This window comes from Aquarana catesbeiana, linkage group LG03 (assembly GCF_042186555.1).
Source record: "Aquarana catesbeiana isolate 2022-GZ linkage group LG03, ASM4218655v1, whole genome shotgun sequence".
NCBI lineage: Eukaryota > Metazoa > Chordata > Amphibia > Anura > Ranidae > Aquarana > Aquarana catesbeiana.
In genome coordinates, this window is record NC_133326.1 from 463,490,038 (window position 1) to 463,634,216 (window position 144,179).

Genomic DNA, 144,179 nt, shown 5'->3' on the forward strand with positions numbered 1-144,179 from the left:
TTAGACAAAACCCTAACACATACAAGGTTTTATGATCAACAAATGCAAACACATCATAAGTCTCTTTGCAGATGATGTGATCCTAATGCTCACTAATCCGGTGTCTTCCCTGGAAAATGTATCTCAACTATTGCATAGGTACGGTATGGTATCATACTTCAAGGTAAATTACACCAAATCTTATATATTGGATCTAGGTGTAAATCCAAATGGCAAAGCAGACCTACAAAACAGATTCCCGTATGTATGGAACCCCCAAGAAATTACATATTTAGGGATTAAACTCACCTCTCAACCTAAACAATTGTTCAATGCTAACTACCTGCCGCTAGAACGCAAATTACAAGCAGGACTTCAAACCTTAAGAAAACATACATTATCATGGTCAGGAAGACTGGCAGCCTTCAAAATGCAACTCCTACCACAACTACTTTATATATACCAAACGGTACCCATTCCGGTCCCCAGAAAATTCTTTCAAACCTTACAAACCATTCTTTCCAAATACCTTTGGGAAGGCAAGAAACCCAGAAGCGCTTTCTCCAAACTTCGTAAGACAAAACAAGTGGGCGGAGTAGGTTTACCAGTCTTGGCTGACTACCATTTAGCTGCCATATTAGCTCAACTTAGAGGATGGTTTCCTGACCAACCTACCCCACTCTGGGGGAGCATTGAACAAGCCGCAATACCAGGAGGTAACCTATACGAATATGTCCTAGCTTATCCCCATCTTAAAACTAAAACTACTGATCTTCCTCTACCAATTCTAGCAACTCTGTACTCATGGAAGACTATGGTGACTTCCAAATCTCTGTCATCCCCCACTATTCCGTTATCCATACCCATATCTATCCTAGCTTTGATAATCCTGGAATTGAACCTAAATAGGTGGAAAAGCGGGGGACTGAAATGGGTATCGGATCTATACTCGGGCATTAATATCAAACCATTCGCTAAAATACAACTGGAATATGGTTTACCTGCCTCAGAACAATTTAATCACTTCCGAGTTACATCTTATCTGAAGAGTAACGGCACCCTTCAATACAAATTATTCTGGCAGATCAAAATTTACCTTACTGCCAAACATTCTCGTAGAGGTGGTATCTCACTGTTCTACAATTTCCTCCATGACAAATCCATACTCACCAAAACAAACTCCATGCTAGCATGGGAAAGAGATCTTTTTTTTTTTTTTTTTATAAATCTTTATTTATAAAAGACAGGATATCACATTGTAGAATTATAAAACTGTGTATATGGAATCACATCCATCTAGATAAACGGTTTTAGGTGACATACCGGTCATTTTTCCATGTTATTTAACAAAAAGAATGAATAACATAAAGAGAAAAACAAGACTATTGATGCTATCAGTCATGTATATTAAATACTAGACAGTCACTATTTAACTGGTGTAGTTAGCATTGATAAAAAGAAAAAGGGAAAAATAATACACCAACAATCTGCCAGGTAACACAAAATAAAAGTATACTTGTCTTAGTCCTGGGACTATAAAAGCTTGATTAGTCCTTTCCAGGGTTTAAGCTAAATTCAGTTGTGCAAACAGTTTATAAGGTGGGCCAAGCGGGGCCACGCGGAGAGAGGGGGGCGCCATACGCCTCCAACTAACCTCTCCCCGCACCCCCACCCCCCAGCCCCACCCAAAATCACCCGGGAAAGCCATATCAGCATAATAACGTTAGAACACCCCCAGACCGGAGTGTCCCATGGCCATAAATCTCCAAGGACCCTCCGGCTCCTTTGCTTAATCATTTCTTATTCGTCACCTGGCAACAAACATATTATTTAGTCTGTAAACAGACAACCATAACTAGTTAAGGCTCAATATAGTATTTAGGAAAGAGGAAAGAAGGAAAGAGAAGAGAAGATAGTCTGGAATATACCTGGGAATCCGCGTCCAGCTCCGCCCCCTGTCGAGGCCCTCCTGACGGCACCATACCTACTAAAAATTAGAACAGTAAAAGGGAACACATGTCCCCTAAGCGCTTTTCATCTTATTTTATCTCGGGTCTTGGTTCTCTGCTCCCCTCTGTGGGTCAATAAGGCGTCCTTTCAAAGATGGATCAGCTAGCTCAAGAAGGGCTATGTCTAGGCTAGAAGGGACGTGACTTAAGTCTGAGGTATATATTGTCCAGGGTTGCCACATCGCTATGAAGCGGTCTCTAACTCCTTTACATGTGGCAATCCAGTCCTCTGCCTCACGGATATCTCCCACTTTGCGATACCATTCCTCTCTGGATGGGACTTGCGACCGTTTCCAGTATATAGGGAGGAGCCACTTTGCCGCATTAATCAAGTGGGGTAGTATACTTTTTTATACTGGCGTATTGGCATGGGAAGAATGTGTAGCAGGAAATGTTCCGGAGAGAGAGGAATTTCAATGCCCGTGATATCTTTAATTTGTGATTTGATATCCTCCCAGTAACATTTAATCGCAGGACAATCCCACCAAATGTTGCGGAGAGTGCCTTTGTGACCACAACCTCTCCAGCATAATTCCGACATTGCTGGATATATTTTCGCTAACTCTGCCGGTACTCGGTACCAGCGCATCATTATTTTGTAATTCATTTCTTGCGTCTTAGAATCAATGGAACTAGACCGAGTAAGTTGATAAAGGGCTGATAATTGGGCAGAAGTAAAAACTACCCCCAGGTCTCATTCCCACATCCTAATATACGGTGGTTTCACCATTGGAGTAGCAAAGCTGAGCAACTGATACAGTTCCGAGATCATATGTGGAATCAGCTCTTCGTCTATGAATAGGCGTTCAAACGGTGTAAGGGAGGAAGTATCTCTTATAGAGCTTCCGTGTTGTTTAAAAAAGTGATGAAGTTGCCTATAACGCCAAAAGTCCATAGGGAAACTCCCCGACCGGGCTCTAAGGGCCTCTAATGAGACTAATTTACTGCTTTCCATCAATTTGCCACAGCAGGCATTACTGTCATCCACCCAGGAGCCAAAAAATCCTATCTGTTCCCCAGGCAGGAACCACTGATATCCTCCCAACGGGGCCAGAGGTGACACGGGGGGGGCGCCAAATCCAAATTAGTATTGAGTCGGTCCAAGGCTTTCAAAAGCTGGGTCGTCAATGGAGACGCATAGATTGATAATCCCCTATGCTCCCGGGCCAACCACGGGGCATATGCCAGGTTTCTTCCCGCTATATATTTGGGGAAGAGATCTTAACGATTCCTTCTCAAAGGAACAATGGCACAAAGCCTTACAATATATCCATTCGGCCACTAAATGCACCAATCTCTGGGAACTCTCTCACAAGATAACACAGAGATGGTACCTAACACCATATCGGTTAGCTAAATTTGACTCCTCCTCATCTCCTTAGTGCTGGAGTGGATGTGAACAATCAGGCACCATCTTTCATGTTCTCTGGTATTGTAAAGGACTGGCAAACTTTTGGTCCAACATCTTTACTATCCTACACCAAGTGACAGGCATACGGATTCCATACTCTCCTTCATTAGCTCTATTAAATGTAGGAATTGAAGACATACCACCACTCCATAGGAAATTCACCATCCACTTATTTCTAGCAGCCAAGTTAGTGATACTTAGACTGTGGAGATCACCGAATCCCCCAGAAGTAAAAGAAGCTATACGCACACTTTCCATACACTATACCTATGAACGCATGCTCGCAACCATTGAGGGAAAATACGAGACCTTTCTTCCACATTGGCAACAATGGATAACTTGGTACAATATGAACCACACATAGCTAAATTCCTAATAAGCGTATAACTATATACCATCCCTATTCTTCGAGTAGAACGGAATAAAAATACTCTAATTGAGGTTCGAACCCCTCCTTTTCTCTATTGTCTCTGAGCTGATCCTTGTTTGTTTGTTTATTTTACTTATTAATTACGAGCAATACGCTCTTGATGTAAAAATGCTAACAGTAATTGTCTAGTTGAACTTCCCCCATATTGTTACAACAGAGGAGAGAACGTGTGGGGAAGGTCCCTTCACAGAGTCACAGTAAGCTCCCACAGGGGTGACTTGTGGAGAGAGGCAGCACCTTCCGTCCTCTACACATTCTTCAATAACCACACTAATGTTATGTAGATGCACGATTCTGTTAGATATTATAATTATAATTATCTATACAACAGCCTATGCTACATTTTGATGATTGACAACTGTTGTTTACCTTTTGTATGTTGAAAAAACTGAATAAAAAACTATTGATAAAAAAAAAAAAAATAGCTCAGACATTAAGCACTCAAGCTCAAATATAATGACTATAACAGTCCCCCAACCGCCAGATTTGACCTCACAAGTCCAACCTACCCCAAGACCATGGCCCTCTCAATACTACTTTCCAACCCTAAGTTAAAAATATCTAACCCCACGTTAGACAAGTGTACACCATCTGATCTATAGAGCCCATGGAAACCTCCCACTAAATTGATGTGTCTATATGAAAAGCCACCCATAAAAAGCATGAACTTTTTCATCATGTTATTAATCCAACGTCTAATCTTTTCAAATTTTTTAAAATTCTGGATTACACAACCATATAAGTCTAGGAACAATTTCTGAAAAAATAATGTTGATATTCGGGGAAGATAACTTGAAGTGGTGTAAGTCACGCTTCATATTGAACATTAACTCCAAAGTGCGTAATTTACCCACATCACCCCCCCCCCCCACCAAGATGGACGATGAGAATATCAGGTGTAGGCCAAACTTCACATAACCTGGAAACATTTTTAAAAAATTAGACCAACAAAGACCTCTTATACCTTTCCAGTAAAGTTGAAATTTAACAGGATCTAAAGATAAATTAGAGGTGTAGCAATGATGTGTGGCACTCTTATTAGCCCAGTGTATAAAAGGATGACCCAGGATCCATATATTTCTTCTAGTACCTAAAATTAAATAGAGAGATTAGGGCTAACATAGATAAAATGCTGAGATTCCCATCTCCCCAATCTTTTAATGATAGAATCATCAAGTCCCATTCTTGCAGCTTCAGTAGCAGGACCTATTCTGAAAGAATGTGACGTGATTCTGAAGTGTTGAAGATTTAACTTCTTCATACAACCTTTAAGGACAAACTCAAATTGATAGTTTGTGAGGGTGGAAGAATCGGCGTGGATAAGAAAATTACCATTACAAAGTGGTCTAATTCCCAAATATTTTTTAACATTTACTAAAGGGCAAATATCTTAATCTCCATATATGAACAAAGAAACCCCCTTACCGGTCTGATCAGTTTTAGAATGAGGAATAAATATTTGCAACCTTGTTTCTGAAATTACTATATGCTGAAACAAAATCCAAGCAGAAAATTTCTTATTACGAGGTAACAATTCAGATATGCATATTGCGCCAAAGAAAGCTAGCATGAAAGCCATAAAAATGACAATATTGAATGTTCTAAAGGAGAATCAAACTGGAAATCCAGATCCTTGGAAAACTGCATCCATCTATTCCATGCAGCAGAATATTCTGCCCATGTACTACTTGCCACTGAATTTTTGATAGTGTCAGTCAGGATTGTTAAATTAAGTCCCAAAGGTGTTCCGGACACAAGCAACCTTCTAGGTCTGCGTTGGGTAGTAATTGGTGAAATCTGGTTATCTGGAATCGAGATAAAGCATCCGCAATCTGATTATCCTTCCCAGGTAAATGTTTTGCTTTCAGCCAAATGTAAAAATGTAAAACATAAAAATACTAGATGTCTGAGCAATTTTGCTACAAACAAGGATTTAGATGATAAACCATTTAGAGCATACATACTGTAGCTCCTTTATTGTCACTTTTGAATTAAAATCTGTTTGTTGGCAAATTGCTTACCCCAGATCTCTAATGTCACTACCAAATGTTCATTGTAGCGTTTATATCCACCCATCTACTAAGCCATTTACCATAACACCAATGAGTCTGCCATACTGCGGAAAAAACATACGATCCCACAGCATCTGTATATAGCTCAAAATCAAACGCAAATATGAATTTGTGTTGAAAAAATGAGCGGCCATTGTATGTATCACAGACTTAACCACACCATTAAATCTTCTTTCAGATCAAACGTTAATCTAACGTGACAAAATGGTGATTTGGGGCCGGATATTGCCAGGTACAAGCGCCGAGAAAATATCCTGCCATCTAGCATGATACGAGAGGCAAAAGCCAAGAGGCCTAACAAACACTACAATTCTTTTAATAGGACTTTTTTCCTTCTCAAAAACTAAGAAATCAAAGATTTTATTTTTTCAATTTTTTCTTAAGGTAAACAAAATTCCGGAACTTCTGTGTCAATATGTATACCCAAAAAATCAATTGACATGGTGGGAAAAACTGTTTTTTTCATGGCCAATGGCACACAAATGTTTGACTATAGCACTAAAAAGCTGTACCATAGACATACAAAGAGAGGAATCAGAACGGCCTATAAAAAGGAAGTTATCCAGTACAGGATCCCATCATATCCAGACTCAAGACACTACCCATTCTATAAAGATGGCAAATTTTCAAAATAAGCATGGGATATGGAGCAGCCCATGGGGAGGCACATATCATAATAGAATTCACCTTCAAAAAGAATACCTAATGAATTGTAGGAGGATGGAGAAATAGGCAATAAACAAAAAGCAGCCTTGATATCCGATTTGGCTAGCAAGGCTTCTCTACCAAACTTCCTAATCTTAAAAATTGCTTCTTCAAAGGAGCAATATGAAACATAAGTTATTTGCTCTACAATCTCATCATTTAAGGATGAATCCCTTGGGCAGGGGTAGGCAACCTTGACCCTCCAGCTGTTTTGAAACTACAAGTCCCATGAGACATTGCCTGACAATCACAGGTATGACTCCTAGAGGCAGAGGCATGATGGGATTTTGTAGTTTTACCACAGCTGGAGGACTGATGTTGCCTACCCCTACCCTAGGGTAACAGGGAGGATGAATAAGCCTGAATTAATGAGACTTCTTTTTTGGAATAATTCCTAATGGTGAAATTCTGAAGTTATTAAAAGGTAATGGAAAACCTTGTGGGAAACCATTAATTAAATACTTGGCTGTCTCCTTGCCTGGGTATATTTCCAGCCACTGGAGCATGGTGTGAGAGCTTTTGGAAATCTCTTATACTTTGAAAATGTTTCTTTTTGAAGCATTTAAGTAAGGGGTGTGGACCTGAGCAATGGGAGCTTGTATTTGCATGAACTGCCCCACTTACATTGGCTTTCATTGAATGCGTAACAAAAACCTTTCTTATAGGGGGATCTGACTGTTGAAGGTTTCAATTTGGAGAATGTAGGTCTTTGCAGTAATATCAGATTTAACAACAAACCTACATGCTTTATTCTCCATTTTAATGAAGGATAGATGGATAATTTTTGCTGAAAAGATTCATCATAATGATACCAACCTAAACCTCCAAAATGTTTATATGCCTCCAAAACGTATTCCATATGTTGGAAGAGTCCACTGCAGAATATTGGGTGTTTTTCACCAAAAACACTTGTGTAAATAGCAAAAGATTGCAGCCAATTGTGGAACGATCTCACCACTGGCCTACACCTATCTTCCTCTTTTTTATCCTCAGAATATTCATCCACTTTAAAGGTAAAATCTTTGGATGATGGGAGTAGAGACAGAATATGGATAAATTCACCTTTACATATTTTCTTTTTTATCTGAGCTTAAAGATTATAGCCCAGTGGCAAGACTTCACAGGGCAATATCTCTTTAAGGCATGTCTCGGGAACAGTAAAAAATAAGCAATAAAAACATTAGTATAAAGAGCAGAATTATAAACAGGAATTACCATATTAGCATTAGAAGAGAAACTAGGATTAGTTATATTATCTCAAGAAGGAACATTCCCTGCTGTATTATTCAATACCTCAGTATAATCAAAAGCAATGGGTGTAGAAAAGTTATTGGCTAATTTAGAAATAGTCTCCTGAATATTTGCTAGTAAATGCATTAACTCACTATTCCCACCAGGTGGCGCTGCTGCAAAAGCTTGAGGTGAAGCTGCCCTGTGGTGTCCTCTGCTGCCTCCACTGGCCAGCAAGGGAATCGCCTGCACAGGCTTGATCTCATGGTCTTCCTCTGCTTGCCTGGAGCTAGGCGGTTCTTGTTGCCCAGCATATACTCCTGCTGCTGGCACTGTCTCTGGCCTCTGACGACACCACTGATCTGCCCACCCACCTCTTCTCCTGGGTAGCGACGGTGACAGGACTCTCCTCTTCTTATGCTCCCTTTTGACTGGCTCTCCAAAATCCCGGATCTTATGCAGCCTCTTCCTCCTGTATGGACCGCCCATCTTCTTGATCTGGAGATGAAAGCGGCCGCGTCGGCAGGCCGCACTGGTTTTGTCGGCACTGCTGCGGGCTTCAGACCACAGACCTTCCTTTCCCCGGACTTCTTGGCGAGACTCCGGCTGTTTCTTCTTCCCTTTGGTCCCGCTGCGCTCTTCAGCCATCTCAAGGCATGTTAGTACTGTTGATGTAGGGATTTCTCTGTGAGCATCTGGCATCAGTTTCTCTAAATGCTTTGTGCAATCACCACAGGTATATACTCTGCATTAACACCCTTGTATGCTGACTGTGTGTGATTCTGCTATGATTTGATCACCTGTGCAGGTTGTCTGTCTGTGCAGTTTCACACTGTGGATGTATCACTGTTTAACCCTTTCCTTTCCTTGCAGACCTGGGTACTCTTTTTGGGTTCTTTAACCATTTCCTTTCTATCCTGTTTTTCTTTTTGTGAGTCCTTCTAGGTCAGATTGACAATACACGGCACGAGATGATAAAGACCTCATTAAGTCACAACATTCTTTTTCCAGATGTATTTGTCATAGGTCACCGTGAAGGTCCAGCCTTCATAGCCTCCGGTCCCAGAGGGCTTGTCTCTGTGTGAGCTATCCTAAGCCCAGGTGGTTGCGAAAGGGGATGGTGTTTTCCAGCAAATGGAATCTTTAGAGAGTCATGTGGTGCGAGAATCCCCTACAAGCCACATGCAAAGTCCAATAGCCATTGCGGCGTGTTCTCCCACTAGGATGACCAGGAAGAACTGGAACTGTCCCAACCAAGGTAGAGTCTCCTGCAAAGCAAGAGGAAGTTCTGCAAGCACCTTAGGCTCCCTTTCCACTAGTGCAACTTGTGGAAAAATATGTGTAGTGCTCAAACATGTGACCATGTAGGTGGAAACATGAGATCAAGTGACCAAAAGTTAATCAGTACACATAAAACAAATACTGTAATAGTGATACTCATACAATTGTGATAAGTATAAAACAATCAATACACAAAAATGAAGTAATGTGAAATGGAGAAGATATAAACACTAACTGTGCTGGTGAGACACAATGGGATGTAGAACATAGTCCATATGATGAGTACATGAGAAGTGGAGAAAGTTCTTAAAGCCCCGTTTCCAGATGAGCTGACTAATGTATGGTCCTGGTGAACCAGTTGGTATGCCTATGAACACTTCCAAAGGATAAGATATAAGAGGTAGGGTACTCTTACCAGGTATGGTGGACACACATACCATACGGCACTGGGTCAAACGAGCTCATAGTCCTCCTGGGAATATCATGCTGGATGCGATGATGAATAACCGACTCCAAATCGCAAAACCGGAAAGGACTGACAACTGGCAGCCAAAGGGGTCCAAGACCCGTCCACGTAATGATGATGGATGGATGATCAAAAGTGTCAAAATATAAAATGAAAAAGGAAAGAAAAAAGGTGCTCCATATGGTGCAGGTCAACCAGGTATGGTTAATTTAGGGAATAAAAAAATTTACAACGATTTGCAAGATAAACAGTATAAAAGTGATCACAGATACGGTAAAAAGTATATAAAAGCCATGTGAGATGCTAAAATGTTTACGTAATCGGGTGGCCCCGCCCCCCTTTGACGCCCGGGAAAGCCATAGGGAAGTCCCTGTGCATCAGAGGGGGGCAGGGTCACCCGGGAAAGTCACGGTGTGGCACCGCCCTCAGTTATAAAAGAACTGTCAAAGCGAAAACGCGTCATACGGCTGGAGCCTCCCATGGAGGCGGGCCGGTGCTGCTTCTTTTTTTTTTTTTTTTGGTCCGTAAGCGGAGCGAGAGAAGAAGAATGGACTTCATGGGACATTTTTATTTTTTTTATTTTTTAATAAAAGACTTGTCCCAAGCCGTGTCTTGACATTTTTACCATTTTAACACTTTTTTTGTGAAATGGTAGAGGTACATTTCTACCCCGTTACCATTTCACACATGGGGGAGACTGGGATCTGGGGGTCCCCTTGTTAAAGGGGCTTCCAGATTCTGATAAGCCCCCCGCCTGCAGACCCCCACAACCAATGGGCAAGGGTTGTGGGGATGAGGCCCTTGTCCCCATCAACATGGGGACAAGGTGCTTTGGGGGGGCTACCCCAAAGCACCCTCCCCATGTTGAGGGCATGTGGCCTGGTACGGTTCATCCAGGTTGCGTGCTCGGATAAGGGTCTGGTATGGATTTTTGGGGGGACCCCACACCATTTTTTTTTAAGTTTTGGCACGGAGTTCCCCTTAAAATCCATACCAGATCTGAAGGGTCTGGTATGGATTTGAGGGGGACCCCTATGCCATTTTTTTTTTAATTTTGGTGCGGGGTTCCCCTTAATATCCATACCAGACCCGAAGGGACTGGTAATGGACTGAGGGGATCCTATGCCATTTTTTTCAATGACTTCTTTTATCTGTATTGCCGGGACCGACAATTCATTATAGCCGCGAGTACTTTTAAATGACTTTTTTTATTCTAGAAATGTAATTTTGTGCAGGGACTGTACACGGAAACATGCGCCACTTTACAGGCATACTATAGACACCCCCAGGTTTGAAATTTAAAGGAATATTTCACTTTTATTATTTCACTTTAAGCATTATTAAAACCGCTGCTCCCGAAAAAAAAACTTTTTTTTGCATTGATACATGTCCCCTGGGGCAGGACCCAGGTCCCCAAACACTTTTTATGACAATAACTTGCATATAAGCCTTTAAAATTAGCACTTTTTATTATTAATGTTCGTGTCCCATAGACTTTAACGGTGTTCACGTGTTCTAACACATTTTTTGCCTGTTCGCCTGTTCTGCTGCTCATCCGTATTCCTCTGTAAGAACTCCTTTACCTGCTGTGTTTGTGGCTTGGATAGGGAGGTTGAAACTAGGACAGAGCTCTCCCCCCACCGGGGGCTTAGAACTAACCTTTGCCAGAGCAACTTCCTGTTCACGGTCCTTCCAAGGCTTCGGAAGATTTACGTGGTATGTCTGATAGGGCTTCCTCTTCCTAGGTTGGTGTATCTTATAGTTAACCTCCCCAACCTTTTCTATGACCTCAAAGGGTCCATGTCACCTGGCCAGGAACTTACTTTCTACTGTAGGTATGAGTACAGAGACCCCATCTCCAACCTAGAACTCTCTAAGTTTGGCAGATGGGTTGTACACCCTTCTTTGTGCCTCCTGCGCTTCTTGCATGTGCTCCTTGACTAGAGGCATCACCTAGCAATCCTCTCTCTCATTTGAGTTATATGTTCTACAAGTGTTATGAGGAGAGGACTCACTTTCCCATGTTTCCTTCACCGAATCAAGCAGTTTCCGTGGTCTTCACCCATACACCAACTTGAACGGGGAAAAACCTGTGGACGCCTGAGGCACTTCCCTAATAGCAAACATTCGTGCTGGGAGTAGATAGTCCCAGACTTTACCATCTTGTTGCACAACCCTTTTAAGCATTGATTTGAGAGTTTTATTGAACCGCTCTACCAGTCCATCTGTCTGTTGATGATAAAGGACGTGATTCCCAAAGGAGATCTTGACAGACCAGGGCACCCCATTCATGTCTGGGGTGATGGCAGATCTGTGCAAGTTGTTCCCTGGTCTGTCAAGATCTCCTTTGGAATCCAGTCCTAGAGAACATATTAAACAATTCCCTGGCAATTGCTTTTGACGTAGCCTGTCTTAGGGGAACTTCCTCTGGATATCTGGGGGCATAATCAAGTACCATGAGGATGTATTGGTGTCCCCCAAGCTGATTTAACCAAGGAGCCCACCAAATCCAATGCACTCAAACGGTACCTCGATAATGGGCACACGGCACCAATGGTTCCTCAAGTGGGGCATCGGTGCTGTCAGCTGGCAGGTGGGACATGAACTGCAATAACATCTCACCTCTGCTGTCACTCCTGGCCAGTAGAACCAGTCCGTTATTCATGCCTCTGTCTTGTAAGCCCCCAGGTGACCCCCTAATGCATCATTGTGGGCCGGGTTGAGCACTGTACGTCTGAAGGGCTGGGGAACCAGTAACTGGTCGACCACGTCTCCCCTAATCTCGGTAACCTGATATAGCAGCTCACCAATCACCACAAAACGAGGAAATGTTTTCCGGCCTCAGGTACTTGTGAAACTCTGTTAATTATGGTAACCTGTTGCCAGGCATTTTCCAGTGTGGGATCCCTCTTTTGAGCAGAAGAAAATGCACCCCGTGACACCTCGAGATCAGGGTGGGCAAGACCAGAGGAGCCTTCTCCTTCATCCTCCTCGGTCATAACCTGCAGAGGGAAGGCTTCCTCTATGTACCCCAGCCATGACCCGCATAAGAGTGGCTGGAGGACCATCTGCCCCAGATGAAACTCTACCAATGTTCTCTAAAGCGTTGGCGTCCAGCCCCTCAGAGGGAACAGAGCAGTTCAGCTGTCCCGATAGTTCTTGGCTCACATAGTTCCAAAGTTCAACAAATAAAGGGCAGTCCCTTCCTATAGTAGCATCATGGATGAGGTCGGGTACCGCCCCAACCTCCTGGACAATTGTGCTTCTGGCCCGTGGTGAGTGTCACTGATACCAGGGGGTATTCCTTGGTGTCCTCATGTATGCACACCACCCTCAGGGATCTTGCTACTGGACCCACCTCCCCAGCTACCCCGGTACCCACAAGTGTTACCATACTTCTGGAGTCCAACAGCGCTTGGACGTAAAGCTGGTTCACCCAAAGGTCACATTCAAACCACCCCTCAGTCAGGTTCAGGTGGGCAGCACAGACATTCTGGGCATTAAAGGACATTTTTCATAGAGCGCCACACTCCATGGGTTCCTCCTGCAGGGGACAGTGGGCCTGGATATGGCCCTGGGAGCGACACCACCAGCACAGCACACCCTCATTCCTTTGTGCCGGAGCAGAGCTCTGGGACGCTGGGGTGGGGGCTCCTTGACTCTCCTGAATGCTGACTCCCTGGTTTGTGGATGACTCTCCTTACTGGTAATGATCCTTGAAGTTTGACAGGTCCCAGTAGATCCTCCATCACAGCATATCTCTCAACCATTTCCACTAGTTCCTCTGCTGTCCTGGAGTCCCCATGACTCACCCAGCACCGAAGGTCATTTGGCAGTGACCTTAGGTAACTGTCTAACATGACCCGCTCCACCATCTGGCGACCCGTTAACTTCTCAGGCTGCAGCCATTTTTTGACCAGCTAACTCAGGTCATGCATCTGAGCCCTTGGCTGACAGTCCAGGTGGTACCTCCAATGGTGTACACTTTGGGCCCGCATAGCAGTAGTCACCCCAAAGTGGGCCAAGATTTCAGCCTTCAGCTGTTTGTAATCCTTGGCACCAGCAGCTGGCAAATCAAAATATGCCTTCTAGGGATCCCCAGTGAGGAAAGGAGAAACAATACCAGCTCTCTGGTCTGGGGGCCACCCTTCTCTTTCTGCTGTTCTCTCAAAAGTAGCCATGAATGCCTCTACATCATCACTAGAGGTTAACTTTTTCAGGTAGTAACTGGCCCTTATGGCTGCCTGGTTGCTAGATGCACCCACAGTTTGTTCTTGGCCTTGTGCAAGACGCTGAATTGCTACATGTAAAGCAGCTACCTGTGCTTGAGTAGTTTCTTGCTGGACTGGGAACTGGGCGACCAGCAAGTATGTGGTCTCCTTTTGCTGGGCCATTGCCTCCTCATGGTGGCGGTTGGCTTCGGCGGTATCAGACTCCTACTTACCAGACCGGTGAGTCCGCTTGGGCAGAGAGTAGGCTCCCTTACGCGTCCGACTCGCGGCCCCTGGTAAGGTAACAGGAAGCACAGGAGTGCGGAGTGGTATGAGAGCCTGTGAACTAGAGTCCAGATGCTGGTGGAATAGCAGTCTATGAACAGCAGGTGCAGGCTGGAACACAGGCGATGAGACTGAGCAGGATGGTCAGGAGACAGGCTGGGTTCGGCAACAGACTGGCAGCAAGGTACAATAGGAGCAGGCAGAAGCGGAGTCAAACAGGCCAAGGTCAGGTACAGGCAGCAAACAGGGGAATCCAAGGGCAATCCGGGTCGTCAGGAGATCAGGTAAACAGGAAGACAAGACAGGAAACAGGAACTACGGCACAGGAAGCTGATGATCAGGCAGCACTGAACAGAGTGCCTGACAAACTTAAATAGGCCGGCTTGCTCACAGGCACTCCCTCTGGTGGCCAATCCCATGACCAGCAAGGTGAGCTCTCTGACAGGCGGCGGCCTGCTGGTAGGCTATCGTGCTCTGAGCTAGGGCTTTTATCACTTCCTCCATGTCGCCTTGTGAGGTTTTCAGAGCTTGTGCTGTCCTAACCCAGGACATGTTAATGTGGTACTAAATGCTTTCAAATGGCTTTTTGCAGCTATACTCTGCCTGCATACTCCAGCAAATGTAGCCTGGGGTAGCTCTGTAATAACTGCTAGCCAGTTTATTGAAAGAAAATAGTTCAGTCAAGTCAGCCAGAGGGGGTCAGCAGCCTGTGTCTCTGTAGGTCAAAGAGCTCTCTCTCTCTCTCTCTCTCTCTCATATTTACAGTATGTTGGACAGTTTCTAGAGACAGTGTAGCACATCCACATCCCTGGTGTATATAGAGAAAATTAGAGAGAGCCCACCACTCCCTCTTAAGGTGGTGGGATTTTTCAGGATGTGTTTAAAACTGTCACTGGGGTAAGCACAACCACAAAAAAAGTGTTCATATAATTATTAAATTTATTACAAAGATTAACAAGTTAAAAGGTTACAATAATAACATTTGGTCACATAAAGTAGACCAATGATCAATACAACAATAGCATTTGGTCATAACTATTTGACCATAATTGATACTCAATACACAGGATAAAGGCAGATGCTTGTGCATGGGGATACCGACGCGTTACATAAACTTCTTATCTGCTTCTTCAAGGCAGCTCGGCATGCATCTATAACATTGTGTAGATTATAAAAAGATACCGTTAATACCAATACCAATTATTTTATTCACATTTATAGAAGATTATACAATGGGTATGAGTGCTCACCAAACTTGTGGTATTGATACTTCAGCGACCGCAACACCAAGAGGGAGTGGAGATGACACCCTGCAATGATAGGGCGGTGAAGCCAGATTCACCAGCCTGGTCTAATGGACATTGGACCATATAGAAAGCTCGATATAGAGAGGCCAATGATTGTCTAGGATTTCCAAACAAAATTGAATAGGACCCTTTATATACCCATGACCATAGCAGTACATGTATATATATCTCACATGTGGCAAATGGTAAGGTGAGTTCAGGTATAATGCATGGGTATAAGACATCCAATTGGCCCATACCTGGACCCTCCCCCCCACAAATCATCACAACCCCTCCATCCCCCCACCAACACACAAAAGGAACAGTGCCTATGCAGGAACAGGTGTCCTGTGTATGATAGGACAGTAGTAATCATCCTCGTTAACCGCTAGGATAGCCATGAACATTGCATCATAAATAAACCAGAAACATGGGGCATAGGAAAAACTACTATTGCCACAGTATAATATACCTGCTGATTATACACTTGCCAATAAGAAAGTGGGATAAACAGAACCCAAATCCTAAATGCCTATGAATATATGTTAGGGTTATTAAAAACATAAATATATGGGACTTGAAGTGGCCATCAAAAACAAACACACCAAAAAGACCGAGAAGTAGGGTGCAAATGCACCTCGATCTAAACACGCTCCATGAACCGTTACCGCAGAGTGTGCCTCGATGGCTCAGCTTCTTAAGCGCTATGCTTAAATACATAGTCCCAGCTAGAAGTGAATGAGCCGGAAACGAAGAGAGGGAGACCTCCTCCCACCACTTTATGACGGAGTGCTATGCTTTCTCTAATTTGGTATCTATCTCTCTCACTTCCTTGACACAGGTGCATATTTCCCTCTGCTGCCTTTCAAGCCTCCCTCTTCTGATACTTAACCCCTTCAGTACCAAAGTCCTAGTAATCAGGTTTGAAGACTTTGCAACTGTCCCCCTAAAGGGACAATGACTAAAATATTGAGGGAATGTACCTGCCATCCAGGACACGTTCCCAGTGCCGTGTACAATATATATATATATATATATATATATATATATATATATATATATATATATATATATATATATATATATATATATATATATATATATATTACACTTCAGGCGGTGTATCAATATATATACAGATGTGCTCATAAGTTTACATACCCTGGCAGAATTTATGATTTCTTGGCCATTTTTCAGAGAATATAAATAACACAAAAACTTTTTCTTTCACTCATCATTAGTGTTAGGCTGAAGCCATGTATTATCAATCAACTGTGCTTACTCTTTTAAATAATAATCACAACAGAAACTACCCAAATGACCCTGATCAAAAGTGTACATACCCCAGTTAATACCGTGTATTGTCCCCCTTGAACATCAATGATAGCTTGAAGTCTTTTGTGGTATTTTCGGATGAGGCTCTTTATCTTCTCAGATGGTAAAGCTGCCCATTCCTCTAGGCAAAAAGCCTCCAATTACTGTAAATTCTTGGGCTGTCTTGCATGAACTGCATGTTTGAGATCTCCCCAGAGTGGCTCAATAATATTGAGGTCAGGAGACTGAGATGGCCACTCCAGAACCTTCACTTTATTCTGCTGTAGCCAATGACAGGTCAACTTGGCCTTGTGATTTGAATCATCGTCATGTTGGAATGTCCAGGTACATCCCATGTGCAGCTTTCTGGCAGATGTATGCAAATGTTCCTCCAGTATTTTTTGATAACATACTGCATTCATCTTGCCATCAATTTTCACCAAATTTCCTCTGCTTTTGTAGCTCACACATCCCCAAAACATCAGCAATCCACCTCCGTGTTTCACAGTAGGGATGTTATACCTTTCATCATAGGCCTTGTTGACTCCTCTCCCAATGGAGAGTTTATGGTTGTGGCCAAAAAGCTAAATTTTGGTCTCATCACTCCAAATGACTTTGTGCCAGAAGGTTGGAGGCTTGTCTCTGTGCTGTTTGGCGTATTGTAAACGGGATACTTTGTGGCATTTGCATAGTAATGGTTTTCTTCTGGCAACTCGACCATACAGCCCATCTTCCTTCAAGTGCCTCCCTATTGTGCATCTTGAAACAGCCACACCACATGTTTTCAGAGAGTCCTGTATTTCACCTGAAGGTATTTGTAGATTTTTCTTTACATCCCGAACAATTTTCCTGGCAGTTGTGGCTGAAATCTTAGTTGGTCTACCTGACCGTGGTTTGGTTTCAACAGAACCCCTCATTTTCCACTTCTTGATTAGAGTTTGAACACTGCTGATTGGCATTCTCAATTCCTTGGATATCTTTTTAATCCCTTTCTTGTTTTATACAGTTCCACTACCCTTTCCCGCAGATCCTTTGACAATTCTTTTGCTTTCCACATGACTCAGAATCCAGAAATGTCAGTGCAGCACTGCATGAAAGATGCAAGGGTCTGTCAGGATTCCAGAAACGTAGTGACCTTTTATACACACACACTAATTACAAGCAAACAGATCACAGATGAGGATGGTTACCTTTAATAGCCATTCAAACCCTTTTGTGTCAAGTTGTGTGCATGTTATCAGGCCAAAATCACCCGGGTATGTAAACTTTTGTTCAGGGTCATTTGGGTAGTTTCTGTTGTGATTATGATTTAAAAAGAGTAAACAGTTGATTGATAATAAATGGCTTCGGCGAAACACTAACCATGAGTGAAAGAAAATGGCCAAGAAATTATATATATATATATATATATATATATATATATATATATATATATATATATATATATATATATATATATATATATATATATATATACTGTGATGGGAGGGCCCGTGGAACTCAGAATACATCTTATGTCTAAGTCATCCTGTGCCATCCTGGCACAGAGTGAGTGAGAAAATATATCTTGGACTACTTAAAATGGGACAGTAATATTTGTCCACAATATGTCCCAGGATGTATGACTATTATTGGTTTGGTTGATTCTGAACGCAACCTGTTAATTGAATGAGCTGATCACATTGTCCTATATACAATGTAGGAGACGGGATGACTCCTATTGGAGCTCATGTTAATTAGGTTAATTAGGTTTTGTTTGTATTGTTAATTGTAATTAGCTCCAGCTATTGTGTTTATACTACTGTGTGAAGCTCGGTGCCCACAAGTCTGGGCGAAAGGTCATGTCTCAGTCACCTAGGCTGTATAAAGGATTAGATAATTAGCTCATGTTAATTAGGTTACAGTTGTATTGTTAGAGGAGGTTCCAGCGGCATATAAAGTCTTGTAATTTTGATTCTAAATAAAGTGAGTCCTGATGTACTCCAAGACTGGTGTTGTCTAGTTCTTGGGGGTTCCTATAGCCAGATCCATTGGACTCATGTTCCAGAACTTAGGAAGCGGTATACTGACGGAAGCACTCAAGCGGAGTGTGGGACGTTCCGTGACATATATACAAATAGGGTAGTAAATACCCCCACCCCCATGTGCCCTTTCAACTATACCATACTCATTTGTTTTTGTTTGATTTTCATATATAGTATAGTAACTCTGTATAATTTGGTGTTTTTGTTCAGGTTCACTGTTTTTCAGGGTTCTATTGTTTTCATTGACTGTGATATACGTAGCCAATATGTTTCAGGGTCAAAACTGGGCAACCCTTATGGCTGACTACTCTAAAAGCCATTGTGAAGGAGAAGCGGTTCAATCTGAATTATCCTCCCTTTGCAATCAGCTTGGCAAATTAGTTGAGAAGAAATCCTCCTTATTTTGGCATAGGGAAAACTTCGAGAAGTATATTAGAGAGGACATCAACCCATACGGACTTCGCATTCAAATTTTTCCGTTAATAGATCAGGTCAGCCCCGATTTCAAAAAGAGGTGGGAGGATAATCTACAAACATGCACTAGAAATATGATGAAATTATTGATAGAAGAATATAGCAATCGGATAGTGTTACTTGAGAAAGAGATAGATTTGGTGTATGTGAAGTTACAAGCATTTAAAAGTCTCCCCACCCTGAAGGAACAGGAAGATAGGATCAAGGCCAACTTAGACCAAATAACCACTGAGATCCTGAGAAAAAAAGACAAAAAGTTCTGGCGCGATAAACTAGCATTTCAGGAAGGAAAAGCCTACAAATGGCTGCAAAGTAATCACACAATCAACCCCAGAAACAAAGGCCTCAATAAGGCCACTAGGGAAAGAGGGTCAGACTCCTCCATCAATTCATCTGTGTCTGCTTCTTCTTCCTCGCGGAACCATAATAGAAACAGACAAAAGAAAGCGAAACGGCCCTTATCTGGTGGGGATTCAAATACACAGAAGAAACTAATCACGGACCACCCCCCCTCCTCTACCCAATCTGCTTTGGGAACCCCTGGTAATTGCAACTTACGTGGGGACCCCTCAGGTAATCTCCATGGTATCACGGGTGAAAATTCTTCTCTATCCCAAACTAATGGACAAACGTCGCATCCCAGTCGGAATCTAGGGACAGCTCTTAACGACGAAACCAGTAGAAGTCGATTTTTTCCACAGGGCCCCACTCCTCTCCCCAAAACGTACATCCTGTACACCGACCCGCAATTGCGCCCTCATATTTCAGCAAGACCCTCTATTACGTATCGACGTGCGAGTTCCCTAAAGGACCAACTAGTCCATAGTGAATTCGTTGGTGACTTTCGCAATGACCCGTGCAAAAGACTTGGGACATTCACATGTGGAGGATGTTCGATATGTAGATATATCAATACAAACCCTAACTATACTCTCCCCAATGGCCGAAAGTACACCCCCCACCACTACTGCAACTGTAAAACTGAGGGGGTAGTGTACCTTCTCACATGTTAATGCCAGCGATTTTACGTTGGCAAGACCAAATTGAAATTTTCTATAAGGGCATCCAGACATATTGCCTCAATGAAAAAAGCAGACCTCGATGTCCCCTTGGGGAGACATGTTCTTAACGAACATTACGGGGTCTTTCCAAAAATTCAATTTCTTTTTTTGGACAGGATTCATCCTAACCCGAGGGGTGGAGACTGGAATAAGGTCCTTCTTCAGCGAGAGGCTCGCTGGATTATGGACCTTGCTGCCACCTCACCCCCGGGCCTCAATGAGCAGTTCAGCTACAGACCGTTCTTGGAGGGCTTTACATCTGGTCTTTGTGAGAGGGACCTATAGTTCCTTCTTACAGACCCCCCGCATAGTCACTACCCATCCATGCTTCAACCATAAATGTATATCATCACTTTATGGCTGTTCTTTATCATCTTTTTCAGTCTCTAGAAAATCTAACTGCCAGGCTATGTGTCTATGATGTACAATTTACATATATGATGTTTTGTCAATGACCCCTGTACTCTGCTGATGTCGGAGCATTTCATGTTGGATCCATGGGCGTACGGTTGTCTTAGGTTCGGCTGACCCCTCCCTGTCCCACCCGGCGCAGGGGGGGCCCCCCGGGCCTCCTTTTGGTGGGCCTATGGGGGGCCCTTCTTTTTGGCCTTCTGGCGGACACTTTAGCAGCAAGTTTGTGGCGGGTGGTCCGCCCGTCGGCCTTTTCTGTGTCGGTGGGCTGCCTTTGCATGACCCCCCTCTCAGATTTTTCTGTGGGGTGGGCCGTGCAGCGGCGGCTCGGGATCCTGTTCCCACCACGGTCCCTCCCTCTACTCTGAGTGGGATTGTGTCTCTTGGGGGGACCCCTGAGGTCCTGCCAGGTATACACAAACAAACATACTCTGTCTTACTCCTGTACTGCACTTACTACTGGAATATTTTGAGGCTTCAGGTTCTAAGGGGTTAAAATAGTGTGGCTATGTAAACCACACATTGAGTTTGTCAGGCTCTTCTGTCCTAATGGGTTAATCCCAGACCGGGCTGCACAGGCGATATAGTATCCAGTTCTACTTGAGCATTGCTCTAAATGAACTGCTCTTTGAGGCTTAAATAATCTCCCCGAATCCCTATGAGATAGCATTGGCCTGGTATGTTGCCAGGCAACCACTAAACTATGCCTTGCTGCTCCGTCTGTTCTGTTGTGGTTTTGCTTGGTGGGCGGGGCTGCCTGTCAGCCACACGTTGTTTCTCGTCCTGAGTACGGGAACGTGCAGTGGGCGTGGCGCTATGACGCGACCGCTCCCCCTTCACACATTCCCACTGTGTGATTGAGGTGACGACGTTGCGCTGTTTAGACGCACACCACGCCACACCACGCCCTCCCAGTTGCCTGGTATGTTGCCAGGCAACCACCAAGCTCTGCCTTACGGGAACGTGCAGTGGGCGTGATGTTATGACGCGACCGCTCCCCCCTCACACACCTCCACTGTATGATTGATGCGATGACGCTGCGCTGATTAGACACACGTCACGCTATACCACGCCCTCCCAGTCTCCTTATATTCTAGTGATGCACCTGAACGAGCTCATCACTACCGCACTGGGCGGTGACCGGCCCGGACGCTCCTGCAATCTACCCATGCCTCACCAAGACTCCACACTACACTTTGTTGTAAGTACTAACCTCGGATGGCTGTGACCCAGCCATACTGTTTGTTCATTGAATTTGATATTCTCAGGGTTGCCATTACTATCTTATCCCCCCTCTGCTTTGTTCACAGACCTAGCCCTCATATGGGTTAATGCCCTGGTTCGATCTGTGCTTGCACATACTCGGCAACATTTTCCTCTCTCTTATGGTGATGCAGACTGTTGTGGCCTGACCTATGAACATCCTGGTATGAACACAGCCCTCTTACCTACCCCCACCTTTGTCTTTTGATTTTCTAATTTCCTGAACCGCTTATGAGCCTTTGGCAAGTCTTCACTATATAGCACATGCTTCTATTTCGCAGGTGATACGGAATGTTGTAGTACCTGCGACTTGGTTGCAGTCTATTTTGGCGGAGCTGCGGGATGCCCCCTTATGTTCGTGGGTTGGATCAGTGTGGATAGAGTTGGGCCAGCCGATGCTTTCAGGTCTTTGTTTCATCTGCCAGACCTGGGGTATCTGACACCGTTACTGCAGCGATTCTGACATAGATGCTCCGTTACTGTTATGCATTGGTAGGTTGTGCTCTTTTTATCTACGGTCACAATGGACCAAATGACATTTATACATGATTGTTTTTTGTACTTATTTTATTATTATTTCATTGTATAATAGGTCTATGATCCACGTTCCGTCTCTGATGAAGGGACATTATATTTAAGTCCCGAAACGCGTAAGATTTCGTGGCAAGACCATTGAACATAGTCTTTCAAACCTTGCACATACAGTATATCGTTGTATAGTTTTTTTATAGATTGTATGACATTGTTTTTGTTTTCCTTGTTACATGTCTTGTTTTGAGAGAGATTATATATATATATATATATATATATATATATACACACACACCTTTTCTACTTAATAAAATAAATTTTAAATTCTAAATGAGTTGCCGTTAAAGTCCCTTTAACCTTTTTGGGGGTAATTTCCTTTATATATTCTGACTTTGGGGATGTTGGCAACAATCATGATATAGTTGAATAGGCACCCTCCCTCCTTTTTCTCTTCCGTGAAATATACATACATACAGTATATATACACGTACAGTATCTCACAAAAGTGAGTACACCCCTCACATTTTTACACCCCTCACACCACCTGAAGTGTATTATAAACTATACACCACCAAATGCACTGTATATATAGGCTACACTGAATGCAGGATATATAGAGATATATATATATATATATATATATATAACACACACACAGTATCTCACAAAAGTGAGTACACCCCTCAAATTTTTGGAAATATTTTATTCTATCTTTTCATGTGACAACACTGAAGAAATGACACTTTGCCACAATGTAAAGTAGTGAGTGTACAGCTTGTATAACAGTGTAAATTTGCTGTCCCCTCAAAATAACTCAACACACAGTCAATGTCTAAACCGCTGGCAACAAAAGTGAGTACACCCTTAAATGAAAATGTCCAAACTGGGCCCAAAGTGTCAATATTTTGTGTGGTCATCATTATTTTCCAGCACTGCTTTAACCCTCTCGGGCATGGAGTTCACCAGAGCTTCACAAGTTGCCACTGGAGTCCTCCTCCACTCCTCCATGACGACATCACGGAGCTAGTGGATGTTAGAGACCTTGCACTCCTCCACCTTTCATTTGAGGATGCCCCGCAGATGCTCAATTGGGTTTAAGTCTGGAGACATGTTTGGACAGTCCATCACCTTTACCCTCAGCTTCCTTAGCAATGCAGTGGTCATCTTGGAGGTGTGTTTGGGGTCGTTATAATGCTAGAATACTGCCCTGGGGCACAGCCATGCAGACCAATTTGATGCAGTGTGCGGCATATGGTCTCAGCGCTGACAGGCTGACCCCCACCCCTTCAACCTCTGCAGCAATGCTAGCAGCACTCATATGTTTATTTCCTAAAGACAACCTCTAGATATGAGGCTGAGCACGTGCACTCAACTTCTTTGGTCAATGGGGAGGCCTGTTCTTAGTGGAACCTGTCCTGTTAAACCGCTGTATAGTCTTGGCCACCATGCTTCAGCTCAGTTTCAGGGTCTTGGCAATCTTCTTATAGCCTAGGCTATCTTTATGTAGAGCAACAATTCTTTTTTTTTCAGATCCTCAGAGTTCTTTGCCATGAGGTGCCATGTCAGACTTACACGTACCTGACTGACGAACCCGGTATAGCAGGGGAGGCCTCCCGTACGTATCTGGTTCCCGGCCCCTGGTAGTGTAAACAGAAGGCACAGGAGCGCAGAGTGGTAAGAGAGCCTAGCAGGTGACTTGCGGAGGTAAGGCCCAGGATCCTGATGCGTATGGTCTGGAAGTCCTAGAAAGTAAGGGTCTAGGCAGCTGGTGCAGAGCAGGAGCAAAGTGGGCTGGTCCGGTCACAGGCAGAGTTGGCAACAAACGGTAAGCGAGGTACAGAGGAGCAGGCAGGCTCAAAGTCCGGGTCACAGGCAGGGTTGGCAGTAGGCGGGCAGTGTGGTACAAAGGAGTAGGCAGAGTAGTAGTCAAAGAAAGCCGTGGTCAGATGCAGGTGGATAACAAGAGGAGTCCAAAGGCAGGCCGGGGTCAAACAGGAAGGAAACAGGAAGTCAGGAACTGGGAGCTGCAGATCGGACAGCACCGAGCAGAAGATTCCAGCAGACTAAATAGGGCAGCTGGCACCAAGCGGTGCAGACCGGCGAGAACCGGCGCACACTGGAGTGCCCAATAGCCAATCTATTCAGAGAACTCCTCTGACAGTGCCCCCTCCTAAAGGGCGGCCTCCGGACACCCATCTGGGCCAGTCTATCAGCGTGAGCATTCCAGAAGTCTCTTAAAAGTTCCTTAGCATGCAGATTGCCTTCTGGTTCCCAGGAGTTATCTTCTGGTCCATACCCCCTCCATTTGATCAAATATTGGACTTGATCATGTCTCTTCCTGCAGTCCAGCATTGCTTCCACCTCAAACTCTGTCTCATTGTCCACAATTACAGGTTCAGGTGGGCCGGTATTACGACCCAAAAAGGAATTGGGAATAGCAGGTTTCAGCAAGGATACGTGGAAGACTGGGTGAACTTTTAATGTATTGGGTAGATCCAGTTCATAGGTCACATCATTAATATTCCTTTTGATTGGAAAGGGACCCATGAATTTGGGACCTAACTTCTTTGAGGGACAGGCCAACTTTAAGTTGAGGGTGGACAACCAAACCTGGTTGCCAGGTTCCAGAATGAGTTCTCCACGCTTCTTCCTATCGAACATCCTTTTATTATATTCTTGGGTTTTAGCCATGGTTTCGCGTAGTAATTTATTATTGGTGACAAAGAAGTCCATTGTTTCAGAAGCTGCAGGAATAGAGCACTCGGGTAAGGTTTCAGGCAGGAATGACGGATGAAAGCCATAATTGGCGAAGAATGGTGTCTGTTTAATAGCTGAGTGCACAGAGTTGTTGTATGCGAACTCAGCAATAGGCAGCAGAGAGACCCAATCGTTCTGTGAGAAGGTGGAAAAGCATCGGAGGTATTGCTCCAGGGTTTGGTTAGTTCTCTCTGTCTGCCCGTTTGTCTGGGGGTGATAGGCAGATGAGAACACCAACTCAATTTCAAGTGACCCACAGAGAGCCTTCCAGAACCTGGAAGTGAACTGCACACCTCTATCGGAGACTATACTTGATGGTACTCCATGTAATCTTACGATTTCTCTGACAACAATTTTTGCAGTTTCCACGGCAGAAGGTGTACCTTTTATGGGTAAAAAATGAGCCAGTCTATCTACAATGACAAAAATGGTGGAAAAACCCTCTGCCAGGGGGAGTTCTATGATGAAGTCCATCGCAATCATTTTCCAGGGTCTTTCTGGAACGGGTAGAGGTTTTAGTAGATCCCAAGCCTTTGTCCGACTATTCTTGCTCCGAGCACAGGTGGTGCAAGACTCCACATAACTTTTACAATCCTTTACCAGTTGGGGCCACAAAAATGTACGTTGCACCAGCTCTGTTGTCTTCAGTACGCCAAAATGCCCCGCTAACTTATGATCATGGCAAAGTTCCAGTACTGCCACTCTTATGCCAGGTACACACGGTCAGATTTTCCGATGGAAAATGTCCGATCGGAGCGTGTTGTCGGAAATTCCGACCATGTGTGGGCTCCATCGGACATTTTCCATCGGATTTTCTGACACACAAAGTTTGAGAGCAGGCTATAAAATTTTCCAACATCAAAATCCGATCGCGTAAATTCCGACCGCGTGTGGCCTCTTCCAACGCACAAAGTGCCACGCATGCTCAGAAGAAATTCCGAGACGGAACAGCTCGGTCTGGTAAACTTAGCGTTCGCAATGGATACAGCACTTTCGTCACGCTGCAATGTTAAAAATGGTTTAATACAGCGCACTCTCTTCTTCTTTATAATGTGAGCAGAATTAAGTAGTTTTGCTGCTCATATTCACACAGACTTCTCACAAACTTATTTCTTTATTATTTATCGGGATTCCCTTAATATATTTTGATTTGTCACATCTGACAAAAATATGTTTGTTTTTTTTTTTTTTTGTTTTTTTTTTTTTAAAGGCAGATTTATTTTTTATTTTAGGTTTGTATTTTTTCAAAGGCTGATTTTTGTTTTATTTTATTTTTAGTTTTACTCCAGAATATTTTTGTGTGTGTTTTGTGTATCGAGTTACCACAACACCATTATTATCTTGTATTATTTAATCTCAAGGAGATTTTTTGGTGTTGGTGTCCCTTGTTAATTTCACATTGTATTTTTGAAATGTACCTGCCTCCTCACAAACAAACTGTCCTTTTAGAAGGAAAACACACATAGGCAAGTATAATTGAAACCAAAAATCCTTTATTAAGGGATCAGAACCAAACAAAGAGGGAGGCAACGCTGGATAAACAGGTGAAGTTAGCAAAGCCTTGGACCCCCAGGGCAGACATCAATTCTTGAACATCAAAACTGGTGGCCTGAGGAGTCCATATGTAAGGGAGTGCAGTCTGGTCCAGAAGTCCCAGAGATCCGGAAAGCAGCAGATGACATCTGTGTCCCCTGGCTGTGGTACCACAAGAGGCTGCATCTTTTGGCCGACCAGACTGAACCCAGGGCCATCACTTTCTGGTCTTCCTTCCTGGCTGTGGCTCTGCTGTTGGAGATGTGGCTGGAGGAGGAGTAGGACCTGGAGGAGGAGGCGGACTAGTAGGACCTGGAGGAGAAGGAGGAGGAAGAGGAGGACCTGGAGGAGAAGGAGGACCATGTGTGAGGTCACAAAGGTGGGTATCAGATGTTATTTGGGTCCTCAACCCCTTATTGAGAGCCTCCAAAATTAATGACTCACACATGAGTTGTTGGCCCTCCTCCATCTGCTGCATTTTACAGGCAATTATGCCAGCAAAGTCCTCCTCCACAGTGTGGTGCTCCCAGGGTCTCTGTAGCCTTCCAAAAGAGGCCTATGGCAGCCTCCTCTAGGGTACTCCTCCTCCTGCCACTTCCTCTTTGTGGGTGTAGGGGAGGGACCTGCATATCAGGCAGCCTGCTCGGCTCGGCCACCTCCTGGCTGAGACTTCCCTGTGTATGAAAAAGGGACATGGTTGTAATGTTTTGCATCATCAATCACAATCATAAATTAGTACTCCAAACTAACATCTAGTTAACATCATTGATTGGACAACCTGAAATATTTAGAGGAATGCTATACCTGGCTCAATCTGGGCTCCTCCACATGTTGTTGCCTGGAAGGCCCAGGTTGGGCGGCAGAAGCCTCAGCTGGAGGGAAAGGAAGCTTGGAAGGAAGACTGGAGAGTGATGACCTGGGTTCAGTCTGACCTGCTTGAAAATGCAGCCTGTCATAGTACCACATCCTGGGGACATAGATGTCATCTGCTGCTCCGGATCTCTGCGAATCCTGGACTTTCTGGCGCTCCCTTACATATGTGCTCCTCAGGCCACCAGTTAGGATCTTCAAATATGTGATGTCTGCCGTGGGGATCACCTGCTTCACAATTTCCAACAATTGATCCAGCGCTGCCTTCCTCTTTGTTTGGTTCCTATAATGTGGGTGGTTTATCTCCCACAGACAAGGCAGCTCCCTGAACATGTCAATGAATATTGCCATGAAGTCTGTATCATTCAAAATATCCATTTTAACTGCAAGACACAACACAAGACAAACCCTAATGTCAGCCAAAACTCTCCTAATCTTGTTACAATATAGGCCTCAATCTAGAAGCAGTATAGGCCCAAGTTTGTCTCTTACCTTTGTTATTACAATCGGCGCCTCCAATGCTTCTTCCTCCGCTCACAGATCGTACGTAATACGCACGCGTGTTACGCTTTATACACACTGCGCATGCGTGTAACTCCGCCCGCCCCTGACGTTCTTTCTAGTCTATTCCCCGCCCCTTTTTGTTTGGCGCAGTGGGTGAAGAGCACATGGCGGAGTCAGAGCGGGTGCGTGCTAATTATAGCAACGAGGAGGAGGAAAGCCCGGATCCGGAAACATCCCGATCCAGAAGGAGACGATTTAAGGCCACAAATATGTCCTTTGGGGAGATGTTGGAGATGGTCGACATCCTGAAGAAGGCCGACTATGACGGGAAGTATGGACCTTACCCCAACCCCAATATCAGAAAGGCCAAGATCATGGCGAAAGTGGTCAAAAGTCTGCACCGGAATTTCGGGGTACGACTATCAAAAGATCAGCTCAGGAAGCGGTGATCGGACCTGAAATTAAGAGAGCCCGAGCAGTACAGAAAGATCCGGAGAGTGCTGCAAAAAAGTAAGTAGTTGTGCTGTGTTCCTATTCTTTTTGTCTTTATTAAGTTTTTGCTGCTCCATATGCTTTTCTTAAGTGTTGTACGGTTTAAAATGGCAACTTTAATGTTCATGGGCCCATTATTCATTTGTATCAAACATTTTTCTTTCGGCCTATAAAACACCATTGTTTAGGCCATATGCATTTGCCAACATTTTTTAGGGCCTATTTGTATGAAAAATATTTGGTTGTGTAGATGGGTTTGTTACTAGAATGAAATGCAAACTAGATTCTGTGTAAGGAGAGGACACTCAACAGCTGTTTAGACATCTGGACGTTGGAGCACTAGTGTGGGACACAAGAACACCCTTTTTATTAGGGGGCCCACACAGGTGCTCCAGTGTATACTATAGGGGGGTCTCCATCTGTGAAGCTTGTACAAAACAGGTAAAGTATTGTAGCTTGACAAAGGACAATAAAAATGCTAAATCTTGGAACTCTGCCCAAATTGTACCCCACTTCCAAGCAATGTTTCATCTTTGGATTTCGGCCATCAAATATCTGTGTGCTAATTATACCATTTTTGTTTTACATAGGGGAGAAAAGACTCGGAGGACACCCCTCATCCGAGGAGACCACAGGCCCCCCACCTCTGGAAGAAGGGGAAATACCCCCGACCCAAGAAGAGCAGGAGGAGGAAGAAGACATTGTGAAAATTGACACCACAACAGGTGAGTGTCTGCGACCACAGAGTCAGGTAAGAGATGGATGCCGGCAGATTTTTGATACCTGTTTTTGTTTGGTTTCTCTCTTTTTAGGTGATCGTGATGTTGTGGATCGAGATCCTTTCACATCAGAAAGTGCCCAGATCCTGATCGGGGAGATCATGGGGTGTAATTTAGAATTGGAAAACCTCAAGAAAAAAATCAATGATGTTATTCAAAAAAATAATAACATCATTGATGTTTTGGGGCGAATTTAAAACCCCTCAAAATCACTTTTTTTGTGTGCTACAATCTTAAAAATGTTTTAGCGATGTTTAGAAAAGCCAAATTTGGAGGATGCACAGTGTGCCAACATGTGCTATCTGCCATCACGGGAGATCAATGGACGCGTTTTGGGGGTGCAACCCCTTCCTCAATAATAAAGTAGCTGTGAGGAAGGGGTTGCTCCCCCAAAACACGTCCCTTGATCCCCCATGATGGCAGCTAGCACATGTTGACATTCGTAAATTGGTGTGCATCTTCCAAATTTGGCTTTTCAAGGGGTGACTTCACCCCATCTGAACGCAATATCAAACACAGTTCCTAAATACTCATGTCTGATATTGCCTTCAAGTTTTACCATACGTGAACTTTGTAAGTTCAAACTTTTTGTCTTTCTTGTTGGTTTTACACATGCCTGTTTTATCTTAAATGGACATTTCTATTTTTGATAATGCCACCCCAAAAATTGTTATACAACAAACATGTTGGTTTGTTTTAAAAAACCTTTTCTAAATGCACATGTGATTGTGCAGGTATTAAAAAGATTGTTATCAAGAATGTGTGGATTATTGTCTCAACGCTCCAAAACTTTTGTGGTGATGTAATTGCTGTTTTCTGTGAAAATGGGGGTTATTTCCTAAGGGCAAATCCTCTTTGCACTACAAGTGCAGTTTCAGTGCCGTTTCAAGTGCACTTGTAGTGCAAAGTGTCTACGCCTTTAGTACATAACACCCAACAGTGCTTTGTATAAGGTTACACAATCACGCCATTTTCAGGACTCCCCACATTGCTGTCATGGTCCAGCTAAAACAAACACAAGCAGTAAATGTCACCAAATATTAGCTTTTTTTTTATTTGATAAAGGCTTCACAAATTGTCTGGCATATTGATGGCCCCCCTACCCGCAAAGAACTCAAGGTATCTTAACCGGACATCACGGGCACTCAGGGAGGGCAAGCCAGGACGGCCACTTTCAAGCGCCGTCAGGCTTGTTTCATGTACAATTCCAGCCTCAGGCCCAAGTGAGCCAGCATAGTTGGCAGAATGTTGACGTAAAAAGTTATGTAGAACACAGCACGCCAGGATTAGATGATTAAGTTTATACTTCACCATATGGATGGGTGTCAGAAATAGGCGGAACCGGCTGGCCATGATTCCAAATGTGTTCCCCACCACTCTTCTGGCTCTGGCCAGCCGGTAATTAAAAACCCTCTGTTCCGGGGTGAGGGTCCTCATTGGGAATGGCCGCATAAGATGGTCCCCCAGCGCAAATGCTTCATCCGCAATGAAGACGAATGGGAGTCCTTTCACATTGTCTTCTGGAGGTGGCAAGTCCAAGCTGCCATTCTGGAGACGCCTGTAAAACTCCGTCTGGGCGATGACTCCACCATCGAACATCTGGCCATTCTTCCCCACGTCCACATACAGGAAGTCGTAATTAGCCGACACCACCGCCAACAACACAATACTATTGAACCCCTTGTAATTATAATAGTACGACCCGAGTTGGGTGTTGGGACGATGTGGACGTGTTTCCCATCAATTGCCCCTCCGCAGTTAAGAAAGTCCCACCGCTGGGCAAAATGGGAGGCCACAGTCTGCCATTCCTGTGGCGTGGAAGGAAACTATTGAGGAAAACAAAAAAAATTACTATTTTTGCACATAAACATGGCAAGCAGATTAGACACAAACATTCTTGGCCAACCTCCAGATAACATTTATTAAGGGGAATTTTACAACACCAAAGTATAAGGTACACCTATCATATTCCCCCTCCCCCCCTCTCATGGGCCATTTCTAACATTATAGGGGGGGAATCTTGGACAGGTAACCCTCTCCAATTCATTGAGAGATGAATGCCTAAATAATGGGTATTACTTGAAACAGCCCCTCCTTAGTTACACTATTGGCAGACCACTGGACAGGTAAGAAGTGTCATACTACAAACATATAAATACACACTGTACACATTTGAGCACATTTGGACATTCTGCTATTACCTATCAAGATAATAATAGGATACAAAAACTTTAAACAGTACTATTTGAAAGTATACAGGCAGGCCCTTGCACTACATGCTTTGGGTAATTCATCCATACATCTGAGCACAAAGGAGATGGGTATAGTGTGTATAGGTTTGGCAAAGTCAGCAGATAGATGATTGAGGATAGATAGAGAACTGGGATCAGCTGACTTAGCAGTTGGGGGGAGGGTTAATAAAAATGATTTGGGGACACCACAAAAAAGCCTCTGGCACTCTGGGGTGTTTGGGGTAAAGCACTACTATGGAGCTGACAAAATACATTGTTAAGTGACTACATGAGGTGAATATAGGGCAGGAGAACATGCTGGGGAGGTTAGTGAAGGCAAATATGTATGAAGGACTAAAAAAATAATTACATAAAATTCCAGCATGCATGAGAACAAAGGGGACATTCACGGCATATTACAATCATGGTAATTTGGGAATGAGGAGAGAAATACAATATATTAGCAAACATTATATACAATAAAATGTGATATTAAAGGATAAAAATCTTACCTTCATATACTCCTTCTGCAGGACCTGGATGATGGCAGAACAGATCTCTGGGATAATGATCCCCAGAGCCTGGGGGAAGATGCCTGTCGAGAACTTCAAGCCTTGCAGGCTTCTCCCTGTCGCCAAGTACCGCAGGGTAGCGACGAGCCTCTGCTCCGCAGTGATGGCTTGCCTCATGCAGGTATCTTGCCTGCTGATATAGGGGGTCAGCAAAGCCAGCAGACGGTGAAATACTGGGTCCATCATCCTGAGAAAGTTCCTGAAATCATCAGGATTATTCTCACGGATCTCACGGAGCAAAGGCATATGAGAGAACTGGTCACGCTGAAGCAACCAATTCTTGGTCCATGAACTCCTCCCCACCCTGTTCATGGACTGGACTTGTGTCAAGGTCAGGACCCCAACACCAAGCCCCCGCACAGCTCGAACTCTACGAGGAGTATGTATGCGCAACATGGCTAGAAAACGGTCGGCTGCTCAGAACGAAGTAACAGAACACACTGAAGAACAGCAAGGCCTGTGAAGAGCGACCTGAAAAGCAGTAACGAACGAACAAAAACACAATGACTAAGTCACGCGGAACTTGCTTGCACACACTGAACAGCAGATACAAACCCACAAGCACAAGCTGAACCGCAGAAAACGATCTGAAAGCCACGAGTCTGAAAAAGCGCAAATCGTCTCTCACCAAACTTTTACTAACGCGAGATTAGCAAAAGGAGCCCAAAGGGTGCTGCGCTTGGTTTTGAACTGGCCTTTTCTAGTCTCATCGTACGTGGTTGACGTCACCGCGTTGTTGGCGATCGGGAATTCCGACAACTTTGTGCGACCGTGTGTACGCAAAACAAGTTTGAGCCAACATCCGTCGGGAAAAAATCCTAGGATTTTGTTGTCGGAATGTCCGATCAATGTCCGCTCAATCGCATCAAAACAAAGGAATTCTCGATGGTGAGTACCCATGATGGCCAACAGAGGAATAGTCTCCTGGGTGACGGGACCAGAGCTGAGAGTGGAACCATCAGCGAGATGGACTGCAAGTCCCTGTGATTTTGCTTGGAGAGGAATGCGGTGGTTAGCGGCAAAGGTTAGGTCTATAAAACAGCTACAAGCTCCGGAGTCAATTATGACCGAGACTGTAAGATCCTGTCCTGGAAGCTGTAGAACAATGGGGAGAGCAAAATGATTAGCAGGATTACACATGACAAGAGCACACTTAGTAGAGGCTGAAAAAGACTTACATATCTTGTTAGGGCACTGACTCTCCGCAGTACATGCATAGATTGTTGACCCGTCGACGCTGTCGCTCTTCAGACCTGAGGTATGGTCGGAGAAGGCCAAGCTGCATTGGCTCAGGGGCATCAAGGACCGAAGTAGGAGGTACACGAGGGCTTGGGCCGACAGAGCTGGTGGCACTAGGGACCTTTGGGAGGACCCAGGTAGGACGGAACTGACTGGTGGTTCTTTCAGAGCGGCGCTCTCTGAGGCGCCGGTCTATCTGAATGGACAGGTTGATAAGGTCCTCCAATGTTTGTGGTACTCCAACCCGCGCCAACTCATCCTTAAGCAGATCGGAAAGACCCATGCAAAATTGGTAACGCAGAGCCGGGTCGTTACAATCCGTGTCTGAACTCCAACGCCTGAATTCCAGGACGTAATCTTCCGCGGGTCTACGCCCTTGTTGTAGAGCGTGCAAAGCGGACTCAGCGGTGGCTTTCAACTGGGGGTCCTCATACAATTGGGACATGGCAGCAAAGAATGCATCCAGGTTGTCTAGAGATGCTGATTTCTGTTCCAGGAGACGGTGGGCCCAGGTCTGTGGTTCGCCGGATAGGAGAGAAATTGCAAAGCCCACCTTCGTTGCTTCCAAGGAGAAGGTTCGTGGTAACAGAGCAAAGTATAATTCACAGGCATTGCGGAAGGATCGATATTTGCTACGATCACCGGAAAATCTGTCGGATGCAGGAACCCTTGGCTCAGGAGGAAGCATGACCACAGAGGGAGGAGATGAGAGTCCAGTAGCAGAAGCAGCTAGAGGGCTAGCAGGTGAGGAGAGCACCTGGACTCTTTCTTCCAGCCTAGTGTAGCCTTCCTGAAGGCTCTTTACAGCTTGAGTGAGACCTGCCAGGTGTCTGCATAGCTCCTCCATGCGAGAAGATCCCTGCTCGGGCTCGGACATGGCTGTCCGATACTGTCAGACTTACACGTACCTGACTGACGAACCCGGTATAGCAGGGGAGGCCTCCCGTATGTATCTGGTTCCCGGCCCCTGGTAGTGTAAACAGAAGGCACAGGAGCGCAGAGTGGTAAGAGAGCCTGGCAGGTGACTTGCGGAGGTAAGGCCCAGGATCCTGATGCATATGGTCTGGAAGTCCTAGAAAGTAAGGGTATAGGCAGCTGGTGCAGAGCAGGAGCAAAGTGGGCTGGTCCGGTCACAGGCAGAGTTGGCAACAAACGGTAAGCGAGGTACAGAGGACCAGGCAGGCTCAAAGTCCGGGTCACAGGCAGGGTTGGCAGCAGGCGGGCAGCGTGGTACAAAAGAGTAGGCAGAGTCGTAGTCAAGGAAAGCCGTGGTCAGGTGCAGGTGGATAACAAGAGGAGTCCAAAGGCAGGCCGGGGTCACTTAGGTGATCAAACAGGCAAACAGGAAGCAAACAGGAAACAGGAAGTCAGGAACTGGGAGCTGCAGATCGAACAGCACCGAGCAGAAGATTCCAGCAGACTAAATAGGTCAGCTGGCGCCAAGCGCCATGCGCGCCCGCACAGCGGCGCGGACCGGCGTGAACCGGCACACACTGGAGCGCCCAATAGCCAATCTATTCGGAGAACTCCTCTGACATGCCATGTTGAACTTCCAGTGACCAGTATGAGAGAGTTATGCCCCGTACACACGGTCGGATTTTCTGACGGAAAATGTGTGATAGGACCTTGTTGTCGGAAATTCCGACCGTGTGTAGGCTCCATCACACATTTTCCATCGGATTTTCCGACACACAAAGTTTGAGAGCAGGATATAAAATTTTCTGACAACAAAATCCGTTGTCGGAAATTCCGATTGTGTGTACACAAATCCGACGGACAAAGTGCCACACATGCTCAGAATAAATAAAGAGATGAAAGCTATTGGCCACTGCCCTGTTTATAGTATCGACATACGTGTTTTACGTCACCGCGTTTAGAACGATTGGATTTTCCAACAACTTTGTGTGACCGTGTGTATGCAAGACAAGTTTGAGCCAACATCCGTCAGAAAAAATCCTAGGATTTTGTTGTCGGAATGTCCGAACAAAGTCCGACCGTGTGTACGGGGCATGAGAGCGATAGCACGAAATTTAACACACCTGCTCCCCATTCACACCTGAGACCTTGTAACACTAAGTTACATGACACTGGGGAGGGAAAATGGCTAAGTGGGCCCAATTTGGACATTTTCATTTAGGGGTGTGCTCACTTTTGTTGCCAGCGGTTTAGACATTAATGGCTGTGTATTGAGTTATTTTGAGGAGACAGCAAATTTACACTGTTATACAAGCTATAGACTCACTACTTTACATTGTAGCAAAGTGTCATTTCTTCAGTGTTGTCACATGAAAAGATATAATAAAATATTTCCAAAAATTTAAGAGGTGTACACACTTTTGTGAGATAGTGTATATATAAGGGAAAATTGTTATCAAACACTTACTGTAATTTTCCTTTCCTGGCCCATCCTCACGTCAGCACACAATGGGTTAACACCTCCTCCGGAGCCCCACATGACCACCTGCATCTAGCTGAAAATAAAGACAGCCCCTCCCCCAACTAGGATGTTCGATAACTTAGCCTGCGACAGGCCACTAGGGTGGAAGTCCTGTGCTGATGTGAGGATGGGCCAGGAAAGGAAAATTACAGTAAGTATTTGATAACAATGTTCCCTTTTCCTGGCCCACCTCCTATCAGCACACAATGGGATATACCAAAGCTGATATAGGGCGGGAGAGAACAAACAAAAAGAGACACTGACAATCAAAGAAAGCTGCTAAAGTTGTCCGAAACTTGCTGGTCACATATTAGCTTGTAAGGTTGAATGAAGGCACCAGACCTTCAAGCTAGCCCTTACCTATATCTTCCAAGCAATCCTGGCCGAACTGCCCCAAAGGCTGCCACCCCTCTCATCAAATAGGCTTGCAGTTGTTGCAGAAAAGCATACTTTCTGCATGCCAATCACCCTGGTAACCATACCTTCCAACTTTGAGATGCGAATGAGGGACACCTATCAGCAGAAGTATGCAGGCATAGGACACACCCCTCGCCATGCCCCCTTAAAAGGAGATTTTTACACCACTACTATTCCTTTATATTGGCTTTTGGAATTTACAAATGCAGCAATTTAGAAACTGGATAAAAGGTCCAGTGCTGGAAATTGCTTTTTGATAGATAAAAAGTGCATTTTATAGATATCTATATAGATCAGACCAAAATGAAGGAGGAATGAGGGACATTGCTCCAAATCAGGGACAGTCCCTCGAAATCAGGGACAGTTGGGAGCTATGCTGGTAACCCAAGAGTGGATGACTCTTGAGGGCCCAATGGCTAAATGAAAAGATTGTACACTTTCCTCTTTTGACCAAGTACACTGTTAATAACTCGACCATGTGTAAGAAAACTGAAGTCTTCATGTTGTGCACCCAGTGACTCTCGTGTGAAACTTGAAGTGACTACTTCCAAGTTTTTCTGGAAACTGGATACCACTTTAAAATTGAACTTTGGAGATAGACGTTGTATCCCTATCTCTGGTAAAAGGAACAGAAAAAAAGACACCAAAGGGCTTTTGCAGGAAAGTGTTGCAATCTTCAGCATCCTTCTGTCTGAAGTAGTTGCTGTCAGGAGAACTAGTTTTACCGTGATCATCATGTATAGATTGTCATCTGGAAGAAGCATCTGGTCACTGGCTTTTGCATCCATCTGCAGCCAGTGAAAAGATAAAGTAGATATCTATACCTTAACTGGAGTTGTATGCCAGACCAACCTCTAGCACTGACTGTAAAATGTCAAGGATGTAGGCTAGAGCAGGAAACACAGGAGAGAAAGCTTTCGCTGAGCTAACAAAACAAACCTCTTTCATATCCTCTCCTATTAATTGTTCATGGATGATCTTCTGGTCACCAAGGTCTGAACAACCTCAGATGAGAATCCCTACACCTCTAGTGTAGCCTATTCCATAGCCAGGCTATTAAAAGTAGTCTCATTGGATTGGGTGCTGTTACTGACCTTGCCATGAAAGATTTCATTCGAGCAGAAACAAAGATCAGACAGAAAATTCCATGGCACTGTGAACGTATCTTGTATGATGGAGTCTTTGCATTGGTATCCTGTTGCAAATATCAAAAGCTGCATGTTCAGTGAAGTCTCCCTGAGAACTACTGCCGGGATTCCCCATAGGGCCAATATTGGTATGAGGCACTTGTAGAAAAAATATTCTACCTAACCGAACCAATAATTAGCTTTTGCTTTCCTTGGCAAGAAGGCCAACCTTAACTAAGTGGTTCTTTTTTGCAAGATGTAACAAGGAAAGACTTTTGGTGTTCTCTTGATAGGCAATGTAGGTTACTACAGTCTTGTTGTCAGCCTTACACAACCCCCCGGAAGATCCTGAAAGGCTTGCAATGCAAGAAAAGACTTCCTTCCATTCAAGATACCTGGGGAGTCTGCGTTTTAAAAGCATTCCACTGGCCTTGCACATCCTCTTGGTGTATATGAACACATTTGATTCCTTCAAACTGAAACAGGCCAGAAGTCTCCTGCCTTAAGTACTAGAAAAACTGGGGAGAAAGGCCCACAGATTATTCTATGTTTCCGGCATCACTGGAATGATGGCCTTGTAGCAGTATGAAAATCTTGCAAACATTTTTTCTCTTCTGAGATCTGTTGAACATAAATTAAATGAATTAAGTGGTCAACTTTGGAATTCTCCATTGTACTCCCACCTGTCCTCTGAACCCTCCAGAAGGAGGCTGCAACCATAAATTTCACTCAGCCCCCCTGGTCCCAACTGGAAGACACTGGTTGGACGCACCTTTAAAAGACTTTCCAGCCATCTTAGCAGCTTGCTCTGGACTTGATTTCATGTCAAAAGTAACTTTGAGACACCTCCACTGTGATCTGTTAACACTGCAGCCTGTCCTATAAGGTTTGGCTTCCTGCACCTTCTGAAGTTCAGTAGGCTTGAGTGAAGGATGATCTTACTAGTCTGTGGCCACCGTCCAGACTTTTCCTCCTGTCATTCGCTTAATTGCATTGTTCAGTGTTTGGCCAAATAACCACCTCCCATTTTAGGAAATGCCAAAGGCTTGTGTAGAAAATTCGGCCTGCCCTCCAGTGGCATAACCATAATGCTCTCATAGCAGTGACTGAGTGAGCCAGCGCTTGTAATAGGTCTACCAAAAGCATCAACCAAAAGTCAGTTGCTAGATTTAACTCTTTCTGGAAACTATGCCAAATCTTGTAGTTTCCTGTGTTGAATGCAATACCATTTCTGAAGTTTATATTGCGAATTTAACTCGGTTGCTGATTGGCAGGAAAAATCTGTCACTGTATAGGATTCTGTGCAAGTCTGATGGCCAGATTGCCACAATTACTATGTTCCAGATGTGTTTCTGCATGAGTGTTTTTGATGCATTCTCAATGCATTTTGCCACTTTCCAGATGTGTTCCATACAGAAACAATGCAACATTCTACTTTTGTTGACTGCACTAGAATGCGCTGTACTGGTGTGAACTAAGTAATTGGAATCAAAGTTAGACACTGTCCATGCGTTCTTGATGCAGAATAAAAACGCACTGGACTGCATCTGGTTTGAACAAGTCCATTTTCTCATCCATAGGATTTCTGAAGACAACCAAGTTATAAAAAGGCAAAGACACTTGCTGTCCCAGACACTAGAGGGAAGCATCCACCCCTGAGAGTGCAGGGCATAAACCTACATCAGCCATCCTATTTGGATAAAATTCAGAGAACCTGTTACTGTAAATTGGTCTTCTGACGAGGTCTTGGTCATTCTTCATCAACAAGTGATTTACACTCTTCCATTATGGGAAAAGACCATCTTCCATCATGAGCGATTTACTCTCTGCCATTGTGGGAAAAACACCATCCTTCATGAACGAGCGATTTACGCTCTATCGTTATGGGTGTTGCTTGTGGCATGGATATTTTCAGCATATTTTTTGCTATAGCCGCCTTAATAGGCCTTAGAATTTTGCACAACCACATCCTTGTGAGGCAACCTGTGCAATTTCATTGCTCTGCCACTGCAGACTGCATGCAGGCCCCAAAAAGCACCCTGATCTTGGCAAGGCATCTTCTATCATGCTGGTATAAACGCATGTGCCAATCTCCTGGATCCTGTCCCTTCACAGGGTAAGTGGAAACAACTCCTTTAGATTTTATTGACCACATGATTAATGAATGTGACAACCTGTTAGGTATTGTCATCCTGCAATCGTTGGCGGGTCTTATGTTTTTTGGAGCATTTGCATTCAGGGTTTTTGCTCCTCAAATAATAAAAAACACCTTTAATTTGCATATTTTCTTTGGGCACTCTTTTATGAAACATGTCCCACGTCGCCCCCTCCTACCTTTGCTAATCCTCTGTGCCACTAACAGGTGTGGCAAGCTCACATTTGTACAAAATACATAGAGAAAAGCATCTTACCTCTCACCAAAAAGCATGGATCCATGTCTCTTTAAGACTCATCTGCCTTCATCCACTCACTTTAAAGCATCAGCAGGTGAGCTTCAGGCAGCATTTCCAAAGGTAGACAGTAGACAGTTAGAGTCTAAGACAAAAAACAGTCAGACTGTTAAACCCACAAAAGTACACAGCATAGCAGGGGAGCCAGGGCAGCACATCCAGAGATAGACAGGAGACTCAGTCAGAATCTGAGGTAAGTCCTTTACCCGAAAGGAGTGCTGAAAGAGAGGTAGAGAAGCCCTCCCAACTCCAGACCTCCAAAATCATTAATCCCATTGCATGGTGTCTGGCGGTTCCCATCCTGTGCTGCCCGTCTCCCTGCCCCCTGTGACACCATTCACAGCCACTCTCAGACTGACAAAGCCAGGAGTGCAGTGCGGTGCTCTGCATATAAAGACAGGAAAAAAAAAACTCAAAGGGAGAGGCAATGATGACATTGCAGAGCTCATATAATACCACACCTGTACAATATCAATGCTGTTTAAGCATTATTGTGCCCGCAGCCTTGGCACAAGGCACCTCAGTTTTTAGAACGATTTTATTTCAGTATTCTGGGTCTTCCAATTCCATGAGAGGCTGAACATGGAGTGGTAGGTTCGGCGGGGGGGATGCAGCAAACAAATGACTTACCAACAGCAATCAACAGGTGGCCTGGAGCAGACCAAAAAAGAAGAACATCCTAGTTGGGGGAGGGGCTGTCTTTATATTCAGCTAGATACAGGTGGTCATGTGGGGCTCCGGAGGAGGTGTTAACCCGTTGTGTGCTGACGGGAGGTGGGCCAGGAAATATATATATACCCTGCATTTAGTGTAGCCTATATATATAGTGCATTCGGTGGTGTATAGTTTCTAATACACTTCAGGTGGTGTGCACAGTATATAATTCAGTGCAGCTGGTGTACAGTTTCTAATACAGTGCAGATGGTGTACACAGTATATAATACAGGGCAGCCGCTGTACAGTTTCCAATAAAGCGCAGGCAGTGTACCTATCTAATACCTATCTAATACAGTGTGTACAGTTTCTAATATTAATAATTTCAGGTGGTGTATTTATATACACACACGTACAGTCTAGGTTTTATATATATATATATATATATATATATATATATATATATATAGTACCCGGGTCCCCATACACCTTTTATGGCAATAACTTGCATATAAGCTTTTAAAATGAGCATTTTTGATTTTTCATGTTCGTACCCCATAGACTTTAATGGTGTTCGCACAAATTTTTTGCCCGTTCGCATGTTTTGCTGCGAACCGAGACAGGGGATGTTCAGCTCATCCCTAGTTGGTAGTGTGGGGTAGGGGCATGGGGTGTAGTTCTCCAAATCCATTTAGCATGGGATGTAGGACTCTGACAAACCCTTCAAGATATGGGCTGCTCTTCAACTCAGTTCCCATCTCTGTTGTTATTTGTTTGCAACTTACAGAATGTGTTGTCACTTGGGATGAGCTGAACACTCCCCGGTTCGATTCATGTCAGAACATGCGAACAGACCAAACATTTGTGCAAACACACGAACCCCATTAAAGTCCATGAGACTCGAACGTGAAAAATCAAAAGTGCTAATTTTAAATGCTAATATGCAAGTTATTGTCATAAAAAGTGTTTGACTCGGGTCCTGCCCCAGGGGACATGTATCAATGCAAAAAAAGTTTTAAAAACCGCTGTTTTTTTCGGGAGCAGTGATAGTGCTTAACGTGAAACAATAAAAATGAAATATTCCTTTAAATATCGTGCCTGGGGGGTGTCTATAGTATGTCTGTAAAGTGGCGCAGTTTTCCCATGTTTAGAACAATACCACAGCAAAATTACATTTCTAAAGGAAAAAAAGTCATTTAAAACTGCTTGCGGCTGTAATATAATGTTGCCCCCCCCAGCCCATTACTGGGCCCTTTGGGTCTGGTATGCATATTAAGGGGAACCCCACACCCAAATAAAAAAAAAGGCGTGGGGCCCCCAGGCTCTATGTAATCTGAACATCAGTATACAGGCGGTCCCTGAGTTACAAACAAGATAGGGACTGTAGGTTTGTTGTTAAGTTGAATCTGTTTGTAATTTGGAACAGGTACATTTTTTAAGTGTAGCTCCAGCCCAAAAATATATTTTAAAGCTTTTTGGATAATATAGGGCAGGGGTGCTGTAACATTTATTTTGCTGTCTGTGCCCCTGTTCAGAAGATTTCACCTCACTTTCTGTCCCAATGACAATTGGATTTTGAACATTTTGGGTTATTAGGCAAACAAGGATTGGTGATAAAGCATCAGTGGAGACACCTTTTTCCCATATTAACTCTTACAGGAGAGAATTTCCCTTCCTAGGGGTAGATTTCCTAGGAAGGGAAATTCAGGGGCATAAAAATTGGGCCTTAGGCGGTGGGGTGGTGGTGGCACAACACTGTAAAGCCTCACAGATACTTTTGTTGAGCACAGGAACACGCCCTGTTGTGAAATATTAGATCAAAAGTTGTAATCACGCGCCCCTGTTAAACAGGGGCAGAAAAATTGGGCCTTAGGCAGTAGTGATGGTGCCATAACACTGCAACTCCTCACAGATACTCTTGTTGAGTGCAGGAATGAGCCCTGCTGTTAAATATTTGATCAAAAATTGTAATTACACACCCCTGTTAAACAGGGGCAGAAAAATTAGACCTTAGGTAGTGGTGGTGGTGCCCTGAACCGAAAATATTCTTAGAAGCTATCATCATGAAAATTGAGGAGGAATAGGATAGTCACTCAGCATAATAGGATAGCCACTCAGCATTAGGGATGGGCTGAATGGACCAGAACGTCCAAACACTGCGAACGTTCGGACCCGAATAACGAATCCCATTAAAGTCAATGGGACCTGAACGTCAAATATCAAAAGTGCCCATTTTGAAGGCTTAAATGCAAGTAATTAGGCATACAATGGTTATAGGGGTCCAGGTCCTGCCCTGGGGGACATGGATCAATAATAAAAGTTTGTAAAAAAAACATCATTTTTAAATGAGCAGTGATTTTTTGATTTTTAAAGTGAAAGCCTAAAAATAAACAATTCCTTCCAATAAAATTGAATTTATAAAGCCAAAAAAATTTTCCCTGCAAGCTGCCTTTATTTTACTCAGCAACAGCTGGGGTGCCAGTGTCTATGATGAGGCCACAATGTAGTGCACTGGGAACAAGATTAGAGATTTTTTGGATACATTCTGGTGTCACTCCGACTTTGGATAGGAGTAACGGGTGCGTTAAAATTGGTCTTTGGGTGTCGGTGGCGCCTTCCCACCATAACCCTATAGAGATAATCTTGATGAAAGCAAGAATTTGCCTTGCTGTAAAAAATTGCAATGATATGCACCTGTCAGACAGATGCAGAAAAATTGGTCTTTGGCTGTCGGTGGTGCCCTCCCACTGTAACCCTATAGAGGTACTCTTGATAAAAGCAAGAATTTGCCTTGCTGTAAAAAATTGCAATGATATGCACTTCTCAGACAGGTGCAGAAAAATTGGTCTTTGGGTGTTAATTGTGCCCATGAAACCTATACCAAAAACATTCTTCCAGATGAAATGATTGAATACCCTCAAAGCTAGGCAGCCTCAAAGTCCTGCAGAGATTCCGCATCCCAAAAAGACTTAATGAGTGACATTGGGATCAGGGGCTTCATATCTGGTAATCCAGGACTGATTAATTTTTATAAAAATCAAACTGTTCACAGAGTCTGTGGACAGATACGTTCTATGATCAGTAACGAAACCTCCTGCAGCACTGAATGCCTGTTCTGAAAGCACACTGGATGCAGGGCAGCCCAACAACTCAATAGCATAAAGGGGCAAGTTCTGGCCAGTGGTCTATTCTCATGACCCAGTAAGCCAGTGGATCGTCAGCTAGAAAGCTCTCCATTTCTGTTTTGGCCCTGAGGTAATCGTCCACCATGTGATGCAGATGCTGCAGATGGGATTTGGAAGCTGACAGCCCTGGGCGGCGAGGACTAAAAAAATTCTGAAATGCCTCACTTAGGCGGATGCCTTCTCCAACACACTTTTCTTGACCAACGGAAGACTCAAAATGACGTTTTCCACCACACTGTAACCTACTAGAGTCAGGAAAAATGTTCAATAAAATCCTCTTTCATGTGTCCTCAAGAGATTTTATCCTCTGCACTCTCTGTGGGAATGGGATGAGTTCAGAGACCTTCCCCTTATAACAGTGGTCAAGGAGGGTTGCCAACCAGTAATCATCCTTCTCCTTTATGCCACATATTCTTGGGTCCTTTCACAGGCTTTGAAGCATGAGGTTGCCCATGAGCCTCAAATTTGCAAAGGCTTGAAAAGCAGACTCCTCGGGGTCACTCAGGATGACAGCATCTGGAACTTCCTCCTCCCAGCCACATACTACTCCCAAGGGTCCTGGGGTTGGAAAGCCATCGCTTACAGATTGACACATGTCTTCCTCTTCTTCAAAGCCTATGAAAGTGCCAGAATCCTCCTCCTCATCCTCCTCCCCTCTCTCCTCTAGTGTGTTCTGTGACATAGGAATGATGGTGTCTGCATAAATTGGGCCTTGAGAGGAAAGGAAGTCCTCCTCTTCCTCCTTCTGCTCTGCCTCCAGTGTTCTGTCCATAATGCCATGCAGAGTCTGCTCCAGCAGGAACACAACAGGGAATGTGTCACTAATGCATGCACTGTCACTGCTCACCATCCTTGTGGCCTCCTCAAATAGTGACAATACAGTGCATGCATCCTTAATGATCAGCCATTGGCGCAGGAAAAAAAGCCGGGGCGGCCTGAGCCTGTCATCATGCCATACTGACACAAGTACTTGTTGACGGCCCTCTGCTGCATGTATAGCCGCTGCAGCATTCCCAAAGTTGAGTTCCACCTGGTGGGCATGTCACAAATCAGGCGGTTTACGGGCAGGTGGAATTCCCGCTGAATTTCAGCCAACCAAGCACTGGCTGTGTATGACCGCCTCAAATGGCTACAGACTCTTCTGGCCTGCTTTAGTACATCTTGCAACTCTGGGTACGTACTTAAGAATTGTTGCACCACCATATTGAGGACATGTGCCAGGCATGGCACATGTGTCAACTTTCCCTGTCTAAGGGCGGACAGGAGGTTTGAGCCATTATCGGACACCACCATTCCTGGCTCCAGCTGGCATGGTGTGAACCACCTCTGGGCCTTGCCTTGCAGAGCTGCAAGAATCTCTGCTCCGGTGTGGTTCCTGTCCCCTAAACACACCAGCTGAAGCACCGCATGGCACCTTTTAGCCTGACTTTGGGAAAAGCCCTTTTAACGCTTAGGGGGTACCTGATGTTCATAGGACAATTCTGAAGAGGAGGGCATGGGGGTGGCGGAGGAGGAGGAGGAGGAAGAGGGGGTAGAGCTCACAGGTCTGGCATAATCACCACCAGCTGTATGGAGACGTGGGGGCACAACAAGCTGCAGCACTGAGCCCTGTCCTGCATCCTTTCGAGTTGAAAGCAGCGTTACCCAGTGTGCTGTGAATGAAATATATCATCCCTGCCCATGCTTGCTGGACCACGTGTCAGCAGTAAGGTGGATTTTATGGCTGATTGCCTTGCCCAATGATGCCAGAACATTCCCATCCATGTGATGGTAGAGAGATGGAACGGCCTTACCTGAAAAGTAGTATCAACTGGGAACCTGCCATTGTGGTACAGCACATTGTGCAAATTCATGGAAGGGGACAGAATCCACCAGGCTGAAAGGCAGAAGTTGGAGAGCCAACAGCTTTGAAAAGCTTGCATTCAGGCCCGTGGCATGTGGGTGGCAGGGACTGTATTTTTTTTTCCGCTGCAGAAGATGGGGCAGAGAAATTTGCTGGCTACAGTCTACAGCTGGTGGTGTGCTGCTGGTAGATGAGCTGCTAGGACCTTGGACACCCTGTGCTATACCATCATACCTGTACCAGACTGAAGTGGGTAAGGAGGAGGAGGGACAGATTTGTGTCCTTTTTGTGTGGCTTTTAGGTTCTCTTGCCAATGGGCTGAGTGGTTGGACGTTAAATGCCTTGTTAGGCATGTGGTACCCAAATGGTTGGTGTTTTTACCACGTTTGATGTGCCTGAGACACAGTTTTCAGATAGCAACAGTGCGATCTGCTGCAGATGTGCTGAAAAAGGCCCAGTCAGCTGAGCTGCGGGGAGTGGGCCGGGAGATAACAGCTGCAGAATGTGATGGAATAGGGTGGCTGCTCTCTTCTCTTTCTTGATGCCGACTTCCTTGGGGTTGTGCCGCCTCACCTTCAGTTTACTCCTCTGCTCTGACACCCAAGTCGCATCAGTGACCTCATCATCATCACCTCCATCTCCTCCATCTTCATCATTACCACTGGAGACAACTTGGCAATATGCTGCAGCTTGGGGAACATGAATGCCAATTTGTCTACCAGTGTTCCTCCCTCTCTCTAGGCTCATGTTCCTGTCATCCTCAACCTCAGAACCAGCATCTGAATCCAGTAATGGCTGGGCATCATCAAGGAGCAAGTGGCTGACGCTGTGGTCAAAAAACTCAGCTGACTCCTCAATGGCTGATGTTAGGGCTATGGCAGGAATAGATGTGGACAAGGAGGCAGGTTTATCCACTCTGGCAACTGCAGGGGACTGCACACTTGTCTCTGCTTGTGTGACAGAGGATGAAGAGGATGAGGAAGGTTTAGTAAGCCAGTCCACCACCTCCTCTGCATGCTGTGGTTAGATAGCACGGGCAAACTCACTAAACAGAGAAAATGATGCCCTGCATGAGGACTGACCACCACGTCCACATTTGCCTGTGGACACAGTTGTTGCTGGCCCCCTTACAGTGCCAAGGGAACGTCTACCTCTCCTTGTTGTTCTCCCAGACATTATTGGGAGGGGGGAGCCGGTGCTTATAAGCAAATGTCAAGGAGAAGTATAAATCTGTACATAGATGCACTTTAATCAATGTAAAGAGGTGTTTGGTGTCCTTTAATTTGAGTACTCACACTCTACGGATACAATATAATATACTGCAAAATAATACAAGCGCACAGGGACGCAAGCGCACAGGGACGCACAGAACTATATGGGGTTAAACTGGCAGTAACGCACACAGAAGTAAATGGCATTAAACTGGCAATAACGCACAAAACTATATGGCGTTAAACTTGTAGTAACGCAATCAAATAGACGGTGTTCAACCGTCACTACACTGAAGCTATCTGAACTGTCCCTACTCTAGCTATATACTAATATCAAGATTACTGACACGGTCTCACTACACTACACTGAAACTATCTGCGCTGTCCCTAATCTAGCTGCACACTATGAAAAGCTGAATGATGGTCCTCCTCACTACACTCACACTATCCCTAGACTGACACTAAACTAATATTCTACACTGACAATTGAAGCAAAATAGCACAGTATAGCACACTAACTAATAGCACTGAGCAGAGCCATGTTCTATCTCTCTCCACACCAAAATCACACTGAAAATGGCTGCCATTGAAAGAATACTTTTATACTGTGGGGCGGGAATGAGCCATGATTGGACAAAGTCATGATGACAGTGTCCAATCATGACTCTGACAGTGCTCTGTGCCCACATTGGCTGAAGCTTTCACTGCTTCAGCGAATCATGGCTTGCAAGGAACTGTCCAGTGCCGCACTGCCTTGTGGTCGGTTCCGGGGGGGGGGGTGATCAAATGGTCGAACAACGAAAGTTCAGCCCGAACATATGCTCGGGCTGTACCGTTCGCCCATCCCTACTCAGCATATGCAGTCTTCAAGGGATCCCACATCCATAGAAAAATCAATCAGTTACATCAGCATTAGGTTCTTGGTAGCTGGTGATCCAAGACTGATTCATTTTTATGAATGTGAGCTGATCAACAGGGTCTGTGGACAGGCGCACTCTGTGATCGGTTGCAAAGCCTCCAGCAGCACTGAATGTGCATTCAGAAAGAACGCTGGATGCAGGACATGCCAGTAGCTCAATTGCATATTGAGCAAGCTCTGGCCAGTGGTCCATTCTCAAGTCCCAGTAACCCAGTGGATGTTCTGGTGGAAAGGTCTCCAAGTCTGATCTTGTCCCTAGATATTCCTGCACCATGTAATTCAGACGCTGGTGATGGTTGCTGGAACCGATCAGACCTGGGCGCTGAGGACTGAAGAATTGCCTGAAGGCATCGGTCAGCTGGCCACCTTCTCCACCACTCTTTCTGTGACTGAATGAAGCCTCAGCAACACGTTGTCTAACACCAGGAAATTGTAACCTCCCAGGCTCTGGAAACACATTGCACAAACCTTTCTGCAAAGCCTCCCAAAGATGTTTCATCCTCTGCTCCCTCTGCGAAGGTTGGATAAGTTCTGCAACCTTACCCTTGTAACGTGGATCAAGAAGGGTTGCCAGCCAGAATTGATCCCTCTCCTTGATACCACGCATCCTAGGGTCCTTTCGCAGGCTTGCAGAGGCATTCGATCCTGAGTCCTCTGGGTCACTAAGGATCACATGATCCTCAACCACCCCCTCCCAGCCACGTACAACTCCATGGGTTTCTGGGGACTGCAAACGATCCCTTAAAGACTGCTGCTGATGCTGAGTGTTATCCTCCACCTCCATGCTGACACAATCCTCCTCCTCTTCTTCTTCCTGTGTGGTTAGCGGGCCTGCAGGAATACTAGTATCTGGATAAAGGGGGCCTTGAGAGGTAAGGAAGTCCTCCTCTTCCTCCTGCTGTTCTGCCTACAGTGCCCTGTCTATTATTCCATGACGCGTGTGCTCCAACAGGAAGACAAGAGGGACAGTATCACTGATGCATGCACTGTCACTGCTCACCATTCTCATGGCCTCCTCAAATGGTGACAGGACAGTGCATGCATGCATCCTTGATCAGTAGCCACTGGCATGACAAAAAAAAGCCAAGCTCCCCTGACCCTGTCCTGGTGCCATACTCACACAGGTACTCATTGATGGCCCTCTGCTGTGTGTACAGCCGCTGCAGCATTGCCAACGTTGAGTTCCACCTGGTGGGCATGTCCCAAATGAGGCAGTTCTTGGGCAGGTTGCATTCTCTATAATGCACTGGCATTATATGACCGGCAGAAATGACCACAGACTTTCCTGGCCTGCCTCAGGAGATCCTGTAAGCCCAGGTACCTGCTCAAGAACTGCTGCAACACCAAATTTAGGACATGAGCCAAACAGGGAACATGGGTCAAGTGTACCTGTCGGAGGGCAGAGAGGAGGTTGGTGCCATTGTCGCATACAAACATTCCTGGCTGAAGCTTGCATGGCGTCAACCACCTCTGAGCCTGCCCCTGCAGAGCTGACAGAATCTCTGCCCCAGTGTGGCTCCTGTCCCCTAAGCAGACCAACTCAAGCACCGCATGGCATCTTTTTGCCTGAGTGCTTGCGTAGCCCCTTGAATGCCTACGGAGCACTGCTGGTTCAGAGGAGAAATCTGCAGAGGAAGAGGCCATAGAGAAAGAAGAAGAGGAGGGGGTGGAGGAGAGAGCTGTGGCAGAATCACCACTAGCATTTTGGAGGCGTGTTGGTGGAACAAGCTCCAACAATACTGAACCCTGTCCTGCATTCTTCCCAGCTGCCAGCAGAGTTACCCAGTGCACCGTGAAAGAAAGGTAATATCCCTGTCCATGCCTGCTGGACCATGAGTCAGTGGTAATATGCACCTTACTGCTGTCCAACGAGGCCAAGACATTGCCTTCATTAAACAAAAAATGTATCAAAACACAGAGTGGTACTGTGGATACATGGCTGGTAGTGTCCTGAAAATATTGCATATAAATATTGGAGGAAGGAGGGACTTTGGACTTTTTAGGCACAGTAATACAAAATAATTTACAAAAAGGGTATTTTATTTATTGAAAAGACATATAAAATGCAATTGTTAAAAAAAACACAAAACAATCTAGATACATCAATATTCAATGTTCAAATATATTTTTGCCGCTGTACAAAGCCATACACATGTATACAGGACCCGGAAGTCTGGTCATCGATCCAAGATAGATAGAAGGAAGGCATCCTACTTCGTTGGAGATGTGCCTCCTCCTCCTCCTCTCTTCTATGAGGCACCCAAGTTGAGTCAGTGACCTCATCATCCCCTCCCTCCTCGTCACTGGAGCAAACTTGGCAATATGCTGCAGCTGGGGGAACATGACTGCCAGTTTCTTGACCTTCTTGGGCACCCCCTCTCTCTAGGCTGATGTTACTCCCTGATGGGTACCATCATCAGAGCCTCCAAATCGCTGCGCATCCTCCTGTAGCATGTACCCGACACTGTGGTTGAATACTCCATGCATGATGGTGGGGCTAGGGAAGAAGTGACTGTTGCCGTGGAGCCGATGGAATAGGCCACTTTGGCAGCTGCATTGGCAGGCAAATTACTCTGAGCCTGGGTGACAGAGGATGAGGAGGATGAGGGGGGCTTTGTTATCCACTCCACCAAATCTTCTGCATGTTGTGGCTCAATAACACGGCCAGCTGCAGGGAAAAAGGACAAGCGTGCCCCACGGCTACGTGCTGAGGATGCACCGTGTCCGTGACCAGCACTGTCGACTATAGACACAGAGCCTGCTTGCCCTCTTTTAGTGGCCTGTGAGCGTCTACCTCTCCTTGGTGGCCTTCCAGACATGCTGTAAATTTTGTTTAGCAAAAAACACGACACTGTATTGTGTACTGTGTACACCACCAGGAAAGTAGTAGCAACTTCACTAGGGGTGCACGGTACTGTGTACACCAACAGAAGTATAATAACAACTATGGGTACACTGTATGTATTGTGTACACCACCAAGAAAGTAGTAGCAACTGCACTAGGGGTGCACGATACTGTGTACACTAACAGAAGTTTAATAACAACTATGGGTGCACTGTATGTATTGTGTATACCACCAGGAAAGTAGTAGCAACTGCACTAGGGGTGCATGGTGCTGTGTACACCAACAGAAGTGTAATAACTATGGGTGTACTGTATTGACCACCAGAAAAGTATGAGCAACTGTATATTGTGTACACCACCTGAAGTATATTAGAAACAGTACACCAGGAATGGCCTGCAGTCATATATAGCTAAACTGGATAATGTGGATATATATATATATACAAGAGTTTTATATATATATATATATATATATATATATATAACACGCATAGGCGTATAACACGCACATTCATTTTAAGAGGGAAGTTTCAGGAAAAAAACTAACATTTTAAATAAGGAACTTTGAAGCAAAATAAGGGTCAGTGCCCATCTGCAGCCTCACCATTGCCATCAATGCAGCCTGATCAATGCCCATCTGCAGCCTCACAAGTGCCATCAATGCAGCCTCATCAGTCCACATCAATGCAGCCTCACCAGTCCACATCAGTGCAGCAGCCTCACCATTGCCATCAGTGCAGCCTGATCGATGCCCATCTGCAGCCTAGAGGAGACAGGGAGGGGGTGTGACGAGCGCCGACAGATTACATACAGTAAGAATCTCCTATGATAGACAGAACAGTGGTCCAATGGTGGCCCAGGAGACGGGACTTCCTATTACAGAGGCCACCAAGTAAACAGGAGTTTCTCACTGTATGTAATCTGACAACGCTTGTCCCACCCCCCTCCCTGTCCCCTCCGAGGCAGCTAAAATTGAAGTATTGGCGTATAACACGCACACACCATTTGCACTCAATTTTCATGGTGAAAAAGTGAGTGTTATACGCCAATAAATACAGTATATATATATATATGTTAGAAGGCCAGTGTGCTGGCCTGAATTTATGGGAGGAGCCCGGAGGGTATTTAAGCTGACCACTTCCCCTTCCTCTTTGTCAGTTTCAGTGCACGATACTACATGTCACTGTGCTGACTCTTCCCAGCTTATCTTGTGTTCATAAGTCTGTGCGATCGATTACAAGTGGGTTGCGACGTCTTCGTCGGCGGTTCTCGCTTGCTGTTGCAGGTAGGGTTCAAACCTTTTTGTTCATATGCAATGTTACCATTGGATATGTTTACTATACCTGCAAACTTAGATTTTCAGGCTTGCTCTGCTTTGCTTGTCATCCTATCCACAAACATACGATTCGTTTGTAGATCCAAGCCTCTGAGCCATTGTCGGTTGTTCTCTGATATCACTCGATACAGGCTTCATTTTCTCATAGGATTCACTGTCTATGGGGTTGCCGTCTCATCCATTTGGAGATCAGCATGTATTATTTGCATGGGTTCTGTGTCTGATTTGAGGTGGTAATTAGACCCACATGGGGCCTTGTCTGCACTTTGATTAGGCTGGGTGGTTGGTATGTGTTCGGTTTTAGAAGTAAGGTGTGGTATACACGCTGCAACCGATTTTGTATTGGGTTCACTTCATACATCTTACAACCGATTTGTATCAGTGCCATCTCTTTACAACCAATTCATATTGCATACCTGCTACAATAGGATTCGAACCTAGTCGCATCGGCAGCACAACGGTTCGCATCGGATGCATCCCGCTCACTGATTCTTATTAGTCCCTGTTGTACCCCACAAATGGTTCGTTGTTTATGTAATTTTCTACTGACTGTTTCGTATTGCTTTCATGTCATACGAATCCCAGTCGGATTCAAGCCTAGTCGCCTCGGCGGCACAACGGTTTGCATCGGTCTTATCCTGCACACCAATTTGTAGTGGTTCTTACCATACCCTACGATTCATTATTTATTTTTTGTCCGATTCACATCACCTCAGCACCTACATGCATCACAGTCCACTCCGAACCTAGTCGCACAAACGGCACAACGGTTCGCGTCACGAGTATCCCACACACCAATACAATCCCTATAACAAATCTACGATTCGTTACGTATGCCACTTCGCAGTTCCTTCCTACATATACAATTTCTGCTATGCTTTTCTTTTTCGCCTATCAGTAGGTGACCTTTCTTGCAATCGCTGCAAGCTACGCATCTCATAACTCCTTGCAATCACTGCAAAACACGCATCTCAGCATATACCCATTTGCAATCGCTGCAACATGCATCTCAGTATAAACTCCTTGCAATCGCTGCAAGAACACGCATCTCAACATTTACCCATTTGCAATCGCTGCAAAAACATGCATCTCAGTATAATCTCCTTGCAATTATTGCAAGATCACGCATCTCAACATTTACCAATTTGCAATCGCTGCAAAATGCATCTCAGTATAAACTCCTTGCAATCGCTGCAAAAAACACGCATCTCAGCATATACCCATTTTGCAATCTCTGCAAAACATGCATCTCAGTACAAACTCCTTGCAATTGCTGCAAATACACGCATCTCAGCATATACCCATTTTGCAATCACTGTAAGAACACGCATCTCAACATAACTCCTTGCATTTGCTGCAAAAAACACGCATCTCAGCATATACCTATTTTGCAATCTCTGCAAAACATGCATCTCAGTACAAACTCCTTGCAATTGCTGCAAATACACGCATCTCAGCATATACCCATTTTGCAATCACTGCAAGAACACGCATCTCATCATAGCTCCTTGCAATCGATGCAAGACACGCATCTCATCATAACTCCTTGCAATCGCTGCAAGATACGCATCTCATCATAACTCCTTGCAATCGCTGCAAGACACGCATCTCATCATAACTCCTTGCAATCGCTGCAAGACACGCATCTCATCATAACTCCTTGCAATCGCTGCAAGACACGCATCTCATCATAACTCCTTGCAATCGCTGCAAGACACGCATCTCATCATAACTCCTTGCAATCGCTGCAAGACACGCATCTCATCATAACTCCTTGCAATCGCTGCAAGACACGCATCTCATCATAACTCCTTGCATTTGCTGCAAAAAACACGCATCTCGGCATATACCCATTTTGCAATCTCTGTAAAATATGCATCTCAGTACAAACTCCTTGCAATTGCTACAAATACACGCATCTTATCATTTACCCGTATACAATCACTGCAAAACATGCATCTCAGTATAAACTCCTTGCAATTGCTGCAAATACATGCATCTTAGCATTTACCCACTTGCAATCGCTGCAAAACATGCATCTCAGTATATACTTCTTGCAATCGCTGCAAACATGCATCTCAACATATACTCCTTGCAATCACTGCAAGCACACTCAGTGGTGCTCATACAGCCCACTTCATTTTTTTTTAGTGGCACTTAATCGGTCACTCGTCTCCAGTGGCATTCATACGAGCCACTCATCGTTTTCGTCTATCTTTTCCCCCTCAGGTCAGTCGAGTTCAGGTTCCATCCTGTACCAGGTTGGACGTTATTTCCCAGGTAAAAAAAAAAAAAGTTTGCATCTTCACCAGGGCCAGTCGCATACAAGGGGAACACATAAAAAAGGAAAAAAAAAAAAAAAAGTAAAGAAATCTTGTTGCACTCATGTCACCCCTACTGCAGGTGTTCCCGGTCGACCGAGTTTCGATCATAACCAGGACCTCGCTACTAGAGCGTCAGTCAGGGCCTAGTTCATGGGCTTTTCTATCACATCATTCTGCAGCACCCTTTCAATATACCGTTACTTCACATACATCATTGGACGGGATCTCCAGGCGTTAGTTCTGTCACATATGTCTATACATGACACTCTGTTTTCGAAGGGCGACCCTTCACCTCGCAGACAAGGTCGCTTAACAGTAGACTTGCTGGCAGTGCAAGTGTTAGCAGGCCGAGCACACGTCACCCCCTACAGACCACAACATTCCTACGTAGGCCGTACCAGACTTCTACTTCTCACCCCAGTACGCCCTGGGGTTCTGGTCTTCACGTTTGTGCTTGCCACAGACAGGCACCCGAGCTATTGATTATCTGGCCAGTCACCTCCTGGCCCACCTCGGTCACCACGCACTCTTCTGAGTTTTCTAAATTTCCACTCAACATAAGTTCTGCACAACAGAACTCTGTCAGCTCCTGTCTATGAATATCATTCCTTTTTCTGTACTTCTTCCTTTTTTCCTCCTCTCTGAGTTTTCTCTTTACCACTCCGCTCTCTATCCTATGGCTATGACTCCTCTTAAATATGAGCACCCAGCCCCCTTTTTGTCTTCTGGCAGCGAGGACTTCACACCCGTCCCTCTGTTACCCCCCCCAAGCGGCTCAGAGTGCGGCTGCCTGCAGTCCCTCAGGGGACAGAACATCCCCAAACTCATAGCTGATTCGCAGGGATATTCCCTTTCCTGCTAACGGCCAGGAAGGCAAAGCTTTTCAGGCTCCTCTTCCCGCCTCCAGCTGCAGCTGGGCCCAACAGGCATCCCTACAATCCATCCACGGGGCCCAGCTGCACTCTTTGGTCTCCCCCTTAGCCGCAACTGTTCGGACTTCCAGACCAGAGTCACACCTTTTGAAAGTTCGCCCATCCATGGCCCTCCCGGACCTGGTCATGGTCCTGATGACAGCTTCTCCTTCTGCAGGTACACCAGGCTCTGCACCTATCGTCCTCCCCATTCATCTTGTCCCGACCAGCATTAGGGAGGATATATTGGAGGGCAAAGACGTCAATTGGCATCCCTGCTCATCTCAGTCCATGACTTAGCTGACAACAAATCATACGCCTGGGGGGGATGTCTCAGTGGTTGTCAAGTTGAGAGACCCCAGCCTCAGTCGCAAGCTGTCAGCCACTGAGTTCGCCCTGGCCTTCGGGATGTTCAGAGATGTACTTTGTTCAGCCACCCTCAGCAGGAGGGAGGACTTATACCTTCATGCAGTGACAGATCTTGCTTACAAATATGGAGGTTTTGCCTTCTACGACCATCGGTCATTTTCAGCCAAAGCAGCAGCGAGACTTGCCCAGTTCCAGATAAGCTCTGACTGGAGCCTCACAGTCACGAGACTCTTTTGTCGCCACTTCGCCCACAAAGCTGACAGTTTCGCCCAATCCCTCACTTGAACCTGTCACACCAGGCCCAGTGTCACAGGGTTATCCATTATCCGGACGATTTTCTGCTTATCGAACACGTAGACATACCCCCCCGGTAGATCTAGACAAGCTAAGAGAGGTCTTCAACAATCTCAATGAACATAGTGGAAGGCCCAACACATTTCATACGTTTCTCAGGCATCGTCCTGGATACGCACGCCATGCAGCCTAGCCTGCTTTCTGACAAATTAGCTTGTGTTAGGTTGGTCATTCAGGCGTTTACCCGGTCACAGGAATGTACTAAAAGACAGCTGCAGTCCTTGATAGCCATGCTCAATTTCGCTATGAGAACAATTCCTCAGGGGCGGTCGTTCATCTCAAGGCTCTTAGTCTTTCTTGCCCGAGTGCAGGACCCGACCAAGTCCTCAGACTAGACCCAGCAGCAATAGCAGACTTGGCTATGTGGGACGAGTTCCTCTTCAACTGGAATGACATTTTAATGTTTTTCCCTCAGTATCAGCTCAGTCGCCCCAGGTAGTCACAGATGCTGCAGCCTCCACGGGCTTTGCTGCAATTTTTGGCCATCACTGGTTTGCCAGACCTTGGCCCCCAGAAATCTGCCTGATTCCTGGTTTCCCTCGATCTTCGTCATTGTTCGAGCTGTACCCCATCGTGGCAGCAGCCCAAGTCTGGGGCCACACGTGGACAGATCAGACAGAGCTCTTCACCACAGACAACCAGGTTACAGCTGACATCATTAATAAGGGTAGATCCAAGTCGCTCCCCGTCATGTCCTTCCTGCGCAGTCTGCTGCAATTGTCACTATATCACCAAATTTAACAGTTACTGTAAGCATATCCCTGGCAAGTGCAATACCGCAGCCGATGCACTGTCCCGCTCCAATTTTGTCTCATTCTTCCAGCAGGAACCCGGAGCCGACCCATCATCCACTCCTATCCCACCTTGGTCTCAACTAACAATGGATTGAAGCCACACCTTGCCAATGCAACCCGGCTCATCAACCACGCACTGTCTAGCAACACACTAAAGGCTTATCCCATGGCCTGGAACACCTATCGTAGGTTCCTTGCCACTTGTCCCGGAACCACAGTAGATTACGTCACTCATGTCCTAGCCTTTATATCTTATTGCCACACACAGCTGGCTCTCCCTCATACCCCTATCAGGCTGTACCTGGCCAGTATCCAAGCCACTATGTCCTTTATCTTACGGTCTCCAAAACGCAACAAACCGGACCCGGAGTGGATATAAACTTCTTTCGAACCAGCAACGCCTGGTGCCCAGCAAGGATCTTTTGACCGTCTGCTCTTTCAACTACCCAGCCAGCCAGTCTCCAGCCCTTTACTGCCTTTTTCAGGTCAACCCCCTGAGTGGAAATCAGTTTATTAAACATGTTTGGGTCCTACTGGTCGACTTAGGCCTAGACCCCGGGCGGTATTCTGGATATTCCTTTGGATCGGCGCAGCCTCAGCCACATCTCAGCATGGAGTACCAGACCATGTGACCAAGAAGCTAGGCAGGTGAAAGTCTGCCTGCTTTACCAGATATATATTCCCTCAAGATGGCCCTTTCTCCAAGCTCACTCAATGAGGTTAGAGGCAATAAAGATACTTCCCTACCTGGTTATTTTTGGCCCCTTTTCTTGCCATACCTACCAGACGACCAAAAGTCACACCTCAGGTCTATTTATGTTGTGAGTCTTGTCGCGTGTTTATGTGATCCACATTTGTCTCGGTCTTAGGGCCACGACCATAAATATATATATATATATATATATATATATATATATATATATATATATATATATATATATATATATATTATTAATTATATATATTATATATATACAGAAAGTATTCAGACCCCCTTTAATTTTTCACTCTTTGTTATATTGCAGCCATTTGCTAAAATCATTTAAGTTCATTTTTTTTCCTCATTAATGTACACACAGCACCCCATATTGACAGAAAAACACAGAATAGTTGACGTTTTTGCAGATTTATTAAAAAAGAAAAACTGAAATATCACATGGTCCTAAGTATTCAGACCCTTTGCTCAGTATTTAGTAGAAGCACCCTTTTGATCTAATACAGCCATGAGTCTTTTTGGGAAAGATGCAACAAGTTTTTCACACCTGGATTTGGGGATCCTCTGCCATTCCTCTTTGCAGATCCTCTCCAGTTCTGTCTAGTTGGATGGTAAACATTGGTGGACAGCCATTTTTAGGTCTCTCCAGAGATGCTCAATTGGGTTTAAGTCAGGGCTCTGGCTGGGACATTCAAGAACAGTCACGGGTTGTTGTGAAGCCACTCCTTCGTTATTTTAGCTGTGTGCTTAGGGTCATTGTCTTGTTGAAAGGTAAACCTTCGGCCCAGTTTGAGGTCCTGAGTACTCTGAAGAAGGTTTTCGTCCAGGATATCCCTGTACTTGGCCGCATTCATCTTTCCCTCGATTGCAACCAGTCGTCCTGTCCCTGCAGCTGAAAAACACCCCCACCGCATGATGCTGCCACCACCATGCTTCACTGTTGGGACTGTATTGGACAGGTAATGAGCAGTGCCTGGTTTTCTCCACACATACCGCTTAGAATTAAGGCCAAAAAGTTCTATCTTGGTCTCATAAGACCAGCAAATCTTATTTCTCACCGTCTTGGAGTCCTTCAGGTTGTTTTTTAGCAAACGCCATGCGGGCTTTCATGTGTCTTGCACTGAGGAGAGGCTTCCGTCGGGCCACTCTGCCATAAAGCCTCAACTGGTGGAGGGCTGCTGTGATGGTTGACCTTCTACAACTTTCTCCCATCTCCCGACTGCATCTCTGGAGCTCAGTCACAGTGATCTTTGGGTTCTTCTTTACCTCTCTCACCAAGGATCTTCTCCCGCGATAGCTCAGTTTGGACGGACAGCTAGCTCTAGGAAGGGTTCTGGTCATCCCAAATGTCTTCCATTTAAGGATTATGGAGGCCACTGTGCTCTTAGGAACCTTAAGTGCAGCAGAAATTTTTTTGTAACCTTGGCCAGATCTGTGCCTTGCCACAATTCCGTCTCTGAGCTCTTCAGGCAGTTCCTTTGACCTCATGATTCTCATTTGCTCTGACATGGACTATGAGCTGTAAGGTCTTATATAGACAGGTGTGTGGCTTTCCTAATCAAGTCCAATCTCAGTATTTTATATATATATATATATATATATATATATATATATATATATATGAGACTATCTGTGTATATATATTCAATACACTGCAGCTAACTGATTCACCTGCCTGCCTGAAGTATATTAGAAACAGTACACCAGGAACGGCCTGCAGTGAGATATAGCTGAACTGTATGCAGTGGATATATATATATATATATATATATATATATATATATATATATATACGAGACTATCTGTGTATATATATATATATACAGTATCTCACACAGTATACCCCTCACATTTTTGTAAATATTTTATTATATCTTTTCATGTGACAACACTGAAGAAATGACACTTTGTTACAATGTAAAGTAGTGAGTGTACAGCTTGTATAACAGTGTAAATTTGCTGTCCCCTCAAAATAACTCAACACACTGCATTTAATGTCTAAACCGCTGGCAACAAAAGTGAGTACACCCCTTAGTGAAAATGTCCAAATTGGGCCCAATTAGCCATTTTTGCTCCCAGGTATCATGTGACTCATTAGCATTACAAGGTCTCAGATGTGAATGGGGAGCAGGTGTGTTAAATTTGGTGTTATCGCTCTCACTGTTTCATACTGGTCACTGGAACATGGCAGCTCATGGCAAAGAACTCTCTGAGGATCCGAAAAAAAGAATTGTTGCTCTACATAAAGATGGCCTAGGCTATAAGAAGATTGCCAAGACCCTGAAACTGAGCTGCAGCATGATGGCTAAGACCATACAGTGGTTTAACAGGACAGGTTCCACTCAGAACAGGCCTCACCATGGTCGACCAAAGAAGTTGAGTGCTCAACATCATATCAAGAGGTTGTCTTTGGGAAAAAGACGTATGAGTGCTGCCAGCATTTCTGCAGAGGTTGAAGGGGTGGGGGTCAGCCTGTCAGTGCTTAGACCATACGCCACACACTGCATCAAATTGGTCTGCATTGCTGTCGTCCCAGAAGAAAGCCTCTTCTAAAGACAATGCACAAGAAAGTCCACAAACAGTTTGTGGAAGACAAGCAGACTAAGGACATGGATTACTAACACCATGTCTTGTGGTCTGATGAGACCAAGATAAACTTATTTGATTCAGATGGAGTCAAGCGTGTGTGGCGGCAACCAGGTGAGGAGTACAAAGACAAGTGACTCTTGCCTACAGTCAAGCATGGTGGTGGGAGTGTCATGGTCTGGGGCTGCATGAGTGCTGCTGGCACTGGGGAGCTACAGTTCATTGAGGGAACCATGAATGCAAACATGTACTGTGACATACTGAAGCAGAGCATAGTCCCCCTTCGGAGACTGGGCCGACGGGCAGCATTCCAACATGAGAAGGACCCCAAATGCACCTCTAAGATGACCACTGCCTTGCTAAATAAGCTGAGGGTAAAGGTGATGGACTGGCCAAGCATATCTCTAGACCTAAACCCTATTAAACATCTGTGGAGCATCCTCAAATGGAAGGTGGAGGAGCGCAAGGTCTCTAACATCCACCAGCTCTGTGATGTCATCATGGAGGAGTGGAAGAGAACTCCAGTGGCAACCTGTGAAGCTCTGGTGAACTCCATGCCCAAGGGGATTAGGTCAGTGCTGGAAAATAATGGTGTCCACACAAAATATTGACACTTTGGGCCCAAATTGGACTTTTTCACTTAGGGGTGTACTCACATTTGTTGCCAGCGGTTTAGACATTAATGGCAGTGTGTTGAGTTATTTTGAGGAGACAACAAATTTACAGTTATACAAGCTGTACACTCACTACTTGTAGTAAGGTGTAATTTCTTCAGAGTTGTCACGTGAAAAGATATAATAAAATATTTACAAAAATGTGAGTGGTGTACTCACTTGTGTGAGATACTATATATATATTAAATACACTGCAGCTAACTGAATCACCTGCCTGCCTGAAGTATATTAGAAACAGTACACCAGGAATGGACTGCAGTCAGATTTAGCTAAACTGGACACAGTGTGTGTGTGTGTGTATATATATATATATATCTATATACATATACATATACATACATACATACATACATACACAAGACTGTCTGTATATATACAGAATATATATATTCTGGAAATTTGTGCTGGTTGAGGCTGCTATTGACGTTCATTGCCATAAGGCCTGAGTAAGGTATGGAACAGACTACTGTTATTGCTGGCTAGGCTGGGGAGTCCCCATGGGATGCCCCTGCCATGGGACCCAAGGGGGAAACCCATGCCCATAGCACCTTATGGTCCAAAGCAGGGGTAGGCAACCTCGGCCCTCCAGCTGTGGTGAAACTACAAGTCCCATGAGACATTACAAGACCCTGACAATCACAGGCATGACTCCTAGAGGCAGAGGCATTATGGGATTTGTAGTTTCACCACAGCTGGAGGGCCGAGGTTGCCTACCCCTGGTCTAAAGAGTCTAACCTATGCCAACAATAGTAAGGTGGAGGCAGCTTGCATGAAATAGTATCAATACTTACATGTGTCTGAGCAGAACTGGCAATAGGCATTGACTAGAAAATATGGTTTTAAAAGAAAGAACAGAACACAATTTACAGCATCACAACATTTCAAAACACTAGGTAAACAATATAAGGTACCAAGAAATACAGAATACTCAGCAAAATCACTAGGCTTTATCTAATTAATGATTGGTTTCAAAATTAGAGTAATGCCTACTATTTTGTACTTGCCCCCTGGATGTCTAATATTTCTTGTCTTACCCTTATCAGCTTGGTACCCAGATGTTTCTGTGCCTTTAACTCCTGTATAGATTTCTGTGCCCTTTACTCACTGGCATATGTTGTTTTTTTTTTTTTACATATTTATTATGTAATAAATATTTATTATTTATTACATATTTATTATGTATTATATTAGAGAGTTTGATAAGGTTTGGGGAGGGGCAGCAAATGTGAATAAGAAAATGGTGAATAAGAATAGTAGCTACACACCCCAAACCCAACACCTCAAGATGAGACATACAATGCAGCATAAAGAAAAAGTGCCCCCTCATTCATCTTTATTATGTTCTGAGCTTAGGGAAACATGCTAAATAAATAAAACCCTGGATTACCTGGGTTTCTAAAAAAAAAAGTCAAACTTTTTCTAGTTTAATTCTAGGTTTGTATGGAATAATTAAATCAGAAAGAGTTAAGGGCAGGCTATGGAACCACAAAGCATATGCTTTCTATAAACCAAGAAAAGAAAATAATTATTTTCAAAATGATATAATCCTGTAAAAGTCAAGTCCTAGAATAAATCCCATCAAGAATATATGTAGCATGACAACAGTATCTGTTATAATGACTAATTCTCATTTAAGATGATTTTCCAGATCATTAATGTTAAATAATTTCTGAAGGTTTGGACTAGGTACTGAAACAGGCCAGTGCCAGGAAAGTTTAATTTTCTCTGTAATCTGTTTTGTCTGCCTTCCAGAGTCCTTTGAATGATTCTCCCTTGATAATTTCAGTTTAACTAAGAATTATCCAAGGAATTGGCTCACAATCTGCTATTTGATCATAAACATTCAGGCTTAATCAGGAAGGCAGGAAAAGAGCAATTATGATTTACAAGGTGCAATGACCTGTAACCACCATTTTTTTAATTTACTGTGACCAGTTCAGATAAGGGATTGTTTCAGATTGGTCGTTATATGATACTGCAAGACAATAATCATATCTCTTCGCTAAATTGTTTTTATTGCCCCCAAACCACCCAGCAGCAAGTTAACATGGCCACCAGCCATGTAACTGCACACTGCCATGTTCACAGCAGCAAAAATTATACCACTGGTCACATTTGGGGGGGGCAGCACCACCACCAAATATGAACGATTCAAGTGAAACTGCCCTGCAACTGCACATAATGCTAATGGTTGCAGCATAGTGCTGCAGACTTTTCAAAAGTTGAGGCAACATATCATCTCCAAGCCACCTGTCAAATGCCTTTGTAAGGCAATCCATTGCTAATTGCTTTTCAGAGGGGCGGCAAGGAGGGCCACAAGTGTAAATTAGCCCTCAGGGAGTGTCTGATCATTTTAATTATTCACTCATCTACATCAGTGGTCTCAAAACTGCGGTCAAGGGGCCAGATGTGGTCCTTTGCTCACATTTTGCGGCCCTCTGGGTCATTTTCCCCCACTGATACAAGACACTATTCCTCCTACTGACACTAACAATGGGGCATAATTCCTGGTGGTGACACCAACAATGGGGCACTATTTTTCCCACTGATACCAACGACGGGGCACTATTTCTCCCACTGATTCCAATGATGGGGTACAATTTCTCCTACTGATACTAATGATGGGACACTATTCCCTCCACTGATACGAACGATGGGACACTTTTCCCCTACTGATTTCAATGATGAGGCACGATTCCTCCCCCTAATACTCCACACGTGCTAAGTGCTCCACAACACATGTGCGTTGCCTTAGTGTGTAGGGGTGCTATTCAAAATTTATGACAATGTAATGTGCATTGCAGTAACATGCCTTACTTAATTTAAAGCTGTGAGCAAAATCAGTAAAATGCGATCCAGTAAGCAGACAGTAAGACAGAAATCCATTCAACTTACCTTAATTTGAGCCATACTGAGCTATACATTCAACTTACCATATTTGAGCCATTTGAGCTCAGCAACTTCTATCTCTCCTTGATATATCTTCTGACACCAGTTTCAAGGCATAATTGAATGTAATTGGTGGCTGTGATGAAGCAGCTCTGCTGAACATAGTACTAAAACTTTGAAATACCAGTCTTTGCATGTGCAAGTGAAAGAAAGAAGCCTACAGTGAGCGTTTGGGATACCTTGTCTGCATTACTTCTACAAATACAAGCACTTGTAAAAATGTTTACTGGATCACCATATTAAGGTGTGGGATGGTGCAGTACAACTATGCCTGCATGGAAAAACTGAAACCTTCAGCATTTAAGCTATGGTCTTTACATATATTTCAAAGTTTAATTTTTATTTTCATCTGAAGATTACCTTTAAAAACACAACACACCAGCTTACAAAGTGCTATTTCATTTTCTGCACTGCAAGTTTACTTGTGTGATCGACCAACCAGAGTGTATCTGTTTTTTATTGATGTCTCCCTGTTTAAAAGATTCACTCTCTCTGTTTCTCCTGGCGACCAGTGTCACTTGGACCTAAAATGATTGGAAATCCAAAATTGAGATTTGTATAAAGAGAAATAAAAAAATTGGGCTTTGGACTTTTTAGGCACCATAATTACTATGTGGATATACTAGAAATTATTTAAAATATAGAGGTAAAAGGGAGAACAGATAGGATTCAGCTCATAATCACACATTTACAAGTTATACACTCCATACATAGCTTAATAATGAAAAAAATGATTTAAACAATAATTAGAACTACCAATCCTGTTTACATACGATTGTATTGTATTGGACCAAAAGCTATGCAGTGGTAACAATCAAATTCTATATTGGCTCGACATGTTGCACGCCACAAGCGCTTCTTCAAGAGCACAGAACTGAATACTGTAATGAACAAGATATTTACAATAAATAATTCACAGTGGTATGTTACAATCAATTATAATTGAATAATAGCATAGTGATATCACAGATTCTAAAATACCGCCAGTGAGGCCCAACAGGATGTGCCTATCCTGCAAGGTCCGGGTAATATTCAGATACTATGGGGACATATGTAACATGATGATAATGAAGGTAGGCGTTAAACTATGTAAATGATAGGTCTATTTGTCTCCAACAGAGGTAAAACTGCTAATGATATATTGTTGATATATTAGCAGCTTTACCTCTGTTGGAGACAAATAGACCTATCATTTACATAGTTTAACGCCTACCTTCATTATTATCATGTTACATATGTCCCCATAGTATCTGAATATTACCCGGACCTTGCAGGATAGGCACATCCTGTTGGGCCTCACTGGCGGTATTTTAGAATCTGTGATATCACTATGCTATAATTCAATTATAATTGATTGTAACATACCACTGAATTATTTATTGTAAATATCTTGTTCATTACAGTATTCAGTTCTGTGCTCTTGAAGAAGCACTTGTGGCGTGCAACATGTCGAGCCAATATAGAATTTGATTGTTACCACTGCATAGCTTTTGGTCCAATACAATACAATCGTATGTAAACAGGATTGGTAGTTCCAATTATTGTTTAAATCATTTTTTACATTATTAAGCTATGTATGGAGTGTATAACTTGTAAATGTGTGATTATGAGCTGAATCCTATCTGTTCTCCCTTTTACCTCTATATTTTAAATAATTTCTAATAAACTAGAATTTTAAGTATATCCACATAGTAATTATTGTGCCTAAAAAGTCCAAAGCCCAATTTTTTTATTTCTCTTTATACAAGTATGATAGGACGTGGCACCCGTAACATATACTGTATCCGCATGACCACTATGCGCTGATACCTCCAGAAATTTAACAAAATTGAGATTTGTCACCAGAACAGAAGGTGAGGGTAGAACCTCTAATGAGGACACATGCTTTGGTAACAACTGTTCAAGAGGAGATTTCCTCTCACAGAACTCCTCAACAGAACAGGTTAATGAAAGAAAATCACACCTAAGGGAAACAGGCAAATATTTGGAGTTCTTCTCTCCATACCTGCTGTCCGATTTCAAAAACAGCATGGGATCTGTGAATGATAAACCATCTTCCACTGAGATAGGGGCTGAAGGCTGTAGCAAATATTTGCAGGAGCCTGACATTGCACCCATGGTTCACTGACCTCTGTAGGCTCCTGAGAAAAAAAATAATAAATGCATTTTTTTTTTTACTGCAAAAACATGTGCATTTATTTATTTATTTATTTTCAAACGTTGAACTTATCCTTTAATGTCTCTAGTAAATACTGTATATCAATTGGCCTGAACAGAGCTAGATCAAACAAGCCATGGATATCCAGGAAAATTGCCTGAGCCATAGATCAGACGATTCAATCCCCCTTGACTCCTGGCATGAATTGCTTCTTACTGTAATTGGGTAATATATTTAATCCACCATTGTAATTACATCATATCAAAAAAATAACATAGCATTCCTGTTAGGCAAGAGGGTGACCAGTTAGCCAGCCTATAAAAAGCCTTTTAGAAGGGCCCAAAGGAATGATTTACTAGTTATTTAATAGGGTATTTTTTAAATTCGGAAACAAGTAAAAAAAATGACTGAACAGTATAAACAGATTGCAATAGCAAACACTTCCAAACAGATCACAAAGCTGGTTTGGTGGATTGCCAGCAGAAAGCATTTCAGAGAATTTGCTCAGTTCTAGTAGTGTATAGCTAGCAGACAGATATTCCAGCTTTGGAGATAGGTCAGTAAACTCACACAGCAAGCGACAGCAGGTGGAATGGTAAACTCTATTTAGTAAGAAAAAAATAAATGAATGCAGAAATAGTTTCCTTAACAGTTTGTCACTCCTTACCAGCAGAGAAAACCTTTAGCCACTGTTATACGTTGTTAATGTTTCCAGCATAGTTGTAATAGCATTAGATAGGTACAACAAATGGCTGAGAGCAGAGAATGTGGATAAAATACATACCCTCTGTATTAATAAACACCATGATAAATTGAATATAGCAGCATTAATTGACCATCAAATTGACAGAAGGCTTTAACAGAATATATTTTTTTGTAAAGCAGTGAAATTTAAGAGCATTTCCTAAATACATTCCTTAGCAATTATCACTATTTTCAAAATGACATCTAACCAGAAAAAAGCACATCCTATTAAATAAATGGAAGAGATGGAAAAATATTCACTTTAGCTGTGTGCTGTATGAAATCAATTTATTCTCTGCATCTGTGGTGTTTAAAGTGGCAGGAGAATGACAGTACGTTTGTATGTTGCATGCCGTTTGGAAAAGCCCAATCAATGTTTATGTCCTATGTATACACCCATGTATTATTGTTATTTTTCATTAAAGTAGAATTAAAACATTTGTAAACTCTTTAAAAAAAAAAACCTGTAAGACAAAGGCATTACATACTAGCTCATTATGAAATACTTACCTTAGAATAAAGCCCCTGCAGTAGCCCCTGCAGCAGCACCTGCACACTGCTGAGATGACTGACATCTTCCCCAGAGTTTTTTGGGGGTTTGTGGGCTCCGGCGCAGTGAGTGGCCGGGGCCGCCAATACGTCACTCCCGCTCATGCGTGCAGGAGCTGCCTGCCGTTCACGGCAAAGGGCTAGGAAGGAATGGCACCCATAGCCATTCCTTCAGTGTGCATGTGCCAGTGATGTCACTGGCTACATGTAATGTAAATATCTCTTAAATGGTACACATTTAGGATATATTTACACAAAACATAGGTAAGCCTTATAATAGGCTTACCTATAGGTAAATGTCTGCAGAGGAAGTTTGCTTCCTCTTTAAACTTGCTTTATGAACTTTCAGTAAATGTGTGCGCAGTCCATGAGCAGCTGAACATCACAGTTTTATTGCAATGACTACAGCTGAATGTGTGTTTGCACGACTGCTGGTAGCCCAGCGTAGAAATATGCAGTAAAGTGTGGCAATGCTGCAGATGAATTGAGTAAGCGTTGTCAGCCTAAAAAAAAAGAATATACACCTTGCTGGAAGGATCACAGGTATGATTTAACTGAAAACAGGAAATATTAAAAACTTAAATGATGAATATTTTTAGAACATTTAGAAGGGTGACAAAAGGGTGACAAAATCCTGCATGCATGGAAGTGACGTTATCACGGCTCAGCCAGTCAAACAGCCAAATCTAGCGAACCCAGAACGAAGACAGGGTGAAGATGATAGCCCTATCAAAGGTGACAGCGTGCCGCTGAAGGGCTACATTCTAAGGTAAGTCTTCCATAATGTGCTGGTATGCGATGCATACCAGCACATTACACTATCATTTTGCAGGGGACACATATTTTTTTTTTTTTTGCAATTTGCTACCGCTTTAATGCATTTAAAATCAGACATGACCCTTTGTTTATCAATACAGCACAACCCAATTCTTGTGCGTTACCTGCTATTATATCAGTGCATTGGGGTGTTATTCAAATGAATTAAAATTAAATGGCACTGAAGCACAATGGGGTCGATTTACTAAAAACGAAGAGTGCAAAATCTGGTGCAACTCTGCATAGGAACCAATCAGCTTGCATGTTTTATTGCCAAAGCTTAATTGAACAAGCTGAAGTTAGAAGCGGATTGGCTACCATGCACAGCTGCACCAGATTCTGAGTGCTCAAGTTTTAGTAAATCTACCCCAATGTTACCACAACATATCAGTGTGAATCGTGCCTCAAGAATTAATCTAAACCTAATTAGAAGCAGGATAGTGTTATAAAAGGGAAATAACCAAATAATATAAAGTAATGTTTAGTCCAGTCTGTAATACAAAAGAATCCTGTATCTGGACCTTCCACCACAATGCAGGAGGACAATAGGAATGTCTGCTAAAGAGGCTGACCTAAAATGAAATATCAAAGCATGGGTGATTGACACTTTCATCTGCCTGCATTTCCTATAGAGTCGTATTAGGTTCATTGGTGTTGAAAGTTGAAGGTAATAAGACAGCACACACAATTTAGGTGGGAAGGGTTAGAACACATGGCTGAGATAAATGCGTCATCTACAAAGCATTAAAACACTTTTTCTTTTTTAGACTGAAGTATCTATATAACTATTTCATTCCAGTCTTCAGCGTAGATCTGCTCTATTAGTCAGTCATTAATTTTATATATATATATATATATATATATATATATATATATATATATATATATATATATATAAATTTTTTATTTTTTTTTTACTTATAAAATGCAAACTGATTACACACCACTATTGTTAAAAAATAAAAAGACTGCAAATGATTAACTCCAATTACAAAGAAGAACAAAGACATGATAGAGGGAGATGAAGACCATGCAAAAAAATAATATAGTAAATAGCAAAGCTAACAACCTCAAGCAAAAGTTTATCTAATAAATTGATCATAGAATGCGTGTGTCTTTTTATGATTATTTCAGGGTCAAAAAATGCAATAAAACTGTTCTTTATGGGCCGTTGCACAGTTAGACACAGGATTTTCACCATTTACAGCAAAATGTCACCTGTATATCATAAGCTGTGTAATCCTAAGGAGATAAATGTCCCTCCAGAGGCACATTTCATTTCTTATAGCTAACTGAACACAGATATTGAGAATCTGGTTTTATTACTTGCATTCGAGTTGTGCCGACTCTATTACTGAAGCCTTAGAGATCCCTGCCTTTGGCTTGCCTCAGCATTGTTAATGCAGGGCGCTTCCCTAATTGAATTATGCTAACATAGCAAGTTAGCACGTGACACATGATATTCAAATAAAGGGATCATTAACCTTGTCCATCAAAGCTCTTTATTGGGAATCAATAGGATCAATTATGTCTGTCAGCCTCTTGATGGCTGTTGCGCAGTATAAGTCAGTGATTATCAAGAGGCATCTTAAGCAGCATTTGTCATATAAGAAAGAAATTGTCATTGACTTTAGGATAACAAAGCCTGCTGTTTCAGATTTCTTTCAATAGGAAGATAAATGTTTAATATCATATAAACCTACCAATTTTTTTTTATCGTAAAGACAACCATTTCAGTGTAATTTATGTAGTTTAAACACAACTAATAAGACCCAATATTTATTTTGTAAATATTGACTGCATTTTGCCTAAATGTGTTATCTGCTTTGCTTTAAATAATTTTAAAACTCACCTGTAATGCAGTAGTAGACAAGGTAGTATGGGCTTTTCAACAACATTATACAATACACAATGTACAAAGTTTAAGAACCCACAGCTACCAAAAATAAAGATCTCTCAACTAAACAAAAATTTGATTGTGGTTATTATAGATTATTGGATTCAAAACATCATTGCTCAAGTTTAGGAACTACTTGTACTGTAAGACCTATTTTTATTACAGTGCACAATGTGGATTTTAATGTCAACCAATGTTATATTAAAATACAAAAAGTTTATTGTATGATAATATTTGTCATATAAGAGAAATTGTGATTGACTTTAGGATAACAAAGCCTGCTGTTTCAGATTTCTTTCAATAGGAAGATAAGTGTTCAATATCATATAAACCTACCACTTTTTTTACTTTAAAGACAACCATTTCAGTGTAATTTATGTAGTTTAAACACAACTGATAAGACCCTATATTTATCAGGTAAATATTGACTGCATTTTGCCTAAATGTGTTATCTGGTTTGCTTTACTGTAGATATTTTTTTTTTGTATTTTATTATAACATTGGTTCCTCTAAAAATCCCCCCATAGTATTGCTTTTTTTGTTTTGTTCTGGGATGTGGTACCAATGTTGTTGGGAAGCTAAGGAACATCTGATATAATTGATTTGAGGCACACTTACCTGTTAGGCCCCTTCACATGGGTGGTCCTCCTGCTTCATCAGTTCAGTCACATTTTTTCAAAGAAAATTTTGATTCATTTTACATCAGTTTTTCATCAGTTTTTTACACCCACTAACTGAAATCCTTAACCACTTGAGTCCCGGAGCCATTTTTTTCAGTTTTCCTCATTTTTTGTTTACATGATTCAAAAATAATTTTAGGCCTAAGGATTACTTAACCTCCCTGGCGGTATGATTATTTCAGATTTTAGGTGCTGAAAGCGGTACAATTATTTTGCACAGAAATATGGCGTTTCATATTGTAGGCCTGTAATTCTTAGGAATAGTTCACTTAAATCTGTCCAAACAAGAGTCTAGTAGACATCCCGGGTATGATAAAGTTTGAAAAACGAAATAAAAAATTATAATATAATAAATAACTATAAATAATTAAAACACATAATAATATAATAATAATAAAAATTATATAATAATGTAATCAAATCAAAAACACTGAAATTTGCACAGTTGCAGAATTTTAGCTTTTATTACTTTTAGTGTTTGATGACGGATCTCCCCACAAATCACTATCACTCAATTCTGCAAGTGATTATAATTTATTATCGCTTTTTTCTAGCTGGTCTAAAACCACTTTTGATGTAAAGAGACAGTTTTGGTTGCTATGGACAATCTCCAGTTTCCTGGCAGAAAGAACAGTTTTATATATATAAAACTGCATGCAGGACACTGGGCAGACCACTAGGGACAAAGGGGATGTGTAGTTATTTGATACAGTACTGTAATCTGTAAGATTACAGTATGCTGTATCTATACTATGTGTTTCACTTTTGAATTTACCGCCGAACTCCGTCCCCGTGCGTCGCAACGCTCGCAGGGAACGGAGCTCGGCACTGTGAATCGAGCGAGACACAGCGGCTCGCCGATCACAGCGGGGAGACATCGCAGGAACCAGGGGACAAGGTAAGTAATCTCTTCCTGGATCCTGCGATGCAAGCCCGAGTCTGGCTCGGGGATACCGCTTTTGGTATGTAAAATCCACCCCGAGCCAGACTCGGGAATACCGCCAGGGGGGTTAAAATCCCCAAACATTATATTTTTTCTTAAAGCAGAGAGAATAAAATAGTGGTGGTTGCAATTTTTTATGTCACATGATATTAGTGCAATGGTTTATGAAACGCAAAATTTCAGCAAAAAATACACAAGTTAATTTTGGGGCACACAAACACAATCATTTACCCAATTTTTTGTAAAATATAAAAGATGAAGTTGGACCTAGTAAATAGATACTCAGCATGTCAAATATTAAAATTGCGTACATCTGTAAAAAAGCAAATGAACTTCAATACCCTATATTTTCTATAGGTGATGCTTTAAAGGCTCCTACAAGTCATCAGGCTAGCGTTACCCATGAGCTTTGGTGCTAAAATTATTAATCTCTTTCTGATGTACATGGTAATATGTAACATGTGTAGCACAATTGCCATTTTTTTTGTAGGCATCCCAATGCATGTGTATGGCTTGGTATGTGGGGATGGGGAGGCTCAAACTTTTTTTTGTGTTTTTTTTAAATGTTTTTTTTTTAACATATTCTTTTATTTCTATCACATAGGGGACAAATAGCCCCCTATGTGATAGCATAGGGGGGCAGTATGTGCAAGGACAGAGGCAGGAGAGGAAAGGGGCAGTAAATACAGTGAGGGGGCAGTGTGTACAGACAGGCTCCCTCACTTGCCGGCTCTGACTATCATTTACGGTTCAGAATATAATTGCTCCTTTGATTCATTTACTTTAATGCTGGAGAAGGAGCTGTTATTCAGCTCCGCTGCTAAGGTAAACAAAAGAGTGGAGTCATCTGGTGACATCACCAGTAGACCTGGCCCATTCTTCTACTTCCTTGTCAAAAGAAGTTTATTGAGTATACAATGTTATAAAGATACATAAAGTAAGTTTACAAGGATCTATAAAGTAAGCTCATTGTTTTACAGTAGGGTTTATATAGGTAAATATCATGAAATTTCAAATATTAAACATTGGGTTCACGTAAACCTAAATTAAAGATATATATAATTTCCTTAGTTACTTTTGTAGGTATTTAAATGATTTATACCTACTATACATATTGTTTACAAGTAGAGTGTATATAGGTCAAATAAATTCTGATAATGAGCTTTAATCGTAAGGTGGAGAAAAGGAAAGAGAAGAAAAAGGGTTGAAGGGTAGAGGTATGGTCCACAAGGTTGTCCCGCTCGTCAGTTTATTGTTCTTTTTAGTTCTCTTTGAAGCCTTAGAATGGGTGTCTCTGTAAGTCATTTAATCTGTTACCATGGCAACAGGACAGAGTCATTGAAGTTTGACAGGAACTGTTGTTTTATCCAAGGATGCCAAAGTTTTTCAAATTTTGGAATTTGATTTTGATCGATGGCTACCATCTTAGCATGGGACATTGTATTATTCATTCTGTGAATTGTTTCTGCTAGTACCAATGTAGGAGATTTCCATGCCTTGGCCACTGTTTGTTTTGCAGCCGTTATTAGTTGGATCATTAGTTTGAATTGAGAGAGTGTTAACCATTCCGGTTTTAGATTAAGTAAAGTTAAATATGGATCTGGTTGTATTATTTTTTTAAATATTTTAGATGCAATCACGAAGACTTCCTTCCAGAAGGTTTGGATTACTGGGCACGTCCACCATATGTGTAAATATGTGCCTATTTCTGGGCATCCTCGAAAACAAAGAGCTGAGGTATTAGGTGAATATTTTGCCACTCTAGCGGGTACAAGGTACCAGCGAGTTAGGACTTTATAATTTGTCTCCAGTGCTAAGATGTTGGGTGAAGATGACTTAGATGTGAGCCATATGTTAGACCAGTCCGTGTCTTCTAAAGTTCGTCCCAGGTCCTCCTCCCACCTCTGAATGTAAGAGGGTCTATTAAGATTTGGTACTCCATATAATTGATTATAAAGTGATGAAATTGTACCTTTAGCAAATGGATCTTTTGTACAGATTGATTCAAAAATGGATAATTGGGATAATGGTGTATCCCCCTTTAGGAATGGTGTATAGAAATTTTTGATTTGGAGATATCTAAATATCTCAGAGTTTGGTAGATCATATTTTTCTCTAAGCGATGGGAATGAAAGGAATGATTTAGATGCTATGAAGTCATTTAGTGTCTGAATGCCTGATGTTGTCCAAGCTTTAAAAGAATTTGGGTAGATCCATGCCGGATAAAAGGCCGGATTTCTGATAAAAGAAAGGAGAGGATTGTGTGGAGATTGTAACTGATATTTGGTTTTTAGTTTATCCCAGAGAGATAAGAAGTGTTTAGTTATGGGATTATGAATTTTAAAGCGGTCTTTAGGATCAAGCCATAATAAATTTGATATTAATAGAGGGTCATTTTCTGAAGCCTCTATAAATACCCATAATGGGATTTCCTGTTTTGCATGGTATTTGGACAGACTGGCCAAATGTGCTGCTCTGTAGTAGTTAGTAAAATTAGGGTATCCCAGGCCTCCTTTATTTTTGGGAAGATGTAGTGTGTGTATAGGTATACGTGGTTTAGAAGAGCCCCATATAAACGAAGTTGCTCTTTTTTGTACTATTCTCAAAAAATAGGAAGGAATTGGAATAGGGAGGACTCTGAATAGATAAAGCAATTTGGGTAGAATAGTCATTTTGATTGCATTAATCTTCCCCATCCAGGATAAAGGAAGTTGCGACCATTGTTTTATTAGATTTGTGATCTGTCTTAATACAGGAGGATAATTGGTTGAGAATAAGTCAGAATGAGATGCTGTTAAATGAATTCCAAGATATGGGATTGATTTTTCTGCCCATGTGAATGGGAGTGCAGCCCTAGCCGGGATCAATTCCATGTTTGTGAGTGAAATATTAAGCACTAGGCATTTCTTAGGATTAATCATAAGGCCGGATAGGGCTGCAAATCCATCAAGAGCTGGTATTAAGTTAGGACCAGAGACCTGTGGTGATGATAGAAAAAGTAATATATCGTCTGCAAATATACATAATTTGTGTGTAATACCTCCTACTTCAATGCCAGTTATAGTTTGGTTTGTTCTGATGTATTGGGCCATGGGTTCGAGTATAAGGGCAAATAATAAGGGAGATAATGGGCAACCCTGTCGGGTACCTCTTTCGATATTAAAGGCTTCAGATTTGTATCCAGCATATTTTATATAGGCTTTGGGTTTATTATATAATGCTTTGATCCATGTTAAAAAGTGGGGTCCAAAACCCCATTTTTGTAATGAATATTGCATATATTGCCAGGATACTGTGTCAAATGCCCTCTTAATATCGAGAGATAGAAAACATAAAGGGATTTTCCGTTTTTAGCAATATGTGCCAATAACACTGCCCTGCGTATATTATCGCCTGCCTGTCTATTTGGCATGAAGCCTACTTGATCTCTATGTATTAATTTTCCTATAATGCTATTGAGGCGTTTTGCTATTATTTTTGCTAATAATTTAATATCGAGGTTTAACAGAGAGATAGGCCGATAATTCACACAGGAAGTATCATCAGAAAGGGGTTTTGGGATCATACAAACAATTGCCATTAGTGTTTCTTGCTGAAAAGAATGTCCATCTAGAAGTTTGTTAAAAGTTTCAGTGAGAATGGGAGAGAGTATTTCTGAGAATGTTTTATAGTATAAAGCCGAGTAGCCGTCTGGGCCTGGTCTTTTGTTAAGTTTTAGGTCTTTTATGGCGTTAGCAACTTCATCTATAGTTATAGGCTCATCCAAACTGCTTTTTTGATTCTGAGATAACTCAGGTAAGGTTATTTTTGAGAAGAAGGATTCAGCCTCTGTAGGATTAAATTCATTGTTTGTCTTGTATAAAGTTGCGAGATGTGAGTGAAATTTATGGACTATTTTAACTGGATTACAAGTGTAAACATTTTTTGATAATTTCAAACGTATTGGTTTGAAAGATTTGTTAGTTGAATTTAATGCCTGAGCCAAATATGTACCTGGTTTGTTTGTATTCATGTAGAAATTGTGTTTGGAGCGTTTGAGGGATTTATCAACTGACTCAGTGAGAAATAGATCGTATTCCAATCTAGATTTTTCCAGATGAGATTTTGTACTCCGAGATGGATTATCTTGAAATGATATGTAGGCTGCATTAAAATTGAGTTCTAGTTTTTTTGCTAGATTTTTGCGTTCCCGTTTAAATATTGCCATTTGTCTTTGTATTGTACCACGCAAGACAGGCTTATGAGCTTCCCACAGTGTTATTGGGGAGATGTCTGTTGTATTATTAATTGATATGTATTCCTTTAAAGCTTGTTCAATGGCCATCTGATGTAGTGGGTGTTTGAGCTTTATGTCCGGTAAGTACCACGTTGGGTCATGCGCTTTTGGTATGGCTGAGGCTATAGTAGTGTATACTGCATTATGGTCAGACCACGGAATCGGAATTATATCTGATGCAATAATTTCTGGTATCATTCCTATTGTTAGAAAAATATGATCTATTCTGGTGAAGGTTTGATGAGGGTGCGAGAAATAAGTGAATTTCTTTTTCATTGGGTTACTTTCTCTCCATGAATCTACCAGATTGTATTTGGAAAGAAGTTGAGAAAAAGGTAATCTAGAGGTTATTTTGGATGGTGTAAAAGGTGATTTATCTAGAAATGGGAGGAGGACCTGGTTCGAATCCCCACACATTATCACTGTTCCTATTTTGTGTGTATTAATCACTTGTAATATATGTGAGAGGAATGGTGTAGGTTGTTTGTTAGGAGCGTAGTAGGAAATCACCGTGATTGCTGTATCCATTATATAACCCATGAGTATCAGGTATGTACCTTCTGGGTCTTTAATTTCTGATGATAAGGTGAATGGTGTGGATCGGTGAAATGCAATTAGAGTTCCCCTTTGCTTGGTACAGGCAGAAGCCGTGTAAATTTGTTGATAAAAAGGAGAAATATATTTTGGAGTAGAATCTTTGGTGAAGTGTGTTTCTTGGAGGCATACTATGTGAGCCTTCTTGTTATGGAAAGTACGGAAGGCTTTGGTCCTTTTTTGAGGGACATTTATTCCCTGAACATTCAGGGAAAGTATATTCAGTGGTGCCATGGCAATAGATCAAATAGTTTTGACTTACTTTTTGTTATGCAGAGCTGACTGCGCAGATCAACCTGTGTGGACTGAAGAGATGAATAGATAGAAAAGAAACCAGTGAATTCTGGAGTAAAGAGTAAACAAAAAACATATGAGATTAGATGATACATTGTATAAATTATTTTTTGCAAGTAATCAAAATTTACCCATGAAAGAGAATAAATATCTCTCTCAGGGGAATAAGTGCCTTCGTCACATTCCCACATAATATGGTTGGGAGAATGAGGAGGGCTAATGGGGGTACACGGATCTTCCGCTTACAGGAGAGAAGTGCTATGTCAAAAGACATCAAAATGATGTTTCATTAATTGGAGTGCAGAATATAGTTTTTGTTGAAATTATTTATTCCAGGGTGGTTGTATATGGTTAGTCTTGCCCTAGGCTAAATAATTCAGTTAGAAAGGTACTGTTAATAACTTTGGTATTGATGAAGATAGTTTGAATTATTTTGGGATTTTAACCCTTTTAGAGTAAACAATTACATATTTTATTCATATGTAACTGTTTAGATATGTTAACTCATAAAATTGAGGTTGTATTGCTTCAGATTAGAATAAACAAAAACATAATTCTAGGAACTAGTTAGGTAATAATATATTTGTTTTAAGAAAAGAAAGAAAAAGCTTCCATTACTTCTGGATTATTGAACATATTTGTACTAAAAAGTAATAAATCTATGTTATTACCTGATAATATATAACTGAACAAGATTTTCCTTATTTCACTTATATATTTAAAGGCTATATGAATCAGAAGTAATAAGAAATATAACTGGAATGTAACATGATCCCACACAGTGTGTGACTATCAGAATGCAGTTACATTCAGTTATAAATACAGGTTTTTTATAGAGAACCATCTCTTAGTATAATAAATGAAGAGATATCAGGAATTAGGATGTCAGTCCATTGAATCTTCTTGGTCCATGGATGATGTGGCATAACGGCCTCTTTTGTGAGAATGATGATTCCCATTTTGTTCTGAAATTTTCTGGGTGCTGCCTAAAGGTGAAGATGATGCCATTCTTCTGCATGTGGGGGTGTTGCTGCTTGTGGGTTCTGTCAGATTTAATTTTAAAAGGGTTTGTTGTAGTTCATCTGCTGATCTGCTTCTGTAAATTGTACCTTGGTAGTTAAATCTGACTGAAAAGGGGAAGCCCCATTGATACATAATGTTGTGGCGTTGCAGTTCCATTAGTTGGGGTTTCATGGATCGTCTTTTAGTAATAGTAAGTTGGGATAGGTCAGCAAAAATTTGATAATTGTGTCCTTGAAAATTAAGTTCCTTTTTTTCTCTTGCAGCAATTAGTATTTGTTCTTTCGTTCTGTAATAATGAAATTTTGTGATTATATCACCTGGGGGTCCATCTTTCTTTTTGGCTGTGAGGGCTCTGTGTACTCTGTCCAGTTCTAAACATTCAATAGGGATATCTGGCTTTAGTTCTTGTAATAGAGCAGTAATAGTAGATTGCAGGTCTGTCACAGTTTCAGGTATTCCCCTTATGCGCAAGTTTGAACGTCTGGCTCTATTTTCGTAATCTTCGAGCTTAGTTTGAAGTATTAAATTCTCTTCTTTTAATTGTTCCAATTCTGTTATATTTTCTTGGGTTGTATTTTCAATTTCATCCATTTTTATTTCTAAGGCTGCGGTGCGGTTTCCCAGCTCTCTTATTTCTTTGGTTAGGCTTTTTGTTATTTGATCTGAGGTTTGTTTTAAAGCCTTATGAAGCATCTTTTCAAATTGTAATAATATTACTGGGGATACTGAGGAGGCTTGTGGAGAAGTTTGTGAGAGTATTTGTTCTGTATCTGACTCAAATGGAGAGTCTTGCTGTGACAATTTCTGTCTGTGAGAGCGCCCTGATGCTGTATCTTGTGAGGTGACTGGAGCTGCTTCAGCTGCAGTGAGTGCCTGTGAGCTCTTTGTGAGGTGATTTTTATTTCTGCCACGGTTTCCTCCCAGTACCATATTTCCTGCCCAAACTTTCACAGTTTGTTCCCTGGGGCAAAAAGGTTCAAATGGATACCTTTTGAGCCTGCAGGCTCCGCTTTGTCCTTCTCTTCTCTCCTCAGCGGTGTGGAGCTCTAACAATGCATGTCTGCTCCGCTAGGCTCCGCTTCCTGCCCCCCCGTTCTTCTACTTCAATGGCATGGTTAAATTACAGCTCCTATTCCAGCTCTAATTCAAACAAAAACAAAGGAGTCAGAAATTACATTCAGAGAAAGCAATGGCAGTCAGAGCCAGAAAGCGAGGCATCAAAAAATGGTAAGAGGAGGGGGAGGGGGAATGGGGAAATGGGAAGGGGAAGGGAAATGGGAGGCACGAGTATAAACCTGTACTAGGTCAAAGAAATGCTATGGCCCGTACTGAATCCTTAACCCGTTAGGGTACTGTTGCTGTAACCATAAATAATGGTACATAAAAAAAGGGGAAAGGGAATAAACCCAATGAGGATGGGCTTAAGAAAGGGGTTACCATAAGCAACAGAGTAATCATAGGATTTAGGACTAGATAAAATCAACTTTATTTGATAATAATGAACATTAAAATTCACATGTTTAAATAAAGTGCAGTGATCATTGCAACAACAACGTAACAAAAAGACAGCGGACAACAACTAGACAGACAGGACAGACAATTTACAGAAAAAGTGGATCTAGCCCAGTTGGGGCGTATTGCTTTGTGCCTCAGTGACCATAGGGGGCTGCCAATTAGCCAAATAGTGGTAATCTAAATGAATGAACCATTAGATATTAATTCTTGGTTTGTAGTAGTGTGCGGTCAGCTGTGGTACAATGCAATGAAGGGGTGGAGAGAGGGAGATCGCAGAGGCGTGTGTGCTGATAGCAGGACTGTATATCAATATCTATTGGATTACTTGGTTGGTATAGTGAGGAAACCAGGATTGGTGTTAGTACTGTAAATGAATCTGGAAGACAGTACTTGGTAACAGGGGGAGGGTAGGCAGTCCAGTAGATCAATCCTTTTTAGTGGTATGGGAATTCCCAGTTCAGTCAACGGTAGAGTAAAAAATAGGATCATAAGTGTTCAATCATATCATACTGGTCTTCAGCTTTCCCTGGGGTTGCCTGGCAGTTAGGTATAGCTTAGACCTTAATGATAATACCACCGCTGCATTGGCATACTAGTGTAAAGTGCTGAAAAGCCAAAAAGCATGTGGGCTTATATACATTTCAATGTATCTGTACGTTACCGTCTCCACCAGAGGCTGCACCGATGTAATTCACTGTAATCCACAGAGCCTGTAAGCCAATGGATCCCTTATTGTTTCAGGAGTGAGCTGCGACATGCCACAAGGGAGAGCAGTCTGTGCAGAGTAGGTTGGCTTGGCTGCAGCAATCGTGTGAAACTAGAGTCCTGTTGCTGTATAGCGGTTTGATAACCGCCCCCTATGGTCACTGAGGCACAAAGCAATACGCCCCGACTGGGCTAGTTCCACTTTTTCTGTAAATTGTCTGTCCTGTCTGTCTAGTAGTTGTCCGCGCTCTTTTTGTTACATTGTTGTTGCAATGATCACTGCACTTTATTTAAACATGTTAATTTTAATGTTCATTATTATTTAAACATGTTAATTTTAATGTTCATTATTACCAAATAAAGTTGATTTTATCTAGTCCTAAATCCTATGATTACTCTGTTGCTTATGGTAACCCCTTTCTTAAGCCCATCCTCATTGGGTTTATTCCCTTTCCCCTTTCCCCTTTTCTATGTACCAGAAAGTGAGGCAGCCTGTCTGTGCACTCTGCCCCACTCACTGTATACACTGCTCCTCTCCTACCCCTCTCCTTGAACACACTGTCCTCCCTTGTCTGCTGTACACACTGCTATATCTATAACACACTGTTATATCTTTTGTTTACATTCTGCTGCTCTCATCCTGCTAACAGGTGCCGACTCTTAACAACCAATGCAAAAAAGGATGCAAAAAGGGACCGTTTACATCCATTTAGGTCCACTTCCAATATTTAAATGGACCAAAAATAGAGCTATGATCCGCTTTAAAAATTTTAATGGATGCGGATGTAAACAGATCATCTATTTACATCCATTTGTCCGTAGACATTGATATCCATTTTTCATCTGTCAATGGGTGGATGAAAAACGGACAATCAGTCCACACGTGTAAAAGGGTCCTTTACCAATTCCCCTCTGAAGCTATTTTTTATTTTTCATAAACATGTTAAATTCAGCGTAAATATAATAAGTAATCCCCCCGTTACTATTCGCAATAATCTATTGGAGGTAAAGTAAAAAATATTGTGAGTAAAAGGCTTGCTGCTTAACACGATTCCTACATAACAAATAAAACATAAAAAAAAAATAAAATAAAAGTGCATCCCTACCTTACTAATCAATAATGTAACAATAATGGTGGAACCCTATAATGTATGGTATTCTCAGTGATATTTAACTATACATATAATACACATCAAAAACAGTGTAGCGCCACCCCTGAAGGAGCCGCTTGGTGAATTTGGATTCTCTGATTTCCGCCTCAACTCCAAGAATGACCTCAGCCCCTTTGACACATCTGGTTAAATACAATTACTGCAAACACAGGACAAGAGGAAAGAAAAAGATCTTGGACAGCCGCACACCATAGAAGGCATCTTTATTGATATGAAGAAATTAAATCCAAATGCAGTCACCACATGTACAGGGAGGAACAGGAAAAATAGCTAACGCGTTTCATGCCCTATCATGGCACTTATTCATAGCTAAATGATTAAAGTTTGATCATGGGTATATATAGGGACTTCAGGTTTTGATAGTCAATCCAAAAATGGTCTCAAACGGAGACCTGCCCATATAATCAAACTCTAGAACAACACTCAAGAGATAGGAGACACCTGGGATGTGAAGTTGAATTCTAAATCAAAGATTGAAGACAAGATAATATGACAATATAATAATGCCTGTAAAGGTCCACCAAACGAGTTTATTAAGTGAACCAATGCGCATATATATATATATGTGCTAGACACATGATTATTTTCAACGTTCGCATTATTCAACTTCTCCCATTGTGTACATCCATAACCTTGGGATAAAGACCATGACAAATACTAAAACAATATTAAACAATAACAAAATACAAAGTGACAACATTTATTTTCAATTTGTAAATGATAAATAATCTCAAAGGAAACCTGTGTATAAATAATGATAAACAAAATTCATGAAAATGCAAAATATGCTGAAACTATACAAAATCGCAAAATAACATATACGTGAAATTAATGTGGAAATACCAATAATCCTATTCCCAGCACTATCGATAATGTCTTGGTAACTGAATATATATATATATATATATATATATACATCATCCTGAAATATATAAACCTAATTATATTTGAAAATTGTGTAGATAAAACCTTAATTTTCGTTAAAAGTGAGTATTTATAAATCATTATTCCCACATAAATTCATGCACTCAAGAGAAACGCAAGCCCCACTCTACGACATCTGGAATCTATTCATGTTGGATTCATAAACAAAAGATATATCTCAAATTTGCAACAAACAGGCCAAGAAAAAAAGAGAAGGAAAAGACAGAAAATTGTCATCAGATGGGGAAGCATTTAAATGGTGCATGGAAAAGGTGGGAAAATAAAGAGGGACCCTATATGTGCTAAATAACGTAAACTTCAGACGGTGGTCCAAAATTCATAGAGATCTATAAATATTACCTGGATGGCTATGCAAGGAACAGTAAACAAAGAGCAATGATCTCATTGTATCTGTGATTGCTATGGGAAAGGTGGTCACGCTACTAATTTTTTCAGTTGAATTTCAAAGAACTCTAGAAAATCAACAGATATTGGGTGGGCAGGTGTGTAGGAGACATAGTCTTTCTATACTTGATGCAATAACATGATTAAGATGATAATTTTGTTACAAAAGCGATAATTTAAACTTCCAGGCTCTAAGTAGATCACAAAGAGCAACGGATCACCAAAAATGTATGAAGTCGCAAAAAATAACAAAAAAATAACAAAAATCTCACAAATCGCAAAAAGTCGCAAAATCACAAAATATCGCGAAAAATCTTAAATAATCGAAAAAAAAAATGGAGAAATCCAAAAATTTGATAGCAAATCGGAAAAACAAAAAACAAAACAAAAAATTGAAAAATCGAACACAAAAGAGGAAGTGAGAGATAGCCACTGACAAATATAAACCAGGGAGCATTACGTCATATGCTAAATAAATTTAGGCTAAGGTATCAAGACACGCATCAAATCAATCAATCAATATGTTGTTTGGATTGAATTGGGGATACACATGGGCATAACACGGTACGTATCTATTGATAAAAGTGGGACACGTCCCATTCAAAATTGAGGCCAGTGGGACGTCTAGTATTTAGATTAAAAATCCACCGAACCTCTTGTTTGCACAATATGCCAAATTTGTCCCCACCTCTAGGAGGTTTAAAAATGTTTTCAATGCCTTGAATGGTCAGGCTGGAAGTATCCTTGGAATTAATATCATTCCAATGGCGAGCAATGTTAGTGGCGTGTTCTTTCTCTATGTCATAGCGGTGATCGTAAAGACGATCCCTCAGTCTGTGAGTGGTCCTGCCAACATATTGAATAGAGCAAATGGTACACATGATGACATAGACTATGTAACACGTATTACAGTTGATGAAGGACTGTATTTTATATGATTTGCCTGTTGAAGTAGATGTAACAGTGTCACCCCCTTTAACCACTTGACCACTGGGCACTTAAACCCCCTTCCTAACCAGACCAATTTTCAGCTTTCAGTGCTCTCACACTTTGAATGACAATTACTCAGTCATACAACACTTTACCCATATGACATTTTTTTTGTCCTTTTTTTCACACAAATAGAGCTTTCTTTTGGTGGTATTTAATCACCGTTGGGTTTTTTATTTTTTGCGCTATAAAAGAAAAAAGACTGAAAATTTGGTAAAAAAATGAATTTTTCTTTGTTTCTGTTATAAAATTTAGCAAATTAGTAATTTTTCTTCAGAAATTTTGGCCAAAATTTATAATGCTACATATCTTTGGTAAAAATAAGTACAACTTGGTGTATATTATTTGGTCTTTGTGAATGTTAGAGAGTCCAAAAGCTATGGTGCCAATATCTGAAAATTGATCACACCTGAGGTACTGACGGCCTATTTAATTTCTTGAGACCCTAACATGCCAGAAAAGTACAAATACCCCCCAAATGACCCCTATTTGTAAAGAAGACATTCCAAGGTATTTAGAAAGATGCATGGTGAGTTTTTTTGAAATTGTCATCTTTTCCCACAATTCTTTGCAATATCAAGATTTTTTTTTCTTTTTTTTTTTTCACAAAATTGTCATATTAGAAGGTTATTTCTCACACACAGCATATGCATACAACAAATTACACCCCAAAACACATTCTGCTATTACTCCTGAGTATGGTGATACCACATGTGTGAGACTTTTACACAGCGTGGCCACATACAGAGGCCCAACATGCAGGGAGCACCTCCAGGCGTTCTGGAGCACCCAGGCCAATTCTGACATTTCTCTCCTACATGTAAAAATAATAATTTATTTGCTAGAAAATTACATAGAACCCCAAAACATTATATATATATATATTTTTTAGCAAAGACCCTAGAGAATACTATGGTGGTTGTTGCAACTTTTTATCTTGCACGGTATTTGTGCAGCAATTTTTCGAATGCTTTTTTTGGGAAAAAAAAACAGTTTTGTGCTTTAAAAAAAACAAAACAGTAAAGTTAGCCCAATGTTTTTGCATAATGTGAAAGATGAAGTTACGCCGAGTAAATACATACCTAACATGTCACCCTTCAAAATTGCACACGCTCGTGGAATGGTGCCAAACGTCGCTACTTAAAAATCTCCATAGGTGACGCTTTAAAATTTTTTACTGGTTACATGTTTTGAGTTACATAGGAGGTATAGGGCCAAAATTATTGCTCTCGCTCCAACGTTCGCAGTGATACCTCACATGTGTGGTTTGAACACCGTTTTCATATGTGGGCGGGACTTACATATGTGTTCGCTTCTGCATGCGAGCACCCGGACATGGGCGCTTTAAAAATTTTTTTTTTTTTATTGTTTATTTTACTTTATTTATTTTAGTTTGACACTTCCCCCCCCCCCCCCCCCCCAAAAAAAATTTTTGATCACTTTTATTTCTATTACAAGGAATGTAAACATCCTTGTAATAGGAATATGGCATGACAGGTCCTCTTTACAGTGAGATATGGGGTCAATAAGACCCACCATCTCACCTCTAGGCTGGAAAACCTGAAATAAAAAATAAAAAAAAAAGATCTTGGCTTCGATCGTAGCGGTGAGTCGGTAGAAGCACCGGAGGGTGGCGGGAAGGGGGGGCGTCCCCTCTCGCCTCCCATAAGAACGATCAAGCAGTGGAACAGCCGCTATGATCATTCTTATGGTGTAGGAAATTGCCGGCTGAAAAAGCTGATATCTGAATGATGCCTGTAGCTGCAGGCATCATTCAGATATCCCCGCTCAAAGTCAAGGACGTCATATGACTGTGGGCGGGAACTGGTTAAAAATTGTGGAGTATTGCGGGGTATTGCAGAGTATTGCGGAGTAGTGCAGGGTATATTGCAGGGTATATTGCAGAGTATTGCTGGGCATATTGCAGAGTAATGCCGGGTATATTGCAGAGTAGTGCCGGGTATATTGCAGAGTAGTGCCGGGTATATTGCAGAGTAGTGCCGGGTATATTGCAGAGTAGTGCCGGGTATATTGCAGAGTATTGCGGGGTATACTGCAGAGTATTGCGGGGTATACTGCAGAGTATTGCTGGGTATACTGCAGAGTATTGCGGGGTATACTGCAGAGTATTGCGGGGTATACTGCAGAGTATTGCGGGGTATAATGCAGAGTATTGCGGGGTATAATGCAGAGTATTGCGGGGTATAATGCAGAGTATTGCGGGGTATAATGCAGAGTATTGCAGGGTATTATGCAGAGTATTGCAGGCTATTATACAGAGTATTGCAGGGTATTATGCAGAGTATTGCAGGGATGGCTGAGCATGGAGGGATGGATGGATGTGACTGCAATTGTCACTGAGCACCGCTGTGGGCACTACACATGCAGCCCACAGCGGTGCTGCCATCCGATCCCTCCCTCTCTCCCCTCGCACTGTACCGATCTGTACAGAGAGGGGAGGGAGGAACCGGCGTCATGACATGACGCCGGTCTGTTGACATGTGATCGCTCCGTCATTTGACGGAGCGATCACATGGTAAACGGCCGCAATCAGCGGCCGTTTACCGTGATCCGTGATGCGCCAGGTCCTCTGGACCCGGCGGTCACGGAAGTTCTCGGGTGCGCGCCCCAGGGGGCGCGCAAGAGCAGTATTCTGGGAGGACGTCCATGGACGTCCACCCAGAACTAGCCGACCGCGCTGCAGCCGTCTTTCGGCTATGGCCCGGTCGGCAAGCGGTTAATGAAGGGACAATATGTGCAAGACCGATCACAGCATCTGTATGTTCCCTTAAACTGTAGCCAATGAGTAGTTTGTTTTTGGCTAGGGGACAGAAGTCCGCCTAAAGAAGGTGCTTTCCTTGATACCGTACGTATGCCTTTATTTAAAATTTGAGAATAGATATGATCGTTAGACAACACCGGCAGATATTTGGTGACTATTTTCTTAATTTTATGAAATTCAGCACTGTACGGAGTGGAAAATGTTGGAACAAAATGGGATTTTTCTGATCTATTTCGTCTACTGTGGTTACTGGGTTTGTCCATTAGCAAATTGGCCCGAGGTGTTTTATTTGCAATGGACAAAGCCCTATTAATAGCTGACCTGGGGTAACCCCTAGCTTCAAATCTAGCTGACATATGTAATGCCTCCTGTTCAAAATCTATTTGTCTGGTGCATAGTCTTTTCAGCCTTAGAAATTGGCCCACTGGAATACTTTTGATGGTATGGGTCGGATGGCTACAATCTGCACGCAGAAGAGTATTACCCGCAGTGGGTTTTCTATAGAGATTCAAGATGATTTCATTATTGTCTCCTGTAAGCTTAACATCTAGAAACTCTATAGACTTTGGTTCATGTTGTCCTGTAAATTTTAAATTTAAAGCCTTACCATTCATATACTCCAACCATTGATCTAAACAGATGTGTGGCTCAGAGACAATAAACAGGAGATCGTCTATATATCGACAATAAAATGCAGTGTCTTTTCGGGGACTTTCAGGTCCAAAAATGCAGGACCTCTCCCACCATCCCATATACAAATCAGCCAGGGATGGTGAGAACTTAGCTCCCATTAGAGGTCCAGCACTTTTGGAGGTAAAAGTTCCCATCCAACATAAAAAAGTTATGTGTAAGGAGATATTCCAGGCACATGATAATGAACTCCTGTGAAGCCAGAGAAAAGTTTCCTGATCTCTTTAAGAAGGATACTGCCTGTAGACCCAAGTGTTTCGGAAATATTTATACCTCACTTAAATGATTAACGATACAAATATAAGTGATTAAACCTTTGTCTATATAGGAATAAAAACGAGCGATAACAGGAAAAGAAAAGATAAACAATTACATTTATTTACACAGAAAAGAAAGTTAGAATAATTAGCATTTATCAAATATCTCCAGTGATATCATAAGTACAGTTTTGCTCTAGGCTGCAAGGATAATCTAGACCAAACTCATAAATGTTTGCAATGGACATATACAAGATATACAATATCATAAGACAAATGATAGGATACAAAAAGGTTAGAAAGAAAGAAAGAGATACCAGTATACATTACTCAGACAGCATATCCCCTAGATGGTCTCGGGCTGGACAGTGTAAAACCATTCAGCCCTCTCTCTCTTTTATATGCATTCTCTACCAATCAACAGATGCAACATATTGATTGGGTCAGAGATGTCTCAAAGTCTGGTTGGCTACATTTGAAGCCTCTTTGCTAATTGGCTTACAGCTGCCTTCAATTCTGATTGGTCACATCTGAAGCTGTCTGAAAGTTCATGCTCGGACATTGCTGGAACATTGAGACCGCTTGGTGCCTAACAGTCTATGAATTAATGAACAATCTCCTTTGATCTCCCAGCCCAAACAGTTCCGACAGTAGGTAATGGCCCCCTGGTGAGTTGATTCAGTTGATACACCTGGGGACTTTCTTGTGTAACTACATTCCTAAGGTGAGCTATGCTCTGTCATGATATTAAGAAACATATAACCATATATAAATATATATATACCCACACATAGATATACACACGTAGATATATATATATATATATATATATATATATATATATATATATATATACATATACATACATACACATACATACATACATCCTATGGGGCAAGGCAGTTTTATTGGAGTCCTTGCAATGGTCCGCTTGAATCTCATTGATATAAATATGGAATTCAATATATCCATCACACAAGGCATGTAGATTTAAAGAGTACAGGTTGGAAACATCACATGTTATCCAACTGTAATTTTCATTCCATATTAAACCATTAGGAGGTGACCTGGCAGCTCCACTGCCAATGGTTGCAGCTGCTGGTCCACCCAATGACCCAATCTCTCATTTAATGAGTCTATGCCAGCTACAATTGGTCTATCTGTGAGGGGGGTTAACCCTTTGTGTAGTTTACGGAGGTGGTGGAAGATTGGCTTAACAGGAAACAAAGGTATAAACATCTCCTTCTCTTTTTGTGTGAATAGATCCATTAAGATGGCTCGATCCAACAATGAGGAGAGCTCTGCCCTAAATGACTCAGTAGGGTCGCACCTTAACTTGCAATAGGTAGTGGTGTCCGATAGTTGTCGCATGGCCTCATCTCTGTATGTGGCCGCATTCATGACAACCACAGAACCCCCTTGTCTGCACTTTTAATAACTATACTGTCATCTTTGCGTAAATTTTAAATGGACATTTTCTCATTTAAGAACACATGTGGTAAATACTGTTATCCTGGCAGTAGATTATCACCAAAAATAGACACATACCTGCTAGTGATAAACTAGTTGAATATATTAGCATGGTTTAAAGCATATGGAAACTTACAACACTGTTAAACCTTGCTACAAATAACTAATACATTAGAAAAGACAACCTTCAATATTTAGCAACTGCAGGTATAGAAAAGGCAGTAATCTATATATGCCCTTAACACAGGCGCTGAGAGGGAGGAGAGGAGACTTGTCAACTTCTCAGCTCCTTCTGGGCCACAAACACCTTTGAGAGGCAAACACACAATGAAAGAAAAGGATTACACAAGTATAGTCAGCACAGTTCTGTAATGTTGCAGGTCCTGAGGTGAAGAATACTTGTGTCTTCTGCTAGCAAACGGTGGGGCCCTTGTTTTAAGATTAGGTTTAAACAAGCTTGCATGGATCAGTAATCCTCTAGAATGTTCCGTAGAGATTTAAAAGGACAAACTATTAGAGATGGCAGCTCCAAACAAGCATCCTGTGACACTAAAAAGGGAAATTGGTGTCTGCATGCAGTGTCACTATGGTGTCAAGAAGGATGTTGGGTTTACACCCACTCACCAGTCCTTTGTGCGATAACACAACAATAGGGATGAGCTTCGAGTTCGAGTCGAACTCATGTTCGACTCGAACATTGGCTGTTCGCAAGTTCACCGAACAGCGAACAATTTGGGGTGTTCGCGGCAAATTCGAATGCCGCGGAACACCCTTTAAAAGTCTATGGGAGAAATCAAAAGTGCTAATTTTAAAGGCTAATATGCAAGTTATTGTCATAAAAAGTGTTTGGGGACCTGGGTCCTGCCCCAGGGGACATGGATCAATGCAAAAAAAAGTTTTAAAAACGGCCGTTTTTTCAGGAGCAGTGATTTTAATAATGTTTAAAGTCAATCAATAAAAGTGTAATATACCTTTAAATTTCGTACCTGGGGGGTGTCTATAGTGTGCCTGTAAAGGGGCGCATGTTTCCTGTGTTTAGAACAGTCTGACAGCAAAATGACATTTTGAAGGAAAAACTCATTTAAAACTACCCGCGGCTATTGCATTGCCGACAATACACATAGAAGTTCATTGATAAAAACGGCATGGGAATTCCCCAAAGGGGAACCCCGAACCAAAATTAAAAAAAAAAAATGACGTGGGGGTCCCCCTAAATTCCATACCAGGCCCTTCAGGTCTGGTATGGATATTAAGGGGAACCCCGGCCAAAATTTTAAAAAAAAATGACGTGGGGTTCCCCCTAAATTCCATACCAGACCCTTCAGGTCTGGTATGGATTTTAAGGGGAACCCCGCGCCAAAAAAAAAAAAAAAAAAACGGCGTGGGGTCCCCCCAAAAATCCATACCAGACCCTTATCCGAGCACGCAACCTGGCAGGCCGCAGGAAAAGAGGGGGGGACGAGAGTGCGGCCCCCCCTCCCTCCTGAACCGTACCAGGCCACATGCCCTCAACATTGGGAGGGTGCTTTGGGGTAGCCCCCCAAAACACCTTGTCCCCATGTTGATGAGGACAAGGGCCTCATCCCCACAACCCTGGCCGGTGGTTGTGGGGGTCTGCGGGCGGGGGGCTTATCGGAATCTGGAAGCCCCCTTTAACAAGGTGACCCCCAGATCCCGGCCCCCCCCCCTGTGTGAAATGGTAAGGGGGTACATAAGTACCCCTACCATTTCACGAAAAAAGTGTCAAAAATGTTAAAAATGACAAGAGACAGTTTTTGACAATTCCTTTATTTAAATGCTTCTTCTATCTTCCTTCATCTTCTGGTTCTTCTGGCTCTTCTGGTTCTTCCTCCGGCGTTCTCGTCCAGCATCTCCTCCGCGGCGTCTTCTATCTTCTTCTCCTCGGGCCGCTCCGCACCCATGGCATGGGGGGAGGCTCCCACTCTTCTCTTCTTCTCTTCTTCTTTTCTTCTCTTCTTCTCTTCTTCATTTTCTTCTCCGGGCCGCTCCGCAATCCATGCTGGCATGGAGGGAGGCTCCCGCTGTGTGACGGCGCTCCTCGTCTGACAGTTCTTAAATAACGGGGGGCAGGGCCACCCGGTGACCCTGCCCCCCTCTGACGCACGGTGACTTGACGGGACTTCCCTGTGACGTCACGGGGAATGCCACAGGGAAGTCCCGTCAAGTCACCGTGCGTCAGAGGGGGGCGGGGTCACCGGGTGGCCCCGCCCCCCGTTATTTAAGAACTGTCAGACGAGGAGCGCCGTCACACAGCGGGAGCCTCCCTCCATGCCAGCATGGATTGCGGAGCGGCCCGGAGAAGAAGAGAAGAAGAGAAGAAGAGAAGAAGAGAAGAAGAGAAGAAGAGAAGAAGAGAAGAGCGGGAGCCTCCCCCCATGCCATGGGCGCGGAGCGGCCCGAGGAGAAGAAGACAGAAGACGCCGCGGAGGAGATGCTGGACGAGAACGCCGGAGGAAGAACCAGAAGAACCAGAAGAGCCAGAAGAACCAGAAGATGAAGGAAGATAGAAGAAAGAAGAAGCATTTAAATAAAGGAATTGTCAAAAACTGTCTCTTGTCATTTTTAACATTTTTGACACTTTTTTCGTGAAATGGTAGGGGTACTTATGTACCCCCTTACCATTTCACACAGGGGGGGGCCGGGATCTGGGGGTCACCTTGTTAAAGGGGGCTTCCAGATTCCGATAAGCCCCCCGCCCGCAGACCCCCACAACCACCGGCCAGGGTTGTGGGGATGAGGCCCTTTGTCCTCATCAACATGGGGACAAGGTGTTTTGGGGGGCTACCCCAAAGCACCCTCCCAATGTTGAGGGCATGTGGCCTGGTACGGTTCAGGAGGGAGGGGGGGCCGCACTCTCGTCCCCCCCTCTTTTCCTGCGACCTGCCAGGTTGCGTGCTCGGATAAGGGTCTGGTATGGATTTTTGGGGGGACCCCACGCCGTTTTTTTTTTTTTTTTTGGCGCGGGGTTCCCCTTAAAATCCATACCAGACCTGAAGGGTCTGGTATGGAATTTAGGGGGAACCCCACGTCATTTTTTTTTTAAAATTTTGGCCGGGGTTCCCCTTAATATCCATACCAGACCTGAAGGGCCTGGTATGGAATTTAGGAGGACTCCCACGTCATTTTTTTTTTTTAATTTTGGTTCGGGGTTCCCCTTTGGGGAATTCCCATGCCGTTTTTATCAATGAACTTCTATGTGAATTGTCGGCAATGCAATAGCCGCGGGTAGTTTTAAATGAGTTTTTTCCTTCAAAATGTCATTTTGCTGTCAGACTGTTCTAAACACAGGAAACATGCGCCCCTTTACAGGCATACTATAGACACCCCCCAGGTACGAAATTTAAAGGGATATTACACTTTTATTGTTTGACTTTAAGCATTATTAAAATCACTGCTCCTGAAAAAACGGCCGTTTTTAAAACTTTTTTTTGCATTGATCCATGTCCCCTGGGGCAGGACCCAGGTCCCCAAACACTTTTTATGACAATAACTTGCATATAAGCCTTTAAAATTAGCACTTTTGATTATTCATGTTCGTGTCCCATAGACTTTAACGGTGTTCGCATGTTCGAACGAACTTTTTTCCTGTTCGCATGTTCCGGTGCGAACCGAACAGGGGGGTGTTCAGCTCATCCCTACACAACAATAGTCCCAGGTGCTGGTTCAGGCTCCTGATGCTCCTAGCCATGTTGTAAGGCACTGGATCTCTTGCTGATGGCCGATCGAGATGACTGGTAGCGAAACTTGCAAGGTGAACAGGCAGCGGCTGACCAGATACCAGGATGGGTATCTTGATCTCTGAAAGGCGTGGGTCCTCTCTGCTGAGCTGAGTGGTTCTGGGCTGTTGAGCAGGGTCCCTGGACTAAATAGTAGTGGACCATGTGGCTGTCTCAGCTCCCGCCTCCCCTCAGGCATCCTCACTCCTCTGCCTCCAGGCAACACTCTCCTGGCAGTCTCTGAAAAAGCTTGGCTTTCTCCCCCCCTCTGATGCTGCCAGAGTCTCTCTCTCTCAGTCTCCTCAGTCTCAGCGTTTTTCCTCACACCTGCCACCTCACCACACTCTCTCTCTCTCTCCCTCTCTATCTCCTCAGACCGCTCTCCTTATTCTCCTCACAGACTTTTTTCCAGGCTTCAGGATATCCCTCCTCCTCTGTTGGGGCACACAGTTCACTGGTGTCAGCGTGTGTCTCTCTCTCCTCACTCTGGCACCTCAGTTCCTTCCCCTCCTCACACTCCTCCTCTCCTCACTGTTAAGTGTCACTGTGCCTTAGCAAAGGACTTTTTGAGCCTTGGTATCTCCCTCTGTTTTAAGCAATCTCTTCTCCTCTGTCTCCTGTCAGCACTCTCTCTCTCTCTTTTAACTCAGTACTTCCCTCTTTTCTGTCCCCTCAGCGTTTCCTGAAACTTCCCTTTTTCCCAGTGTTCTCTCTCTCTCTGTTTTCTGGAAGGACCAGTCAGCATCTCTCTGTCTCCATCTTGTGGCCAAAAGGAGAAATTGCATTACAACATACCTGCTACATAAAACATAAAATATTAAACTTAGCGGAGATGGTGGAAACCCCTCCTAAAATATTCTGTCATACAAATTAACTTCAAGTGCAATAATTTAAGTGATATGTGACTTCACATTTAATACACATCAAAATGAAAATAAAACTTACCAGGGGTGTTAAAATCAGCAATCATATTGTGGTGGAATAGCTGCATTCTCAGCTTCTCTAACCAAGGAATGACAGCTGCAATCCCAGAAGGGACGTAATACATTTAGTTTCCAGGGTCATTAGTTGCAAAAAGCGATGGGGAACTGATGTTCAGTGTGTTTCTCATGCTTACTCTGGAGAAGCCATTTCTCATGGTCCTGGTGGAATAGGAGAGCCCAGAAAACACCACGGGAGCTACTGATGCAGCCAATGGTGTGGTGCCCCTTTGAGAGTCCTATAAAAGTGATCAGGCAGCTTTAGAGTCTCCTGATAAGTTTTATCTTAAAGCTCACAGCTGCAGCAGCAGGTGTGAGCTTGATTTATTGACTTGTCTAGGGCAGCACAGTGGCTACATAGTCAGAACTTCCACCTGGCAGCGCTAGGGTTATTCATTTGAATCCCAACCTGTGAAAAAGTTAAGTGAACAGTGACGCAACGCGTCAGGGAGAGAGCCGGGTGATGTCACTTCCAGTCACGGCCGAGACCGGAAGTCTTCTATGCACATTACGCTGTATGCCAAGATTATTATTGTAACTTACTAAGTTTTTACTTAATAAAATATTTTGGATTTACTACACTTTGGAAGCCCTCCCCTCTCTCTTTTTAAGGAAATGAGCCTGATTAGTTGATGATTGTCCTTCCATCGGGAACATCCTGGGAACCCAGCAACTAGCGTTGTGAGACATCTGTGACGCTCATTAACTGGATCTGTGAGGTGAGAGGCTGGGGGAAACGTTGTCACACAGTGGATGGTGGAGAAATTTCAGTTACTAGAACTTTGCACTTTATTCCTAATGAACTGCACTGCACGCTGTGGATTAATTATTTGGACTATATTTTTTTGCACTGTTTATGGGACTATATCTATTTGATGAATTAGAAACTTCCCTGCAATATTTCTTGCTCATTTTTTTGGAATTCACTGATTGCTTTTGTTTGCATATTGGATGTCTGCTATTTGCACATTTATTCTGCTATTTGCACATTGATTATTTGGATTATTTGCACATTGGATTATTTGCATTATTTGCACATTGATTATTTGCACATTGCTTAATTTTGCACTAGTCATAAATAATTGTTTGATTAGTTATTTATATTTTGCACATTGGATTATTTAAATTTTTGCATTTTTGCACATTGCGTTATTTGCACTAGTTTTATCACTTTGATTAGCTAGTTATTCTTAATTTTATTTATGCAGTAAGCACCACATTTTCTTGATTATCATTTACTATTAGTGTGAGAACACCTTTCATGTTGGCAGCTGCTCACCTTCGATCCCCTATTGGTTTGCGCATTAGTACCCCCTGCATATACATATGCATGTGTCTGCTTCTTAATATAGGGGGTCAACAATGCCAAGAGTTGGTGAAAGCAGGCGTCCATCATCCAGACATAATTCAGAAAATCATCCGGATTATTCTCCTGGAGCAGCAAAGGCATATGAAATAATTGGTCACGATTAATAAAGCAACCAATTTTTGGTCCAAGAAATCCTCCTCCTCCTGTTCCTGGACTGGACTTGGGTCAAAGCAATGACTCCAAGGCCAATAATAAATAACATGTTATCTTCTCCGATTCCGCACCATGTCTGGTTGATGAATGGCCATTCAGAAACAAGCTGAAAAGTGCAAAATGAAAAGCGTGAAATGAAAAGCACAAATCAACACTCACCAAACTTATACTAACATGAAATTAGCAGAAGAAGCCCAAAGGGTGGCGCATGACAATTTAACTTCCTCTTTATTGGCTCGTAGTACTTCTAGTACGTCACTACATTCGTGTTTGTTGGCCGACAATTCCTTGCCGCTTGTATGCAAGACAAGTTCCTGGCCAATGCCCTTCGGACAAAAGTCTGAGGTTTTGTCTGCATGGAAAATCCGATCATGTGTACAAGGTTTAAGTGTGTATGTGTGATACCTTAGCTTGTAAGCTCCTCGAGGGCAGGGTGAGTGATGATATGAATGTACAATATTTATACTGTATATAAAAGTTATAAAAGTGTAAATTGATGGTGCTATATTAGTACCTGTAATAAATAAATAGTCTTCCATGCTGTTTATAAACACACATCTATAGACAAGTGGTTAATAGAAGAAACGGGTGAAATTTGCATGGATTTGGGGAATGAATTGGTTGATGTAGACTTGAAACCAAAATCCAGCTATATTTGAAAGACATTGTGGGGGTCATTTACTATAGCGCCACTGCGCTAATTCATGCAAATTTGCACGAATTAGCGCTAATTAGCGCTAAAACGGTATTCACTATAGCGCTGGTGAGAAAATACTCCCAAAATCGAATTTACTATAGTTCCCCGAAACTAAATAGCGCCCAAATCCTTATTCTGCTAAAAGCTGGAGAATTGCACATGGAAATAATGTTTAGAGTATGATATAATTGCCTAAATGGTACTGAAATATGCGGTATATTATTTAAAGGTAATCTGCTTTTAAACTGTGTGAAAAAGTGATTTCTACACTGAAATATCTTTAACCTCCCTGGCGGTATGATTCTGTCTGGAATTTTGTGCTGAAAGCGGTACAATTATTTTGCATGGAAATTTGATGCTATGTATTATAGGCCTGCAATTGTTAATAATTACTTACTTAAACCTGACCAAACAAGTCTCTAGTAGACATCCCAGATGTGATAAAGTTTGAAACACAAAATCATGATTTTAAATTTTTAAATAATATAATTTTATTCAATAATGTAATACAAACTAAAGAAATTTGTCAGACAAAGAAAATTCAATAAATATCCTGAGTGTGATAAATTTTGAAGCAAGGTACAGCACACAGTCCCACGTCACAATCCGGACAATAGAACCTGCTTTCTTTTCGGATTTTTTTTTCCCTTGTCATCTCTGTTTGAACAGCAAACCACGCACATCCTGGTAGGTGCTGCTTTTTTTGCGGTTGGCAGTATGTAGTCCATAAAGTGCCGACCTGTTAGGTGTTCTGGGTTGGCAACACCAACAGCACGTCGTCCAGGTCTGTTCACATCTACTGATGGCATCTGGTGTTTGATGAAGATGCCTGAAAATCTTTTTGTAATATTTTTTCTGCTGTTTCCGCATAGTCGGATAAAAGGTCATTGCCTGATCGGCTCGGTCGACACCTCCCATAGTGCAATTATAGTCTATCACGACTTGCGGCTTCAGCACATCTTTCCCACCTTTTGTGTGGACCGTGGCAGTGGAGGTATTGTGCACAGTGCTCATGAGACACACGTCCTTCTTGTCTCGCCAACGTATTGCCATCATCTTACCCTTCTGCCAGGCAACCATTTCTCTGGGTTTTAGTTTTTTCTTGCCAAACATAGATGGCATGTCACGTCTGTTAGGCCTAACTGTACCATAGGCATCAGTCTTGTTTTGGATCAAAACCTCAAACAGTTCCGGCGACGTATAAAAATTGTCCATGGTCACACAATATCCCTGGTTCAATAATGGCTCCAGCAGTGTAAGGACAGATGATGTGGCCATCCCATAGTTGCTGTACCTGGGGTTGAACTTCGTGCCTTTACCGGTGTAAATGACCGAGTTCCATATGTACCCAGTGGATGACTCACAGAGCATGTATGATTTGATGCCAAACCGTGCTCTTTTGGATGCAATATACTGGATCCAGCTTAGGCGTCCTTTTGTAGGCCATCAAACTCTCATCCACGCTGACGTCCCTTTCTGGCACGTAGCCCCACTGGAAATTGTTCCCAATAATTTGGCATACCTCCCAGATTTTTTTTAGCTTGGGCGCAGGATGCGTGGCCTCATCAAACTCTTCATTGTTAGTGAAGTGGAAATATTTCATGATGAGGGAAAAACGGTATTCGGACATCACAGTACCAAAAAACGGAGTGGCCAGTAACTTGTTGGTGGTCCAGTACCATTTCTGGCGTGGTTTCCCCACCACCCCCTGAAGAATAATGAGTCCGAGAAACAGCCAGATGTCCTCTTTAGTCACCGGTTCCCACCTTCTGCTTCGGGAAAACCTGGCATGCAGCGTAGCGGATTGCTGCTGTTGGTAGCGATTTGTCTCTGACAATTTTTTCAATTACCTCCTTTGTGAGAAATAATTGCAGGTATGCCAGAGGGTTGTCACGCTCAACTTCGAACTTCATCCCAGGTGTTGCAGTGAAAGGAAATCTTGAGGGGCGCTACCTGGTCCGTATCGCACTCAATAGGGCACCAAGTGCGCACATCGCTGATGTCAGGTGCAGGATCATCACCGCTGTCACCGCTGTCACTTGTCAGATCAGTGTCAGACGACAAATCTCACCACGACTCACTATCGCTGAGTTCTGGGAGAAACTCCGTGTCGCTGTCGCTGTCATTCAACTGTTCCAAAGGCGATTTTGTAGCGAAATGGCGCTTTTTGGATTCCATCTTCTCAATATTTTATTGGAGGCAAGGGGCACTGGGGCAAGGGGCACTGTATCAGTGAGATCTGAGATGATACAATGTAATCCTCTCAGATTACACTGTATCACCTCTTTTTATATTATGTATATTATGTAAGTATATGTGTTATTGTGTTTGAACTATTGAACTTTTTGAATTTCCCGCCTAGTTCTGCTCTGCTGCTGCTCGCAGGGAACGGAACTAGGAAGTGAGATGCGTTGATCGTGTTGGCGATCACAGCGGAGCACAGCCGAGGACAGTGGAGGGCATCGCTCGAACCCAGGAGAAGGTAAGGGCTCCGCTGGATGCTCTGCAATGTTACCCCGAGCGTGACTCTGGGTTACCGCTCCTGACAGTAAAAGTCGGATCCGAGTCATGCTCGGGATTACCGCCAAGGAGGTTAAAAGTCTGAGAAGAGATAAATTCCCCATCTTGGACAACTAGGTTCCAACACAACTAAGCATGCTCAGACCTGAAAATAACTCTCATTTTAACTCAAGTGTCTTTTTTACCTGGCGCTATAGTAAATACCAAAATTAGTACTTGGCTAAAATACGTTTTTGAGAATGAAAATTTGCGCTATTATAGTCCAATGTAAGTTTCAGCCATTGATTCTAATGGTACAATAAATACTTTTATACAATAAATACTTTTAATGTTGAAATGAAATGTATCTTTCTTGAAATAAATGCTCCTTGCAACAATGTTGCTGCTTCTATTTTGTTTTTTCTCATCTATTTTGTTTTTATGAATGCTAGAATGTGGAATGTTTTGATGTTTTGGTAAAATATATTTTTCTCTGTCACTTTCACTTGTTACTCTCCATCTCACAACAATCTTTACCCCAAACTCACAAAGGTGTCTTTACAAAGCACAAACAATACCATTGCTGATGCAAATTTAAAATGTGTCACAATTTTTTGTGCTTTTTATTATTTCCAAATATTCATAATTTGAGCCCAAAAATGTGATATGTGTACCAACATCAGAAAGCAAAATGTAATTCCCAAAAATTTGAAGATAATATCACTATTTACTACTAATATCACTATACTCTCACCCACAAAGAACCACCAAATATCACAGAATAAATCAAAAAGAATAACTCTTGAGTAATGTAATTCCATCACCTCGCCAAAGAAATGCAGTATTTATGTGTAGTTATGCGTAGGAAGTTCTGCTTCATGTAGAGTTGTCTCATCTCCCAGGTCCTAAAACTATGTCTAAATGTAGCATTTATGTGTAGGAGAGTTCCACCATCTTCGTAAATCTTGCCAGATAAATTATCTAGCCAAAAATATTGGGACGCCTGCCTTTACACACACATGACCTTTAATGGCAGCCCAGTCTTAGTCCGTAGGGTTAAAATTTGATTTGGCCCACCCTTTGCAGCTATAACAGCTTCTGGAAGGCTGGGAAGCCTGTCCACAAGGTTTAGTGCAAATTTCTTCAAACTACGGCCCTCCAGTTGTTCAGGAACTACAATTCCCATCATGCTTAGTCATGTCTGTGAATGTCAGTTTTACAATGCCTCATGGGATGTGTAGTTCCGTAACAGCTGGAGGGCCATAGTTTGAGGATCCCTGGCTTAGTGTGTCTATGGGAATGTTTGACCATTCTTCCAGAAGTGCATTTGTGAGGCCAGGCACTGATGTTGGATCAGAAGGCCTGGCTCGCAGTCTCTACTCTAATTCAGCCAAAAGGTGTTCTATCGGGTTGAGGTCAGGACTCTGTGCAGGCCAGTCAAGTTCCTCCACCCCAAACTCGCTGATCCATGTCTTTATGGGCCTTGATTTGTGCACTAGTGTGCAGTCATGTTGGAACAGGAAGGGGCTTTCCCCAAACTGTTCCCACAAAGTTGGGAGCATGAAATTGTCCAAAATGTCTTGGTATGATGATGCCTTAAGAGTTCCCTTTGCTGGAACTAAGGGGCCAAGCCCAACCCTTGAAAAACAACCCCCACACCATAATCCCCCCTCCACCAAATGATTTGGACCAGTGCACAAAGTAAGGTCCATAAAGACATGGATGAGTGAGTTTGGGGTGGAGGAACTTGACTGGCCTTGACAGAGTCCTGACCTCAACACAACAGAACACCTTGGGGATGAATTAGAATGGAGACTGTAAGCCTGGCCTTCTTGTCCAACATCAGTGCCTGACCTCACAAATGCTCTTGAAAGAATGGTCAAACATTCCTATAGACACACTCCTAAACCTTGTGGACAGCCTTCCCAGAAGAGTTGAAGTTGTTGTAGCTGCAAAGGGTGGGCCAACTCAATATTGAACCCTACGAACTAAGACTGGGATGCCATTACAGTTCATGTGCGTTTAAAGGCAGGCGTTCCAATACTTAGGCCAATATATTGTATATTGCTTGTGACACTGAGCATGGCTATGGACTTAGGGCTGGTCCACACCACAGAGATGCAGAGAACATGTGTGAGGCTGCCTGCTGGCTGAGTGGGTAGCAGTTCTGTCTAGCAGCGCTGGGGTTGCCAGTTCAATTCCCCAACATGCTAATGCTTGTGTTGAAGTTTATATGTTCTCCCTGTGTGGGTTTCTCACTACAATCCAAAGACGTGCTGGCATTTTATTTGGCTCCTGTCAAAATAGTCTCCATTGTAAGAAAGTTAATTTTGGACTTTAGATTGGAAGCTCGTTGCAGCCAGGGACTGATGATAACCACTTCAGCCCCAGAAGGATTTACCCCTTTCTTGACCAGAGCACTTTTTACAATTTAGCACTGCGTCGCTTTAACTGCTAATTGCGCGGTCATGCAATTCTGTACCCAAATGAAATTTGCGTCCTTTTCTTCCTACAAATAGAGCTTTATTTTGATGGTATTTGATCACCTCTGCGGTTTTTATTTTTTGCGCTATAAATGGAAAAAGACAGAACATTTTGAAAAAAAATGATATTTTCTACTTTTTGTTATAAAAAAATCCAATAAACTCAATTTTAGTCATACATTTAGGCCAAAATGTATTCAGCCACATGTCTTTGGTAAAAAAAAATGTCAATAAGCGTATATTTATTGGTTTGCGCAAAAGTTAAAGCGTTTACAAACTAGGGTACATTTTCTGGAATTTACACAGCTTTTAGTTTATGACTGCCTATGTCATTTCTTGAGGTGCTAAAATAGCAGGGCAGTACAACCCCCCCCCCCCCCCAAATGACCCCATTTTGGAAAGTAGACACCTCAAGGAAATTGCTGAGAGGAATGTTGAGCCCATTGAATATTACTTTTTTTGTCCCAAGTGATTGAATAATGACAAAAAAAAAATTACAAAAAGTTGTCACTAAATGATATATTGCTCACACAGGCCATGGGCATATATGGAATTGCACCCCAAAATACATTCAGCTGCTTCTCCTGAGTACGGGGATACCACATGTGTGGGACTTTTTGGGAGCCTAGCAGCGTACGGGGCCCCCGAAAACCAATCACTGCCTTCAGGATTTCTAAGGGCGTAAATTTTTGATTTCACTCCTCACTACCTATCACAGTTTTGAAGGCCATAAAATGCCCAGATGGCACAAAACCCCTCCAAATGACCCCATTTTGGAAAGTAGACACCCCAAGCTATGTGCTGAGAGGCATGTTGAGTCCATGGAATATTTTATATTTTGACACAAGTTGCGGGAAAGTGACAATTTTTTTTGCACAAAGTTGTCACTAAATGATATATTGCTCACACAGGCCATAGGCATATGTGGAATTGCACCCCAAAATACATTTAGCTGCTTCTCCTGAGTATGGGGATACCACATGTGTGGGACTTTTTGGGAGCCTAGCCGCGTACGGGACCCCCGAAAATCAAGCACCGTCTTCAGGCTTTCTAAGGGCATAAATTTTTAATTTCACTCTTCACTGCCTATCACAGTTTCGGAGGCCATGGAATGCCCAGGTGGCACAAACCCCCCCAAATGACCCCATTTTGGAAAGTAGACACCCCAAGCTATTTGCTGAGAGGCATGGTGAGTATTTTGCAGCTCTCATTTGTTTTTGAAAATGAAGAAAGACAAGAAAAAATTTTTTTTTTCTTTTTTCAATTTTCAAAACTTTTTGACAAAAAGTGAGATCTGCAAAATACTCACTATACCTCTCAGCAAATAGCTTGGGGTGTCTACTTTGCAAAATGTGGTCATTTGGGGGAGGGTTTGTGCCACCTGGGCATTCCATGGCCTCCAAAACTGTGATAGGCAGTGAAGAGTGAAATCAAAAATTTAGAAACCCTGAAGGCGGTGCTTGGTTTTCGGGGTCCCGTATGCGGCTAGGCTCCCAAAAAGTCTCACACATGTGGTATCCCCGTACTCAGGAGAAGCAACAGAATGTATTTTGGGGTGTAATTTCACATATTCCCATGGCATGTTTGAGCAATATATCATTTAGTGACAACTTTGTGCAAAAAAAAAAAATTGTCTTTTTCCCGCAACTTGTGTCACAATATAAAATATTCCATGGACTCGACATGCCTCTCAGCAAATAGCTTGGGGTGTCTACTTTCCAAAATGGGGTCATTTGGAGGGGTTTTGAACTGTCCTGGCATTTTATGCACAACATTTAGAAGCTTATGTCACACATCACCCACTCTTCTAACCACTTGAAGACAAAGCCCTTTCTGACACTTTTTGTTTACATGAAAAAAATATTTTTTTTGGCAAGAAAATTACTTTGAACCCTCAAACATTATATATTTTTTTAAAGCAAATGCCCTACAGATTAAAATGGTGGGTGTTTCTTTTTTTTTTTTTTCACACAGTATTTGCGCAGCGATTTTTCAAACGCATTTTTTTGGGAAAAAACACACTTTTTTAAATTTTAATGCACTAAAACACACAATATATCTAACAGATTGTTTTTAGGGATAAGAGGGGTCACACTTCTTATCCCTATGACACTTGTAGCGCAAGGTATAATTATTATTGGAACAGCAAGGAAGGGACAGCAAAAAACACTACCAGAAGACTTTTACCACACTGCCAACAAAGTGATGCTGTTTTCCCATTGGAGGGATTCCTGACAGAAGTGACAGGAGATCAACTGAATAGGGACACAGACAGCAATAAAAACCTGACTTAGATTCTAATTCTTCCCTGCTCTATTCAAAATCATTTATACTGCCACATTTTTTCTAGTGTGACACATTCACCTCTCAATCATTTCCAATATGTCTATAGAACACTTTAACCTATCTGACATTGCCCCATTCTTATTAGATGTCTTACTACTTGGCTTGTGGACATTCAGGTTGGTACTAGCACCTAAACAAGACCCATTCACTACTTGGGATGAGCCAAACACCCCCCGGTTCGGTTTGCATCAGAACATGCGAAAAGAATATACAAAATTATTGTGAATAGACAAAAATATTGTGCGAACACCGTCAAAGTTTATGGGACATGAATGTGAAAAATCAAAAGTGTTCATTTTAAAAACGTATATGCAAGTTATTTCCATAAAAAGTGTTGGGGACCCAGGTACTGCTCCAAGGGACATGTATCAATGCAGAAAAAGTTTTTAAAACAGACATTTTTTCAGGAGCAGTGATTTTAATAATGCTTAAAGTGAAACAATAAAAATGAAATATTCCTTTAAATATCGTGCCTAGGTGTCCCCTTAGTCTGCCTGTAAAGTAGCGCCTATTTCTAAAGGAAAAAGGTCATTTAAAATTGCTTGCAGCTGTAATGTATTGTCAGATCCTGGCAATATACATAAAAAATCATTGAAAAAAATGGGACACCCCCAATCCATTACCAAGCCCTTTGGGTCTGGTATGGATATTAAGGGGAATTCCACACCAAATTAAAAAAAAAATGGCCTGGGGGTCCCCCCAAAATCTATACCAAACCCTTATCCGAGCATGCAACCTGGCAGGCTGCAGGAAAAGGGGGGTGAGAGAGCGCCCCCCCCTCCTGAACTGTACCAGGCCACATTCCCTCAACATGGGGAGGGTGCTTTGGAGTCCCCCCAAAGCACCTTGTCCCCATGTTGATGGGGACAAAGGCTTCATCCCCACAACCCTGTGGTTGTGGGGGTCTGTGAGCAGGAGGCTTGTCGGAATCTGGAAGGGGGCCCCCAGATCCTGCCCCCCTATGTGAATGAGTATGGGGTACACTGTACCCCTAGCCATTCACCAAAATAGTGTCAAAAAAGTAAAAATGACAGCAGACAGTTTGTGACAATTCCTTTATAAAAAAAAAGGAAAAAGTGTCCCGTGATGTAAATCCATTGTCACTAATGGCGGGTGGCCTCACCCTTGGCTATATAACAGCTGTCATCGCGAAAAGGCTGCAGTCAGCGGGATGCCTCCCATGGAGGCAGAGTTTTTCCGTTTTAATATCTAAAAAATTTTCTCGGGACTGTCGATGCCGTGATTGAAGATGGATGGACATCGTGTGAAGATGGATGGACATCGTGCCCCCCACAACCACCGGGCAAGGGTTGTGGGGATGAAGCCTTTGTCCCCATGTTGAGGGCATGTGGCCTGGTACAGTTAAGGAGGGGGGGTGCTCTCTCGCCCCCCCCTTTCCTGCAGCCTGCCAGGTTGCATGCTTAGATAAGGGTTTGGTATGGATTTTGGGAGGACCCCCACGCCATTTTTTAAAAAAAAATTTGGTGCAAAGTTTCCCTTAAAATCCATACCAGACCTACACTGCCTGCATTGATTGGATATAGAGTCTACACTGAATATATAGGCTACACTGAATACAGAGTATATATATATATTACCTCAAAAAAGTGAGTACACCCCTCACATTTTTAAAAATAATTTATTTTATCTTTTCATGTGACAACACTGAAGAAATTACACTTTGCTACAATGTAAAGTAGTGAGTGTACAGCTTGTATAACAGTGTAAATTTGCTGTCCCTTCAAAATAACTCAACACACAGCCATTTGTGTCTAAACACCTGGCAACAAAAGTGAGTACACCCCTGAGTGAAAATGTCCAACTTGGGACCAATTAGCCCTTTTCCCTCCCTAGTGTCATGTGACTCATTAGTGTTACAAGGTCTCAGGTGTGAATGGAGAGCAGGTATGTTAAATTTGGTGTTATCGCTCTCACTCTCTCATATTAGTCACTGAAAGTTCGACATGGCACCTCATGGCAAAGAACTCTCTGAGGATCTAAAAAAAAGCATTGTTGCTCTACATAAAGCTGGCCTAGGCTATAAGAAGATTGCCAGGACCCTGAAACTGAGCTGCAGCACACCATACAGACCATACAGCTGTTCAACAGGACAGAATCCACTCAGAACAGGCCTCGCCATGGTCGACCAAAGAAGTTGAGTGCACGTGCTCAGCGTCATATCAAGAGGTTGTCTTTGGGAGATAGACGTATGAGTGCTGCCAGCATTGCTGCAGAGGTTAAAGGGGTGGGGGGTCAAACTGTCAGTGCTCAGACCATACGCCGCACACTGCATCAAATTGGTCCGCATGGCTGTTGTCCCAGATGGAAGCCTCTTCTAAAGAAGATGCACAAGAAAGCCCGCAAACAGATTGCTGAAGACAAGCAGACTAAGGACATGGATTACTGAAATCATGTCCTGTGGTCTGATGAGATAAACGTATTTGGTTCAGATGGTGTCAAGCGTGTGTGGTGGCAACCAGGTGAGGAGTACAAAGACAAGTGTGTCTTGCCTACAGTCAAGCATGGTGGTGGGAGTGTCATCATCTGGGGCTGCATGAGTGCTGCTGGCATTGGGGAGCTACAGTTCATTGAGGGAAACATGAATGCCAACATGTACTGTGACATACTGAAATAGAGCATGATCCCCTCCCTTCAGAGACTGGGCCACAGGGCACTATTCCAACATTATAATGGCCCCAAACACACCTCCAAGATGACCACTGCCTTGCTAAAGGAGCTGAGCATAAAGGTGATGGACTGGCCAAGCATGTCTCCAGACCTAAACCCTATTGAGCATCTGTGGGGCATCCTCAAATGGAAGGTGGAGGAGCGCAAGGTCTCTAACATCCACCAGCTCTGTGATGTTGTCATGGAGGAGTGGAAGAGGACTTCAGTGGCAGCCTGTGAAGCTCTGGTGAACTCCATGCCCAAGAGGGTTAAGGCAGTGCTGGAAAATAATGGTGGCCACACAAAATATTGACACTTTGGGCCCAATTTGGACATTTTCACTTAGGGGTGTACTCACTTTTTTGTTTCCAGCGGTTTAGACATTAATGGCTGCGTGTTGAGTTATTTTGAGGGAACAGCAAATTTACACTGTTATACAAGCTGTACACGCACTACTTTACATTGTAGCGAAAGTGTCATTTCTTCAGTGTTGTCACATGAAAATATATAATAAAATATTTACAAAAATGTGAGGGGTGTACACTTTTTTTGTGAGATACTATATATATATATATATATATATATATATAGTGCCAGCGGGAATTAGCTCTCCCATGAATATAGCATAGGCTGTTTAGATTGCATTTATCTTAGTGTGGCCACAAGTGTAGTTAACTGAAACATCCACTAGAAGGTGACTTAGGATCTGAATATAGTGTACCTTTGTGTATATAACATTATTTATTGTTCAGCCCTTGTTATGTTTGGGAGGAGTTTGTTTGCTGAGTTGGTGCTGTTATCACAGTTCAGCGGATTTACTCCTTGCTCTGTACAATAACTTTTCCTATTTGATTCAGGTAAAACATTTCAGAACCTTATACTATTGAGTTGCTTGATTCTTGCTGTATAGTATTAACAGGATGTCTGAAACCAGAGTGTCAGGTGGGTTGGAAGGTTCACTTGGTCATGGCCGTGCAGATGAGCAGGTATTTCTTAGCAGTCCTCAAGGGGGCAGTGGTACACATATGTAGAGAGAGCACATACTATAAGATATCCAATATATGGGGGCGTGGCCGGACGAGATACAGGGAGGACATGTGGACGCTGTGCTCCGTCCAGACAAATAATATCCACTGCCATCCTTGCCTCATTTTTCCTCGAGCAAAAGATATACATAGCAAAAAACTCTAGGCCCCCTCTGCTACAGATCCGGCCGGATCTCGACTGAAATTAAGCCACGTCTGGCATCTCTGGGCCCACTGCCTGTTCTGAACTACGGACGCTCGCTGCCATATTGGGGCCTACGGCTCATCCGGAGCCTGTCACTTTCCATCGCTGCGGACCGAGGGATCAGCGAGGGCCTTTATCAGGATCTTCCACCCGGGACAGCGCCAGGGAGTGCTGGACTCCCGTTCAGTGGAGGAGAATCGAACGGGATCCCCTCCCTTCATCTCTGGTCCCCCCCACGGCCAACCGCCATCTTTCGGCCTATCATCTGGTCGTCTCCAGCCCTGGACACTGTGAGTAATAAGGCGTTCGCCTGATCCTCTCTCCGCTGTTACCCTCAATAGTGACTGACCCCCAGAGACCCTAACTCTGTGCCCTAAAGGTCTGTTTCGGGCCTGCAAAGAGCGGTACTCACCTGACCGCCCCTGCCATTAGGAAAGTCTGCAGCTCCGGCCTAGTCTTGGAAGCCAGCGGCCATCTTGATACTCCAAGTACCCCTCCAGCCTAATTCCTGTAATCCATTAATTACATAGCTCCTGTCACTGCAAACATCATAACTACTAGTTCTCTCAGCTCTCTCTGACATCTGATGTAACCACCTCCAGTTTGGCGTGCAGGATAGCAGACATGTAAGAGGAGAACTCTGGTCCCCGTCTCTATTAGATGCTCCTACATAGCTAGCGGATCCTTATTAATTACAGGAGCGATACAACAACAGGCTACCTGATCCCCCCTAACACTGCACGGGGAAGATTGGCTTCCAAAAGGCAATATATAGAGGCTTTATCCCACCGTCACCATCGCGGTCTCCCAATAACATCAAGCGCTTTTTATATAAACAACGATCCCCGGCCTCAAGCGAACAGCTGGGATCCTCGGTCACTGCTGACTCTCATGTCCTGACGTAAAAGGCTTGACCCAGGATGATAATAGATCCCAATTATCCCAACACTCTCTCCCACCTGTCCATCCCACAGATGTAGTGACAGTAGCTGTTCTAGATACAAAGTTGAACTCATTACTACATGATCTAATCCGCAGCATCGCTAAAGAGGTGGGCAAAATAGCACACAAATTACGTGGTGAAATTGACCAGCTAGGAGAACGCACTAACACATTGGAGAATAAATTCGATGAACTGACCCAATATGTACATGTTCTTGAAGAGGACAACTCCAGCTTGAAACATACAGTCTCCCAACTCCAGCTTCAACAGGAAGACTTGGAAAACCGTGAAAGACGTCAGAACCTGAGGATTAGGGGAATCCCTGAGGCAGTGAGTGACAAGGAGCTTCGTTCCTATCTTTTAGGCCTATTTGTTACTTTAGCCCCACACATCCTGGGCATAGACTGGCGTATGGACAGGGCGCACAGGTCTCTGGCCCCAAACCTCCTCCTAATGCTAATCCCAGGGATGTTATTATCCGCTTCCACTTCTACGAGAGCAAAGAAGCCCTCACATTTGCAACACGTAACAAGTCACGCATTGACTATAAACAACACAAGATTCAGATATTCAATGACCTCTCCCCAATCACTCTGGCCAAAAGGCGCAGTTTCCGTCCTGTCACCACTCATCTACAAAATCACCAGGTTCCTTACCGCTGGGGATTCCCCTTTCGCTTATCCGTTTCTAAAGATAGCGTTCAACATTCCCTGAGAGACCTTTACGAAAGTGAAGCTTTCATCCGCAGCCTAGGCCTTCCGCCTCTGCCCGAGGAAGATTTTCCACCCCAAGCTCCAAACCCCAAACCACTCACCACACCAGCCAAAATCTGGACCCCAGTTCAACGAAGATCACAGAAGACCTTCTCTACTCCACAACGAGCCAATAACCACAGATATCCAACCTGAAGTGACTTACTTCCTTTCAATTTTTGTCCTTTTTTCCCCCTTTTTTTTTTCATGACCAGATAACACCTGTCATGGCTACCTCAGTGACCTCACTGTAACTAGGTCACTTTATTGAGAGTACACACCTCTTAATGATGGCTCCACCTGATGCCTTTTTGGAGGCCGCTTTCCGCCTTTAATATTTTTTCCATTTTCTTTTATTAGCTTGTCTAGGATTTTTCCTAGTACCTAGTGCCAAGTACCTTTTTCCTCCTGTCTGTTTGTTTTTCTTTTTACAAAAAGCAGAGACGAGGACCTCCCCACCTCCCCCCTCCTCCATTAGTTCCTGCAGGCTAACATGCCCCCCACTATGACCCAAGGCTTTTGCCTGGGCAGCCTGAAATTTTTTCTCAGGCTTTTCAAAAATCATTTTTCCTTTTTCTTTTTTTACAGTTTTTTTTTCTCTTCATTCAATTTTTTACCTGTTTTTTTTATCTCCTTTGATGTTTTCATTTGCAGGTCTTTTTTCTTTTTTCTCCTTTTTGACCTTTATATGTTTTTTCATTGCTATATTTACAATATCGTACCAACTGCAAGATATATATGTTTTCAAATGTTCTATTTTAAGGATGCTCATTTATATGTTCACAGTTTTTATACTAAACTAGCATTTCTCTTTATGACCAAATATGGCCCTTAAGGTTTATTCATTTAATGTTAAAGGATTAAATTCCATCGGCAAACGATGGCAGGCTTTGAAAGAATTTAGATCATCCAGAGCAGAGGTGATTATGGTTCAGGAAACTCATTTTAAATCTGGGGGCTCCTTTAAATTCGCTTCCAGACACTTTCCCGTAGCATATATAGCTTCTGTTCCCTCTGGAAAAGCGGGAGTGGCAATTCTTATTAAACGCTCATGCCCAATTAGGATACTTTCTTCCTACTTAGACCCCCAAGGTCGATTCATATTCCTGAAGTGTAGTCACCTAAATACTTCCTTCTCTATGGTAAACATATATGCACCAAATGCAGGACAAATCGGTTTCCTTACAAAAGTTTTTGAGAAATTACAACCCTTCTCCCAGCCTTTTATGATCATAGGAGGCGACTTCAGTGCGTGCATGTCCCCGACCAGGGATAGGAAAACTTTATTCAAAACCACTCCACAATCTGCCTCTAAGAAATTACCAACCTCTTTTCACAAACTAGTTAGATCCCATAATCTTTTTGACACTTGGAGGATAAAACACCCAATCCAAAAAAATTATACATTCTATTCTCACCCTCACAAGTCATATTCTAGACTAGACTATTTCCTAGTTACAGGTCCTCTACTTCCCTATGTAGTTTCTTCTGAAATAAATCCTATTACCTGGTCGGATCATGCACCTATTGAACTCAATGTCCTGTTGACGAAGTCTTTTACTAAATCCTGCCACTGGCGTCTCAATGAATCGTTGCTTAAAAACCCTTTATCTCAAACCCAACTACAGCAGAAACTAACTGAATTTTTCCAGATTAATGATGGTTCTGTTTCAGAGATTTCCACCTTGTGGGAGGCCCACAAAGCCTTTTTTAGAGGTGAATGTATAGCTATGGGCTCTCGCCTAAAAAAAGATTCTGTACAACTCATAAATGACCTAATTACCCAACTGCACACAGCTGAAGGACACTTGCTGGCCTCCCCCACGGTGGAAAAATTGAGAAATGTCACCTCAATCCGGGATCGGATCAAATCTTTTGACCTGAACCAAATTTCCAAATCTATGCTATGGGCCAAGCAAAAATTTTACGATTATGCAAACAAACCACACAGGATGCTGGTTAACAAATTAAAACCACGGCCCTTTCTATCGATCCCCGATCACTTGATACAACCTGATGGTACCCCCACATATTGCCCGAAAGCTATGTCAAAAGTCTTTGGAGACTTCTATAGTCGGTTATATAACTGCTTAGGCCCTGATTGGCTTCCTCAATTCTCACAATCTGAGTTTGATAAATTCATGGTTTCCCTACCGCTACCAAAAATCTCTGCCGATCATATAACCTCTCTTAACTCTCCGCTCACTGTGGAAGAAATAGGAGAGGTGATTAAAAATCTTCCAGCTCACAAATCCCAAGGCCCTGACGATCTTCCTTACATTTATTATAAAACTTTTTCACAAACTTTAACCCCCTACCTACCATCCCTATTTTCCTCTTTCTTCAGAGGATCCATTCCGCATTCACAATTCTTACATGCAAACATAACAGTAATTCCCAAGCCGGGTAAGGACCCCGCATTACCGCCCTATTGCTTTATTAAATTCAGATTACAACATTTTTACTAAGATATTAGCCAATAGATTATCCCCTCTATTAACATCCTTGATCCACAGGGACCAGGTAGGATTTGTCCCCATGAGACATGCTGGAGACAATACAAGAAGAACCATAGATTTGATAGACCTAATAACTAGAAACCAAACGTCCCACCATAGTTTTGAGCTTAGATGCTCAAAAAGCTTTTGATCGATTAAGTTGGCCCTTCATGTTCGCAGTCTTAACCAGATTCGGATTCTCAGGTCCCTTTATGCAGGCTCTACGAACCCTATATTCCCTCCCTACATCTCAAGTCCAGTTGTCCTCCTATATCTCACAACGATTTACTCTCAGAAATGGCACCAGACAAGGATGCCCTCTGTCACCCTTATTATTTATACTAAGTCTCGAACCTTTAGCAGCAGCTATTAGATCTCATCCTCATATCAGGGTAATTCCACTACGACAACAGGATTACAAACTCTCTCTATTCGCAGACGACATCTTACTAACCATCACACATCCCGACACTTCTCTACCCTCCTTACATAAAACTCTTTCCATATTTGGGTCCTTATCAGGTTTTTGTGTTAATCAGACCAAAACAGAAGCTCTCCCCATCAATTTACCCTCAGACATGCTCAGCTCCTTGCAAAACAGATTTAAGTATAGATAAATATCCAGACCTCACTGAAATATTTAGGAATTCATCTTACCCCCTCTTATCACTCACTTTACCAAGCTAATTTTCCTCCTTTGTTTGCAGAAATTGCTAAACTCCTGCAACATTGGTCTTCCATCCCAATCTCCCTCCTTGGCAGAATTAATGTTCTCAAAATGTCGGTACTGCCCAAATTATTGTATCTATTTGAAACGCTGCCGGTCTCAGTCCCTCTGTCGCAGTTGAAAAATCTCCAGAGAAAGTGCCTTAACTTTATTTGGAATAATGCATCCCATAGAATTGCTCAATCGGTAGTCCTCTCCCCTAGAGCTAAAGGCGGATTGGCCGCCCCCGATTTCATTAAGTACTATTATGCTTCTCACCTTAGGGTACTGACTACATGGACCTCAAGAAAAGCCGCAAGTAGATGGGCTGAAATTGAAATGGGGATTACTGCCCCAGTACATCCTTGCTATATGTTATGGCCATCCTCAAAGAAATTCATTCCTCGACTAAGGTCTTTATGTCTATCCCCGATGCTTTTTACGCTATCTATCTGGAAAAGATGTATGGACAAATTTTCTCCTTCCTTACCTTGCTCCCCTCTCCAGAATATTCTCTTTAACCCAGACATCCCAGATGGACTATCTTACCTGCGAACACTTCCATGGACTCATGCAGGCATATTTCAACTGTGACATCTGGTTCACCCGGTAACACGTAAGCTTTTATCATTCTCAGATCTCAAAGAAAAACACGCTTTACCGAACTCTATAGAATACATTTACTTACAAATTAAACATTTTTCCAATCCAACTTCCCCTCATTATCCTTAGAAAAACCCACAGATTTTGAAATATTGTGTACAAATGGCCCATATGAACCAAAACTAATTTCATCTATATATAAAATACTTCATGCAGTACCCCCTCTAACTGACTCCACACACAAATACATGACAAAATGGTCCAGAATGCTAAATAGATCAATCTCAATGTTAGATTGGTGTAAAATCTGGGAGTCGGCTTTCAAAGTTTCCAGATGTGTGGCACAAAAGGAGACTGCTATTAAGATAATATTTTTTTGGTACAAAACTCCTGAGTTGTTACATGCCCAAAACCCTTCTCTTTCTGATTTGTGCTGGAGGTGTGGACAGTCCGTTGGAACGCACCTTCACATCTTCTGGGACTGTCATATTTTAAGTACGTATTGGACCGAGATACAAAATTTATTACAATCACTTTTCGCCACATCTATCCCATTAAACCCCATACACTTTCTTCTGGGCCTACCTTTCCCGGGCATCCCTAAATCACTACAGAAACTAGGGTCTTTTGTACTCCTAGCAGCAAAAAGAGCCATCCCTAGACTTTGGATATCTACCTCCGCTCCCACTTTACACCACGCTCTTTCCATTGTCACAGATATGCATAAAATGGAACACTTAACAGCAAAAATTGAAGGTAAACTTCCCCAATTTGAAAACATTTGGAAACCTTGGGATGATTCAATATTTTCTCCTGATTCTCTCAATTCTGCCTCTTTTTGATTTCAATTAGCACTACTCCTTGAGCATCCTTTTGTTTGAACCTGTAGTTGATACAGAAGCATGGATACTGTATAGAACTTCTTTTTTGTTTGTATGACCCAATACGGGAAGAAGCTGACATCTACCTGTACAGATATCCCCATCAAGCTTATTTACAATGTTTGTACTTAGCTTTTGATTGCTTCAATGTTAAATTGTAATATTTTTTTTATATCTTTTGTTATGCTGATTTATATTTGTTAAAAAAATGAAAAAAAAAATGAAAAAAAAAAAAAAAAGATATCCAAAATACATAAGGACGTATTTTTTAATATTACATATACAGTATCTGCATGAAATGCAATCTTTATCTTACAAAGCAAATGACAAGACACACTTATCAGTCACATGGACATTAACATTTTATTCCCATTGATGCAAATACAGCAAACACTCCAGATAGCTGGAGAAAATGGAATGTAGCCCACAAGGACCGAAGAACGCATGTTTGAAAAGGGATCACTGAAATGGTACATCGTATTACTATCAATTAAGGATAAATATATTTGGATTCATCAAAAATAGAAACCATTGCTAATGTAAAGAGTTAGAAAATTATATATTCATGCTGGTTTTACCATTTAATCTCATGTAATGGAGGAAAATAAAAAAACCTGAAGTAAACAATATAATTCTATACCGGTAAAACAATCACATAAAGTAGGGTTCAATATTATATAGTAAAGGTATAGGTATGGACTCCAGAGAGAGCAATATCATTTTGCCCCTGTACAAATCATTAGTAAGACCTCATCTGAAATATGCAGTTCAGTTTTGGGCACCAGTTCTCAAAAAGGATATCAGGGAACTGGAGAAAGTGCAGAGAAGGGAAACCAAGCTGTTAAGAAGCATGGAGGAACTCAGCTATGAGGAAAGATTAGAGGAACTGAATGTATTCTCTCTTGAGAAGAGGAGATTAAGGGGGGATATGATCAACATGTACAAATATATAAGGGGTCCATATACTGTAGTGAGCTTGGTGTTATTCACTTTACGGTCAACACAGAGGACAAGGGGGCACTCTTTACTCCTAGAGGAAAAGATATTTTATCTCCAAATACGGAAAGGTTTCTTCACAGTGAGAGCTGTGAAAATATGGAATAGACTCCCTCCAGAGGTGGTTCTGGCCAGCTCGGTAGATTGCTTTAGGAAAGGCCTGGATTCTTTCCTAAATGCATGCAATATAACTGGGTACTAACATTTATAGGTAAAGTTGATCCAGGAAAAATCTGATTGCCTCTTGGGGGTCAGGAAGGATTTTTTTTCCCCTGCTGTAGCAAATTGGATCATGCTTTGCTTGGGTTTTTTGCCTTTCTCTGGATCAACTGTGGGTATAGGATTGGGTATATGGGTTTGTTTGATGTTATTTTGTATTTATTTATTTATTTTTATGGTTGAACTAGATGGACTTGTGTCTTTTTTCAACCTGATTAACTAACTGATTAATTAACTTATTAACTTATGTAAAATGGGCATTTGAACAGTTTAATTCTAATACAAGGGTTTAAAGTATGAATTGAATTAGAAAAGACATACTGTACATGCTAATGCCTATAAAACCACATGGTACACAAAAGGTCTGTACAAAATTGCCATAGAAGTCAAAAGAGATGATGCAAATATATAGATATCTTACAGTATAAGAAAAAGTAACAATCCATCCTATACGCAATTTGCCTTTAGTCTGTGCAAAATTTGCATATCAACACTGGGGTTATCATGTCTACCCTCAGGGAATGGGGATGTGTTTGCCGGTACTTCTTTCATACTCTTCCCCATTTCAAGATGGAGGATCACACCTCCAAACCAGGAAGTGACGTCCTAGCCTCCACCTTATGTAAATTCCTCCACAAAGATGTTTGTTTGTCAGTACTCCTTATTTACTCTTTCCCATTTCATGATGGAGGATTGCCACACCCTACCTGGAAGTGACTTAATATCCTGCATTCTGTTTTAGACCCCTTTAACACTGAGGTGTTTTTCAGGCGCTTTTGGGCAAAAGATAGTGCCTGTAAAGCGCCTGAAAAACGGCTACCCTGCAGTCTCAGTGTGAAAGCCAGAGTGCTTTCACATTGTGGTGATGCGCTGGCAGGACATTAAAAAAAATCCTGCAGGGGCGTGGCTTCAGCATGGCAGCGTGAGGACACTTGTACTGAGAGCTCCCGGCCAGCGGCACCCTTGCAGCATAGCAACAATCGCTCACCTCACATTACTGGTACCCACCAGCACCCCAGACAGCCTGCAGACAGTACTGCCTTTCCCTGCACACCATCCGCAGCATGAATCGCTATCTGAGGCAGCACAGACTGTCCACTGCTTCCAATTCGGTGGCCTCTAAGATGGCGCCGGCCAGCCACACAGCGGAGGATACCTGGGGAGAGGTGGCTGCACCAGAAAGCTCACATCGGCCAGGAGAGGACTTCACCATGCCGCCCTACTCTCTTATCAGCGACCTATCTCCTTGCCTCCCGAGATCTCTGGCAGTCTCGACCGACATGGAGGAGGAGTTATTCAGCCCAAGACAAGCCTTTACATATGCCTTACCCTCCCATGCTGAAAGCAGTCTCAATCCAGCACAGCCTGGAGACAGGCAGATAAATATACCACGGCTATAGGACACAGTGAGTACCCCCACTACACCATCCCAGCAACTAGAGCTAGCATTTAGCGCTGACCCTGCACGCAATCTATGTACACTTTTACAACAGCTCCCCACCAGAGATGATTTAGAATTACTAGCTGCCAGAATAGAGATGGCCATGAGGGGGGAGATACAGTCCATTAAGCAGGAAGTCTCAGCACTGGACTCCCGTATTGCAGTAGTGGAACAGGAACAGGGAGCAATGTCTCAGGCTGTACAAGCTGAAATTAATGACCAATTGATACAGCTACAGCTGCTCCTAGATGATCTGGAGAACCGCAGTTGCAGACAGAACATATGCCTATGATGGTAACCTCCGTCTTTAACCGTTATCTGGACCGCCCGCGGGACACGACTATAACTATAGACTGGGTTCACAAAACTTTTGGCCCAAATCCTAACATGCCTGACAGACCCAGTGATGTGCTCTGTTGCCTACACTCCTTTAACCTCAAGGAAGAAATTCTGCTACAGGCATGGCCGGTGGGTGTCTTGGAATTCGATGGCGTGGCTATTCACCTGTTCCCAGATATTGTCAGGAGAACCCTGATGATGAGGCGGGCACTTAAACCACTTCTGGACAGCATTGGAGAGAAAGGTCTCACCTACAAATGGGGACACCCATTCCACCTTATTGTCCGTAAGGGTACTGACACCTTCCCACTACGTCACCCCTCAGAGCTCCCGCATCTATTCTCGTTTGCTGAGATGAACCCAATCGCTGTTCCCAACTGGCTCTTGGTAACCGTGCTGTTGAACCCATAGCACTGGCCTACTAATGACAGACATCAAAGAGCCCAGAACAGCCACCACTCCCAAAGAGGCCCATCTCAAGTTCCTCAAGAACCTGTCTCCTGATTCTACATGAAGATCCAATGACACTGGTAACTGACTAACTCCTATATTACGTGTGACCACTCCTCTCTATCTGCATTACTTAGTCCCTTCTTTACCGAGGAGAGCTCAACCACCTCCTCTGCTGAGGCCTTCCTGCTCACCCTTGCTACCTGGAGCGAACCTAGACTTTTCGGTATACCCCAAATGGAGACACTCCAGGCCTTCCTGCACAGACAGTGCACCCTTTACTGGGCCGAAGATGGGGGGTCTCTCTTTTTTTTTTCTCTTTGTTGTCGCCTTCCTCTTTTTCAAGTTGGAGTGATTTAGACAGACTTACCAAACGAATGCAGATGGAGTTCAAGGACATATCAAACACTATTTGAGGATGGGAAAGTATTTGTATGAGTATCTTACTCACAATAACCCGTTCTCCCGTTTTATTTTTTATTTTTTGCTCAGTGCTGAGTGTAAGTGTGAAACGCGTCAGCTGTTGTGCTGTACCACTCCAGTGGTGTCTTATGTACCCTATGATCCTGTTTCATGAATAAAAGAAGAATTTAATCTATTTATCCCGCTGTGCGGCTGTCCAGATCCTTTCAGCCTTCCACATCCATACTAGCAATTGCCAGCACCTGGGGCTCTCTCCTTTCTCCTGGAGGACGAGGAATTCTAGTTTGGATTGTCCTGAGCGGTGGTAACTATTTCTGTTTCATTTAAATATCTGGACTACTTTGTTAGGCCAGATACCCATAATGATACTTCTACCTTTTGGGCACCCCACTGGTCTCCTCAAAGGGCTCAATGCCCACCCATGATAGGCCGAGCTTGGTCTGCAAGGCCAGAGTCTGGCGCTTTAGATAACCGTTAGTTGTTAACTTTTCAGGAGATACTTTACTGGTTTACATGGTTTTTGTCTGGTTTTCCAATATTGGACTCAATATGACTATTACCTTACATGTTGGCGCTGCTGTACTGGTAATTTACCGACATTGCTGCAGGGGTCCCAAAAGGCTAGGGCTCTGCGCTTGACTGTGCTATACCACCTCCCATAATAGGAATACTCTGCCCTGGTGGCAGTAGCTCTCCTCTGTGGAGTTCCCTCTCTTGATAGACCCCATACCCTTTTTCTTATCTCTCTTCTAACTCTCTATACTCCAGCTTTTCTCGCTTTTTTAACTTCCCCCATATCACCCACTTCCACCCTTTCTTCTCTCCTCCCCTCCACCTTAACCCCCCCACCTAGGGAGCAGGCATTCTGCCACTATGGCTCTTAAATTCCTACCATGGAACATTAAAGGACTGAAGTCCCCTGAGAAGTGAACCAGCTCTCTGGCCCGATCTCTGGAGACAGAGGGCACACAGTCTTCCTTCAAGAGGCTCCTTTTCGGGCAGACAGGGTCCCGAGGCTGGTTCAGAATTTTCCAGCAGCCTACCATAGTCCATCTACTTCTTCTAAATCTAAGGGGACAAGTATCCTCTTACCAAATCCCTACACTGGCAGTTCCTAGATGAACACCGAGATTATGAGGGTAGGTTCCTGCTCCTTAAGGGCAAAATGAACTCTCATACATTTACCCTTGCAAACTTCTACCTACCCAAAACAAATCAAGCCCAGATCTTGGGAGCTTTTTTAACCACACTAGAGTCTTTCCGCGAAGGTACTCTTGACTTTAATCTCACCTTAAATCCATCTAAGGACTCCTCTGTACACTTATCCTCCCTACCCCAAAGTGCAAGACGAAACCTGAAAGACCTGCTACACGCTCACCAACTGGTCGATATCTGGAGAATTTTCCACCCCCAGGAACGGGATTAATCCTTCTACTCTCCCACCCACAGATCCCACTCTAGGATAGATTTTTTCCTACTACAACACTCCGCGATTACCCTAGCCTCCAAAGCAGAGATTGGCCAGATAACACTCTCGGATCACGCTCCAGTTCTCCTGGAACTCACTCTCCCACGCTCTTCCCCAAAGACACCAACTTGGCGCCTGAACTAAACACTGCTTAGAGACCATGAAACATCAGCAGAGATCAGTAGAGAAATTTGCACCTATTTTGAAAACAATACTGGCTCTGTAGCTAACCTTTCTGTGTGGTCAGCACATAAATGTCACATTAGGGGGTCCTCATAAAACATGGCCATGCGGCCAAGTAACGCTGCACCAAAACTTTGACAGACCTTTTCACAAAACTCCACACCCTGGAGAAGCAACATAAGGGTCGACCTGACCACACATCAGAAGTGGAGCTGCTCTGGATTAGAAAGGCGATCAGAGAGCACTCCTTATACAAGGCCAAACATGTCATACTCAAAAAAGCACCCAATCATACATCTCTGCTCTCCTGACCCCTTCGGGGCCCAAGATCCATGCCTTGCTTAATTTGGCAGCTGCCTTTTGTGATTTTTACTCATAACTCTATAATTTATACACATGCTGCTAGTCCATCAGCCCCTTCCCTCTCAAATATACGGGAATACCTACAGGAGGGCAAACTTCCTTCTCTTACGAAAGCCAACCAGGAACAATTATCCCAAACTCTCCATACAGAAGAAGTTACAGCTGCCATAGCAGACACACAACCAGGAAAGGCCCCCGGGCCTGATGGCTTTACACTTTACTACAAAGCATTTCAGACCCATCTAGCCCCCCCCCCCAGTTTACCATGGCCTTCAATGCCACACTGGAGGGGCATAATGGATCCCCCCGGGCTTATCGAACCCGGCCTTTACCGGGTAAGCCTCGAAAGGGATTTTATGTGCCTCTCATTTTCTACAGCCTGCAGGCTGGATCCCAACGGGGACCATAGTGTCAGGACAGACACCCATCACATTGGACAGCTGGAGAGCAGGGCAGCTCTCCCACTTCCTCAGCTCCCTACCCAAACATACACTCTTCTCTCGGCAACTGCACTCATTTGAAGAACTCTGTCTTCACTCTAAAGATAGCGGCGCTTTACCGCCAATGCCCCAGTGTGAAAGCAGCCTTATTTCTGCCTCAGTGACCCTCCCCACACCATGCTCTTTCCTAATCCCCGCCAGGCATGCCTACACCAATCGCAGCACTTCCGGTGTAATGACATCAAAACGCCAGCCTGGTGCAAACATACATAAGAAAAAGAAGAAATGGATGCACATCCTCTTTTTGGTGTTTGAATACCTTCATTGATACATGCCCTTTAATGAGAGACATGGTGTCTAAATTTAATATAAGATAATAAATATAGAACACTCTCATTTTTCTATTTTTTCATGCACCATTTAGCAGTATAGCAGTAACAACAACATATACATTTCATTTCATTCATTTAGATGTTTATTGTGTATACATATTTTTATGTTGACTTTTTCTTATAGGTATTTGTGTTTACATTGGTGTATGAATTTATGTATGTATAGTGTCTCTCTCTCTCTCTCTCTCTCTCTCTCTCGCTCTCTCTCTCTCTATATATATATATATATATACACATATACACAGTGGGGACGGAAAGTATTCAGACCCCCTTAAATTTTTCACTCTTTGTTATATTGCAGCCATTTTCAAAAATCATTTAAGTTCATTTTTTTTCCCTCATTATTGTACACACAGCACCCAATATTGACAGAAAAACACAGAATTGTTGACATTTTTTCAGATTTATTAAAAAAGAACAACTGAAATATCACATGGTCCTAAGTATTCAGACCCTTTGCTGTAACACTAATATATATTAAACTCAGGTGCTGTCCATTTCTTCTGATCATCTTTGAGATGGTTCTACGCCTTCATTTGAGTCCAGCTGTGTTTGATTATACTGAATGGACTTGATTAGGAAAGCCACACACCTGTCTATATAAGACCTTACAACTCACAGTGCAAGTCAGAGCAAATGAGAATTATGAGGTCAAAGGAACTGCCTGAAGAGCTCAGAGACAGAATTGTGGCAAGGCACAGATCTGGTCAAGGTTACAAAAAAATCTGCTGCACTTAAGGTTCCTAAGAGCACAGTGGCCTCCATAATCCTTAAATGGAAGACTTTTGGGATGATCAGAACCCTTCCTAGAGTTTGCCATCCAGCCAAACTGAGCTATCAGGGGAGAAGAGCCTTGGTGAGAGAGGTAAAGAAGAACCCAAAGATCACTGTGACTGAGCTCCAGAGATGCAGTTGGGAGATGGGAGAAAGTTGTAGAAAGGCAACCATCACTGCAGCCCTCCACCAGTTGGGGCTTTATGGCAGAGTGGCCCAACGGAAGCCTCTCCTTAGTGCAAGACACATGAAAGCCCGCATGGCGTTTGCTAAAAAACACCCGAAGGACTCCAAGATCATGAGAAATAAGATTCTTTGGTCTGATGAGACCAAGATAGAACTTTTTGGCCTTAATTCTAAGCGGTATGTGTGGAGAAAACCAGGCACTGATCATCACCTGTCCAATACAGTCCCAACAGTGAAGCATGGTGGTGGCAGCATCATGCGGTGGGGGTGTTTTTCAACTGCAGGGACAGGATGACTGGTTGCAATCGAGGGAAAGATGAATGCGGCCAAATACAGGGATATCCTGGATGAAAACCTTCTCCACAGTGCTCAGGACCTCAGACTGGGCTGAAGGTTTACCTTCCAACAAGACAATGACCCTAAGCACACAGCTAAAATAACGAAGGAGTGGCTTCACAACAACTCCGTGACTGTTCTTGAATGGCCCAGCCAGAGCCCTGACTTAAACCCAATTGAGTATCTCTGGAGAGACCTAAAAATGGCTGTCCACCAACGTTTACCATCCAACCTAACAGAACTGGAGAGGATCTGCAAGGAGGAATGGCAGAGGATGCCCAAATCCAGGTGTGAAAAACTTGTTGCATCTTTCCCAAAAAGACTCATGGCTGTATTAGATAAAAATTGTGCCTCTACTAAATACTGAGCAAAGGGTCTGAATACTTAGGACCATGTGATATTTCAGTTTTTCTTTTTTTAATAAATCTGCAAAAATGTCAACAATTCTGTGTTTTTTTTTGTCAATATGGGGTGCTGTGTGTACATTGATGAGGAAAAAAAATGATTTTAGCAAATGGCTGCAATATAACAAAGAGTGAAAAATTTAAGGGAGTCTGAATACTTTCCGTCCCCACTGTATATATATATATATACACACAATAATATTTTTTGTACACTTTTCATACACAGTTGTTATTTTGGAGGATAGAGTGATTCTTTAACATATGTATTTATCAATCATGTTGTGTAGCTGTTCCTTATTTTGACCGCCTAATGAGCACCAGTTGATGTCAGGGTGTTCCTATATAAGCTTCAGCATTCAGTATAGTCTTTGTAATGATTAGCACAGGTCAGATGTTTGAAATGTGTGTACGTGACTAATACCTGGTGTCCCTAGTGTATTTTTCAATAAAAGGTATTTTGTTTTGGAACCTTTGGATGTGCAGCCATTTCTTCTTTTTCTCAAGTTTTCACAGAGGCGAGTCGGGGCTAGCACACCTACTTGGTTCCAACTGAGGTATTGCACACACCTGGAAAGTCCCTTTTCTCTTGATTCAGCCAACATACATAGAGCCTCTCCTTCACCCCTTCCTCTCCTAGATAAAAGTACAGGGACTGCCAGAACTGCCTCAAAATGCGAAGTTGACGTGACATGTCCAAGCAGACCCTCCACTATCTCCAAAGCATGCAATGTGCTTGATGTTCACTTTCCTCTAGCAACAAGGTTAAATCTCTTAAACTACTGTAGTGAAAAAAAGGCTTCTTTGTTGCAGAAAAAGACTGTAGGGTTGATTTATAAAAGCTGGTTGCAGCTGTGCATGGTAGCCAATCAGCTTCCAACTTCACTAGTGTAGCACCAAAAAAATGTGACTAATAATAAAAATTAACCTTATGACTGTAAAATTAATAAGTGTATACAAGTGCATTTGTGAGGTCAGGCAGTAATGTTATTGAGAAGGCTCGCAGTCTCTGCTATAATTCATCCCAAAGGTGTTCTATAGGGTTGAGGTCAGGACTCTGTGCAGGCCAGTCAAGTTCCTCCCCCCCAAACTCGCTCATCCATGTCTTTTTGAACCTTCCTTTGTGCACTGGTCCAAATCATTTGGTGGAGGAGGGATTATGGTGTGTTTTTTTTTTTTTTGAAAAATTTTTATTGTGTTTTACAACATACAATAGTATACAACAGAGTATAAAAATGGTTATCAAACTATTACAATCAAGATCTTCAGACAGCAAGATATTCTTATACCAAAATAAAATAAAATAAAGGAAGGGGGGGGGGAGGGTAGAGAGAGGGGAGGTCAAGAAAATTCACATTTACCATCTTGTCAACACTGTTGAGCAAAACATTGCTCGGAATAAGAAAACTTAACATCTAGGTACCTTCAGGACTGGAAGAGGCGTTTGTATATACCTGGCTAGAGATGAGATATATTGGTCAGGGAATATTAACTAACCTGACTGATCTTACCAAGAAAATAATAAACGTGGAAAAGTGGATGCTAAGGAACAATGTGGTCTCGTGGGCAGCCTACGGCGGCTTAAAGGTAAAGGAGTCCAGGGTGGGAGGTATTTTGAGGTTACCAAGTGAATTGGTGAGATCTCTTGTTAGGTACCAGTTTGTGTACCGGAATGGGTGCATTATATCTCTCAGTGCCTGTGGAGCGAATGTAGCTTCTATGTACTTTCTCCATCTCTTAAAAAAGCGTGAAATAGATCGAAAATTGAGGGTGATGGTATCTAGTCTCTCCAGATAGAAGAGTGAGGCCAGGGCTTTTTTAAACACTGATAAAGTAGGTGGTGTCGCTGAGATCCAGTGACACATAATAGTTCTGCGATCAACTAGAAGGCATAGGTGAGCCCATTGTGGGATATTTTGTGAAACCATCGTTGGCGAGGAGGGTGATGGAGGTATACTGAACAGGCAAAAGAGACAGTCCTTAGTCAGCTGGATTTTTTGGACTTTGTTAATGTAAGTTATCACATCATTCCAGTAAGTAGCGATCTTAGTGCAGTCCCAGAGACGATGGAGCAAGGTGGGGTGAGGTAGGGTACACCAGGAACATTGCGCTTGAGTGGGGTCCGCCTTGTTGAAGCGAAATGGAAAATAAGCCCTGTGAATAATTTTGAATTGCGTCTCCCTCCATGTTTCGGATGTGGTGAGATTGCAGATAATTCTGTACCCCTCAAGGATCTTTTCTGGCAGAGTCTCGTCTCCCAATATATGGGACCATTTTTGAAAAGGTTTGAGACCATATTTCCGTGCTTGATGTTGTATGAGACAGGAATATATATTAGAGATAGAATAATTGTTGCTTTTAAGAAGAGTGTCAATACAGGATGTTTAGAGTGGATTGGATTTAAGACCAGAACAGGACTTGAGATAATCAATGAGTTGGTGGTAGTGAGAATTCCCGCATCAGGGTTTGAAAGGGTTTGAATTCGCCAGGCTTGTTATGATAAATGGACGAGACATTGGTAAGACCTCTGAGTTTCCATTGGCCAAAAGCTTTATGGATAATAAATGGAAGGAACATAGGGTTGCCTTGGATTTTGAGGTGGCTGGAGATGCTGGATGGCAGTTTGAGTAGCTTTCTTACTTCTCTCCAGGCAATGACCGTATCCTTAATAAGTACACTTGTTTTGAGGTGGGGGGGTAAAGCATTGGGATTGAAGTGGAGGATGGCTGAGAGGTCAAAAGGATACACCATGGCCTCTTCCAGGGCGAAGTTGGAATATTTAGAACCTCCAGTTAACCAATCTTGGCCCCGCCCTCGGAGACATCATTTCTGCAGAGCTATGTGAGGTTTCTTGCAAGACCATATGAAAGCAGTTAGGGCTTTCTGGAGTTTTTGGATATCAGAGTGTCTTAGTAGGAGAGGTATGGTCTGCATTGGGTATAGCAAGCATGCAAAAGACACCATTTTGAAAAGGTGGCATCTCCCAAACAGCGAGAGAGGAAGGGTCCCCCAAGCCTCCAACTCCTTTACAATTTTGGCTATTAGAGGGGGGTAGTTTAGTGTACATAGAGAAGATGGTTCACGTCCTATCTTAATACCCAGGTACGTAATATGTTGGTTGGCCATGGCTAGTGGTGATAGATGTCTCCATTTAGTGGAGAGATGGGGATGTAATGATAGGATCTCACTTTTGTCAAAGTTGATTCGGAATCCCGAGCAGAGTCGGAAGTCTGCAAAAAGTTGTTTGAGTCTGTCAAAGTCTGCTACGGGTCAGTGGAAAATAGGAGTATGTCATCTGCAAACAGTGCCGAGCAGAGAGTGTGGTTACTTAGAGTGATGCCACTAATTCCAGCATCCGAGTTTAGTATTCTAGATAGGGGTTCGATCGCCAAGTTGAACAACAGTGGGGACAGGGGGCACCCCTGTCTCGTTCCTTTTGTTAGGGGGATCGTGTCTGAAACAAAGTCGGGGGTGACAAGACGCGCGGTTGGGGATGTATACATTTGCAGCAGAAATCGCATGATTTGACCTGAAAATCCAAATTGTTCCATCACCCTAAAAAGCCAGGAGAAACTGATATTGTCAAAGGCTTTTTCCGCGTCTAGGGACATAATGGCGACGTCTTGGTCAGGGTGGGTTTTAGCATATTCTAGAGCCATTAACACCTTACGGATGTTTAGGGTAGCTGATCTCCCCAAAACAAATCCAGATTGGGCTGGGTGCAATAGGGATGGGAGTAGGAGGGCTAGACGCGATTATATTGGACAGGATTTTGACATCGACGTTAATCAAGGAAATCGGTCGGTAAGATCCCGGTAGCAGGGGATATTTCCCTTTTTTAGAAATTAGTTTGATGTGGGCCTGTGTCCCTGTGGGAAGATAGGGCCCTCCGTCCCACATGGCTGCGTAAACATGTTTTAGGGTATTGGGAATAAAGTCACTGGTCATTTAAAAAAATTCTGCAGTATAACCGTCGGGTCCTGGGGCTTTGGCCGAGGCCATGGATTTAATCGTGAGTCGGATGTCATCTACAGTGATAGGGGCATTAAGTGTCTCTAATTGTGTATGGTGGAGTTTAGGTAGGCGTATTTTGGCCAGCAGAGAGTCAGTAGTAAGTTGGTCAGTCGGGTTAGCTTTATATAGACTAATGTAATACTCCGCAAGTAAGTTACTAATCTCAGCAGGTGAGGTAACCAGAGAGCCTGTCGCATCTCTAAGGGCAGAGATGCGAGTAGGATGTCTAGGTCCTGAGCACAATTTGGCCAGGAGCCTGCCCGCCTTGTTGCCAAATCTATGAAAATGTAGCTTAGAGTATGACGTTTTGGCCGCCTCATGTTGTTCTGCCCAAAGGTCAAATGTACTTTTAGCCTGTCTCCATTCCTGTATGTTTTCTATGGTACGGTTTAGCGTGAGCCGTTCATGAGCCAAGCGTAAGGCTTCGCTTGACTGACTATATTGTTGTCTGGTTCGTTTTTTAAACTGGGCGGTATATGAAATTATTTTACCCCGCAGGAAGGCCTTACCGGCTTCCCAAAAGAGGTTTGGATCAGTAATGTGGGCCCCATTGGTGGAGATGTAATCCTCCCAAGCACCATATAGTATATGTCGGAAGTCCTCGCTGTCCGCCAGATAGGGGAGGGGGATGTACGAGCTGTTTGGATTAGGTGTACAACGATAGGGCTGTGGTCTGAGATCACAGCGTCTTGTATGTCTGGGGCACTAATTGAAGAGATTATAGCCGGGGAGGCAAAAAAGTAATCTATGCAGGAAAAAGTATTGTGTGGGGGCGAAAAAAAAGTGTATTCCCAATCCATCGGGTGCATTAATCACCAGACGTCGACAAATTGCATGGAGGCGATGGATTGTGCCAGGAGGGTAGATGCAGATGGAGGGGGGATATGTGAACGTGATCCATGCGGTGGGGGACAGGTGCGATCAGACAGTGTGGACATAACTGAATTAAAATCCTCACCCATTAAGTGTAGTGTCTCAGGGTAGTTAGCACCCATTTCACCATCTCCTGGAAGAAGGAGGTGAGTTAGGAGCATAGATGTTGGTGAGTGCCACAGGTTTATCATCTAGAGTCAAATGTAGGGTTATTTTCCTGCCTTCCGTGTCCACCGTAACGTCTCTAACAGTGTGTTGTAGATTTTTGTGCAAAAGGATAGCGACACCTGCTTTACGGCCTACTGCCGGTGAACCATAAACAGAACCTACCCACATTTTGCGAAGGCGTTTCAGATCATCTGTGGACAGGTGTGTCTCCTGAAGTAGAGCCACATCAGTCCGGAGACGCCGCAGGTGTCTGAGGATGGACATGCGTTTGTTTGGAGAACGCAGCCCCTTAACATTCCACGAGACAACCTTTAGGTGACTCCCATCCTTTGGGAGCCACCAAAGCACCGCAGAACTCCTGAAGATATATGTACTAGGTTGGCAATAGGGATGAGCTTCGTGTTCGAGTCGAACCCATGTTCGACTCGAACATCGGCTGTTCGATCGTTCGTCGAATTGCGAACGATATGGGCTGTTCGCGCCAAATTCGTGTGGCGCGTCACGGCCCATAATTCACTGCGGCATCGCAGTGCATTGCTTGCTGATGATTGGCCAAGCATGCACTATGACCCGCATGCTTGGCCAATCACAGCGCCACCTTAACAGAGAGCCGTAATTGGCCAAAGCCAAGGAGACTTTGGCCAATTATGGCTCAGGGGATTTAGTACACGCCCCACACTATATAAGGCCGCCTGCACGGCGGCCCTGTGCAGTGTGTTCCGGTGTGCTGAGAAATAGAGAGAGAGAGAGACAGTGTCATTTCATTTGAGTTAGCTAGATTAGGCAGGACAGTCAGTCAGCTGCACTTAAAGTGTATTGTCTATATATATGCATCCCAGGTGTTGCATATATATATATATATACACTGTATTCAGTTTAGCTAGATCCGTTCCTGTTATCTTCTAGACTATTTACATTTAGTGCAGTGCGTCCTGCTCACAGTGTTCAGCTAGATCCGTTCCTGTTATCTTCTTACTGACAGGCAGGCTTGTCTTGTTACAGTATTTTGAAGAAAATTACTGGTGTTCTTTTGATCCTATTAGTACCACAGTCAGGCAGCTAGACTATTTACATTTAGTGCAGTGCGTCCTGCTCACAGTGTTCAGCTAGATCCGTTCCTGTTATCTTCTTACTGACAGGCAGGCTTGTCTTGTTACAGTATTTTGAAGAAAATTACTGGTGTTCTTTTGATCCTATTAGTACCACAGTCAGGCAGCTAGACTATTTACATTTAGTGCAGTGCGTCCTGCTCACAGTGTTCAGCTAGATCCGTTCCTGTTCTCTTGATACTGACAGGCAGGCTTGTCTTGTTACAGTATATAAAGCTACCTGAAGAAAATTACTGGTGTTCTTTTGATCCTATTAGTACCACAGTCAGGCAGCTAGACTATTTACATTTAGTGCAGAGCGTCCTGCTCACAGTGTTCTGCTAAACCTACAAGTTAGTGGGGTGCGTCCTGCTCACAGTGTTCAGCTAGATCCATTTCTGTTATCTTCTTACTGACAGGCAGGCTTGTCTTGTTACAGTAAATACAGCTACCTGAAGAAAATTGCTTGTGTTCTTTTGATCCTATTAGTACCACAGTCAGGCAGCTAGACTATTTACAGTTAGTGCAGTGCGTCCTGCTCACAGTGTTCTGCTAAACCTACAAGTTAGTGGGGTGCGTCCTGCTCACAGTGTTCAGCTAAACCTACAAGTTAGTGGGGTGCGTCCACCTCACAGTGTTCAGCTAAACCTACAAGCTAGTGGGGTGCGTCCTGCTCACAGTGTTCAGCTAGATCCGTTTTTGTTATCTTCTTACTGACAGGCAGGCTTGTCTTGTTACAGTAAATACAGCTACCTGAAGAAAATTGCTGGTGTTCTTTTGATCCTATTAGTACCACAGTCAGGCAGCTAGACTATTTACAGTTAGTGCAGTGCGTCCTGCTCACAGTGTTCTGCTAAACCTACAAGTTAGTGGGGTGCGTCCTGCTCACAGTGTTCAGCTAAACCTACAAGTTAGTGGGGTGCGTCCACCTCACAGTGTTCAGCTAAACCTACAAGCTAGTGGGGTGCGTCCTGCTCACAGTGTTCAGCTAGATCCGTTTCTGTTATCTTCTTACTGACAGGCAGGCTTGTCTTGTTACAGTAAATACAGCTACCTGAAGAAAATTGCTGGTGTTCTTTTGATCCTATTAGTACCACAGTCAGGCAGCTAGACTATTTACAGTTAGTGCAGTGCGTCCTGCTCACAGTGTTCTGCTAAACCTACAAGTTAGTGGGGTGCGTCCACCTCACAGTGTTCAGCTAAAGCTACCTGTAGAAGGTTGGTGGTGTTCTCATACTACAGGCAGGCAGTTGATTTTGCTAGCTGCAGTATCAGTACATATATATATATATATATATATATATATATATATATATATATCCCAGCTTAGTGCAGCTACAGGCCATTAGTATGTCTGGAAGGCCAAGAAGGAGAGGCAGACAGTCACAAGCCAATAAGAGAGGGCAAGCAGGCTCTGTGTCTAGTGCTGGTCATGGAGACGGTGCATCCTCATCAGCACGTGGCCATGGGACACGCTTGGCCTTTTTTTCGGCAGCTGGCCATGTTGAGCCGCAACATGTGGAAGACTTGGTCGAGTGGATGACCAAGCCGTCCTCATCCTCCTCATCCTCTCTCACCCATGCCCAGGGTACTTTGTCTGGCAAAGCAGCGGCCTCTTCCCTCGGCTCAATGTCATCAGTGACTCCTTCCCTAGCCCCACCATGTCCTCCTGAGGAGTCCCTCGAACTGTTTGACCACAGTGTTGGGTACATGCTCCAGGAGGATGCCCAGCGTTTGGAAGGCTCTGATGATGATACTGAGCTCGATGAAGGCAGTAACATGAGCACGGACAGAGGGGGTGCCCAAGAAGGACAGCAATCTGGCAGTCATGCTCCCCCTGCTGCAGCATACTGCCAGGTTTGCTCCAGTGATGAGGAGGGAGGGGATGATGAGGTCACTGACTCAATGTGGGTGCCTGATAGGAGAGAGGAGGAGGAGGAGGAGGCACATCACCAACGTGGCAGGATGCCCTCCAGGGGCCAGCCTAAGGGCAGCACATTGACTGCATCACACCCCAAAGCTCCACATGTGCAGGGCGCTGCAGTCTCTGCGCGTTATTCAAAAAGTTCTTTGGTGTGGGCCTTTTTTGAGACGAGTGCATCAGATCGCACCGCTGCTATTTGCAACATATGTCTCAAGCGTATCTCGCGTGGCCAAAACATCTCCCGCTTGGGTACCACATGCTTGACCAGACATATGTTGACCTGCCATGCAGTTCGTTGGCAAGCGTATCTAAAAGACCCACACCAAAGAACAAAGAGGACCTCTCCTTGCTCCTCATCAGCTGAGATTTCCAACCCCACTAGACCTTCAGTCCTCTCTGAGACCTGCACTGAGAGGACTGAAGGTGTAGAATTAGGTGTGCCACAGCCAAGTACTTGTGGGCAATCTGATTTTGGTACACCGACATCAGATTGTACCAGGCAAATTTCCCTGCCCCAGCTGCTGCACCGCCGAAAGAAGTTTGCTCCCAGCCATCCACATGCCCAGCGGTTGAATGCTAGCTTGGCAAAATTGCTAGCACTTCAACTGCTGCCTTTTCAGTTGGTAGACTCTGCCCCCTTCTGTGAGTTTGTGGAATGTGCGGTTCCTCAGTGGCAGGTACCCAAACGCCACTTTTTCTCACGGAAGGCGATTCTGGCTCTCTACCAGCATGTGGAAGGCAATGTCCATGCCTCGCTGGACAGGGCGGTCAGCGGTAAGGAGCATATTACCGCTGACTCATGGTCCAGCAGGCATGGACAGGGACGTTACCTAAGTTTCACGGCGCATTGGGTGACTCTGCTGGCAGCTGGGAAGGATGCAGGACAAGGTGCAGTAGTGTTGGAGGTTGTTCCGCCACCACGCCTCCAAAATGCTAATGATTGTGACACACCTCTCTCCTCCACCCCCTCCTCTTCTTCTTCCTCCATGGCCTCTTCCTCGGAACCAGCGGTGCTCCGTAGTCGTTCAAGGGGCTACGCAAGTACGCAGGCCAAAAGATGCCATGCGGTGCTTGAGCTGGTGTGCTTGGGGGACAGGAGCCACACTGGGGCAGAGGTTCTGTCAGCTCTGCAGGGGCAGGTTCAGAGGTGGTTGACGCCACGCCAACTTAAGGCAGGAATGGTGGTTTGCGACAATGGCACCAACCTCCTCTCTGCCCTCCGACAGGGACAAATGACCCATGTGCCCTGTTTGGCTCACGTCCTTAACTTGGTGGTGCAGCGGTTCTTGGGCAGGTACCCGGGCTTACAGGATGTCCTGAGGCAGGCCAGGAAAGTCTGTGTGCATTTCCGCCGGTCATATAATGCCAGTGCTCGGCTGACGGACCTCCAAAAGGAGTTTAACCTGCCCAAGAACCGCCTAATCTGTGACATGCCCACCAGGTGGAACTCAACGTTGGCCATGCTGCAGCGGCTGCACACGCAGCAGAGGGCCATCAATGAGTACCTGTGCGACTATGGCACCAAGACAGGGTCAGGGGAGCTTGTTTTTTTTCCCCACGCCAGTGGGCCATGATCAGGGATGCATGCACTGTCCTGTCACCATTTGAGGAGGCCACGAGGATGGTGAGCAGTGACAGTGCATGCATCAGTGACACTGTCCCCCTTGTCCACCTGTTGGAGCACACGCTGCGTGGAATAATGGACAGGGCACTTGAGGCAGAACAGAGGCAGGAAGAGGAGGACTTCCTTAGCTCTCAAGGCCCCCTTTATCCAGACAGTGTTCCTGCGTGCCCGCCGATCACACAGGAAGAGGACGAGGAGGAGGAGGAGGAGGAGGAAGATTGTGTCAGTATGGAGGTGGAGCCTGGCACTCAGCATCAGCAGCAGTCTTTAAGGGATCAGTCCCAAGAAACACATGGACTTGTACGTGGCTGGGAGGAGGTGGCTGCGGACCATGTCGTCCTTAGTGACCCAGAGGACTCCGGACCGAATGCCTCAGCAAACCTACGCTGGATGGCCTCCCTGATCCTGCAAAGCCTGCGTAAGGATCCTCGTATTCGTGGTATCAAGGAGAAGGACCAATACTGGCTGGCAGCCCTCCTTGATCCACGTTACAAGGGTAAGGTTGCGGACCTTATCTTGCCATCGCAGAGGGAGCAGAGGATAAAACATCAGCGGGAGGCCTTGCAGAAAGGTCTGTTCAACGCATTCCCAGAGACTGGGAGGTTACAAACTCCTGTTTCTGGACAACGTGTTGCTGAGGCTTCGGTCAGTCAAAAAAGGAGCGGTGGAGAAGGTGGCCGTCTGACCGATGCGTTCAGACAATTTTTTGGTCCGCAGCCCCAAGGTATGATCGGTTCCAGCAACCATCGTCAGCGTCTGTTTTACATGGTGCAGGAATACCTAGGGGCAAGATCAGACTTGGACACCTTTCCCACCGAAAATCCTCTGGGTTACTGGGTCTTGAGGATGGATCACTGGCCAGAGCTTGCACAGTATGCAATTGAGCTACTGGCCTGTCCTGCATCCAGCGTTCTTTCGGAACGCACATTCAGTGCTGCTGGAGGCATGGTAACCGATCACAGGGTGCGTCTGTCCACTGACTCGGTCGATCGACTGACCTTCATAAAAATGAATGAGTCTTGGATCACCACCAGCTACCAAGCACCTGATGCTGATGTAACCGATTAATTTTTTTTGAAATCTCAGATCCCTTTAAAGACTGCCTATGCTGATGCTGAGTGACTATCCCTGAGTAATTATCCTCTTCCTCCTCAATCATCACGCTGATAGCTTGTAAGAACATTTTTGGTTCTGGGCGCCACCACCAGTGCCTAAGGCACAATTTTTCAGCCCCTGTTTAACAGGGGCGTGTAATTACAATTTTTGATGTAATACTTTGCAGCAGGGCTCGTTCCTGCATTCCAACTAGAGTGTCTGTGAGGGGTTGCAGTGTTGTGGCACCAGCACCAGTGCCTAAGGCCCATTTTTTCTGCCCCTGTTTAACAGGGGCGTGTAATTACAATTTTTGATGCAATACTTTGCAGCAGGGCTCGTTCCTGCGTTCCAACTAGAGTGTCTGTGAGGGGTTGCAGTGTTGTGGCACCAGCACCAGTGCCTAAGGCCTAATTTTTCAGCTCCTGTTCAACAGGGGCATGTAATTACAATTCTTGATCTAATATTTCACAGCAGGGCCCTGTGAGGGCTTACAGTGTTGTGGCCACAGCAACACCTAAGGCCCAAATTTCTGCTGAGTATATAGGGCAGGACCCTACTTTCAAACAACTAACTTACAAACGACTCCTACTTGCAAACGGAAGGAGACAACAGGAAGTGAGATGAAATCTACCCCTAGGAAGGGAAATTCTCTCCTGTAAGAGTTAATATGGGAAAAACATTTCTCCTTTCCACTGATGCTTTCCAATCCATTGGGACAAAAAGTGAGGTGAAATCTTCTGAAGAGGAGGAAAGACAGCAAAACAAATGTCACAGGGGTGATAACCCTTCCCTATGTTTTCCAAAAAGCTTAAAAAAGATTTTTTGGCTGGAGCTAAACACGTTAAAAATGTACCCGTTCAAAATTACAAAGAGATTCTACTTAACAACAAACCTACAGTCCCTGTCTTGTTTGCACCGCCTGTATACTGCTGTTCAGAGTATATAGGGCCTGGTGGCCCCACACCTTTCCTTATTTTAATTTGGGTGTGGGGTTCCCCTTAATATCCATACAAGATGCAAAGGGCCTGGTAATGGACTGGGGGGTACCCATGCCGTTTGTCTCACTGATTTTCATCCATATTGCCAGGACCCGACATTACATTAAACCCGCAAGCAGTTTTAAATGAGATTTTTTCCTTTAAAAATGACATTTGGTGCAGGGACTGTTCTAAACACGGGAAACACGCGTCACTTTACAGGCATACTATAGACACCCCTCAGGTACGATATTTAAAGGAATATTTCACTTTTTTTTTTTTTTACTTTAAGCATCATTAAAATCACTGCTCCCGAAAAAACGGCCGTTTTTAAAAGTTTTTTTTGCATTGATACATGTCCCCTGGGGTAGGACCCGGGTCCCCAAACCCTTTTTAGGACAATACCATGCAAATTAGTTTTTAAAATGAGCACTTTTGATTTCGAGTCCCATAGACGTCAATGGGGTTCTAACGTTCGTGCGAACTTTCGGTCCGTTCGCAGGTTCTGGTGCGAACCGAACCGGGGGGTGTTCGGCTCATCCCTAGTTGGCAAACATGAATATCAACTTATCTAAGCAACAGTAAGTTATAAACAGTATTAAGGCAGAGTATCGGGTAAGGAAAAACAGAACGTGTAATGTAGACTTCTCTTTTTTCCACATGAGGTTCACCTACCTAACATAGCTCCCGCCAGATACTAGCTCCTCACGTAGGGGCAAGGTGTGGGCCACGGGGGGTGGGGGGAGGGAGGGGGCGAGGGGAAGGGAAAAGAGGAGGGGGATGGAAGGGAAATGGATATAGGATAAGAGGGAAGGGTAGTCCGAGGGGAGAGTTTCCATGAAGGAGCAATGCAAGTTTAAACATGTACATAGTATGGTAGGCTAAGGATAGGGGAAGGCCCCTCTCCAGCGGCTAAGCTACACAAGTACAATCACTACAAACATTACTAGTGACCCTGAAAAGGAACTTTGCCCAGATAGTGGGAGGCTACCTCGGCTACTGGGGTGGGAAACCATACAACCTTAAGTATAAAACTTTAAGCAACAGGCTGGTAAAGGTAATGTGCCATAAAGTTCAGTCATGACAATTCGGAGGGACAACAAAAGTACCTATAACTTAAAGGTCAAAAGAGAGATAAGGGGGGTAATACTACCCGTCAGTGGATGAACAGGTGATGAGGGTGGTGCAGTGGAGTCCTTCAGCGATTCCCAGAGCGGTCCTCTTGATTGGTGAAGCGACTGCGTTTGTATGGAGGTTTGGTCGGGCTTCGGGGATGTTTAGGAGGCGTATTTGCGTAGGATGAAGACTGGGATGGTAAGCCCTCTGTAGCGGTGCTGTGTTCCATTTCGGTGCTTCTAGTGATTAAGTAGGTTTCCGCCTCATCAGGTGTGTTGAAGGTGAGTTGTTCTCCTTCAGGAGTTTGGATGCGGAGGACAGCTGGATAAGCTAAGGAGAATCGAATTTGATTGTGATGAAGGGTAGAGCAAATCGAGGAGAACGCTTTGCTTCATTACTTCCATGGAATAGTCCGCAAAGAGCAGTAATTTTGCGCCATCCACCACTAGCAAGCACGTGCAACGAAATTTTTGCATTATAGCATTCTTGTCAGCATAGTTCAGGTATTTCACTATTACATGGCGAGGTTTGGTGCGCGTGTCTGAGTACTGACTCATACGGTGCGCACGCTCAATAGTGCAGGGTATGCGGAGGCCCAATTGCTCTGGGATGGTTTTTGCGCATATATTTGTGAGTTGAGAGGCCGGGACCGATTCTGGCAAACCGATTATGTGCAAGTTGTTTCTTCTTGAGCGATTTTCCAAATCGTCAAGCTTGTCCCATATGTCCCTGTTTGCAGCATTGATGCGTGCAAGTGCCACAGAGGAAGCTGTGCATTCGTCTTCAAGCAAAGATATTCTCTCCTCCACGTGGGTGATACGCTGAGCCTGAGCCTGGAGTTCTATATGCAGCTGCTCCAGCCCTCTGTGTACAGCTGCATCCACAGTGGCCGTCAGAGATGGTCCCAGCAGCGTTACCACAACCTGTGTAATGTTAGCAGGGGATGCAGGATCTGTCACTGCCAGATCAGAAGCAGGGGGAGGCTGTGGCTGCATCTGAGGCAGCTCTGCTGTGCCTGGGGTGGCCGCCATCTTGGCTGTGTCGGCCGCTGTGTCTCCCGCCAGAGGTGCCGTGGAGGAGGACAGCGCCCATGCATAGGATCGCTCCACAAAGTGATCCATTCTTGCCTACTGAGAAGCGGAGGTGGTAGGGGTTTCCCCCGGAGCTGTAGCCGGATAATGTGCCGGTTTAGTGAGGAGCGGTGCGGGAGCCGAAGCTGCTCACCTCCTCCTCATGTGGCGCCGGAACCGGAAGTCATGGTGTGGTTTTTTATGAGATTGGGCTTGGCCCCTTAGTTTCAGTGAAGGGAACTCAGTGAAGGGAACTCTTAAGGCATCAGCATGCAAAGACATTATGGACAATTTCTTATTGCCAACTTTTAGTGCACAAACATAGTACATTAAGACATGGATGAGTCAGTTTTGGGTGGAGGAACTTGACTGGCCTACACAGAGTTCTGACCTCAACCCAGAAGAACACCTTTGGGATGAATTAGAGCGGAGACTGTGAGCCAGGCCTTCTCGTCCACATCATTGCCTGACCTCACAAATGTGCTTCTGGAAGAATGGTCAAACATTCCCATAGAAACACTCCTAAGCCTTGTGGACAGCCTTCCCAGAAGAGTTGAAGCTGTTATAGCTGCAAAGGGTGGGCAAACTCAATATTGAACCCTATGGACTAAGACTGAGATGCCATTAAAGTTCATATGCGTGTAAAGTCAGGTGTCACAATACTTTTGGTAATATAGTGTGTATTGAAGTGAAATCTATGGATTTAATGCAGCAACTCCAGTGATCATAAAGATGTTTCTCAAACTGTGCTCGAATGACTAGCCACCACCATCGAGTGAAATCAAAACACACCAGAGCAAATGGCTGCTATTACAGCAGCATATGCGACTTTCAGCGTATATGAAAATCTCACAGGGTTTATTGCAACAATACACTTCCAATGGCACCTCTAGGCGAGATCCAACTGGAGACAAATAAAGCTCACCAGGAGCCCAGGTAGATTTTCTATAGTGTAGTAGGTTTAATATTCAAGCACGTAAAATCACCATAAAATCCAAAGTAGAATCAAATGGACGCACATAGAGAGCCGCTGGCAACCAGAATCGTTCAGCAGCAGAGCGTCAGCACCAAATATCCCACCAATTTCCACATGTTTAATTAACCACTTAAGGACCGAGCCTCTTTCTGAGATTTGTTGTTTACAAGTTAAAAACAGTTTTCCTGACAGACTCCATGGCAGCCTACATGTGGGTTAACCCCGCCTCCTCTCCAATGCTATAGGACCCCATTCCCATAAATGAGTACTCATCACTAGCTACTGCGTTCCTTTTTTGTCCTCCTCCAACGGACCTACACAAGATGTTCGAGTCCGGTCGGATGGATCCAAGATCATGGCATACCTCTTGCGGTGCAGCTCAGGACCCAGCCATGGGCGTGCGAGTAGCGTTTAGAGGCTGAAATTTACTCCTTTGGTGGAGGGATGGTTGCCTCTGTATGCCGAAACTTCTGGACGCATCAACGGCTGGCAAGGTCGGAAGCATAGTTTTTGTCTCCATGGCAGTGTTTCTCTGTATAGTCTGTCTCCCCTTAGGTCTCCCCGGCTCTTGTTACGATCAAGGCGGTCGTTTTGGAACCTTTTTTCGCCCCTCATGGCGGCTGGAGCGCTGGTGCATTCCAGCTCGCCTCAGCACTTCTGGGTGCAGCTGTTCGCGCATGCGCAGTAGCCTCCTCGAGACCGAGGCTTGGCTCGCGCATGCGTAGTTCGGCGGAATACTCAGCAAACCGCACATGCGCAGTATGATCGCCGTCCTACGGTGCAGGTGCGTGGTGGGCAGTGACGTCATGGGCGGGGAGCTTTATATACCGCTCATAGACTCCCTCACAGTGGGAATTCCCTCACAGTGAACAGGAGTGGAGCGGTCTTCCCCATACCCAGCTCTGGTCATCTCTAGGTGAGTGCCTGCCTGTTTTTTGTGTACACTGTGTTGCTTTTGAAAATTAAAAAAAAAAATAAAAAAATAAGAAAATAAAAAAGGTGGGGAGAAATATCTTCCTTTATGAGTTTCTATGAACAAATATGAGGTGGTTTTTCTTTTTGGCATATGTTGCAAGTACACATATGTTTGTTTTGGGGCAGATGACTTTTCCTTACTGGTTCCTTGGCCCATCCAGGCCATTTTCTTTCTGCAGACCAGCTGCATTGTGTCACCCTTCATCTGGAAATCATGGATAATTCACCGCCTTTAAGTGGCCAGCCCTCTCGCACAAGGTATGTGCTTATGAGGGGAGGGGTGGAAAGTCAGTCGCATTGTAATGTGCATTATCTGATGTTGGTCCTGCCATTTCCCCTTCCCTACTGTGTTTTTTCTTCCAGCCCTTCTAGATCGGACCCTTAGATCTTGGTCCAGAATGACAAAGACCTTGCCAGGCCACAACGCCAGTCTCCTTCAAGATCCAGACGAGACTCTGCATCTGGAAACCACCACCAGGGGAGACGCTCTCATTCCTCCTGCAGACACCGCTCCCACCGCCATGACAGCCGCTCTGATCGAAGAGCTTGCTGGGGATGTGGAACGCGAGTTCCGGAGGGCAAGTCACTGTGTGATCGGTGCTATGCCCGGGCGGTCAGGGAAAAAGAGACGGAGAACCAGCGTTTGGAATCTCTCGTTAAACGTGGTACAGCAATCCCTGAAATATTTGGATTCTCCCCACATGCTAAGTCAGTCTACTTCACTGTCTGGCCCCCCGGCTGATGAGGCCCGTGAAGACCCGGGCACTTCCCAGCCTTATGCGGCCTCTCTTGATTCCTCAGACGATGATTCCATTGGTCAAAGAGTAGGCTAGTTACGGAATGCAGTAGCTAGTGGTGAGTACTCATTTATGGGAATGGGGTCCTATAGCATTGGAGAGGAGGCGGGGTTAACCCACACGTAGGCTGCCATGGAGTCCATCAGGAAAGGAAAATTACGGTAAGTATTTGATAATAAATTTTCCTTTTTTTTGCTAGAAAATTACTTTCAAACATTTCGAACTCCCACATTTCGAACCCCCAAACATTATACTTTTTTTTTCTAACACCCTAGAGAATGAAATGGCAATCGTTGCAATACTTTCTGTCACACCGTATTTGCGCAGCGGTCTTACAAGCACACTTTTTTTTTTAAAAATACACTTTTTTGAATTAAAAAATAAGACAACAGTAGGGTAATCCCAATTTTTTTTTTATACTGTGAAAGATAATGTTATGCCAAGTAAATTGATACCCAACATGTCACGCTTCAAAATTGCGCCCGCTCCTGGAATGGCGACAAACTTTTACTATTAAAAATATCCATAGGCGACATTTAAAAAATTCTACAGGTTGCATGTTTTGAGTTACAGAGGAGGTCTAGGGCTAGAATTATTCCTTCCGCTCTACTGATTGCGGCGATACCTCACATGTGTGGTTTGAACTTCGTTTTCATACTCACATATGCGTTCACTTTTGCACGCGAGCTCGTCGAGACGGGGCGCGTTTAAACTTTTTTTTTCTTATTTATTTTACCTTTTATTTTTTATTTTTACACAGTTTAAAAAAAATTGTCACTTTTATTCCTATTACAAGGAATGTAAACATCCCTTGTAATAGAAAAAAGCATGACAGGACCTCTTAAATATGAGATCTGGGGTAAAAAAGACCCCAGATCTCATATTTACACTAAAATGCAATGAAAAAAAAATTGTCATTTGAAAAAAAAATTTTTTAAAAGGCCCTTTAAGAGATGTGGGCGAAAGTGACGTTTTGACATTGCTTCCGCCCTGCAGTTTAATGGAGACGGGTGAGGGCCATCTTCCCTTCACTCGTCTCTATGCACAGCAAGTGAAAAGACGCGATCGCCTCTGCTGCTGGCAACGGCTCCGGAAAGCGGCGGAGGGCACCGGATCGCGGCGGGAGGGGTAGGCCCTCTCCCGCCACTGATAAAAGTGATCTTGCAGGGAGTCCGCCGCAGAGACCACTTTTATCTTGTAGAGGACCGCCCGCTGAAGAAGGGGATACTGGGGTTATGGCAGTTAGCTGCTGCCCTAACAACGATACCCTCCTTCAAACAGCCGACGTAAAACTGCGGTGGGCAATCCATAAGTGATTAAGCTTTGAAAAAAACCTTGAAACCTGATTGGTTTCTATGCAGAGCTGAACCACATTTTGCAATCTCCAGTTTTAGTAAATCAACCCCTGTTTGTTTGTGCCATTACCATGTGTCAAACCCATACCCTCATGCAAAGAAGACCATGTATTGGACCCCTTCAGTCTGTGTGCTGTCATCCACAGTGTGTTTCTTGTGCTCCTGTGTTGATGTTGTAAACCCATCACCTTTAAGTTATATCCTAGTTTATTGTGGACCTCTCTTAAAAGAATATCTGGTGCTCTATGAAAAAGAAGATGAGCTTGAAGTAAAAGCCATATATACTGTACATTTTCTGCCTGTTTGTGGAGATCTGTTTCTTTATATTTCCTTAGTCTAAATTGGGGTGGGATTGGCCACTTGTAGGCTCTCCCTTCTGAAAATGCTGATTTATCATTCCAGGGCTTTGTTACCAAGTATTTGTCTATTAAAGAGGACGTAAACCCTAATGGGTTTTACTTCCTCTTTGTTTCCCTGCAAAGTAGAATCATAATGGGCTAATATAGCCCATTATGTGCCACTTACCTGCAAACGAAGCCCCCTCTGGTGGCCGCATCCATCTTTGTCCCTCTTCCTTCCAATGGCACCTCTTTGGACTCTGGCCCTGTGACTGGCTGGAGCTGTGTGACGTCACTCATGCATGCGCGTGGGAGCAGTCAGTCATGGCACTTGCGAGAGAAGAAATGGCACATTCCTGCAGTCAACATGCCCATTGCACGCTCCCTCAAAACTTGCGACATCTGTGGCATTGTGTTGTGTAATAAAACTGCACATTTTAGAGTGGACTTTTATTGTGGCCAGACTAAGGCACACCTGTGCAATAATCATGCTGTCTAATCAGCATCTTGATATGCCACACCTGTCAGGTGGATGGATTATCTCGGCAAAGTAGAAGTGCTCACTAACAAAGATTTAGGCAGATTTGTGAACAATATCTGAGAGAAATAGGCCTTTTGTGTACATAGAAAAAGTCATAGATCTTTGAGTTCAGCTCATGATAAATAGGGGCAAACACAAAAGTGTTGCGTTTATAATTTTGTTCAGTGTAGTTGAATCCCTGTTGCATCACAACTCATTTTTGACAATACCTTGTTACAGATTTCTGGTGTTGAAATAGGCACAAAATGTGCACCATTGGTGGCCAAGTTATTCTGAACTGGAGGGAGGTGTTTTTTAGTAAAAGGAATTATGGGTAGTTCACACTAAATAAGTTGGTTAAGATTTAATGGTAACATACTCTTCTTTTGGATAGGAGCCCTTGAACTTTGCCACCAGTTCCTCAACTAAAATACAATGATTGAATGATCAATGATGGTCAATGATTTTGACCACACCATCGTTCCTCTATAGATGCTGAGTTTTTTTTTTTACTCCCACAATGCACAAAGTTCATCTGGTCACAATCACCGCATGTATTTGCTAGCTGTGTAACAGTCACTAATAGCTGCAGTGATAAACAACCTGTCATTGTCCTGTACAGGCTTAGTGACTGCAGCAATCTATGTACAGCTGTCAATGTCAGGCACAGTAATCAGTAGACTCCTGCTACTGGGAATCACAGTGTAGTTAAATGCCCGTATGATGAAGACTTCTTTTCCCTTGGTTTTGTTCTTTTTTTTCTCTCTACGTGCTGTCTGATGTTGTTGCCTTCTAGTACTCTTGGTCTCGCATTCTCAGTTCTTTCCTCCATTTATGTTGCTATTTAGCAGCTCATAACATCCCACTTACATGGTTCAAGCGGCTTTTTAATTATTGTGGTGCATACCTTTTAACACCATAATTTGAGTTTTCTCTTCACATTTTCACGTGGAGATGTATTTTTCTTTGGGATCCAGGGTTTATGAAAGGCAACTAGGTTATTACCTTTGCATGGAAATGTTCCCCAGAGCTTTGTGAATGAGGTGAGCTTCTGCTAACTTCCATCATCCAACCATGTACAAGCAAAAAAATGTTTTCTCGGTATATAATTATATATTATATGACAATCACAGAACCAGCAAACAGGTGGTAAGTTTTCGCCAAGGCTGAGACCTGGAGTAGGTGTGCAGGTAGGAGAGTTGACTGAGAACTGCATGCAAAAAAAAAAAACACAGAGACTTAAGCCTCGTACACACAATAGGATTTTCTGCAGACAAAACCTCTGAATTTTGTCCGAAGGCATGTGCCTGGATTTTGTCTTGCATACAAACGGCAAGGAATTGTCGGCCAACAAACACGAACATAGTGATGTACTATGTGGTTTTTCAGCTCTTTAGTGCCACCCTTTGGGCTCCTTCTCTTAATTTCGTTTTGGTAGAAGTTTGCCTTGATCGGAGGAGATAACGTGTTATTTATTATTGGCCTTGGAGTTATTGCTTTGACCCAAGTCCAGTCCAGGAACAGGAGGAGGATGATTTCTTGGACCAAAAATTGGTTGTTTTTTTAACCAATTATGTCATATGCCTTTGCTGCGGGAGCTCCAGGAGAATAATCCAGATGATTTTCAGAATTATCTCCAAATGACGGACCCCTGCTTTCACCAACTCTTGGCATTGCTGACCCCCTATATTAAGAGGCAGGACACATGCATGAGGCTTTTATTGTTTGGTTGAATAATACTGATTTGATTTGTTATATTGTCTATATTTTTGGATGCATAGATGCATTTTTTGGTTAAGTTCTATTGGCAGATAGCATGTCTATTTTTATTTGTTCTCTTTTTTTAATGCACAATAAAAAAAATGTGTAGAATAATACTTGGCTATGTGTTTTACTTCAAATGACAGTTTGGGAATAGGCAGTTACATTTAAAAAAATACAATGTAAAATTGACAAGGACACCAACATAGTTGTATCTTTGATTCTTCTTCCACTTCTGGCTCGTCCTTGCTTCCGAGCATGCGTGTTTGTACTTTGGACTTTTGTCTGACAGACTTGTGTACACACGCTCGGAAAATCCGACAGCAGACATTTGTCGGCGGAAAATTTAAAAGCCTGCATCCAACATTTGTCCGCGGAAATTCAACAATTGTCCGATGGAGCGTACAAACAGTCAGATTTTCCGGCAACAGCCTCTCATCACACATTTCCCATCATGTGTACGTGGCTTTAGATGTGATGTGTAGTCAGGCAAGTGGGTCAGTAATTAGCAACAGGGATGAGCTGAACACCCCCTGGTTCGGTTCGCACCAGAACATACGAATAGGCAAAAAGTTCAAGCGAACATGCAAACCCTATTAAAGTCTATGAGACACGAACATGAAAAATCAAGAGTGCTAATTTTAAAGGCTTATATGCAATTTATTGCCATAAAAAGCCCAAGGAGACATGTACCAATGCAAAAAAAGTTTTAACCACTTCATTACCCACGTATAGTCAAATGACGTCCGCAGATGGGATCTCTGGTTTGTGTTCCCAGAACAGGGTCTGGTTTCCCGGAGGCTTCAAAGAGATTTGGGTGGGAGAAGCCTCTGCCTCTGTCCCCATTCTTTCTTGACCAATGCCCTAAGCTTGATGGTTCTGCCTGCTCCCTGGACAAATACTTTGGCTGTGCTGACCATATCTCTGCCTACTGCCTATATCAACTATGGACAGTATTCATTCCTGCTGCATAGACAATCCCTTTGCTGCTGCTGACCACATCCCTGCCTGCTACCTGGACCAATGCTGTGGCTGTGCTGATAACATCTCTACCTGTACTGACTATGGACAGTATTCCTGCCTTTGCTGTCGCTGTCCATGTTCCTGCCTGCTGCCTGGACCAATACTCTTCTCTGCGGACCACTGCACTACTAAAACCGCAGGTAATCTTTTCTTTACCCTTTGCTCAGCAGAATGTATTTTGGTTTGCAATCGGTATGTACAGTACATGCAACGAGTTAGAAATATGAAGGGCCTTCAACAATGTGATAGGTTGGAAGGAATTTATGTGTGTAATTTATACTCCTAGAACGCCTAGAGGTGCTACTTGGATGTTGGGCCTCTGTATGTGGCCAGGCTGTAAGAGTAAAATTAAAAGTCTCACACATGTGGTATTGTCATACTCAGGAGGAGTAGCAGAATGTATTTTGGGGTGTCATTTTTACTATGTACATGCTGTGTGTTGGAAATATGTTAGAAATGGACAACTTTGTGTAAAAAAAATGCGTTTTCATTTTTTTCCAAATTTTCCAAAAACTTCTGGAAAAAAATGAACAGTTCAAAAGACTCATTATGCCTCATAGATTATACGTTGGGGTGTTGGCTTTTTCCAAAATGGGGTCATTTTGTGGGCGTTTCCATTGACCTGGTGCTCCAGGGCCTTCAAAATTGTGATAGGTTGTCATCAAATGAGATGTGCAATTTATGCTTGTAGAGCGCCTGGAGGTGCTATTTGGATGTTGGGCCTCTGTATGTGGCCAGGTTGTGTAAAAGTCTCACACATGTGGTATCGCCTTACTCAGGAGGAGTAGCAGAATGTATTTTGGGGGGTAATTTTTGCTATGTACATGCTATGTGTTGGAAATATGTTATAAATGGACAACTTTGTGTAAAAAAAGTTTTCATTTTTTTCCAAATTTTCCAAAAACTTCTGGAAAAAAATGAACAGTTCAAAAGACTCATTATGCCTTATAGATTATACGTTGGGGTGTTGGCTTTCCAAAATGGGGTCATTTTGTGGGCATTTCCATTGTCCTGGTGCTCTGGGGCCTTCAAAATTGTGATAGTTTGTCAGGAAATGATATGTGTAATGTATGCTCCTAGAATGCCTGACGGTGCTCCCTGCATGTTGGACCTCTCTATGCTGCCA

General features: G+C 43.3%; 1 long non-coding RNA gene across 2 annotated transcripts; it reads left to right on the forward strand.

Moving 5' to 3' along the window:
- Nucleotides 1–21,596: 21,596 nt before the first annotated feature.
- Nucleotides 21,597–94,037, forward strand: LOC141134589 (uncharacterized). 2 transcript variants are annotated; one of them, XR_012243222.1, is made up of 4 exons: nucleotides 21,597–21,850; nucleotides 21,960–22,076; nucleotides 22,194–22,404; nucleotides 93,734–94,037. It is a non-coding gene; the product is annotated as an uncharacterized lncRNA (long non-coding RNA). The 2 variants fall into 2 exon arrangements; XR_012243221.1 differs by lacking the exon at nucleotides 93,734–94,037 and adding an exon at nucleotides 22,505–22,732 and having other exon boundaries at nucleotides 21,605–21,850.
- Nucleotides 94,038–144,179: the final 50,142 nt, after the last annotated feature.